General features: G+C 45.2%; 5 protein-coding genes and 1 long non-coding RNA gene across 9 annotated transcripts; 3 read left to right on the top strand and 3 right to left on the bottom strand.

Moving 5' to 3' along the window:
• Positions 1-1,916: 1,916 nt before the first annotated feature.
• Positions 1,917-14,130, bottom strand: VPS26A (VPS26 retromer complex component A). The gene is made up of 9 exons (XM_078597463.1): positions 13,967-14,130; positions 10,588-10,737; positions 10,322-10,397; positions 9,048-9,204; positions 7,886-8,050; positions 6,300-6,406; positions 5,787-5,855; positions 4,985-5,127; positions 1,917-3,992 (listed from the first exon to the last, which is right to left on the bottom strand). The coding sequence occupies exons 1-9, from the start codon at positions 13,967-13,969 to the stop codon at positions 3,891-3,893; spliced, it is 972 nt and encodes a 323-aa protein (XP_078453589.1). The 5' UTR covers positions 13,970-14,130; the 3' UTR covers positions 1,917-3,890.
• A 6,647-nt stretch (positions 14,131-20,777) lies between these two features.
• Positions 20,778-32,649, top strand: LOC144720604 (caspase-3-like). 3 transcript variants are annotated; one of them, XM_078597460.1, is made up of 8 exons: positions 23,591-24,286; positions 25,795-25,824; positions 25,978-26,089; positions 27,532-27,671; positions 28,249-28,377; positions 28,770-28,945; positions 29,035-29,200; positions 30,247-32,649. In XM_078597460.1, exons 3-8 carry the CDS (start codon positions 26,037-26,039, stop codon positions 30,471-30,473), a joined length of 891 nt encoding a protein of 296 aa, XP_078453586.1. In that variant the 5' UTR covers positions 23,591-24,286; positions 25,795-25,824; positions 25,978-26,036; the 3' UTR covers positions 30,474-32,649. The 3 variants fall into 3 exon arrangements, with proteins under 3 accessions (XP_078453588.1, XP_078453586.1, XP_078453585.1); XM_078597462.1 differs by lacking the exons at positions 23,591-24,286; positions 25,795-25,824 and adding an exon at positions 20,778-20,817; XM_078597459.1 differs by lacking the exon at positions 23,591-24,286 and having other exon boundaries at positions 24,946-25,824.
• Positions 32,650-38,560: 5,911 nt separating this feature from the next.
• Positions 38,561-52,160, bottom strand: LOC144720603 (uncharacterized). Of its 2 annotated transcripts, XM_078597457.1 has the most exons (8): positions 51,491-52,160; positions 48,986-49,893; positions 48,332-48,623; positions 47,689-47,852; positions 46,916-47,085; positions 45,626-45,752; positions 44,584-44,692; positions 38,561-42,929 (listed from the first exon to the last, which is right to left on the bottom strand). In XM_078597457.1, the coding sequence occupies exons 2-8, from the start codon at positions 49,882-49,884 to the stop codon at positions 42,186-42,188; spliced, it is 2,505 nt and encodes an 834-aa protein (XP_078453583.1). In that variant the 5' UTR covers positions 49,885-49,893; positions 51,491-52,160; the 3' UTR covers positions 38,561-42,185. The 2 variants fall into 2 exon arrangements, with proteins under 2 accessions (XP_078453583.1, XP_078453584.1); XM_078597458.1 differs by lacking the exon at positions 46,916-47,085.
• A 3,611-nt stretch (positions 52,161-55,771) lies between these two features.
• Positions 55,772-101,188, top strand: CDHR2 (cadherin related family member 2). Its single transcript, XM_078597455.1, has 32 exons — positions 55,772-56,232; positions 61,926-61,987; positions 63,021-63,083; positions 64,569-64,711; positions 66,833-66,901; positions 69,249-69,338; positions 69,438-69,524; positions 72,180-72,293; positions 73,070-73,195; positions 75,152-75,227; positions 76,359-76,480; positions 77,270-77,494; positions 78,430-78,576; positions 79,512-79,664; positions 80,452-80,516; positions 82,600-82,846; positions 83,360-83,599; positions 83,853-83,925; positions 84,695-85,297; positions 86,307-86,378; positions 86,711-86,766; positions 87,615-87,775; positions 88,887-88,989; positions 91,728-91,816; positions 93,128-93,217; positions 94,375-94,440; positions 94,804-94,870; positions 95,604-95,737; positions 97,002-97,115; positions 98,154-98,234; positions 99,027-99,102; positions 99,589-101,188. Coding segments are annotated over exons 1-32 (3,978 nt in total). The 5' UTR covers positions 55,772-56,230; the 3' UTR covers positions 99,751-101,188.
• LOC144720601 (uncharacterized) lies at positions 98,264-102,522 on the bottom strand. Its single transcript, XR_013585781.1, has 2 exons — positions 102,390-102,522; positions 98,264-99,526 (listed from the first exon to the last, which is right to left on the bottom strand). It is a non-coding gene; the product is annotated as an uncharacterized LOC144720601 (long non-coding RNA).
• Positions 102,523-102,912: 390 nt separating this feature from the next.
• LOC144720600 (pterin-4-alpha-carbinolamine dehydratase 2-like) lies at positions 102,913-113,052 on the top strand. Its single transcript, XM_078597456.1, has 4 exons — positions 102,913-103,017; positions 110,369-110,500; positions 111,044-111,124; positions 112,242-113,052. Exons 1-4 carry the CDS (start codon positions 103,015-103,017, stop codon positions 112,335-112,337), a joined length of 312 nt encoding a protein of 103 aa, XP_078453582.1. The 5' UTR covers positions 102,913-103,014; the 3' UTR covers positions 112,338-113,052.
• The last annotated feature ends 22,756 nt before the right edge of the window (positions 113,053-135,808 follow it).

Here is a 135,808-nt window from a genome sequence, read left to right as displayed (position 1 = left end):
CTCACATGTTGATTTGCAAAATGTTGATTTGCAAAACGTGCACAAGTGGTTCGCTATCAATCATTTTAAATCCTGTATGCTCAAAGTAAATTAATCATCAGCCACGATCGATTTACTGCTGGATGAAAGCCTCCCCACCTCACGAACCTGTGATGCAACAATCTACCCGGCACGTGCACAAGAGCTGATCTAATTGCTCCGTCTCCTCATTATGTTCCCTCCCTGGAATGCAATTCCATCATTCACCACTCGTCATCATCCCTGCTAGCAACTCGTCTTGTCCAAGCCCACTTGGCTTCGTCAATTGCCTTTAATCTGCTTGTTTTCGAATCCGTGTGTTTCTATGTATGTCATTCCAAGCATGTACCTCTATGCTTCTGTGCACTCTGCTTCAATTTGCTTCATTAATATCCACTTTTCTGATCGAAAGGTCAGAGCAGGTAATATACAGTCATGCCAATAGTATATTAATCTTGCAACATGATCATCTTAAGTTAGTTACAGATGTCAGCAGGCAAGTCAGTGGTTCCATGATTGCACTTCTCTATAGCTGTGTGAGCATCTTCTCGCAATCGTATTGCATCTTGGGGTTGAAAAAAGGCAATTTGACCGATATATTCGGTCAAATGGCCTCATGACAGTGACTGGTTCAGTCTTCAAGTATGTTCACGTCTTCTATCTCAAACAAATCTTTCGCCGACCATCCCTCCAGTTCATTTACCTATCGTTTCATCTGATACTATCATAATGTTGCTCCTATCAGCTGCCTTTTTAAATCCTTTATATTAAGTGTGCTTGCTTGCTTGCGTGCTTACGACCGTGCAAATCTTTCGGTCGTTTTTTAACCCACTTCCCGTGATCCAATCGAGCTGACATTTTGCACACAGACTCGTTGTGCGTGACAATTTATTTTTGTGAAAAATTTGTTCCAAAATTTAACTTTTTAGGAATTTTTTTTTTATATTTAATTACCAATTGCTTAATGGTGGCAGGCAATCATCTGACCCATAGGTGGCAGCCATCTCAAGCCAGAGGACGAGAGGACTCTGGCCGCCACGCATATAAAGGATTTATAGTGAAAAACTTTTGTTTTTACGGGTTAATTTTTTACCTCGTCTGGATACCCCTTGCCTCATCGCTATATTATCAATTTCTCTAAGAGTGACTTTGGTATTCGTGAAATCGCCCCACCCCAACCACCCTCTTGTCTCATACCTGTCAACCCCTTATCAGTGCCTACCTTATAAGACCAACTAAGACCTTATTGGTCACCCCGTGCCCTTACAAATCTCAATGTTCATCCTACAAAGTCCCATCCCAAGGGAGAAACAAATAGCCATAATTGGCGGTATTGAAACGGCTGGACACCGTATGAACCTGAACTCAATTTTCCTGGACAAGAATTCGGGTGAACCATATGGGTTGACGGCTATGTTGTCTCCACCCCCCAAGCCCCACCACTCGCACGTCGTGAACGCCACTAAAACCCATGCACCAAGGTAAAAGGGTGGCGGCGGCAGCAGCGACTCCAGTTGCACGCCCGAGCAGAGCAATGCCTGCACGGTGCACTTTTGATGCGCTCGTTATTTCAAAAATACCGCGGCCACGTGGCGTCAAACAACCTTTAAACCCCTGAATCCAAACCGCTGCAGTTGAATCCCCCCCACCCCATGCCATGGGCAGTCATGGTGGTTTGTTTGACCACGCTCCACGAAGCTGGTCAGTCCGGGTTAAATCGCAAACAAGACATTTGGGGTATTAAACAAGCGATCGGAACTCGGTTCGCCAGGTGCATTGTGTGCAGTCTTCAACAGGTGAACAAAAAACCACTTCATAAACATGGCTTCTTAGTGCACTCATAGCAGGTAGCGTCTTAACCACAAAAAGCCATTTGGTCTCCAATACAAAAACCCGTGTAAAATGCTCAATTAGCAATTTTATTTGCATAAAATGCAGAAACAAAGGGAAAGGTGTCGTTTAATTTGAAATAACACAAAAATATGCCTCAAATACCTATATATAGCAGTTGACATTGCCAATATTTATATAATCATTCCCATTCACGTGTTGTCGTTTGGCATACGTCATAGCTCTTAATCTGCAGTTGCTAAATAACAGTAAAGCCAGCCACACTGCTCGTACTCCGATTACTGCGTGGAGTAGTGGACTGCGTGTCATTTAAGCAAGAAAACCACTACACTGGCACACAATGTACAAAAAAACTTTGCTTTTTATACTGCATATTAAGCGTTTAACAAGCATGCTTTGATAACAGCTCAGAAAATGAAGGCAAAAACATTTGGAATTGGCAGCACAACCTTTGTTAATACAGCACAATTTTTTTTTAGAATTACCTTTTGTCAAGAGCCACTATCACCCTTTAAGAATGGCTTCCTCATGAATAAACATTTATGTAAATGTATATTTTTTTAAAGGACCTTCATGCCATTAATACCCCAATATACCAAGTGTCACAATGAAATTTTTTCCTTTTCAAGTCAAGTGTTTTACAATCGAGTGAAATACATGAGATTTGGACTTTGCCCGATGCCTACTAGCAATTGACTTTAGCTGTAATGTTAGCATATGTAGGCAGAGAGAATGCATACACACCGCATCATATCAAGTTTATAGTAAGTTTGGAGCATGATCGAAAGGTTTAAACAAATGCATAATATGCGATAACTGCATGTCAATAAAGTCACTGAACTCGCAGATATTCAGGCGCTGTTCTTGTTAATATGTATTTGTGGTATGTTAAAGATAGAGTTTTATACAAGTTTATGATGGATATATACAACTTTTTTTTATAACCTTTGCCGACTGCTTGATGGTTCAGTGGTATACAGTACTGCGATTTGATTGAAGAACATGCAGACAAGGGTACATATATAACCATGGACGTGATTGAAGACAGTAACAAAGTGAATCTGATGACAAGAGGGCATGCGGTTCGAAATAAGTACACGTGTGCAAGACTTACACGGGCAGGGTAATCACACAGCAGCGCTGATGATATGCACAGCAGATGATCCTTGGATATCGGTGAATATGCGACATCTTCTTTAAGCTGACATTACTGCTGCACTTTTTTTTACAAATAAAATGTTGCACTTCCGGTGGTAACTGTCAAGTACAGACAGAAAATGTAAACCAAAATGATCTTCATTATTTATTTTTTCTCTCATTGAAAGACGGTAATGTAGGATGTGCTTGCCGTTGCATGATACTTTAAAACTGCTTGTGGGCATAAAGTGCTATGTTATGTTGTTTCTAATTTTAAACCGAATAAATCTGCATCTTAAATGTGGCTAATGCATAGCCTCCAAACGAAATGACGCAGTGCCTCGCACAGCCCATGATCATAAGCAAAGTTCCTTATTGTGATATTGTTAAAAACTAATAAGGATAATAACCATTACAATCAGAATTGGACAAATTACAAATAACCTTTTAGATTATAACCGATTATGGGAAAAACGAAAATTGCAAAAACGATCAAGATAATTCAGTAAAATGTGCAAAACAAAGTACAACACGTTTGTGAAAAATTAAGCATTACTTGAGAAAACAAAAACATGACTTTATGTATGAATATGTACTGCCAAACACATAAGAAACACATCCAAATGAAATGACTTTGCTCACAGTTTTACTTTGAAACCGAGATGAACTTTCACCACCATGTTTCCCAGGTCTCAAATAGTGAGGAAACTGAGACATGGATGTGCCAGAATGTGAAAGTTCGGTGTTTATGTCCAAATCATGCAAAAAAACCCAGAGAATTTGGTAAAACCTCCAAATCACACAGCCTGCACGTGGACACAAGGGGAAGTTGGGAGGTAGCGATGGGTTAATCAGGACATATGAAAGGGCTGGCCAGTGAAACATCATATCTCAGCTTGATGGGCATCCTGAGTTGTCGATTCGTAATGGTATGCGTACGGTCTTCTCTTCATCTTCTCTGGAGCCTTCCTCCATAACACCACCTCCTGTGAACAGCCCAATATACTCTGAGCAAAACGTACATATATCCATCAAAATAAAAATGAAGACGGTCACTGCATCGCGTGCTTTAAGATGCACTTCTACGGCCATCTGGAATCCTCTACCTTCCGATAAGATGAAGCCACTGGAGCTATGCATTTTTAAATCTAGATTGAAAATGAATTTCTTTAGAACTGCGTGTTGTGTTGAGTTTGTTGTCCTTCCCCTGCACCTCCGATGAGCACGGTTGGCTACATACGGTGTGAAAGAAATTAAACAAACATACAATTGGTGCGCAGAGCGAGGAAAAGCAACACTTATCTTCCCAATTACATGATCCCTTAAGTGTACTTTTATCTGCCCGTGTATTCTATTTAGCAAAACCCTAGTAAACCCTTTCCTTAGAATTCTCAGTAAATGTGTCTCTCTAGTTACTACACTCCTTATTTGTCATCTTATGTAATGGTATTACTATGGACTTTTTCCAATCATGTGGGAAATGCTCCCTCTATCCCATACAGCTTTGATTATACAGCTACTCCAGCATCTGTTAGCCACTTTCTTTCAACACTTCAGCAGGAATGTTGGGACACTCCTGCTGCCTTACCCAGTTTCAGCTGTTAAAAAAGGTTCAAAAGTTATTTAAGATTAGCTTGTGACCCCTTATATCCTCATGCCACACTTACAATATACTTTATTCACACACAGGTGGAGGGATTTAAAACATTTCAAAATTATAACCATGCTCATAAACCTCTAACCCTTATGATCCCCCCCGGGCGATGTCAATCTTTTGTAGGCCTACGAAATCCTATCCTGATTTGCAAACTCTCAGTTGACAAGCAACATGGCTAATAAACACACTACACGTGTGGGTGAAATTTAAACAATACACTACACGTGGGTGAAATTTGGTGACGGGAAAAAAAGCAGGCACACAGTCGGTTCGCTCTCGCCAGGCGTTCGCGTTTGCCCACGTCCTACACCTGCCACGCACCTGCTGCTTGAAGTATCGCCGGTCTTCCTCATCGATGAGCACCAGGTTGATGAAGTAACGCACAGAGAACTTCTTGTTGACGTCTCTCATGGTGGGGGAGAGATCGTAGCCGGCGAGGAAGAGTCGGATGGGGATGGACTCTCCTGTGCGAGCCACGGCAGTTCGGGTGGTTACAACCACGCAGGCATTCAGTAGCCCAATGTTTTTTTATAAAAGCATTTTACACAGCAAAGACTGTGGGGTTATGCTACGACATGAACATCAGAGGGCAGTGCAGCAAACTCTATGCTCTACTGTACTATGCTACCACATCTAAGCTTCCCTCCTTCACCAACCCACATTCACCAGCGTGATGAAACATTGTCGAATAACCAATCACAACTCGAAGTGTGGCAAATCCCTTCATCCCAGCTTTGGATTGACAAAAGGGCTCTGCGTGTACACATGTACATGCGCAGCACAGTGGTTATAATGTATTATGCTTGAGTGCTCATCCCTGTAGAGTTTTGAATAAGGTTTTATTTTGAAATTGTCATTATAGCCCATAAAATGCCAAGATATAATATAACCCGTTTTGATTTGCAGCTTTCGTGACTGCAGGAATTCATACTCTTTGGTTCTTTCGGTAAAGTCACGTAGGTAAAAAAGGAAAAGATATTTATTATTTACTTTTCTATCTACGTGGCTTTACCAAAAGAACCAAAGAGTATAACCTGTTTTATTGAAATATTTGGAAGCCATGAGGTGTATTGTATGGCTTCTTTATTTTATTGACGAGTTCAGACAGACACAAACCACTCACCCTTAACGGGGGCACCGTCCATAATCTCATACTTGGCTATGGTCTCGCTTTCTGTGGTCGTGCTTGGACCTGCAGGGACAACAAATAAACCCATTGGTATCAGATCTTTAGTCACCAATGCATGTCCAATAGTCACATGGACACTACAACTGACAACTGTGTTTCACCCGAGTAGTGAAGTGTCACTGGAATTGTAATGAAACTGTATATAATAATACTTCCATTTTATTCACAATAAAGGTTTGTTGGGGTTAGATCGCGTAAATATCAATGGCGTTAAACCTGCCACCACCCCAACAAGCCAAGTATGACGTTTCATTTATATATAGCATCATTCATGTGAATAACATCCCATAACATGAATGGGATCATGCGATATCAAGTTAATGAGTAATTTGTATTAACTGCATTTGATAGCATATGTGGATGCAGTTAACTAAATTAATGAAACATTCGATATTGTGATGAATGAGTGTTGTGTCCTAGGCTCTCAGCCACAACTGTCCCACTCACCGCCACCCGTGATCTCCTTCTTGATGAGCTGCAGTTCCATGTGCTGGATCTTGATCCTCACAAGCAGGAAGTAGATTTTACCCACAATCACATCCTTCAGGTGATACCTGCACAGCAATGCCAAAACCATAAACCATCACACTTGCATGCATATAACACTTTACACATGGTCATTACCTATCAAATATCATAATTTCCACATCAGCAATCAGCTCACTGAAAGGAAAATGTTAATGTTATTGATGACTAGAGCTGGCATATTCTTGCAGGAATCACGTTTGATTCATAGCATTCCATTCTGCATTATTCCAGCATAAATTGCAATTTTCATCGGGGCAACTCCTTACATACACGAGTCAGCATCTACTGATATGGTAGTTCCTATAGTCCAAGTAGTATTAGTCATGGATATTCCAGTATTCCAGTGAACCCGAGTATTAGTCCCTGTGGTCCCAGCGATCAAAGTGGTGCTGCCCCGTGGGTCATGGTGCCAGTTCTGGTGGTCCCGTTGGTAGTCCCATTTGTTCATGTAGTCTTAATGGTAGTCCCAGGTGTTCTGGTGGTACCAGTAGACCAAGTGGTAGTCTCGGAGGTCCCAGTGGCGGTGCGGGTGGTGAAATATTCCCAGTGGAAGTCCCCGGTGGTGTGGCTGGTATTTACTAGAATCGCCATTAAAACATAACCTGGGCACCAACAATACACTGCAATGGTGCTGCCACTGGACTTGGCCACAAATCTTTCCTAAATTCCAAGCTGAAATTGGCAGTTGTTTCAATGGTGATTCTGGTGAAATCACCCAACATTTATATTATCAGTAAAAATGTATAATTTCAACACCGGAGAACTAAAACATTTTTTTTGAAAACCAAGTCGATTCAAAACAATGTGTTTTCCTGTCACTGAAAAGGAAGAAAGATCTTCATGTTTTGGTGAACGTGCGTTGATTTAGGAAATGCCAAGGTGTACAACACATGGCTTAAATATATTTGTGATGAGTGGGGCTGTGTTGATGTTATTGTGGCAGCAGACAGTGTGGGTCTGAGTGAAGCCAATGGTTTCAATAAGTTCAGTCTTACCTCAAAGTATTACATTTTCTAGAGGGTTTTCAAAGGTTCAAAAAGAGCAGATTATCTCAATCAAGTGTACTGTTTTCAGTGCGAGGAATACTTCATTCCCTTGGAAGCCACTTCGTGCTCTGACAAGTCACCTGGGGTGCCACGGTGGCGAGATGTTAACGACCTCGCCTGGTATACAGGTCGTGGGTTTGATCCCCACCCTAATGCTTGTATATTTGGAGATTGCAGGCTCTTTCCATTGTCACGTGGTTTTTTTCTCTGGGTCCTCCTATTTTACCTCCACATTTAGAAACACGCATTTAGACTATTTCGCTGCTCCTATAATTTTCCAAGTGATAAGCCACTTCCGTTGAGCTATCATTTGTGGCCAGGTCGCTTCTGAAAAATAGTTACATAGCTCGGTTGGCCTTACCTGCTAAAATAAAATTAAAAAAATTGCTTTTAGTTTAACTGGCCACCTCCTGTTTCATACGATTTCAATGCAGGGTATTAACCGAAACCTGGACTCACTTGGACTTGTTGTACTCAAACTCGATGTGCAGGCAATCCTCGATGCCCACCTCCATCTTGATGGAGCTGTTGACGTCCGGGTATGTGGAGAGCTGGTGAACCACAAGCTCGTACTCCTTCACAATGTCCGTCAAACGGCGGGCGATTGTCACTTTCAAGTAATACCTACTCGCACAGCCAGACATTAGAAATAGACACGTGCGTGTGCAAATGCAATTTAAAAACATGTATTTGAGCAGTCATTTAGATCAAGATAGACTTGCACTAAATGGGAATGCACAACATAATGAGACTATGGTAATTGTAATAATCATATTCTTTGTTTACCCATAAAAGCATCACCGAGTAACAAAACACTTTTTCAGAAGGGGGTCTTGGATTGGGTTGCTTTGGTCAATTTCATTTCAACGAGTGGTTTGCATACGAAAGGAAGATAGAATAATCGGAGAAAACCCAGGTATGAGGGAATAACACTCAAACGTCCATATACCACACCTGTAAGAGAATTATCTAATTTAGATGTTTTTGTACATTTGTATGATCTTTTTCTGGGATATCACTTCTTCAAAAGTGGAATTCTTATAATGAAAAGAACTGCATATATACTACAGTATGCAAATGAGGCACATTCTCAAGCCCAGACTAATCTGCACACGCTAACGTACCCCGAGAGCACGTACTTCTTTGTTTACCATGTGTTGGCTTCTTAACACGGAGAACGACAAGACCAGCAATAAATGTACATTTTTTTCGTAAAAATATATTACCTAAATCGTCCTTTGAGATTGAATATCGCAAGGGTGTTAGGGGTGTCACTCGACACATTCATAGCAAGCACGTAATGACTATTTTATCTTCATACGTAACAGATATTGGACTGTGCTGATCACAAACAGAATTTGGGAATTTTAAAACAGCTGTGGTGATACTCCAGATATGCCAAAAAAGTTTGATCCCATATATAGTCACAGTAGTGTAGATCGTTTCGAACTTTCTTCTTGACTTGACTGCAGTCAATGCTATACCTCTATTGGTTTGCACCTCATTTTAAGAAAAACAATCAACGGCCAAGCTGAATGTAGTACAGCGATGGCCATTGTTAATGAAAGCCTGGGCGGGGGGGGGGTGCTCATAAAAAAAGCTCGTGGGTGAGTTAACTCACCGGAGGCGCACGTTGGTGCCGGTGTACGACTCGTAGGGCTTCTCCACCTGCATGAAGTCAAAGTCGTAGCTGCGGCTCTGCGTGAGCTCCCCGGGCAAAGCCAGCTCCTTCACCAAACTCACAAACTCGTGGGTGTTGCTCTTGTCATAGAATAGCTCTGAAACAACACGAGCGCCAGAGCCGTGCAGCAAGTGTGAATATCATCGTTTGCTTGCTCGATGGCTGCATGTACATGTTCGGCTATTTGTCAATCCACTGTTACAAATGAAGGCGCTCCTCCCCCCATGCTGTGCAGCTCATGGGGGTTATGTGACTATACATAACCATGCCGGTCAGCGAGGGTTGGTGAAGGCGCGGGAGAAGAGATGGGGAAGCATAGGAGTACGTTACGACGGATTGCGTTGCATTGCCCTCTACTGCATTTACACCATGACTAAATCAATCGAAATGCACCCCATTAAATCAGTCCCTTTACAGCCAAGCAAGGGGGAGCCTGGATAGTTCTTGGATGGAGCAACCGCCATGCATAACCGGTGTTACAGGCTGCGAAGCTATGGCTGGCTGTATACCGAATCGTTAATTGGGTGTGCAGCTGAAGCTGACCAATACCGTGTTTTTAATGAGACAAAAAAGTATTTGAGAACGGGAAAAATCCACGATAAAAAACAAACAACAGTTGAGTGAAGGTATGATGATATTAGAGGAAAGAGATATGGTAAGACAAGATTCTGTACTGAGACATCAGTAAGAGCTAAACAATAGCTGGTGGAGACAATAGTTACAGTGACGTATGAGACAGTCAGGCATGTGAAGAGGGGCGGATACAACAGAATTGGTTAAGGGTAAAGAGAGAGCAAATCGGCCGGAAACGAGCACACTGCACGTCATTATTTTTGGGGAACAGAGGTGCAGTGATTAGCACACTGCGCTGTGAACACGGTGAACCCAAGTTAAAATCGCAGCCATTGCTGACATAACTGGCGAGTGAGATCTGAACTGGTCCCTGGACCCCCCCACCTTCGCCAAACTCGCACTTACCAGAATTAAGTCTGGTCAAACAACCCCCGTGACTAACACGCCATCGAGAGGCGTTCATCACAACCGTGCTTGACACGGGGCTGTCAATGATTTAAAAAAATGTTTAAAGAGGAACATGAGAATGTCCGCTTGTACGTACAGTATTGACTAAGTTATATAGCTACAGTGCCCATCGGTTTGATTTAAGACTGCACATTTCGTATAGTTTGGTGCAATTAAAATTATGTAAGACATACCAATCTGTCCAATAAACTCTATCCTTATGCCATTGTGCTCCAGCCTCTTCCCTGACTGCTTCATGGTGATGTTCACCTGCAAACAAACCACAAGTTAAAACAAAAATGTTATTAATAGGAAGCAATAACTCTATACTATGTACTGTTAAAAAATTATATGGCTCGAAAAAACATGAATGCTTAATTTACTTAAACAATGTAAATGCGTAATTTACTTGATACATGTATTCCACTGCGATACACTTAAGGAAAGCAACAGAACTTACCTTTCCGGAGACGGACTCGCCATCAAAGTACAAAAAGTGTTTCTCCACCTTTCCATCCTCGGTCTTAATCTCAGCAGTCTTTCTGGTCTCCGCTCCATCCAACACAATGTCGATCTCGCAAGAAGGGCCCAGAAGTCCCGTGAGGAAACTCTGTCACAGCCGCAAGCAGAAGGATTTTCGAGATTAAATACGTAAGATAGGCATGCAGCACAGCACAATGCAATTATCTTCAATATAAACACATTCACAATGTACTATGGCCTGTGTGGAAACCCGACTCCATAACAGCCCCCATTATTTCAATGCACCCACTATATACATTGTTTATAACACTATTTGAATAGTTAAGTAGCCACTGCTATATAATAAACAAATCACGGCACACCAGCTGAAAATAATTATTTATTATGTACATAATTATTATTCATATTCTTTGGGTCTTTCGGCACATAATTTTTGATTGATAACAAAGTAATGTAGAACATTTTTAGCATTTTCACGTCTCATATATTTTAAAACTTATGACCAAATCTCCCCAAATGTGCCCGATCAAATCTCAGAAAATAAGTTTGGGCCTGGCTCGTGCATGGAGGGTCAACCACCATGTGTAAACAGGCTGTTATAGACTATGGGGCGATGCTGTTGGCAGCAGAGGGCCAGAAAATCTATTGTTGTACTGTGCTTCTATGACACCACACCTATGCTCCATGCCTTCACAAACCTGCACTGACTTGCGTGATGAAGTATAATCAACTAACCTCCACAAAACCTCATGGCATAGGGAGGCCCTCATTTGGCAAAAGACTGACAAAAGGGCTATACACATCAAGCTTGTGATAGCCAAATTTAAGAAAGTCATCACCGCCTTGTAAATCAGTAGCAGATCATAAAAAATGTTTACAAATCGTTTGGTGATAGTGCATTGGCATTAGTGCACAAGCACAAATAACAAAAACTTACATTCATCAATAACACCACTTAAAAAATACGACCAGTTATACAAGTGCCAATTTCGGCAATGACCCTTATATTCATAGCACGTCACCTATTACATCATTGTCTTGAAGGCAGTCTTCTTGACGAATTGTGTCGATTCAAATACGTACACATTTTACATTCAAAGTACCATTAAATAGTTAATTGTTACTGCTGTATCACCGCAGCAAATATGTTAGATAATCCTGTCATAAGGCTACACAAATCTGGCACATGCAAATGTAACACATCACGTGCAAAATTACTCAACTCATGACATTGCCAAGTTAGTGTAAACACCACCAACGAATAGTTACAATAGAAAACATTCCAGCCAACAAGTTTCCACCGTCCAGAGAAGCTCCACCTTACTAAAGTAAAAGGTTGCATTTTCATGTTAAGGCACACACTTTTCAGCTGGGGTTAAGGTTTTGCTGTGATAATGATGGTGCGCAAACCACGAGCCTGCACAACTTACAGCCGTAGCCTTAAGCGTGTCCATCGGCAGCCAGATTGCCTTCTCCGCGGGATGAGTAGCTACTGTGACTGTACGAGACCCAGCAGCGTGACATTTTCAGCTTAGATTTGTGCCATGGCGACTGATAGTGCTTGTTTCATAACGGCAATTACAAGAAGAGAGGCTCTTATGCACATATCACACGTAAAACATGTGACATGTCATAGTCAGCAGTAACTACCAACAAAGGGCACTCTGTTATCGTGTTGTGTGTGACTGTCCTTCTGTAGGCACTACACATTTTCAATGTTTTATAACAGCAAACACGTATTAAAATGTAACACTTCTAACACTAAAAAACAGGTGACCTCTGTTAAGCACTTAAAATAGGTGGCATATATTGGCCGATATTAAGCTTTGAGGACTGTGTGCACTTTCGTGTCTTTCTAAAAAATAAAATATGTAATACTAATTTGAGTGCGTAGACTTGTAATGTTGGGGTCATTTTGTTTCAATAAACCAAGTGATTTATTCAAAAGTAGTTGATAGGTATTGTTGCAGCTACCGCAGATAAAACACATTTCCATGTTGACTTCCACACATGGCAGATGTTCTTCATTACAAATGCTCATATTTGGATGCTTTTCAGGATTTTAAAAAATCCATTTTAGATGCTTTACTGGACTTGTAAATTCATTCCAAGTGAATACATTGTCAAATGTAGCACTTATTTTACAATTGCTTATTTAAATGCAGACGTTGCTATATACATCGCAAGTGTATTACAATAATATGCCTGCAACGTATGTAATAAAGACTTTTAATGTGCGCACTTAGTCTGGCAAGTTGAGATTATAACGTTTAACATCTCTCACATTACACTTTTTTTTCCAAACAAGGCGATTAACACTGTCAGTGTTTATTAAATTACTGTGCAATTACCAGAAACCAGTCGGTAATGGTTGCTTTTACATATGTAATGTGAAAAAAGTAGGTGATGTGTGTGTGTGTTTCAGTCCTTCAATAAACCAGATTGCATCCTATTAAAATGCTTTAGCAAGACCCTGGAATAGAATAGGGCACACTTATGCAAACATCCATACGATATCGGACATTTTAAAAAGCCATCACATTACAAACACATCCCTGATGATAAAATAAACAATCATATCACTGTACTTGGTTTTCACTTTTAAAATGCATCCCTAAAACACACACACACACACAATTACCTTGTAGATACAATACTTAAAAGAATATCGAGGCATGTGTTCCGGGTTGTCGAATATACATTGTTTAAGCTTTATTAACAAAGGAACTCGACAATCGCAAAGCTAGTGGGACCTCATTAATGTACGCGTTATCAAAAGGTATTTTAGGCGTGATTGCACCGGCGTTCCATAATGACGAGCTTTGGTCGTAACTTTACACAATTTGCCCTTTCTCATGACCGATTCTTTTAAAACGGCGATGCGAGACCCTGGGACGACAGCCTAGGCAGCACGTACTTACAACATGAGCCCTCGTTTGTTGTCTCTTTAACTAGGACGAAATTGCATTGCGACGCCGAGCAATTACTCAGGCGATAAACTGAGTGTAAATCAATTACATTTCCGTATAAACATTAATGCCCCGATGAGCGAATTAAGCGGGGAGGTGGTGTAACTCTTTAAGACACTTTACCATTAAAAAACCCGTCCCAGCACACACACAAATGCACTACACCCACGACCTCGAAAGTCAAAGCGGATCCCCGGCAGGACTAGGCCGAAGCCTCGGCATCGCCTAGTCGCCCAAGCCGACAAGCTCGCGCTCAGGCCCGCTGGGCGAGGCGGCGAGAAGCGGTCTCGCTCGGATCGGCGGTGATCGACGGGAAGAAATGCAATTTTAAAAAAAACCTCCCCAAAAAACACGTAATCCGCTGTGCAACACCAACACCGAACTCACCATGCTGATCCGCGGTCCCCGCGAAGGAGCGTTAAAAGTTGCGTGTTTATTTTACGTTTTAGTTTATTCAATAAGCGTCCACCCAGCCCCGCGTCAGCACTGCAAGGGGATCTCGTGACCCGCACCACGTGACGTGCCGCCGCTTTGTCGGCAAGCTGACAAGAGTTGCTGTTTCTAAATCGTCTCAGCGGCTGACGGGGCAATGGTATCAGCTGATGGTGGGCATTGATATCAGCTGATGATGGGCAATGATATCAGCTGATGGTGGGCAATGATATCAGCTGATGATGGGCATTGATATCAGCTGATGATGGGCAATGGTATCAGCTGATGGTGGGCATTGATATCAGCTGATGATGGGCATTGATATCAGCTGATGATGGGCAATGGTATCAGCTGATGATGGGCAATGATATCAGCTGCTGCTGATGGGCAATGGTATCAGCTGATGGTGGGCAATGGTATCAGCTGATGGTGGGCATTGATATCAGCTGCTGCTGATGGGCAATGATATCAGCTGCTGCTGATGGGCAATGATATCAGCTGATGATGGGCAATTATATCAGCTGCTGATGGGCAATGATATCAGCTGATGATGGGCAATAATATCAGCTGCTGATAGGCAATGATATCAGCTGATGATGGGCAATTATATCAGCTGCTGATGGGCAATAATATCAGCTGATGATGGGCATTGATATCAGCTGCTGATGGGCAATGATATCAGTTGATGATGGGCAATGATATCAGCTGCTGATGGGCAATGATATCAGCTGATGATGGGCATTGATATCAGCTGCTGATGGGCAATAATATCAGCTGCTGATGGGCAATGATATCAGCTGCTGATGGGCAATGATATCAGCTGCTGATAATGGGCAATGATATCAGCTGCTGGTCGGCAATGATATCAGCTGCTGCTGATGGCAATGATATCAGCTGCTGATGGGCATTGGTATCAGCTGCAGTGGAATTGGCACAAGCAAACTAAGAAAAATCCCAGCACCCCAAATAGCCCAAGGGGTCCTAGGCTCGTGAAGAATGAGTGAACCAAATATCTAGAATTTAAATCCTAATAAACAGAAAACTCGAATTACTGCTATCTATCCAATCCTTACCTTGTTTGTATGTCTGATTGTTTTCTAAATATATCTTGTTTCCGGGTAACGAAGGCGAGGGTTGGTGGTGGAGCACAGAAATGTTAAATGTTAAATGTCCCTAAGATGCCAAACCGTGGACGCGCCAGAAGATGGCAGTACAGCAAGTGGACTAATCGCTATTTCTTTTAATCAGTACGGGGATTGTGTTGCCCCCGCTCGTGTACACGGAGCTTCTCCCGGTGCTCTGGTTTACTCCCACCGGTATAAACTCTCATGGAATCCAAAACTAATAACTACGACAGTACTGCGTCTACATCTCTCTCATTTGACTACATTTCTGTCTGCAGAATTTTGTATCTCCGATACGGTATCCCATCTCACTGTAGCCTACATTTTATCTGCATTTGTCTAATGTCGCTACACCTCCATCTCTTGTCTGCATCTCTTCTGTCATCTTACAAGGAGGTTAGAAATCGAAAGAGGGATTCCCAAAAACGTTGTCTGCTCATGGCCACCAAATTGTTCAGCACCACCATTGATCTGCTGCTATCCTGTGAGCTTTTACTTTCAACTCTAGCTGAACTAAACATTGTAGCAGCTTAACGAGAATTTGGAAGTGTTGGCTGACGAGAGAGAATGGTAGCTGGGTTTTATATGGAACCCGTTGTCTCACTGTTGCATGTCAGTTCATCAGTCACATGTGGTCATATTTATTTTATGGTGACCTCAGACAAGACGAGCATATAGTATAGCTCTACAGGAACTCATCTTCTTGGTTCTTTCGGTAAAGTCACGTAGAAGGGAAGTAATAAAATAATAAAAATAAAACTTTACCGAAAGAATCAAGAAGTTGAATCCCTGCAGTCACGAAAGCTTTAAATCGAAACTCTACAGGAACTGTTGATAAAAAAATTATAATGCACGAGGCTGAGCGGTTTTTTGTTTGGGCACATTTCTGTGTGTTGTTTGAAACACATAGTTGTTCTAGACTACACTAGTTTTCTATCACGGGTGTTCACGTTATTTACAAGCAATGCGGTATCCGAAGAAATCGTTATCATAAATAAGTCAGCAGATACAATCGTAGCATACATCAGCTGGGACTAACACAACGGACTCAACTTGAACTTCCACACCGAGAGCTCGAACATTCAAGCTTTGTTTTCGGTGGGTTCTTGTGGCATTTAGGTACTTACCATACCGACACACACACCGACAGAGTCTTGAGTGGCTCGAGGTCAATTTCACATCTTAGATATTCATTGCAGCGACGGGAATGTGTACGTCATTTAAACAACATAATTCATATATACTATATATAGATGATCTTTATACGTATAGTGTTACAGTACAAATTATACATTTTTTTAACTGCCCTATCATTCAAATACGTTACCCTAAGAAGTGTATTGTAATGCACTGCTTCCCAGTCCTCTTCATCCCACAGCGTGTATTCGGGGTGTCTCGATCTTCCTGGCACACCGAACCAAAGAAAATCGGTCCCACTAATTACCACAACATTCCTTCCTTTCATGTAATTCCGAAAATACTGCCACACTGGTTGAGAAGCACTTTTGTCGTGTGCTAATTTTAAATGTAGATATTTCGACATTCAAAACAAACATCAACTAACTGATGACGATTGCTTGTGTTGCGATCGAAACGTCGTAGTTTTTTTGTATTTTTTTGTTATTTTCTTTGAACCCATCCACGTGACTTTACCGAAAGACCCAAATAATATAATATAACTATCAGCCCATTGTCAATCCACTGATAGATGAAGGCCTCCCAACGCCGTCGGTCATTGTTTGGCCGTAACGTCACCAATCTGATAAAAAAATAAACATAATAAAATAATTCTCACGACGTTTCGGCCACAACGCAAGCAGCCGTCCTCAGGTGAAGAACAGGTCTGTCGGAAAGACATTCAGACGCTGTCTTACCGACAGCCCTGTTCTTCATCTGAGGACGGCTGCTTGCGTTGTGGCCGAAACGTCGTGAGAATTATTTTATAATGTTTTATTTTTATTATTTAATTATTTCCCTTCTACGTGACTTTACTGAAAGAACCAAGAAGATGAATCCCTGCAGTCACGAAAGCTTTAAATCGAAATCTATCCACGTGACTTTACCGAAAGACCCAAATAATCTATATATATAAAATCGCAAATCTGTCTGTCTGTCTGTGTGTGTGTCTGTGTGTCGCCGGACCATACGCAGTTTCATTGGACGGCGGTTGCCCCTGGCAACGGGTAGCGACGCATTCGCTGCGGGGTGGACGCCATTTTTAATTCCCATTAAAAATATGCGCACGCATTAACACGCGACTCTGAGGTAAATTCATCAAAGTTTCACGTCCTCTTCACTCCCCTCCCACCCCAATGTGTGCAATTACTATTATAGGGTCGGTAGATAATAAAATTATAGCGATTACACAGTATTATTGTAGCGCGGGGGGGGGAGAACGCCACCCGTACCCAGCCTCAGCCGGGTGGGCAATTTAGGCGAGGCCGGAGGCTCTGCACGGTACTAGGCCTCGACACCCACCACGCGACTCTGAGGTAAATTCATCAAAGTTTCACGTCCTCTTCACTCCCCCCCCACCACAATGTGTGCAATTACTATTATAGGGTCGGTAGATAATAAAATTATAGCGATTACACAGTATTATTGTAGCGCGGGGGGGGGGGGGGTAACGGCTCCGGTACCCAGCCTCAGCCGGGTGGCCAATCTAGGCGAGGCCGGAGGCTCTGCACGGTACTAGGCCTCGACACCCCACCACACTATAGGCCGTACATATTACTGCACAGCGGCCCAGGAGATCGTGGCTGGGGGGGGGGGGGGCAGGGGTAGCAGCCCATCTGTGTATATATGTAAGGTTATTAAGAAATATATTTTTCACCCGGGCAACGCTGGGTACTTATGCTAGTATGATATAACTATCAGCCCATTGTCAATCCACTGAGAGATGAAGGCCTCACCAACGCCGTCGGTCAGTGTTTGGCCGTAACCTCACCAATCTGGTTCGTGCCAGATGGCCCAGGGCCAGTTCTGACATCATTCGCCAACAATGTTAGCAGTGGCCGACAAGAAAACTCACGTCCCTGGGTTCATCGTTACCCGACACATCACAGTGATGTCCAATTTACCCTCCAATGTGTTTTACCTGCTTTTTGTTATGTGTGCTTGTGCACCACTGCCAATGCAGCAGCAGCATCATCACGAAGTTATATGTCTTCTTGGTTCTTTCGGTAAAGTCACGTAGAAGGGAAATAATAAAATAAAAAAAATAAAAAATGATAAAATTATTCTCACGACGTTTCGGCCACAACGCAAGCAGCCGTCCTCAGGTGAAGAACAGGTCTGTCGGAAAGACAGCGTCTGAATGAACACCACCAGGCTTGGCAGCGTATATTTAAGCTGGGTTGGAGGGGGAAGAGCGCCTCGACAGCTTAAATATACGCTGCCAAGCCTGGTGGTGTTCATTCAGACGCTGTCTTTCCGACAGATGTGTTCTTCACCTGAGGACGACGGCTGCTTGCGTTGTGGCCGAAACGTCGTGAGAATAATTATGTTTTATTATTTTATTATTATTTTATTTCCATTCTACGTGACTTTACCGAAAGAACCAAGAAGATGAATCCCTGCAGTCACGAAAGCTTTAAATCGAAGTTATATGTTTCAAGGAAACACCCCGTGATGTTCATCCACCCCCACCTCTCTCTCTCTCTCGCCGAAAAAGACATGCCTCGGCATGCTCACTGCCCCGTCAAACAATGCAGAATAGAGTAATAATACAGCTGACTATCGCCAGGTCATCTGGTCAACAACCTGTTGTGTAAGTACGCTCCAGTAATTCAATGTTTAACTTGTAATTCCGTGGTAAAAACGGGGCTTTGCCCTCGGATAATATTTGGGATTGGGTCCTCTGTTCCAGTCAACAGTATTGGAGGGCCTTCATTGTGACGCTTGTTTAGCAGGAACGCCTCACTGGAGTCTCACGACTCTTTCCTTCCAGGAGGGTCTGCCGAGCTTTGGGGCCGTCCATAAATGACGTCACGCACCTGGGGGGGGGGGGTCAGACATTTGTGACGATGTGTGACGAGGGGGGGGGTGAGAAATGTGACGTCACATCAAAATGCGCAACTTTAAATAAATAAATACAACACGTTCTACTTAGTGCAGCGCCACATTAAATACGCACTACAATGACAATATTTTAAAGCGATTTGAAGCATGTTTTATATTTTTTGGGGAGAGGCAGAGCTTTGTGACGTCATATTTGAGGGGGGGTCTGACTTTTTGTGACGCAAATTTTTATTGGCTGGGGATCATCAGGTGTGAAATCCACAGCAAATTTTCTTGCTGTGGATTTCACACCTGATGACGATTGCTTGTGTTGCAGTCGAAACGTCGTGATCATTTTATTATTTTATATTTGTATTATTTTATTGTTTCCCTTCTACGTGACTTTACCGAAAGCACCAAGAATATGAATCACTGCGGTCACGAAAGCTTTACATCAAAATTTATATTGACACTGTTTAACTCTTTAAAGCGCTTGAGTGATATCACACCAATGTCCCAAACACGTATTTGCCAATATAATAATAATACATAGCGCTTTTCATCAAGGATCTCAAATCGCTGTACAGGACACAGCAACAGCAGCAGAACTGAACATTTAATAAGCGGGAAGCGTATAATAATTGTTTTTTTACCCTTTTATCTGGCAACAAAACTGACACCTCTTTTACAAGGAGTAATGTTTGCATTAACCACAATACCTGCGGTCGGAATGCAAACAAAAAACATAACTCTGATAATGATATGCACTGTCCTTGACATTGATTGGTCCACACCCGAGACAGCTTTTCTTGGAGCCTAGTCTCACATGGTGTCGTGAGCCTTTTGGCGTCATCTGGTCCAACACCATGTGAGACTAGGCTCTAAGAAAAGCTGTCTGAGGCAAGATGGTTCACTGGATCTGTAAGTTAACAATATGATTTTAAACTGTATTCTATGTGAAACTGGAAGTAAGTGCAGGGAGGCCAAAAGGGTGTAATATGATGTGAAGAGGTGTTCTGGTTAACACCCTTAGCAGCCGCATGTTGAACATCCTGCAAATTGATTAGCAGCTTTTTAGCCACGCCAGGGAATAAGACATCACCATAGTCTATGCGAGATGAGATGAAGGCATGGACCAGCTTTTCTGCATCTGAGGCAGAGAGAAGGGATCGGATGCGTGAGATATTCCGAAGATGGAAACATTGTCTCTGTGATCTTTTTAATATGAGCCTTGAATGACAATGTGGGGTCACTGATGACCCCTAGATTTGTGACTTCCTGTGCTGAACAGATTACATGACCTCCACTCGTAATGTTGAAGGGTGCAGCTGTACGATAGATTACTTTGAAGTCCAACACTCTCCTACGTTATATTTTGCCCATGTAAATTGTTCAATCCAAAGGTGGCAACCCTACGGTCCGCACAGGTAAATCCCATGGGCGGTGCCAGACTGGACCACGTCAATTCACCTTTCAACAGAGGCCACACACACACACCCGAGAAGCGACTGGCAACACCCACATTAGCTGACGCCCAAAAATATTTAAAATTATATTGCATTCAAACATGACGTGCACAGGTTGGCTGGCCTATGAGAGAGAGAGAGAGGAAAATACCACAGTGACGGAGGCCTATTTATAGGCAGGTCAACAACAGAGGCGCATAGAGCGAGCTGGCAGAATGTGAGTACATTCATCATTTGTTTTATGCTGTATTGTTGTCCTTCAGCAAAAACATTACCAGTTAAATCTAGCGTCTCGCCTAGCACAATTCTGTTTGTAAAAAAAATACTTGCCTGTAAAATGTACCGCAGCTTTTTTTATTTGGGAATAGTAAAAAAAATCAATATTGTGAAATAAGCATAGAAACCCATAACAGAGTTTTTTTGGGAGGTTAGATCGCGTAAATATATAAATGTGTCGTTAAAACCCGCCACCACCCGACACAGCCAAAAACAACTTCTATTATGGATGAAAGCCGACGTGTTAAGTATAGAAATGTACGTCGCTATACTGACACAATTACCGTTGCATACAATTTATGAAACTCGAAAGAAAACCTACGTTGAGAGAGATAGCTGCGTATATTTCTGAAATGTTTCTTAATTATAAGTAGTACTGTACGGTGCGAAAAAAGTTAAATATTCGTACACCTTGGTTGTATAGAAGAGTTGGAGTCTCACACAGAAGCAGCTATATGGATAAATAATGAAAACAGAAACATGTTGTATACCTCAGCAGTTTGTTTTGGTAGTGGTTAACTGGCTCACCGTAGTCCAATATAATAGGAAGTACAAATAAATAAGAATTTACCTGATGGGATGGATTTAATCTCAACACAGTAGAGAGTGTTGACTGCCCCACCAGCGTAATAACGCGCTTCCTATTTAAAACAAAACCTGTACGTATAAACTATAATGTAACATTTCCTTGTACAGACACAATGGGGAGTCCATCGTATTTTGAAAAAATATCGTGCGGTAGATGTATCGGCATATGCCAATCACATTTTACTCCCCTGAATTACTCAGTGAAATATTAAACATTTATTGACAAGCAAAACATTATTGTTGCTAATAAGTTACTTGGTTGCAGTTTAACAGCATTATAGGGTGTTCAGTGAGGTCCATCAAAGTCATAGTGAGTTCCTGCTCAAATGAGCTTTGAGGCAGATATCGTCCCCCCTTTACAGCCCAGGGCCACTAGTGGAAATTCCACATTCCTATGGCAAGAGGCGAGTACAGTACATATATCAAAGGACAACCATTGTTGACTTCCCCAACAAATAGTACCCATTTTAGTAGAATGGTATTCATAGGTGTCCATCTATTGTAAAGTTAATTTAAATTGTTCCATCAACTTTAAAAAATAAGCTTAAACAATTACATATAATCGATGTTACAGTGTCCTAAGTCTGTGGCCATTCTTATTGCCTGAAAAAAAAATCCACGAATGTTTAATTTGAAACAAGGGGCAGTTAATAGCATAACTTTGGTTGGTATGTAAAAAACACATTTGCTGCCAATTCAGTTTACTATGCCCTAGGAACTCTGCCATGGTCAGGCTACATGCACTGCTGCATGAATGTCAGCTTCTCCCCATGTTGTGTCAATCATAGGGGTTTGTTTTAACCACACTTCGCATTGCTGGTCGATGATGGATGGTAAAATAGTGAGCAGCATGGATGGTTGGTGTGAGATGTGCTCAGGAATCCATCTCAGGGTAACTGGGTTCAGTGAATTACCCAAAGCCGGATTAAGTTTGACGAGGGGGGCGTGGTGAAGTTGTTATGGTTTGGTCGACACACATTTGTATACTGTGCTGTGTTCAATGCATTCCCTTTAACGATGTAATGCCACCCATAACAGACGCCACACACTCCATTGTTTTTACTTAAGATATTTCGCTTCTAGTTGTTTTGTTTGTATATGTGATACAGTATACGAATTCTAAAAGCTCAATCAAAGTTAAAGTAAACACAATACACCATTGTGTATTATAATACCTGGCAGACACACACTTACTATAGTCATATGCTGTGGCTGTAATCTCCAGATTGCCAATCGTATATATGACAGTGCGATTTAGTAACTATTAAAAAACAATTTCGATTTAAAGCTTTTGTGACTGCAGGGATTCATCTTTTTGGTTATTTCGGTAAAGTCACGTAGAAGGGAAATAATAAAATAATGCAAATAAAACATCATAAAATAATTCTCACGACGTTTCGGCCACAACGCAAGCAGCCGTCCTCAGGTGAAGAACATTCAGACGCTGTCTTCCCGACAGACCAGCTCTTCACCTGAGGACGGCTGCTTGCGTTGTGGCCGAAACGTCGTGAGAATTATTTTATTATGTTTTATTTTTATTATTTTATTATTTCCATTCTACGTAACTTTACCGAAAGAACCAAGAAGATATTATAAAACAGTACGTAATTTTGGGAGGGGTCCTCAATCATCCAAGGCCCCGAGGCTTCAGAATCTCAAACCCACACATTAATCAGGCCCTGTTCATAACCAATGCACTACTGTTGCAGTGGATACAGAGGGTGGTACACCTTCAGTAAAAATAAAATCATTGTAGCATACAACAGTGATAACAGCACATTGTTACGCTGTACCACCGATTAGACCTTTACCAGGTTAGGGTAATGGCTAAACCGGTTCAACTCACCTTGAAACAGAGTTACACAATTTCAGAACCCATCTAATGTCTAGGCTGCTGATATGCAAGATGCTTTAGATAACTTAAATAGCTACCTAATGCAGTTCAGCACTTATCAGGTCCATGGAAGCTACACAGAGCTGTGCGCCTGGATGGTGCTGGCTGGGGCAACCAATCTTGCAGTAAAGGTGTTATAGGCTGTGGGTGACGATGCGGTGGTCTAGATGTCTTGTGACACCCCCCCCCCCCCAATTAATTGACCCCTAACATTTGCCCTTTACATATTCGTTTCTGTTTTAAATAAACCTTACTTTAAAAATATAAAGTTTTGGAGAGTTAAATGTAGGTCACAAGAACATCTGGACCACCCTGTACCCCCATGTCTATCTATACCCCCGATTAGCACGCTTGGACAGGTACGGTGCGGAAGAAATTCAACACACAGTACATACATACCTGCCTTCACCAATCCGTACTGACCAGCATGGTGAAGTATGGTTAAGCCTGTACGTACATCCGTGGGATTGTAGAGTTATACTGGTTAGACCACACGACATTCTTGACTTCTGTGCAATGTAGTTTCCATGCTACTGCTGGTCTCGTGGCACCGTGGCAATGGCATTGTTATCGTTACGTGTGCAGTTTCGCCTTTGTTGTGTGCGTCAGTGTATGTTTGCCGTTTTGAACTGTGTCCTGTATAGGAGTGGATGTTTACCGATTTTTTTTTTGTTTAAAGCTCGACTAAATGTCACAGCTGCAGCAGCAGCGATTTCCCCATGGCCGAGAAGAGAGTCGTAGATTGCGAATCAGATAGGAATTGGCTTTTGTGGTATCTCCACCGGCTGTCTTCGCAGCCACCACTGAAAAATAGCGGGCACGTCGCAGTGAGAAATCTGGAAGCATGGATTGTGTCGTTTTGTCGCAGCTTGATACTGAGCGAGCCAAGTTTCGAACTTCAAGTTGAAGTTCATTTTGGTTTAACCAGGTGAAGAAACTAGAGCGAACAGGATGAGACTCATTCGCGAGAGCGATATGGGGCACGAGCCGTGATGTATGTGATTTGATACCGCATCTCCAGTGCAGTCGCGATTTCGAGGTGCCGGGACACTGGGGTATTTGAGATGATAACAAAGGAATCGCCCAGTAAGGAAGTGAGTGCAGCCCAAATGTAGTGTTCAAAAACAAGGCAGGACAGTAAACACAACGAACGAGAATAAGCAGCATTGCAAATGTGTGATTGAGACTTCTGTACTATATTTTTGTCTATTTCATTCGAGTTATTTTTATGTTATCTGAAAATAAAGTGGCTTTTAAATTAGTCTTAAGTTCATGAATTGCGAATGCGCTGAGAATATGTCCAAGTTATGTGTCCCACAACGTGGGTGCCAAAACACCAAATACCCATTCAGTAATGTAATTACTGTATATACAAAAAGTCATTTGACTAACTATGACCTTAAACTCTTAGGTTTTTTTTCGGTAAAGTCACGTAGGTAAAACATTAAATTAAAATTAATAAAAGTAAAATAAAAATCACGACGTTTCGGAGGCAACACAAGCTTCCGTCTTCAGGTGGAACCGTCACAGCACGAAGACGGAAGCTTGTGTTGCCTTCCGAAACGTCGTGATTTTTATTTTACTTTTATTAATTTTAATATCATTTTTTACCTACGTGACTTTATCCAAAAAAACTTAAGAGTATGAATCCTTGCAGTCACGAAAGCTTCAAATCTAGAATTAACTATGACCTTATTGAGAATAAACATCATCAGCCATCGAAATCAGAATCTTTATTTATCCTGGAGAAATCCGATGAGCTATGAAGCTCGTTTTTTCACAGCTGTCCTGTAGGGGTGGCTCATAAAGTTACAACAACTAAATAAAAATAAACAATATGAGTGCAAAGTGTAGGAAAGGTAAGCAAATCACGAAAAATAAATACCTAAAATAGATCGAGATCAATCCACAGCTGGGTGAAGGCTTCCCCAAACCATCGCCAAATCTCACGATCCAGCGCTCCATCTAGCACCCGCGTGCACGCGAGCTTGAACGATTTCGATTTAAAGCTTTCGTGACTGCAGGGATTCATCTTCTTGGTTCTTTCGGTAAAGTCACGTAGAAGGGAAATAATAAAATAATAAAAATAAAACATAATAAAAATACAATTCTCACGACGTTTTGGCCACAATGCAAGCAGCCGTCCTCAGCTGAAGAACAGGGCTGTCGGAAAGACAGCGTCTGAATGAACACCACCAAGCTTGGCAGCGTATATTTAAGCTGGGTTAGAGGAGGAGGGCGCCTTGGGGGGGGGGTATCAAAGTCATATTATGTAGGATTAGCAGTAATAAAGGGAGGAAGTAATAAAGGGAGGAAGTAGGACTTTACCGAAAGAACCAAGAAGAGCTTGAACGATTGTATCAGCGATTTAATACAAAAATAAACATACTAACTGCCACATTTATTCACTTGTGTTGTTTTTTTTAATCGTTACAGTATCAGCCTTTTGTGGTGCTTTCTCAATAAGTAAGTAACACCATCATTTGATCATTTGCTCCGGGGCTTAAATTAATCATCGCAGAGCAAAGAGGTCACTTCACTCATTTTTGACAACAACCGAAAAAAAACAGGGTTTGCCACGAGTCCGGTCGAATGTCTCTTTCTGCCCCCACTTTGCAGCCCTCCGTCGTGCGTCACCTGTCCAGAGGCAAAGGGGCCTGCTGATCTCGGAGGCTGCAATGGACAGCAAAGATGGGAGAAAGGCCATCAATCTTCCAAATATATTCAGAGGGTGAGAGCTGTTCTTTCTGTTACGGAGTTCTGCTGTCCATGGTCCAGACACACGTGTGTGAGAGTCACCTGTCCACTTGGAAATCACAGCATGTCCTCTAAATTGTCTTATGGTTGTTATTGTTTGACTTGCATCCCACTGGGATTTTTGCACACAGCATTGATAAACGGTGTTTTTCTGGAAGGCTTTGCTGTTTTATCCTGGATTTTTCTGTTTGCGCGTAGTCACTTTAAGATGTTTCTTGTTCATGTTTTTGTTTGTTGCGGTTGCGCCCGATTCAAGAGCCGAATGGCTCACAGGGCTATACCACATAAATGAAACTGAACTGAACTGAAAACACCAGGCTGATACAAGGGTTGAGAACCTCGATAATATCCACTTTCTTACCAAAAATACCCCAGTATTTACATTTATGCCATTCACATTTTGTATTTATTTCTCCAGCATATTGCTTTTGTTATTATAAAAAATGCTATGAAGCATCTACAAAAACTAACCAAAAGCACTGAAACAACAGAACACAACAAGTATTCGAACTCGCAAGTCAATGCCACGATAGTTACTGCACAGTACACGTCCAGTACCATCAGAATCAGAATATTTATTGATACTGGAGGAATCCGATGAGCTCTGAAGCTCTTTTTCACAGATGTCCAGTAGATTTTCACAGATGGGACTGCCTGGCGCAAGCACGTGGCAAGTTCCGTGCTTACACAGCTCGAGGACAGCACTTACACAAGTGCTCACGTCTCACGCTTTTAGGCGTTCTTAGATAATTATTACCGAGGGTCGCAACACCTGGGCAGTGTCAAAGACCATCCCCTACCCATGACTCATCATCCTTAAAACTGGCCAACGAAGACAAGCACAGACAAACACGAGACTATCGGGAAGCGTACGTAATCACAATCCAATGTGGATTTATGCAGCATCTAAATGTGTCCACATCTCAGCATTCTGGACAGAAACGGTGGGAATATTATTGCATCTTGTAAAGCGAAGCAGTCACAGCGGTCGAGGAATGAAGGAAGCTTTTGAGCCTGGACTTGAACAGAGGCGGGGGGGGGCGGTCGACAGCACGCATGCCTTGGAGAAGGGAGTTCCCGACTGTGGGGGCAGCGGAGGAGAATGAGCGACCTCCCACTGAGTGAAGGTCGGCTCTGGGTTTTGACAAAAAGCCGTGCCTTCTGTTTGATAATTTAAGGGACTGAAAGCCCGTGGCAAAATAGCCGTGTTTACATTTGATCTGCCATGTACGTGAAAATATTTTTTTGGTGTAGACTGGCAGGCATATAGGAAGGGAGTGCCATTGGTTGAGAAAACGAGAGTTTAATAAGTGAGCAGGGCAGCCTAACCCGCGCAAACAATATCTCCGACCGTATCCACGATGCAGTGCGGTGAACAGAGCGTTTGAACGATGCGTGTGTGCTTTCCTTGGGCAGTCCCGGGACGTACGGCAAACTTGGCGATCAGAAATTGACAGATGACATGGATTGGACTTCCTCGGCGCAGTACAACATGCACTTCCAGGTCAAGAGCAAGTGCATTATCATCAACAACGAGAACTTCTATCCGCAAACAGGTGCGCTCAACACACCACACACGGTAAGATGGATATACTGGATGTAGAAGTTACTTTACAGGCTCCAGATTAACATCAACGATCACTCCATGATGCTTAGGAGACTATGTCCTTGTGTGGGTTGGCAATAATACGGTGGGTTTTATAATGGGTATGCTGCAGTTGTGTATTGTTAAGCGGCATTGGCCGCTGCTTCCATTCGATTTTCCGGGGCACAGCATTTGCAACGATTGTGCACGTTTATTAAATACCCCAGCCCCTGTCCACACGCCAGTATAAATGAGTGCACTACAAGTGAGTCAATCGGCAGGTTGCGTGTGGTCGGGTAAAGTGTGGGTACTCACCTCCTCCAAGACGTCCAGTTAGGGTGGAAGAGTAGACCAAAGTACACCCGAGACCAGCTCTTGACGAGCTCCCTCGAGCGAAGGCCCTTCGTCTACGAGTGGTGCGAGCGAGTAAATCGTAGGGTTGCATCTTTTTTTGTGGACCGCACGTAATTGTGTGGCTGTGGGAATGCTCTCCCTGTGTCTCCCTCTCAAGCCGACGAACGCTGTTCTTCTTCTTCCTCCTCCGGTAGGCATGAATCGCCGGAAGGGCACAGACCGGGATGCCATGCAGCTGCAAGTGTGCTTCGTGAGCCTGGGCTTCCAAGTGGAATCGTATAAAGATCTGACCTGCAAGCAAATGATCGACAACTTGAAAAAAGGTACTGTACGAGACACAATGCATGTAGTTTCGTGAAGGGCAGCAATTGTTTAAATCACCCCGAAAGAAAATTCATTAAAAAATACATGGGATCAGATTGTTTTTAATTAAATGCCCTGCATGTTTGGCCATGGTCGGGGGTGTAATTCAGAAGTCGAGCAGTGTGGGTGAGATGAAACCGTCAGTCTGGTGGAGAGACCGAGTCTTCGGTATGGGTGGAGGAATCAACGAGTGAAGTTCACCGCGAGAACTGGGTGCTCCAGCCGCAGATACGACCACAGTCCAGGATGTTAATCGTGCCCAGGTTTGCTCGTGCGAAGTTCCCCGAGCGCGCACGTGGCTGTTACGCGTTGTACCCACTGCCCGCACCCGCGCGCTTTCTCCGCGACGCAGCGTCGAGCGAGGACCACGGCACCCGCGCCTGCTTCGTGTGCGCCATCCTTAGCCACGGGGAGGAGGGCGTGCTGTACGGCACCGACGGCACGCTCCCCGTCTCCATCCTCGCCGAGATCTTCTCCGAGAAACATTGCCCCTCGCTGGCCGGGAAGCCCAAGCTCTTCTTCATACAGGTCAGGGGTCACTCTGTCTACCGGAGTTAGCCCGCTGCCCCAGCCTTCACTGCCGAGGGCACCAATAAACAAGGCGCGTGTCTTCGCAGGCCTGCCGGGGTAGCATGTTTGACGAGGGTGTGGACCACGTGGACGGATTGGGGCGCAGCGACGATACGGACAACCGAGGCCACTCCAAGCCGGTGGAGGACTCGCTGCTCCCCAGCTACGACGTCATCCAGCCCGATTTCCTCTACGCCTTCTCCACCGTACCAGGTGCCGCCGCCGCCGCTGCCACCGCCGGTGTCGTCACTCGCCGGCCCAAGTGCTTGTCTCTCTGGCGCATTTTTTTAAGGGGGGGGTTGTTACCGCGTGCTATTTGGCACGATGTCTGACGGTACATGTCAGTAACCGAACTGAGCAGCTTACGTTCTCCTTCGATTGGCCGCTCAATTCAGTTGCTGAAGGAGCTCCCAGCACGTGGAGCGAAACGTCGGACATTGTGCTTAAGAGTCAAACAATATGCGGCACAATCCGAAAACGCATCTGAAAGCTGCGTAGCGCAACCTGGGAAGGTCTACGCAGCAACAGAAACCCCCCGTTTGACCTTCCCACTCGGTGTGTCTGTGTGTGTTTGGGCAGTGGTGGGGAGTGGTGGCTCAGCGGTTAGCGCTACGCTGCGCTACGAATCCGGCGACACGGATTCGATTCCCGCTCACGGCCCACACCAGTGACAATGATCTGAACCGGTCCTGCGCCTCCCCTAGGTCGACTCAGCCTCAAATGAGTTCCTGGTGTCATGTGTAAACATCGCCACTGGGGAGACAAAGGCAAGCGGGCGTTGTGCTGGCCACCCACCCACTCATCTACCGTGCAAGCCTTCATAGGTGCTCGCTAACAGCACTTGCCCCAACATTCTGTTAAGGCTATATGGGGGGGGTCTTTGTCTTTGTATGTGAGCAGTGGTGGCACCGTGGCTTGCACACCGTGATATGAACCCAGCAACACAAATTCGATTCCTGGCCATGGTTAACATCAGTGTTCATGATATCTGGTCCAGTCCGATGCCTGCCCTAAGTCGACTTAGCCTTAAACTAATATCTAATGCCATGTGTAAAAATCACCACGCCCTCGTGCGCAGGGAAAACCAGGACGGGTGCCCACCTTAACCAGGGCCCATTCACCAACGAGCCCTAGGCCATGCCATGGGCGGCTGGGGCCCTTTACATGAGCCAGGACATCATGGCTGGTTCAGCACACACCCCGGCGACACCCCTCACTCACCGGAGCACGCCGTGTCTGTCTCCGGCTCGCACCTGCAGGGTACTACTCGTGGCGCAATGAGGAGAGGGGCTCCTGGTTCATCCAGTCGCTGTGCGAAGAGCTGCTGAGGAATAGCTCGCAGTTGGAGCTCGTGAAGATACTCGTGTGCGTGAACCGCCGCGTGGCCACGCAGTACGTGTCCTGCTCACGGGACATCACCTACAACGACAAGAAGCAGATTCCGTGCATCATGTCCATGCTCACGCGCGAGTTCTACTTCAAGTAGCGAGCGGGCGGAGCAGCGGAGGAGCGAACGCCGTACTTTCCGCAGAGCCTCCTGGAGTTTGGCGGAGTGACTCTTTTCATCACGAGGGAGCAGCCCTAACGGGGAAAATCGCCCCTCTTTTTTTGCATGGAAGGGAAATCAACTGAATTCATGCAACCGGATGGACTAAACCCAGGGTGGTGAATCTAGGGGCACGTGATTTAATTTCATGCGGCCCATAGCCACGAGGCCCAAGCACTTTGTTGTCCTTTCCTCGCACCTCCGATTTAGCACGGTTGGCTACGTACGGTGTGAAAAAAAGTTCCACATACATACGATGCGGTCTGCAAACGATGTTCAATCCGTCACTGCAAAGATGTGGGGCGGTCGAATCGGGTAAAAAAAGGGGAAATATTTTCGACCTGGAAACTTGCGTTTCTAATTTTTGTCGCGCTCAGTCACTTCTGTCACTGCGAGTGCCTCGTTCAACGGCAGAGGAGACGAAAGTGCATGTTCATTTGCCCCACTAAAGGAATTTGAAAGTTAAATTCCCACCCGTGGAGTAAAAGATTTGTGTAAAACTATGTTCAATCAACCGAATTATGACCCATCTCATAGGGTTAATAAAAAATGTAATAGTTCAACTAAAACAATATATATTATATTTCGATTTCAAGCTTTCGTGACTGCAGGGATTCATATTCTTGGTTCTTTTGGTAAAGTCACGTAGAAGGGAAATAATAAAGTAATAAAAGTTCATTGCTTTATTTTTATTATTTTATTAATTCCCTTCTACGTGACTTTACCGAAAGAACCAAGAATATAATATATATTATCTCAAGTAAAAATTGCTGTTATCACCATAACACGAGTTGCAGTGTTTGTATCTTACGGACAAGTTTATATATATACATGAATTTAGAATTGTGAAGACTTCGTTTTCTGTTTGCTACAACTAGATTACGTGCTCATATTAGCGTAGAGATTCGTCACTGCAGCGTGTGTGCCTCGGAGGGAAATGATGACCCCTCATGCGCAGGTTTCTTTAGGTTGGGTTTCGATTCATCACAACGCGCCCGCTTGCTCCAAAGGTCAACTTTGTAAGCTTCAATGTATAATCACGTCCGCGCGCGTTCACATCTACGTGTTCATGTTGAATTTCTTTCGCACCGTACGTAGCCAACCGTGCTGATCGGAGGTGCGTTGGAAGGACACAAACAAACTAAACAGATGAGCTTCAATCTTGATTTGAAGCTTTCGTGACTGCAGGAAGCCATACTCTTTGGTTCTTTCGGTAAAGTCACGTGGGTATAAAATAAAATAAATGACGACGTTTCGGGCACAACACAAGCGTCCGTCATCAGGTGGGACAAGCGATGAGCCTCATCGCGACTGCAACGCGTGGTTTGATCCGCCTTGACGCAATTGTCGACTAAAGCAATTTGGAACATTTGCTTCATTTTCTTCACTCCGCCATATAGAAATGTTTACTCATTTAATAAGTGTAAAGCCAATCCTCTCGTGCATATCCGGTGCATGGTTCCTATGTAATGCGTAAGAGTAACAGTGTGCTTCACGAATTTTCAGAGGGAGGGGGGGGGGTCACTTTCGCCGATAGGACATCAGTGCGAGGGCCGCCACACCGCCTGTAAATGGCCGGAACTAAAGGCCCACCCGGGGCCGCCAGTGGCCCCGGGCCTTGCAATGAAGCCCACTGGCCTGGCACGTGGCCTCCACTCGGCGCAGAAGCAGCGAACGGACCAGGTCGGCATTGCTCTCTCTGCACGCTGCCTAAATCTTTGAGCACTGGGAGTGCAATTTTCATTTGTTTTTATTTTATTATTTTCGATTTTCTCAGGGCAAAATAAATCGTGGAGGAAGGTCCCACGTGATTTCGAGAACACGTCCTTCGTGCATGAGGAGTGTCTGCATTACTTCAGACAGGTGAAGAAGCAAAGACTGAACAAAATCTCATTCTCCAATCCAGCTTTAATAACAGTGCTATATACAGGCGAACCCGATTATATATATTCAATCCTACTGATGACCCTCTTAAGATTTGATTGAACATAGTGCAAGGGGAAATTGCTCCATATCTCACAGGGAAGTGCATTAAAATGATGTATTGAATACCGTCGGACGCTACATATGTAAAGGCTTTGAAATGGATAAATAAAGGTTCTCTAATTGCTCCGCATTGTTTTGGTTGCGTATCTGTTGACGGATCACTCCTTTGGTGTGACATTAAGAAACACAGTCGGTCAGCCTTAGGCAATGAGCTCAGATTTGGAATGCCACGCAACTAGACCGCCCTGATTCGATGTACCATCGGGACGGCTCTGACAGTCTGTGTTGGATACCCCTATTATTATACAGCGGAGGAGGCTCGTGAAGGACGCTGCTACTGGGCAGTTGGAGGCAGTCACCCTCCAGCAACAACGGAGGGCAGAGGAGCGACGCTCACAACAACGAGCGGAACGCCGGGCGATTAACACACAGCGAATTGGCACAGTAGGGGCACAGGTGGTACATCGGCCAGTCATCTCAGTCAGTCAACCCCATGACACCTGCTGAGTCTGTCCCGTGACCTCCTGCCAGTGGGCTTTCAACACGTCACGTGGCCTTAAAGTGCACCTGGCCTGGCACAGGCGCCGTGGTGATGTCACCGCCACTAAGTGGCGAATGGCAATTGTTGTTGTTGTTATACAATTCAATTTTGCTCAACTCCAGTCATCGAGACCCCCCAGGGTCCGCTTTCTCATGAGTAGTGTCATGCCGCCGCCACGAAGCCGTTCAGCAGGCGCCCCATCTAAGACCTCGCCACCACCAAGCGACGGAGCCGACCCCGCGTCCCCCTCACCTCGCACGAACACACCCGCACGCATTCCCCCCCCCCTCCATAGAGCTCGTGGGGAGGTCACCTGGCCGACCGGTTTTTATCCGAGAAGCCCTTATCGGGATTAAACTTTCACGGTTTCCGGCGATCAGGGAATTGGACGACCTCCCCCGTGCTACGTGGCGCCGCGGCGCTGCGACCAGCCTTAATATGGTGGGGTCGCGGCATGGGGCATTCGGCCACCGCGGTGGAGGCGCATTTTCCCCCCACACACACCCCCACGGGTCGACGAGACAGGCGGAGGAGGGAGGGGACAGCATGAATAGCGGGACCGCATGGACTCTTGCGCATAGTCATGGAGGGTTGGGAACATTATGCTTGAGCGCACAGGCCCCATTGTTAGGAAGGGTAAGGGAGTAATTAGGATGTACGCCGCCAACGCCGCTCACTGATTAGCATATCAAAAGCGCCGGAACCGCCGTGCGCGGGCTCGAGGTGCACGAGCCCATTGTTCAGCGCAGCCTCCCTTTGATGTAGGGAGGATAAATAGTGGGGCAAAAAGGGGAAATAGCTCTCTTACTCCAGCGCAAGGCGACGAGACACAGCTCCAGCCAGCGACCCGGACGTCCGTGCGACGCACCGAGGTACGCTGTTAGCACAAGGATCAGCGGACCGCCGTGGACACTTAACAGTGAGTAAGAAGGTGAATTAGAATCATAGCAGATAAATCGGGAATAGGTATAGAGGTATCAGCGTAGGCCAGCCTCGTCGACTCACTGATTTAACATCTAGTTCCAGGTAGCGGATAATAAATCATTAATAGCTGATCGTGGCCTCGTGTGATCTCGTGTTATAAGTGTGAACGCGTGTGGTACTGTGTATGCGTAAGCTCGCGGCGTGCGTAATCAGCGTACTCCAGGTGCGCGATCATAACGTGAGCGGCGAGCGCGGCGCAGAGCGGCGCAAGAGTGGGTATCGCGTGTGGAGCTGTAGGCGTGTGTGCGCGCACGTTCACGACGTGTATAATACAGGTGCGCGATCCTAGCGTGAGTGGTCAGGGTTGAGTGAGTGCCGCGCAGAGCTGTGTGTGGGTGTGCGCGTACGTAATTAAACATGCCTACTACGCGGACCCGCGGGGGAGGAGAATCCTGGAGCGACGGCTCTCACCCCATGGGTGAAGAACGCAGCAGCGGTTCGCCTAGCAGCGAGGGGGCGAGTAATGAGGTTAACCCGGCCGTTAGGGGTACCGAGGGAGGGATCTCGGGGGCTAGCGACCCCCACAGTAGCAATCTTAAATCTTGACTTAAAGCTTTGGTGACTGCAGGAATTCATATTATTTGGGTCTTTCGGTAAAGTCACGTAGATGGTTCAAAGAAAATAGCAAAAAACTACGACGTTTCCATCACAACACAAGCAATCGTCATCAGGAGGATGACGATTGCTTGTGTTGTGATCGAAACGCCGTAGTTTTTTGTTATTTCCTTTGAAACAGCTACGTGACTTCGCCGAAAGACCCACAGAATAGTAGCAATCTTGTTCTATTCATATGCCAATGAAGCCACCGCACACACCCGATGGTTTGCAAACACGGAGAAGTCTACCCGTGGGGGTTTTTGTTTTGTTTTGTTGGGGTCGTGTTGAGTGCTGTGCTGCGCAATGAGAAACAACGTTGCTGCTCCACAACACAGACTGGGTCATCGCAGTCCAGAGCCGCAATGCCAGAGTTGGGCAGCACAAGTCAACGAGTTCAAACCAGACAGCCGCATCAGAGTGACAAACCAAAAAACAAACCCCCTCCACCCACCCCTATTTAGCCTGTTAGCGAGCAGCTATTGAAGGCGATGTTTACATATCGCACCCGCAGTGCCGGATTATCCTGGTAGCAAGTATCTACATCAAGGCCGTAATTAGAATATATTCAAATATGCTCAAAATGTCCCCCCCCCCCCCCCCAATATATTGCTATAAAATATATTTCTGTTTATGTGATTGTGGTTATGGTTGTACTTTATTAATCCCTAATCTCTGCCATTACATACAATGAAACAAGATAAGGTAAAATAGAAAAAGTAGAGGAATCGAATGCTATACCCTGTTAGACATTATTGTAAAAAATGCATAACAAGTCCATCCTGTCTTAGTGATTTTTTTTTTATATTTTAGGCTGGAAATTCGTTTTAAAATTTAGATTTTTTTTCTGGGGGGGGAGACCCCCTGAAAGATTTGGTCCCCCCCCTATGTTGACTCCATGGCTACGGCCTTGATCTACATATGTAGTAGCTACGGGTCCCGCACTCTCAAGGGCCCCACGCTAAATGCTTTCAAGCTATCAATTCTGTTTCAGTGATTCTGCACTTGCTCTATTACTATAGTACTATACTGCCTTCAACTTTTATGAACGACTCGGTGTTTAAGGTTAGCGATTTGTCGTAGAAAATGAAGGCATCAAATTACTTTACTAGGCAAGTAAAAAATGTATGTGTTTTAATATTTACGTGGTTATTTTTTTGTTAGGGCCCTTCTAAAACATACGCTACAGGTCCCGTGCTAGCTTAACCCGGCACTGGTCACCAGGGGTACTCATTTGCAGAGGTGGGACAAAGTCATTGTTATGCAAGTCCAAGTCGAGTCGCAAGTCATCAAATTCATGACTCGAGTCTGACTCGAGTCCAAGTCACATGACTCGAGTCCACACCTCTGCTCATTTGAGGCCGAGTCGACCTAGGTGATGTCACTGGGTGTTGACCATGATGGGAAACGTAACTCGGGTGGAGCGCTAACCAGAGTGACTGACCCCACGGGGTAACAACAAATGCAGTAGTTGTGCAATGTCGAAACCAGTTGGACAGAACTGATGAGGGATGTGTTTTAAAGAACCCGGGTCTAATGTAACGTTGAGGCACAACACAAAAAGGAGAAATGAGAGCTGTGACTGCACTGTGTGGTGTTGGTTATTGCGTATCGGCCTCGTAGAAGAATCGTGGCTTGGTATTTAATGTCTCGTGTGCAGGGGTCAATGTATGAACTTGAAAAAGAGCTCTTAAAACGCTGCCCATTGATATTGCGCAATATGCAATGTGATTGAGTCTTGACAGTCGACTGAGTTGATTCTATACACACAGTACAGTATATAAATATTGCAGATGTACTTTCGAAAGGTTGAATAATGTACGAAAATGCATGCATCTAGTTACATCGGGTTATATTGCTTGTTTAAAAAAATGTTTTTATGAGATTGTATTTCCCTTACATCCATTGTAGCAAAAAACCAAAACTTCCTCCAGTCTTCTGTTTTTATAAAATTAATTAAATATGAGGTTACTAGTTGGTTTACAGTTGCCGGTTAAGTTTCGATTTAAAGCGTTCGTGACTGCAGGGATTCATATTCTTGGTTCTTTCGGTAAATTCACGTAGAAGGGAAATAATAAAATAATACAAATAAAACTATAAAATTCTTGCTGTGATTTTCACACCTGATGATGGCTGCTTGTGTTGCAATGGAAACGTCGTGATAATTGTATTGTTCATTTCCCTTCTACGTGACTTTACCGAAAGAACCAAGAATATAAGTTGCCGGTCAGTTACCTGGTTGGTGAGTTACTTGTTTGTGAAATAAGGTACCTGGGATTTATATTATTCTATTCTATTATTCGTACACAAACGTGGTTGCAAACCAGAACCAATTGGTCGTGACCAGATATGTAAAGGCAGTGCCCTGACTCAAATCATGGTTTACACAAATTATTTCAATAGCACGGATATGCTGTTCATCCCACCGAGCATGTGTTTATTGGTAAACGTGTTCACCCAGCAGAGTCTCGCTGAATCTCACGTCCTTTTCAGGAGGGTCCTGCATATACGATCACGCGAACTCAAATTTCGATTTAAAGCTTTCGTGACTGCAGGGATTCATCTTCTTGGTTCTTTCGATAAAGTCACGTAGAAGGGAAGTAATAAAATAATAAAAATAAAACATAATAAAATAATTCTCACCGAACTCAGTTCATCTTTGCAGCAGCAGCGGTGGCTTTTGGCAAGGCCATCAAACAAAGGCGGTGACTGGCACCACGCACTTTCAGATGCGCTTCTGCGGCCGTCTGGAATGCTCTTCGTTCCAATGTTAGGAAGCCACTGGAGCTATCCGCTTCTAAATCTATATTGAAAACTCATTTCTTTAGGAGTTTTTTGTGTGTGTTTAGTTTGTTGTCCTTCCACCGCACTTTTGATTATCATGGTTGGCTACGTACGGTGCAGAAGAATTTCAACATATTACTTTGTGCAATCCCAATTGAGTAATTTGCAAGGAAATGTATCATTGGAATGTTTGTCCATTACCAATTACATTGGAGTTTTTTTAAATTTGGGATGAAACAAGAGAAGCCGGAGAACATAAAACTCTACAGTACACATAGGCACCCGAGTTGGGAATAGAACCTGGCCTTTCTTGCTGCGAGGCACATGTATAACCACTACGCGACTAAAATCCCGTTGTGATTCACTTGTTTTCCATGATGTAAGCACATTTACACCTTTAGTTACGACCCAAATAAAAACACAAAAGGTCAAGTGCAGTGCTCAGGACACTTGCTCATTGGAACCTCCTTTTCAAGAATGTTTGTACAGTTATTATCTCAAGCTCGCCAAACTTGTTACAAGACAGTAAACTACAGACACTGCACCCCACCAGTGCACAAAGTAACACCAAACGCGATACATTCGTTATTAAAACTGCCATGGCGAGGAAAGACTACGTAAGGGCATTGGCCAAAACCTCATGGTTACCTGTGTAGAGGAGTAAAATGGGGATGGGACGTCATGTGTGCCGTTCAGTGCAATGACGTCACGTCTCCTAGGGTACTTAAGGGAGACCCCGTGGCAAAAGCGAGGTCACTGTGGGAACGGGTATAGTGCGAACGGTGAAGAGGGAACCAGGGGTAGAGAGGGATCGAGTAGTGAGTCTGGGAGGAAGCCGGTGGTGGTAGCCGATAGAGATGCTTCCCTCTCTCCGGTCGGTGGAGTCGGCAGAGTCCACGATCCGCCACGAGAGACCGGAGCTAGCCGGGCAGGGACCAGGACTCATTGTAGGACCACTAGCCCCTGGGAGTTGTGTACCCTTGTGTGTATTGTGAAGTCTTTAATAAACCCTTGGCGAAAGCCCATAACTTACCTCCGTCTCCGAGTGCGTCCGTGGGAACTCCTCAACACCTGTAACAAAACTGAACGTTGACATTTAAATGCGTGGGGTTCAAAGTAACCAGACAAGGCAAAGGTGTACAAAAGTCGTCAGTTTATTTTCAATACTGCAAAAGAACTCACTTCAGCAGCACCCTAGTGCAAAAGGAGGTGATGCTGAATTTGTGCAGGTAAAAAGAAAGTAAAAATAACCTTCACATTGTGAAAGCAAAAACAAAGTGATGAAATATATGGTTAACACGAAGCCAAGTTAACATAACCTGGAGTCTTAATGCCAACACATGAATTCATACCGATGGCAATTAGTAAGCTATCGCTCACAATGTAACAAGCATATGTATAGAGGGAATACCAAGCTTGAACAGTGGAAATGTGATGTGTACTCTAACACACCATGTCTGATATACAGCAGAATTTGGCTGCAAACTGGTAACGTTTATGAACATTCCGGATAAATTCCCAGGTAATGGCAGTTTAGGTTGTTACAACACAATATTGTGCTTCTTGTCACTCGAGACTATAAGGAAAAGTCAACTCTTGTGGACCAGCCCGAACCTGAAATGGGGTGTCTGTGGGAGGCGTGCATCATGTACCATAGGCATTGCACTGCTACATTTCCATTGCTGCTACAACAGTGCTATCCAAACACACATTTCTCCGAGTCCATCCTTTTCCAACTCCCTGAGGTCGAACCTATGTAACCCATACCCTTAATTTAGCCTCACTGACTTACGTTCGTATTTCCGTAAGGCCTGGTGCAAAAAAAGTTCAAAAGGTGTTTTTCCCTCCCTTTGCCGTATGGTTGTGGGAGACTTACATGTTGGTAGTAAAGTGAGCAAGTCGCATCCACTGGGAGCAAACGGTAGGTCATTACACCCCCTTTTCAACTCCATGTAGCCCCGCTTACATGACTTGGTGTGGCCCCCATTGCGGACAAGATGCTTGAGGCAAGGCTTCGGTGGTACGGCCATGTGATGCGAAGTGAAGAGTCATCAGTGGCCAAGACTGCCATGCGTATTGAGCCAGAGGGCCGCCGTCCACGCGGACGTCCGAAGAAGCGATGGATGGATCGAATAAAGGAAGACATAAAGACGGTCAACGCATCCCCTGAAGATGTCCTGGACCGAGCCAAATGGAGAAGACAAGGCCGAAAAGCAGACCCTGCGCCACAGCGGGAACAACGCTAGGAAGAAGTAGCCCCGCTTACATGAAGTACACTTCATCTGTCCATGTATCCTGGCCTCAACCCATCCATATGACTCATCCTGGAAAGGATACTGGCAATTCAATCGGCACTTGATTAGCATCCCTACTCGCCAAAACAATGTTCAACATACTGCATTTTATACTTCTTCATCGCATTAATGTTTTATTTTACTTCACCTATAATGCCCAGCTCAGATGAGTAATCATGGGATTAATCATTACAATGTCTATGCAGATAAATTATATTTTGCATTGCAAAAGGTCCGGTTTTCCATAATCTATTTTGGCTGTACCTGCAAAGGAATAAAATAAACATGTCACTGCTATCTAACGGTTACAAGACATGCTGGCTGGGACCGCTCTTTTGTAGAATTCATTATATATGCTCACGAATAATTTTCCTTAATTCCAAATGAATCAACATACTTTAAAAAAAACTGTCATCTTCATAGCCAATTGTTATTTCCAAGGAGCCAAAGGTCAGCATTAGTTCTCTATCAGCCACTTGGCCCGGCGTTATACAAAATTGCAGTACTGCCTTGCTGGTTTCACGTATCCCAGACCAATACAATATCCCACAGAGTCTGGCACCAACTAGAGCACAAAGCTTGCAGTGCACTGACATGCACAGTAGGTGGCGAATGTAGCTTCCTATTCAATGCATGGTTCAGAGCAGAAATTGAAGCCATCCAAGGTAGCAAAATTTCAGTCGTTCCGATTTATATGGGAAATAAAAGTGAATTATTCGACAACTAGCTAATTTCAGACTCTGTCTTCTCGACAGACCTATTCTTCACCCGAGGACGGCTGCTTGCGTTGTGGCTGAAACGTCGTGAGAATTACTTTGTTTTATTTTTATTATTTTATTATTTCCATTCTACGTGACTTTACCGAAAGAACCAAGAAGATTAAAGTGGTTATCACATAATACATTGTAGTTGGCCACATAAAGAAAGTGGAAGCAGTGAAGTAATGCCACCCCAGGTGGAATATCTGGTCTGTGATCGTGGACTCATTGGGCTGTCACGCTCTGTCGTCCTCTTTGCTTGCTTTCTGCTTCTCCGATTTTATCTCTCTTCACTCTGTCTTTTGAGTTTAGTTTCCTCCATTTTTAGTCCTCGGAGGACATCAATACACCTCTGTGAGAGCAATGCGGCACACAACGTTCATAGAGTACAGCATGGTCGATTTGAATCGTATTATACACATATTCCATTCTTTAGGAAAATTTAATTAAAACATTTGTTTTAAATGTACTTGAATGTATTCTTTGGGTCTTTCGGTAAAGTAATATAGATAGGTTTCTTTGAACCTTTTTACGTGACTTTACCGAAAGCTTTAAGTCAAGATTCGTACTTGAATGTTCATATCTAAAGGTTACAGTATTGATTAGGTTTTATAATTATTTAATTATTTGTTAAGCTTTGCCGGACCAGTGATTCACATATAAAGCCCGGCTGGCTGACGTTTTACTGTACCTCAACTGCCATTGTGACCCAGTTTCCTATGAATTTAACAATAGAGACCCATAAGTACACATTTAATAAGTTAAATAAAGTTTCTTTTCAAAATAAAAAGCATAAACTTTAACACCCTTTAATTAATGAACGGTGACTTTTAAGTCTTTAGTGTGCTGCCTATAAAACAACCGGTTGGCTCTTCAACAGTACACAGCGCTGAGTTAAACTCGCATAGTGCAGTGTCAAAAGGATAATCTCCACCTCCCCTATATCTCATCAGTCTAATACCAAGTGAGATCCCGTCTAAAAATATAAGTGAATAGGAAAGCAGCGAATTCTTTCAATCCAAAGTCTGCCAGCAGCTGACCTGCATTGTACAGTACCGTAAAAATACGAATGTGTATGTTCGTACATTATATCCCTGGTCCACTTGCTAGACATAACGGATTCACAGTGCATGCCACCATAATGTTAAGCCATTACTATGTATGTGCCTAGATATAGCTCAGTTGGTAAACTTGAAATAACCATTTTTGACGAGAATAAAAATGGTTGTCCTCTGGAGATACTGATCCCCGACTCAGGAATGTGTCACTTCCACCAGTTTCAATGCCACCAACAATGATGAGCAATGTCCAATGCTCGTTTGTGTATGGAATACTGACTTTCCCACTAGATGCTAAACATTGCTCCAGACTGCTTTCCAAATGTCCAATGCTCGTTTGCGTATGGAATACTGACTTTCCCACTAGATGCTAAACATTGCTCCAGACTGCTTTCCACAATCTCAAACAGTCGACCGCAGTCAGTGGCATCGCTACCAAGTGTAGAGGCGGCGCAAATGCACCTCAGCGAGCGGTACCCACGGCCAACTTGACTACCGTGCTCACCACAATTGATTTATTCCATCCTCCTGTGCTACAATCTCCAGTGCCGACGGGCCAGAAAACAACAACTGCAGCTGCTTGTAAACTTGCAGTTATCAGTTAAAATTGAGCTGCCTCGAATAAATACAGTCGCCGACCACAACGGCGCTCTCTAGAGCTGCTCGTTGTGGACATCAGACTGGTGCGCCACGAGCAGGTGGCTGCTCATCATGTCCAGGGGGGCGGCCGTCAAAAGCGAGTTGAAGGAGGGCAGCTGGCTCGGGACTTGCGGCGTTGCCGCCTTGCCCGAAATGATCACCGGGAAATCGGAGACGCCCACGGGGAACTGGGGAGAGAGGACTGTCGACGAGGAGACGGTGGGTGGGAAGCTGCCCACGGGTAGAACGGCGAGGGCAGATAGCGGCGTCAGGTCGGCCGAGCTCTCCAGCGACGCGGGCGACGAGGACAGGCCCTGCCGCTCGGGAGGAGGCATCGGGATCGTTCCGGCGTGATTGACCTTGGGCTCGCAGGAATTGACGACGGTGAGGGGGATGACGGCGATCCCGCCCGAACCCTCGACGGGGCTGATGGAGTGCTGCGTGCCAGAGTCCGGCTGATAATACATGTTCTGCATCAGGGGCTCTCCCGGCATGTCGGGCAGGAGCTGCTGCGCACCCATGAACACGTGCTGGCCATAGGCGCCAGCCAGTTTCTCCGAACCGAAATCCACGACCTCGGACCAAGCGTCGGTGGGGCTGGCCACGACGCCGTGCACCTCGACGTCCGGTGGAGTGAAGTCCTTGAGGAGCTTGGGGGCGGCGTGCTCCCGATCGATCTGAACTCTCACTTCCTCCTTGTGCACTGTGCGAATGTGCTTCTTCAGGTTGCTGGGGTGTCGGCAGCGTTTGCCACATATCTGCGGTGGGGGGGAAAACACACGCCGAAGGGAGGCTGAGTTAAGTACCGATCGGGAACAACTCGGGCAGCTGCTGACATCGTTCTATTTGAGGCCATGTCTCATTTCTTCATTTATATTCGTATGTATGTACGTATGTCCAACTTATTTCGCACCGTATGCAGCCAACCTTGCTAATCAGAGGTATTCTGTCAAAACCTAGAATACAATACGAATAGAATGTATAATTTATGGCCATTCATCAATCCTTTCCATGCCGTGTCAGTCATATAACATTTTTTATATCATATTTCACCATGCTGGTAAATGTTGGTTGGTAAAGTGGAGGGCAGGCAGGTCTGATTCAGATATTAATCGCCACTGATGTGAGATATGGCTTGGAATCCAGGTCGTCGAGTTTATACAGCAGTGTACAAACCACTACACCAGTGGTCCAACAATATTAATATCCATTTCATTATAATGATTTTAGCAAGTGCAGTTGTCCATGCATCAACACACTTATGGCACGAAAAATCTGAAGCTAACATTTGAATGATATGCAAACAAAACACGAAAAGGGGTTTACGTTGTAAATGCACTGCAAATGTTTCTGCGAAGGTACAACCCTCTATGTCGGTGGCACTCCAATTGAAAATCTAAGTTCTGAGCTGTTCTTTTAAAGTCTACTGGCAATGTTGCAAGAACAGTAAATGCCTAATGTATCAGTAAACAGGGTACCAATGGATACAAAATCCTGGGTTGAATTCTCAATTGTAAAATTATCCTACAACCATGCCATGGTCAACAACACAATTCTCCCAACATGTAAAATATCCCGAACTTAAGGGCCAAGATTAGGAAGCTCATTCACACAGGAGCTGAGCTGCTGTTAACACCTGATGATGCCGGATGTAATCTCCCGCGAAATCTATATATGTAAAAGGGAAATTTGTGAATGTGTGTCTGTTCAAAATGTTTAGCATACTTCCCAACATGCAACAAACTTGACATTTGGCATGTGGGTAGTTTCCAGACTGTACACAATGCAAAAAGTATAAAAATAGACTTTTGTATTTTGGGGGAGGGGGGGGCGCAATAATGGATATATTTTGCACGGCAAGTGAGCGGTGACGTCACATCTGGGATGTCACCCGCATGCGGCAGCGTTACGCAGTGTGCCTGCTGACGTCACCCCCCCCCACCCTCCGCGTAGGCCGTGTATTAATCCAAGACAAGAATCCAAGTCTCGGGCGAAGCCGGGTAGTAAAGCTAGTGTCTGATAAAACCGTCAATCTTTGGCTTTCTTTTCAACATTCCACCGGTTTGCTAATAAAAAAAATAAATTAGCATATTTGCCCACATGACAACTTGATATTTTTGTTGGCGGAGGGTACAGCTGAAAATTGGAATTATACCTACACAATCTAACAAAAAAGATGTGATTTATGAATCCTGAATTATTACACTGGAATTAAGGAGCTCATAAAGCAAGACTTAAATAATGCAGTTTGGTATAATTTTTAAACACACATATTTAAACTGTTTACAACTGCTGTTTCGACATATTAAGTGTTGACTCTCATCTTTGGCCTCTCACGATACATGAAGGCATCTCTGCATTTGCCACCACTGCCTTCCATTGGATAAGAAAAGTTAGCGAAAATCAGCCAACCTGACACTGGTAGGGCAACTCTCCCGTGTGGGTCCACGTGTGTCTCTTTAGCTCTGACAAGCGTGAGTACGCCTGCAGGCAAAACTTGCATTGAAACTTCTTCACACCGCTGCAAAAACAAAAATGCAGCCCGTCAACACCATTTATCTCATGCACGAATTTGCATGCACCCATGTACAGTGTGACGGAGCAATGAGCATAAACATTGGAATGTAACGAGTAAAGAAATAATTGATCAATAAAAACAAGGATTACAAATGTAGTTTACAAAGTAAAAAAAATACTTAAATTGAGTTAAGTAATACATATAGTGAGGACATCAGATGCCAGGTGGGGCAAATGCATATACATTAATAACAGAAAGGAAGCTGATTGAGGGAAGGAGAAAGCGAAGCAGGCAGAAAATTATAAGATTTGTAGGAACACAACGGATGTAAGTGGCAGGAGAACATGAAGAGCGGAAGACATTGGGGGATTGGAATTTTGTTCATCAGTGCGTTCTTAGCAAACTAAGAAGGAAAATAATGATAAAACAATCATACTTAACTAGTTACGCATTAAATGGCACCATTTTTAGCGAGTTTCATTTCTGAGCCAAACCCTTAGTTCAGGTTAAGAATTTAAAACGGAGCACAGAGTAGCCTAAACTGAATCACACCACGACTAATAATTTTAAGAAAAACAATGCGCATTTAATGAGTGTCTAAATGCTTCCACGTCTGAAAGTGCTGTAGAAAACGTACATAAAATAACAATATCACAATGACAAAGTAAACATCGGTGAAGGATTGAGAAAACGCAGGAAAATGACACGTGAAAACCATGAGCACATCTCATAAGAGCCGGAAGTGCCTGTGAGTCCAAAGAACAACGTGGGTCACCGGAAAAAGTCCAGCGCACATAGGAGATGGAATTCAGTCCCAGTCAATCCAACATCCCGAGCACACGCCCCATCCCAAACGCGCAACTGAAACAAAAACCACATCGACACAACCCCCGCAGGTCCCCAGTACGCATTGTCCAGGCGGTGATCGTCGCGCACCTGCAGAAGATCTTGTGGCTCTTGTAGTGCTTGACCGCCTGGCCACAGAACTCGCACAGCTGGACGAGGGGAGGCTTGCCCCGCGCTGCCTCCATGTGCTTCATGCGCACGTGCTGCGTCAGGTCGTCTGCATACGTGCACACCCCCCCCGCACCCCCCACGATTGGTCAAGACAATGTCAAAAACAATTTAACGGCTTTGCCTTCTTCCACAGACAGTTGTTATGGTGCCTCTTATGACTGCTATTATTAATTTTATTTTTTGCTTTCTTCCCATGTTTTATTAAAATTTTGCTGTCAACATCAAATTTTCAAATAAAGTTATCTATTCGGTAATCTCTCACTCCAGTGCAACCTTGTGCGTTAAGAGTTTGATGCGCAGAAGCAGATTTCACAGAACTTCTTCTGAGTACCCTTCAAATGGACTTTTTATCCACTTATCAGCGGGTGCACTCTCCCATATGCCTAACATCAACACCAGGTTATACTACTTCTAACGAACTACAACATTACTTAGCAGCAGATGCTCCAAAACATATTCAAGAAAAGGTTGGTGGATGACATGGAGTTGTAAAAACTCCAAAACCCACCGAGTTGCATTGTGGCCAGGTAATGACAGAACAGCAAGGGGAATTGTGAACCTATGTTTGTGACCCTTGGAGTATTGTTTCCTTGTGCGTGTGTACTGTCTCAAAATACTGCAGTTTCCCCCCACATGCAAAAAGTGAAGGAAAAGGAATTTGCCAAATATCTCAATGCAACCCTCCCCTGATTAAGCACCTTGATTTTGTGAGGCTGCCTTGAACTAAAAAATTACAAAGAAAATTGACACATCAAACTCTACAAGCAGCTTTTTATAAGCCAAGCAAATAACAGAATGCTTCGGATTGGTGGTGAATTGGTTAGCGCACTGTGTTATGAACCCAGTGACTCGATTTTGATTCCTGGAAAATGACTAACATCAGTGGCAAGAGATATCTGAACTTATGCTGGGCACCCCCTCCATTAATATGCACTGACCAAAATGATGAAGTATGGTCAAACAACCCCCATGACCGACTTGGGGAGGCCTTCATCGGCTGTGGATTGGGCTGTTGAAATATAAATACGCGATAAACCAGTCTTATTAAATGCACGTTAGGGAAAAATGAACATCTCTCAATCCACCCACAGCTTACCCATTGAATATTATGCCCATAACATGTTTTTTGACACAATGCAGAGAGATTATGAAATTTATTTCTTCCAGCTTGGACACAATGTGCAAAGGTGTGTCATTGGCGGCCCTTACTCTTGACCTTGTAGGCCTTCTCGCAGAGGGAGCAGTGGTGCGGCCTGGCCTCCCCATGATACGCCACGTGGTCCCGTAGCTTCTCCAGGGACAGCAGCCACTTGCCGCACTGCTCACACTGGTACAGCTTGCGCTGCCTGTGCACCTTGCAATGCTGGCGCAGCATGCAACTGTCCCGTCGTGTGGTTACGAGGGCCCACCGGTGGGGAAAATAATGACAACTTTAATCTAAACTAATTCGTACGGCAGCAAAGCATTCATGAACAAACAAGCGATCCCTCGTATAGCCATTACGACTGTTGGGGTAAGTGCTCTCAGCAAGCATCTATTAAGGCCGGAACGCAAGAAAGGGTGGTGTGGCTAACTCCACGCCTTGCTGTCTTTTATCTCATCAGTGCCGATGTTTACCAAGAACAAGTCCAGGAACGGTTCTTATATTTGCCGCTGATGTTAGCAATGGCTGGGAATCGAACTCGCATTGTTAGGTTTGTAGCAGAGTAAATTTCCCACTACCCCACCACTCCAGCCTCTGTATAGTCATTAACAATATAACAAAATAACACTTGCATAGCATTACTTGGAAAGACGTTATGAAAACAAGACTGCAGATATCAAAACACATGCGTGAAAGCCTCTAAAAAACAGGAGACTGTTTTACATATTTTTAGGTAGTGTATTAATGCAAGGCTTTCTTTAAAATCTGACCCCTCATTCACAAACGCACAAACACATAGTGAGAGCTGTGAACTACAGTATGTTGGAGCATTCATCACCTGTAAATGAATTCTTTATCACACAGATCGCAGCTGAAAGGGGCAGCACCAGGCTGCACTTGATGGCAGTGCGGGGAGAGTTTCTTGCAACCCTCACACCTCTCCCTCTTCCACTTGCTGCCAAATTCTCCACTCGTGTACAACAGGGAGGGCTTCTCTTCATTCTCAATGTTGGAAAGCAAGAGGAGAAACACGTCACAGAACATTATTTAAAACTCAACTCAGACTAATACCCAAACGCAAATGTGTCAAATATACAGGTCACTCAATTAGAAAGCATGGGTTTACATACACTTGACCTGTAAAACACTTAATAAAGCGGGACCCTTATTATGTTTATATATGCAGCCCTTCGCTAATCCACTGCTAGATGAGGGCCTCCCCACGCCGTGAGGGATGTGAGGTTATTCGTGGTGTGGGTTGGTGAAAGCAGAGGCATAGATACAACAACGTTCTGCTGCACTGTCCATGTAGGCTCACAACAGCCTACAAAAACCTGCTTTATGCATAGCTGTTACTCATCTAAGCACTATCCAGGCATATTCACGCTTAGCCGCTAAGATATGATGAGATCTGGTGAATTTCTGGTGATTACCGTACTCTGGTCATTTTCCCCCCCAAGGCGATTTCTGCATTTGTTTACCTGGGAGTCCATAATGCCCGGTGAGCAGTCCTCTGCTTCGATCTTGGCGTGCTGCAGCTTGTTCTTCGAGCCCTTAGGCCTCCCGCGCTTCCTCGGAGTACAGGGTACTTGCGAGGCCTCACAAAGGGGGTCCGGAGACTCATCCGCGGGGACCCCACCTGTTACAATGCCCGTGCAATCTTCCTGAAGGGACGGGGAATGTGGGACGGCAGCTTGCGGCGTTGATTTGAAACGCTCCGGTGCTTTCCGTGCTCTTGGTATGACGGGGCACTCCGTTCTCTGGAGCTGTTTCCTGAGGTGAGCAACAACAGACGTGACTGCACTGAGAGGCGCAAGATTGAGCAGCTGTTTGCCGGTTCAAGACCACATATTAAACTACGAAATTCATACGCGACATTTTAAGTATACTATGGCAAGCAACCATAGCATAACTAACATTTAGTTTTTTGCGTATGTATACAACTGCATTTTCAAAGAGGTATATTTTAAATTACTCTAAAATATATACATTTACACTTCTACTTTAGAAAATAATAGGTTTCAAATAACATTCCTTGTATTTATAAAAGAAATCGATATATTTTGGGTTAAAAAAATCTGTTATTGTTTATAGCATCTCATAAACATAGTAACAGTGGTTGGCTTCATTCAGACCTGGGTCTCCCTCTTCGCTTGACCAATGGAGGCGAGGAAACGACGGACGAGCTCCTCAAAGACCTGCAGGCTTTCGTTACTGTGAGGGGCACAAGCGCCGTGGCCAAGGCCAGGGAACCGGGGCTTTCGGGTAGATTTACATCTACTCCCGTCTGCTCAACTCCACAGCCAAGTGCCACGGGACTTCCGCTCCTACCCCTGGCAGGGCATCCTACAAGACCCACTTTCTCTTTGCCGTTCTCTCTAGTAAGGCACAGAGATTCAAGGCTGCCACAAGACACACCGTCTAAAAGCCCTCGCTCGCCAGAGGCCGGGGACCCACTGCTCACGTCGTCCAGTGGCTCATAGTCATCGTCCGACACCACAGATCTCGGATTCAAGTGCGCGGCACGACCGGCTGGGCTCAAAGGCATATGGCTGCCCGCTTCTGCGCCCACGGCCACATGGCTCCAGGTGTTCCAGCCGTCACCCTTGACGCCGTTGGCGCCGGGCTCCAAAGTGCCATTGGCGGAGACCTCGCTGTCCCAGTCATAGCCCGAGGAGTCCGAGCCCAGGTCAAGGATCCCGACCACTTTGAGCTGCTTTGCGGCCGCCGAGAACTCCGCAATGTGATCCGCCGGCAGCTTGGCCGTGTAGAAGAACTCGAGCAGCTGGCTGAAGCAGTCGGGCGCGATAGACTTCAGCGCCACAGACTGCCGAGGACTGCGTCCCGTCAGCACCGAGCTGAAGTACTCGCTGCAGGCCGAAAGGACATTGCTGTGCGCCAGGAAGGTGCGCGCCGACACCGTCACAGTCACGTCGCAGAAGAGCCCAGATATTCGCTGCTCGTTCAGCTTCTGCAGAACCATGCGACTGTGGTGGAGGGGGAAGTCTGTGATCGGCAGGGGAACTCTGTCCATGGCCTCCTCCTGAGCACAAGGGGCCAAAGAGATTGTCAGTATTGTCCCCAAAAAATATAGACCACAGGGTTGGTACATGTACAACTTGATTGCACCTCCACTACTACATAGAGTGCTGTGGATGTCATATCGGAATGGTTTTGCTCTGAAGAAACCATGAATACAACTCGTGTTGTAAACCATATTTTTGCCACCAGAACATCATCACCCATCATCCACACTTCTACTAAAATTACCTACTTCACCACATCACTATAAAACAATCATCGAATCATCACATTTACATTGCCTTCATTGCCACCACCCCATCTCCATAACATCAACTTCATTATCACTGTTACCCCCAAAACCACCACACCCATCACCTCAACATAACCCCACCATCACACTCCCATTATCATCACTACCCTCATCACCCCCATCTCCATCACCCGCATCACCATCATCCACACTAGCGTCGACATTATAGGACCACTCCTGTCAATATCAGCATATCAGCATGATTACCCCACCAACACCACCACCCTCCCATCATAACCCTCACACGACCGTCACCCCTAATTCAAGGATCACTGCCATCATCTGCATCATGTGAGCATCATTATAATCCCGCCAACACCATCACATCACACCCATCCTCGCCATCATCCACATCTTGCCGCAATACACTTTGGATTTCAATCATTATTACCCCAATCACCATTATTAGCGCCTGTTAATCACCATCACAATCATCAGCAACTACCATCACTTACTACCATCATCACGCCCATCGGAGGACCACAGCCATCAACCGCATCGCTATAATGCCACGGTCATCCCCATCACTACTCTACCCCCATCAAAGACAAAGATCCCCTATGAAGCAGACGCTAACCGCTGCGCCACCGCTCCTCCTTTGCCCCCCTCCTTGTACCCCCCCCTTGTAACCCCCACCTTGAACCCCCCCATCTTGAACCCCCCCATCTTGTACCCCCCCCCCCCACCTTGTACCCCCCCCACCTTGAACCCCCCCCACCTTGTACCCCCCCATCTTGTACCCCCCCATCTTGTACCCCCCCCCCCTTGAACCCCCCCCACCTTGTACCCCCCCCCCTTGTACCCCCCACCTTGTACCCCCCCCACCTTGAACCCCCCCCCACCTTGTACCCCCCCCCCTTGAACCCCCCACCTTGTACCCCCCCCACCTTGTACCCCCCCCCACCTTGAACCCCCCCCACCTTGAACCCCCCCCACCTTGTACCCCCCCCACCTTGTACCCCCCCCACCTTGTACCCCCCCCACCTTGTACCCCACCCATCTTGTACCCCCCCCCCTTGAACCCCCCCCACCTTGTACCCCCCCCCCCCCACCTTGTACCCCCCCCCCCCACCTTGTACCCCCCCCACCTTGTACCCCCCCCCCACCTTGTACCCCCCCCCCACCTTGTACCCCCCCCCCACCTTGTACCCCCCCCCCCCCACCTTGTACCCCCCCCCACCTTGTACCCCCCCCCCACCTTGTACCCCCCCCCCCACCTTGTACCCCCCCCCCCACCTTGTACCCCCCCCCCCCACCTTGTACCCCCCCCCCCCCCCACCTTGTACCCCCCCACCTTGTACAGTACCGTAGAGGGAGCCGGCGGCCTTCAATTTCCCCAACGCGAATGGTCACCGCGCGCGCCGCCACCATTGGCCCAAAGCGGCCCCACGTGAGCGACGTTCGTGAGAGTGGGGGGGGGGGCTGTGGGGGCACCGCCGGCCAATCACGAGGCGAGCGTCGCCGCCGCCGCGTTTGTCCGCGCTGGGAAATGCAAGGGGGGGCGGGGCTTCGCGAGACGTAACCAGCGCGGGCGAGGGGTCGCGGCAAAGCGAAAAGAAGAATCGTAAACAATGAGAGGTAAATGTGGGGGGGGGGCTTTTTGTTGTTGTTGTCAAATTCAGTAACAAACAAGCCACGCCACGCACCCGCCTCAATGTTTCAAGAGCCGCAGCAGTGTCCGCGAAGACGTCTAGAGACGGCGGTTCTTTTTTTTTTAAATGACGACGTCAAAACGACGCGGTCCTTCGAACGAGAGAGGAGCATGAGAGCCCCCCCACCCCACTACGATGAGACGGATCGTAAGTCAGATTGACGGGGGGTAGGCAGGGGAAATCACGCAAGGGGGAGACAACAGAGAAGACGAACGGCGGCTGCGATGCTTCCTCGCGAAGATCGCCGCTCGCCTCGGCTCGCTGCTTCTGATTCACCTGCCCCGGGACGCGCGCTCGCCACGAAGAGGTCAACAATGCAGGGGGTGGGGGTGGGGCTCTCGTGGGTGACGTCACGCGCCCCCCGCCGAGTGACGTCACGATCTTTCCGCCTTCCTCGCCTCCCCCCTCGCCACGCCTCCCCCCTCGCCACGCCTCCCCCCTCGCCACGCCTCCCCCCTCGCCACGCCTCCCCCCTCGCCACGCCTCCCCCCTCGCCACGCCTCCCCCCTCGCCACGCCTCCCCCCTCGCCACGCCTCCCCCCTCGCCACGCCTCCCCCCTCGCCACGCCTCCCCCCTCGCCACGCCTCCCCCCTCGCCACGCCTCCCTCCCCCTCCCTCGCCACCGCCTCCCTTCCCCCTCGCCCCGCCTCCCTCCCCCCTCCCTCGCCACAGCCTCCCTTCCCCCTCGCCCCGCCTCCCTCCCCCCTCGCCCCGCCTTCCTCCCCCTCGCCCCCGCCTCCCTCCTCCGCAGTGGCATGAAGCTGGCCCCGGATGGTTTTTTCAATGCGAATTCCGAAATATTTGGATGGAGGAGATGCAGCTAGAATCAATGAAAAATTTCAGAATTTTTATTTTATTTTGCAAAATAAAAAAAAATCTTAGTATACACCCATTTGACAGATTTGCGCCATGCGGTTGTTAAAAAAATGCCTAATCATATAAATCGCGTATTTATCACGGATCAACTTAGCAGACACGACATAAATCCACTTCGTGTAGGATAACTAACTTGGAAACATCATAAACCCAGGGCGACCTTGCAAAATACTTGGAGTTGTCAACTGATGCTCATCTGGTAAAATAAGATTTCCCACTACAGCTTCAGAGGCTTGGTTACACCCCGTGTGATCTAGCTGGGGCCAGCAAGTCGATATTAACCAATTTAAAGATATTGACGTGACAATAAGATGCTGTTTTCACAATGTTATTGTCCTGCTTTCTTTATGTCACGTCACGAGACGCAATGTCTATCCGCTTCTCATAGCAAGTGCAATGCCCTCCCCACCACCACACATATTCTAGATTTGAAGCTTTCGTGACTGCAAGGATTCATACTCTCAGTTCTTTCGGTAAAGTCACTTGATGCAGCAAATCTGGCTGTGACGGTCCCACCTGATGACGGAGACTTGTGTTGCCTCCGAAACGTCGTGCTTTTATTATTTTATTTTTATTAATTTTTATTTCATTTTTTTACCTACGTGACTTTACCGAAAGAACTGAGAGTATCACCACACACATGTTACATTTGTTCACAGAAGTAAACTCTCATTTGTCTGTGTGTGGCTTATTCATCGAGGGCCAGTGACTAATATCAGTGACAGGGTGAGCCCAAACATGTTGCCAAGTAAACCGATTCGTGTGCTTAAAAACACAGTAAAATAGATGACACATTCAACCGCTGGTCTATGTTAGGTGAGCAATAACATCGTTTAAAACGTTGTTTTACAATCATCTGTGTTCTTGCTGTATCCCTGCCAACTCTGCCCGCATTACCTTGGAAAACTGAGGGTATTCTGTACAGAGTACATTGTTTACAAGTGTCAAGTGATGGCAAAATCCACCAGTAGCTACACAACTGTTGACAGGTAACTCATTCCACATTCATATGGTTGGACCCAGAATTGAATGAATCACACTTTAATCCTAAAAATCTGAAACTCATCCCGAGTGCCGAGGATGTCCAAGGAACAATACTCTGGCGAGATATTTTGTTTAGTTTCGTGATTTAAAAAAATCGTATTCATGAAGTAGTTGAGATAATAGTATTTCAGGAACGGCCTCTGCAGTTGCCTTGACAAAAGCACCACTTATCGAGAGTAACTTGCCTGTAACCAGTAATTCGTGCACGTTGGTATCACCATCAGCCATGATCTATACACTGCTGGATGAATGCTTCCCCAAAGCCGTTGCCATCTCTCAAGGCCTTGCGATGCAACAATCGATCTGGGTCCTGCGCATGACCAAGGGGGGTATAGCTCAGATATTTATCGAAGAGGGGGCCCCACGAAAATTCAGAGGTTCGGGGGGCACGACACCATGTTAAACTTTAAACAAATGTTTATCACCACGCAGAATGAAAAAACAAACGCTCTGCTTTTATTGATCATTCACTAAATTGAAGTTGACACTCAAGGCGCATTTGTGTTGTGGTTATAAGTGTTCACAGAACTGCAGGCTAGGTGATGCCATAGAGATGACTTTACCGAAAGAACCAAGAAGATGAATCCCTGCAGTCACGAAAGCTTTAAATCGAAATTTAAGTTATTCTGCATACAATACAGTACAGTGTATTGGGTATAACACCTAGGCTTTCGCGACCAATATTCATAATAAAGATTTTTGGGTTCGATCGCGTAAGTATAAATGTGTCCTAACCCTCCACCACCCAACACCGTCAGTAAGGTTTGTCACGTAAACAATGCGCCAATTACTACTTCAGCCCACCTGTGTGTTGGAGAGTAAATCCACAACATTTACAATTTGAATACGTTTCGCTGGTAATTACATCCAGCATCATCGGGAGATTTGCCAGAAGTGTATTGGGTTTTTTAGTAAACTACTAACTGAATTGAGACCATCATGGAACTCACTACATTGAAGAACCGTGTTTTATTGGGGGCACATTCCTGGATTTATAACTGGAATCTGAGTGGTGCACGTTTAGGGCTCTGGAGTGGACATAATCCCCTAAGTCACCTTGGCTTTATGTATCGAGTTGTAACATTTTTGGATGTAACAATCATTCCCCTCTTTTTTCACCTGAAGACGATTGCTTGTGTTGCGATCGAAACGTCGTGATATTGTTATTTAGATTATTTTTTCTATCTACGTGGCTTTACCGAAAGACCCAAATAATACTCATTCACTCTCAGCATCAGAGTTCTTTGTCATCACTGGGTTTTTTTTATGAGGTGAATCCAATTCCTGTCTATAATGAAGCATAAATACATTTTACATTTTCAGCTTTTAGATTACGATGTTAACCTTCTGGGAAAGTGGCAGTTGGACTGCAACTCGGAAATCGCTGCACTTGAGAACCCAGTTTAGTCACATAAGGGGCCGTCCCTAAATGACGTCACGCGATTTTGGACGATTTTTGACCCCCCCCCCCCTTGTCACACGACGTCACAAAAAGTCAGATCCCCCCTCAAATATGACGTCACAAAGCTCTGCCCTCCCGCCAAAAAATGAAACATGCTTCAAATCGCTTAAACTATTGTCATTGTAGTGCGTATTTAATGTGGCGCTGCACTCTGATGTTGTAGGAGAAAACATTTATTAAAAAGTCTATTTAATTAAGTATAAAGTTGCGCATTTTGATGTGACGTCACATTTCTCCCCCCCCCCCCCCCGATCGTCACACATCGTCACAAATGTCTGACCCCCCCCCCAGGTGTGTGACGTCATTTATGGACGGCCCCTTAATAACTGAAGTCGTTTTGCAGAACAAATGCCGTATTCGTTTCGAACCATCCAGATGATTATTGATATGTCACGTCCTCACGCAGTCGTAATGTATTTCGCTATGGTTTTATGTATTATCCCCCGAGTTAATCTGGTTAACCGTGTAATGATTAAGAGTCAATAAAAAAAAATAGGAATGAATGAATGTATTTCCTGGTTCAATGTCTAAAGTCCGCAGCACCAGGTTAAGACTAAGAGTGGTAACAACTGCCACGATTCTCAGTCGCGCTCTTACCAACAATCTCTTGGCTTCTTGAACTTCGCTAAAAAAACACAGTTCTGCGGTATTCCTTTTTTTTACGACACAAGGCAAGCGTGCTTGTAACCCGTGCGGTTTTTTTTTCTTGCGCATTTCAACATTGTGGGATTTGATAGGGCCCCTTTTTGAGCCGAGGGCGGTTAGAGAAACGACCCTTGAACTCTGTGGGCCGTCTGACGCGCACCGTTACTCATTAAACACTAAACGCCACACCTCGCCTTGCCACTCCACCGCGTCTACGTTGAGGACCTCACCGCTCGAGTGAATTCAGTGGGCGACGGGGTTCTTTTTGTGTTGGTGTGGGTTTTTTCTTTTTAAAAATCTCAACTCGGAGAGAGACGCGCATCTCCAAAGCCTATCTATAGATCTCTCAAGACTTGGCCAAAAATAATGTAAGTACTGGATGGAACTCTGTGGATTTGAATTGTTTGTGCAAAGAAATGTATATGCAGTGCAAATATATATTTTTCTCAGTTTGTTTTCCATTGCTATTGAAGAGTCTTGCTTGCAAATGCACTGAGTTTACTGGATTTTCCGACGTTCATGTAAGAGGCGGACAGGTAGTCGAACGTGGTAATACTCTGGTTTTGTACAAAGGTACGGATTGTCAAATGATGGTGGCGATCCTCATTCACGTGGTATACTGGCGAATATTCCCTTTTTGGCCCGAAAAAAGTCGTGCTTATCTCTGGCCAACAAAGAGGACAATTGCCAAGGAAAAGTGTTTAGTTCGTTGAAATAAAATGTAACAGAACATGTTTTTTTGACCCGATTCAGCACAAAGTGTCTGATCAAAACTGGTTAAGAGTTTGCTTATATTGCACCAATATTAAGGCCTTGTGTCCTGCCACGTAAAAAATACTACGCATTTACGTACTTTTTATGTGGAGGGAAAGATATGTCAAGGTGATATGTTTCCAAATTAGTTTTGTTCCTTGTATTCTTCAAAATTACTAAAATGATTATAATTTTTGTCATTTGTTAGATGACTTGAATTTAAGAATTTAGCATAGCGCCTACATGTTACCCAAAGTGAGAAATGGTAGACTTTGTAATGATGTTGTGGTAAAGGAAAACGAAAGTTAATACAATTACGAAGAAATGTAAGAAGCGTTACCATTACTGTGACAACAGTGCACCTTCAGTTAAAGTGTAAAGGTTGAAGATTAAAACATATTGCTTCATAAATATACCATTTATATGACTACTGTAATCAAGGCACGTAATTATAGTAAAGTACTGTATATGAATATTTTCTATTTAAAAAAAGTTCAATTCGTATATGTTTCTATCTTTCAGTATCGTACGTTTACCATTAACAAAGGTTCAACAGTATCACGAAACAATGCTCATATGCCCGAGCTAAGCCCATTGGGTGTATTCAGAAAATAACTTTTAAGCATTACGTGAACATTTTTAGATGCTTTTGTTTTGTCGATGTTGCATACTCATCACGCATTCACCATTTATGGTGCACCGGAGCAAAGAGCACACCCAGTATTTCTAAACAAAACAGGCGATTGCCACATTTTTTTTTATTACGGTGCCAGCTGTCGTTAGTCACCACACGTTGGCGTGAGGCCTTGTCATAAGCTCGTGTGAGGATAGCTGACCAAGGACAATGCCGCTCTGTTTTGCTGCCATTAACGGCCACCCCAATAATGAACAATGAACCTTCGGAGGTACATTCAGATGAGTAATACGCATGCTTATCTTTAGCACGCAGAGACAGACACGGCGAACGATGTCTGAACTGGCTTCCTTCGCCGACGCACACTGACCAGCGTGGTGAAGTATGGTCAAACCCCATGACCAATATGTCGAGGGGAGGGCCTATCATCCTTCAGTGGATTGACATAAAGCTGCTTTTATGACATGTAAATGCTATATCCATTTAAATAGTATTTTTTGATACAATATTTATGGAGGGTTTTTTTTGACAAACGTATTCCTGCACCATTATCAGTATCATGACATGAGCCAGTCAATAAATTCAGAGTACTCCCGGAGTCAGAGAATGACTGCGTAAGAGATTTTCACAAAACCTGAAAAACCTTATCAAGTAACATTTTTATCATGGGACCTCCTTTGCCAGTACCAAAATATGAGAATAAGTTTTCCCCTCTTTGTTGCCAGATAAAAGGGGAAAAACTTATTCTAACATTTGTATCTATAGACAGTTAAATTGGGAACGCAGAGATCTGTGTTTGTCGCATGAAAGACAATCAATATTCGTAATTTTTAGGCCTGTAATTGAGCCAATGGTGACAAACCAAACTTAATGTGATGGGGTGTTTTTGTGCATTTTCAGAAACATTAAAAGCATTGTGGGGAGAACACAACAGCACAACACACACGTACTGTATATATCCAAGCCATGAAGGCAGATTATAATCAACATTAAATAAAGAGACCAGCAAGAGCAAGGTGGATCATGAAAAGCAACATACCACTTTGCCTGAAGGTGAACGTTTTCAACCAGTACCTTTTACCTGGTATGATTTATGGATCAGAAACGTGAACACTGGCAAAAAAAATATTTTAATAAAATCTGAAAAGTACTAAAAAAAACCCATGGAAATACGCGTGCTGGTAATTACACTTAAGGATACGCAAGTCAGAGACATCATCATGCCAGTCAGAGATATCGAGGAGAGTCACTTTGATGGGACGTTGGCCGACGGGGGTCATCGGTGATAAAATGGCAGCCACAGGAGAGGAACACGTGCGCGGGGAGGCGACCACCTGCGTCGCATGTGCAGTGACGAGATTAGCTCATGTGCAGGAGCCTTGCTGGATTTATTGTGAGGGATGGTGACAGCGAAGTTGGGGCGTGGGGGGCTTCACCCAGCCGTTGATAGACCGTGGGTGATGATGCCGATTATGGACATACCTGTCAACCCATACGGTTTACCCATATTCTTGAACAGGGAAATTGAGTTTTTCAGGTCCATACGGCATACAGCCGTTTGAAATGCGGGCAAAAAAATGTTTTGTCTATTTGTTTGTGTTTCTCCCTTGTGATGGGACTTTGTAAGATGAACGTTGAGATTTATAAGGGCACGGGGTGACCAATAAGGTCTGAATTGATCCGTAATTAGGTAGGCACTGATAAGGGGTTGACAGGTATGTATGTGTGAAATTCACAAGTGTAAAATAACATTTGATAACGATAATATCTGAACGTTTTTACCGGAATTGCCCAAAATAAAGGAATGACTAACAGCATATGGGGAACTGGATGAGAGGAACAGCGCGGGCAACCTCGTGTGCCGTGTGGATGTGGTGGCACACACCTCTTGGAACCATTTTTCTTTTCCTGCCTCTGGGTAGAGGTGCCGCCTGTCCTGGTTTTTTTTTCCATCGAGGATTGGCCTCGTTTTGAGATGGCTCTCCTGGGAAGTCTGTAATAGACCACGATCCACGAGGGCAATTTTAAGGCAATCATTACTGGCAATCATCGGCAGCAATGTTTGCCGCATAATTTCCCATTCTAAAGACATCATTGATGCCCCCCCACTCCCCCCAATTCTGAACAATTCTGATTCAAGCTGCCCGCTAGCGGGCACCTGGGCAGCAACTTCCAATGAGATCGGAGCGAGAGCATACGTGACTGCCTTTCGCTGTCACGCGTTGTGCAATGGAACACAATCAGCTTGAGTGGGATCGAGACAGATGGGAGGGAAAACCTGCTGATTGCTGTTCTAGTCACATATTGTATTGACTCAGTGACTGGCTAACTGACTAATAATAATGGATTACAGGAATGACTCACCTAATGTGACTCTTGCTAGTTCTACACCATTCCCAAATCGACTAGCGAGTAGTAACTAGGCTTATCCTACCCCTAATCAACTCGTGAGTGCAGTGGTACTATGCGTACCCCTCGTCTGATATATTGTGAGATATTCCACTTCCCATGATATATCCAGATTTTTTTTGTACCTCAAATGGCAACCTCAGCTACAGGGTGAGAGATGGCTCAGCTGTTCTCAGCTGAGCCATATGAGAGATGTCTCTGCTTTCCCCTCCCTTCCAAAGAAAGATTTAAGACGAGAACAACACAGCCAGTAAAATTACTGGGCTGTCAATGATGATCTCATCCATCAGAGTTTTATCACGATCATGCGACTCTACAATCCCGTCGAACGACATCTTAAGCACGTGTTACAATCTAAAATGTGCATTTGCCCGTTCGTGAAACTCGTAAATACGATGGGCCCTCTGGATAAACAGACAATAACAGTACAGAAAATGGGCTCGTGAATCAATCTTGTGTGGACCTTTGGGTTATCCGCTTTAATGAGTGGGGTTTCTCAAGGAGTCTCTGGGTTACTGTCTCATGAAACATCTCCTTAATGGAATTGGCAGGGCTTAATTTCAGCCGACCCTATCCGAGGCTGAGCTCCAAAACTATTTTCTCACCCCCCATTCCCCCACTGGGGGGGGAGGAATATGTGGGGGGCAAGCTGCAGGGGATTGGGGACCCCCCCCCAAAAAAATATATACCTTCACAAACCACGCCCTGAGAATTGACCAAATATCCCAATGTAGAACTCTCCTTTAAACCAAACCTTTGAGTCTCATGATTTCCTGCATGGATAAACACATGCCCGTTGGGCTACAGGACCAGGAATGTCCACACTCGGTAAGAGCTGCCCTCTCACCGTACGCAAACGGGGAGCAGGATATTGAGCTCGTTTGCACCGTGGGCATCGTAGAGGCCTCTTGAGCACAAGCACATGCAGGTGTGGCGCACGCAAGGGTGCTCACCGTCCATCACGTCGCGCATCGCTTGCGGAGAAGTGGGCCGAATCGATGGCTTTTGCCTCTCTTGATGACACAAGAGGCGATCGCCGCACATAGCGGCAATCGCCACATCGCCCACATTTGTTGGTGCACGGGACGTGATGCACAGTCCATTTAGGCACCACAGTTATACAATGCACACTGTTGTATTCTGAGTACACTCAGTGCTGTGAAATACATGAGACTGGGAACTGCTATGACGTGTCACCGATAAATTAGTATGCACCCAATGCCCGAATATAAATTGAACGTGATGATTTCTAAAGTTAGCAATCCGATACAAACGTACATTTATAGTCTATGCATGTGCATCTGCCACGGGCAAATCAAACGTGTGTGGTTTGGTTTGATTTATGCATGTCTTCCCATTTGGCATATTATATAGTTCTTACATTGACATGGTGGATGGAGTACGGTATAATACCATCTCCAGCTGGCTTCCCAAATAGTAAACATTCATGGAGAAATGCAGGACACGACTTCATAAGTTTTGTAGTCCATCTACTTAAGGCATACCCAGAGGTCGCAACCGGGTATTCGATACCCGTACCCTACCCGATACCCGGCTACCCGTACCCGGCCGGGTACGGGTACCCGTTTGCGACCCTGGTGCGGCCGGGTACGGGTACGGGTAAGGAAACAAAACCCGTTTGCGACCTCTGGGCATACCCCTCCCCCCCCCCATTTAGCTGCTCTCATTTTGGTGAGTTGCTTTCCAAAGGCATTTCCATCCATCATCCAACCTGCCATCATTCTCACACCATCCTCCTTTTGCAGTACTGCAGTAGACTCAATTTCTGCTCACCTCAGTATACATTTACACTTTTTTGTAAATGTTATTTCAACAATTATTTCACACTATATAACATAAATATAATAATTGCAGTAACTACATTGTATATGATATTCCTAACTGGTAGTGGGCATTGACTGCAATTGACTTTACCGTCACACACCAAAGGAAATATTACATGGTATGGTCACTCAGAATTCAAACTTGAATTTATTTATAACTTTTTTCCATCCTTATCTGTGCCAAGTTTCAGCTTTGCAGCCCTGCTAGAATATCAATAATGTCACTTGTATTTTGTCTGGTGCCTGCTGTTCCAACGTGTTGTCGGCTGACATTGCTTTTGTTAATATAAAGCCAAACCAGACAGACTGAAGATGTCCGATTGATTGTACAGTATTTTCAAAGTACTGCTAAAGTAAAACAAACTTTTGAAAGTTAATGCTATGTTTCTGTGTTTCGTATGCGCATGTGCTTCTCTTCCAGGACGGGCATGCCACTTGCACTTAGGATTTGTTTATTAACCTGCCTTCTTCATTTTGTCAAAGGTAAACGCCTTAAATTCAATCTTAAATCAAGCTACTGCACCGTTCACCCTCCTATAAAATACTGCCGTTTGATGTCACACATTTGTGTAATAAATACACTCTCAATGCGCGCACTTTTTTTGATCGCATCTGCTGAGCGCAGGCCGAAAGATCGAAAATGCCAAGTGACCAAAATAAACAGCACACTAGAAATTGTACAGTAATATATATCAACCTGAATAATAAAACACTGCTGAGCAAAGCAAAATGGGGGAAACCACCTCAACGATACTCCCCCAGCTACGGTTCAATAATTCTAGTCAGTAGTGTAATTAGTGTGGTGGCAGGGGGTGCCTTGCCCCCCCATCCCCCCACCCACCCCGCCGTGACCAAAGCTACGACTTGGGGCCCTCTTTTTACAACCACCACGAGATTATGTTTTTGACAAAAGTGTAAAAGAACGAAAAAAAATTAGCTAAGACGAAGCGCCCCTATAAGGAGCGCCATGATGTGATTAAGCAAGAGGAGTTTAACACGTAGGCTTTCGCGACCAATATCATCCATAATAGAGGGTTTTTTGGGATCAGATCGCGTAAATATATAAATGTGTCGTTAATACCCACCACCACCCGACACAGCCAACTAGTAAGGGTTGTCACGTAAACAGAACGTGGCCAATTCGTCACTATTACAGCACACCGGTGTGTTGGAGAGCGAAGCCACAACATTTACAAACTGAATACGACGTTTCGCCAGTAATTACAACCAGCTTCATCAGACAATATATATAACCGAGGTGCGACCGTGCGAGACAAATCAAATATTGGGGCTCCACCTGGCCGATTCCCGAACCCCCCTGAGCTGATGATGTAGTTGCGCCACTGATTCTAGTCCTGTGTGGAGTGTGGTCTTGTGGGGGTGATTCATGGAGTGCAGGATTCTATGGGACAGAAGAGGCTTGTGCCATTGGGACCTGGCCCTGGGCAGATAACTTCTAAAACAGTGATGACGGTAACACAAAATACTCAAAAAATCTTGTTTTTGTTTTATACAGGTAACACTCCTCCAGTGTTTACAGGTGACGTGGTGTTTCAAATACTTGAAAACACGCTAAAAGGTTTGTATTGTTGAGTTATGTGATGGGATTTCTCATAGTTTACATATTTAATTTATACACTGCAAGTGAAGTAAAACATGTTCACTTGTCTCTACTTTACACAAATCCAACGTAGCATCTTCGTGACCAGATGTGAGCTAAACAAGCAACGATATCCCTTGATACTGTACGACACTGGCCAATCAAATCAACGCTTTTTCACATGGGGAAAGTTGAAATTTTACATGTTCAGTTGTAGATTTTAAATATTCCACCTTATTTGACAGTATTCTAATTGTGAGGAAAGGTTTATTCTTCTTAAATTATTTGATTAGCTACGCCCTCACTTGGCATCACATGACCTTCAAAGTGGATTACGTTTAAACGACTAATTACCACAAAACATAGCAAATTAAATGCAAAGTACGACAAAGGGCCCGCTTCACCCACACCCCCTTTCCCTCAGCCCCCCCCGTATTTTTCCCAACACCCCCCTATGACCCCCCCCCCCCCACGTGTTGAATGGTGCAAGGGGGGGGGGTGGGGGCACGATTAGTGCGGGGCCGCATGGGTAGGAGGAGGGGGGGCATTGGGGGGGGTGGGCTAGGTTTCAGGAGGGGAGGCTGCAGATAGGGGGGATCCTTTGTGGTAATTTACGGAAGTTTGCAGTACACTAATGATCAGAATCTTTATTTAGACTGCAGGAGGAATCTGATGACCTACAAAGCTCTTTATCACGGATGCCCAGTATGGGCGCGTCAAGAATCTCGTACGTTCAGGTGCTGTCGTAGTGCAATGGTTGGCACGCTGCACTTTGAAATCCAGAGATCGTTGGTTTGATTCGATTTCCCGGCACCGCGGTTGAAATAATGGTACGAGTTTCTTAAATCTCCTTACCTCTGTCCATCCACCCAACAGTATATCAATGTATGCACCACAATTAGTCTGGTATAGAGGAGGTCGTGGGTTTGATCCTGACCCTGACGCCTGCTGTATATTTGGAGTTTGCGTGTTCTCTCTCTCTCAACCCGTGGGCACGGAGATTTTTTTCCGGATCCTCCGGTTTTTTCCTCCACGTTTAGAAACATGCGTTTAAAGTATTTGGCTGCTATACCATTTCCGTATGATAAGCCACTTCGTTGAGCTATCATTTGTGGCCAGGTTACTTTTGTACAAGAGCTATATAGCTCAGTGGGCCTCACCTGGTGAAATACAAATAGTTTAGGGTAGTCTAACGGCGGCAGGATGCGTGTGATGGGGTAAAGTGTGGTATGGCAACTTCATCTGAGACTAGGCCAAGATACCCTCTCGATGGGCTGTCGAGAGTGGTCTCTAGTGGAGGCCCTTCTGTGAGCCGTATTTTGTGTATGCTGCTTTTATAAACAATACACTGAAAAGAAAGTATATGTTTTAAGTCAGACATTAGTGCTCACAAAAAAGTACAGTCCATGATGTTTAAAAGATACATTCTCATGTTTTGCGTTCTCTGCTGCATGCTTCCTGTAGACACCGTTGTATTCACGGTGTCAGCACGAGATGACGAAGGCGATGTAATTACCTACAGCCTCAGTGGGTCTGAAGCGACTCGTTACTTCACTATCGATAGTGCCACGGGAGTCGTGACTCTGAAGTCCACCATAGATCGCGAGGTGAGTACTAAATTACCGAAACACAATTGCATAGCTATAATCTAATTGAAATTTCAGGTTTACATTTTAAAAAAGTTTTAAAGCACTATACTATAGTGAGATTCTGCCGTGATAGATTGCTTGTTTACAATCCAGCGGTTACCTGTTCAGTTTTCTGGCGTGCCAGTTTAAACAATGAGCAAGATTTTTTAATCACCCCGCCCCCCACCTCATCCTTTTGGCCATGTTCCTCGCTTTTGGCTGCCCATTTATAAGCATTCACGAACAGAAGATAAAAAAAATATATATTTAATGTATATAAGGCCAAGGATATTTCCATGAACTTGAGAGAGGAACTTTGCATTTATTATCTAACAGGGTCCTTGCCTATGAAGATCGGACAGTTCTCTAGCATTGGTTTAAGCAAGCTTGACTCTGCTAATGAGACAATGAATGTCAAAACCAGTGAAGAGTTTGTTTAACACGTAGGCTTTCCCGACCAATATTATCCATAATAAAGTTTTTGGGTTAGATCGCATTATTAAAAAATGTGTCGTAACCCTCCACCACCCGACACGGCCAATCAGCAAAAAAGTGTCACGTTGACAAAAAACAAATAGTTCACTACTTTAGCCCACCGGTGTGTTGCAGAGTGAATCCACAACATTTACAATTTTTGAGTATGACGTTTTTCTGGTAATTACATCCAGCATCACTAGGCAAATCGCCAGAATGGCGTACTAAAAAATTGTAAATGTTGTGGATTCACTCTTCAACACACCGGTGGGCTAAAGTAGTGAACTATTTGTCTTTTGTCAACGTGACACTTTTTTGTTGATTGGCCATGTCGGGTGGTGGAGGGTTACGACACATTTATAAATAACGCGACCTAACCCAAAAACGTTTATATGGGCTGTGAAGAGTTTGCTTGTATTAAACCAGGGGTCGACAACCAAAGTAACAAGAAGAGCCACAATGCACGTGGTGAATACGAGACGGTGGTGCTTAATAAATAACGTCACGAAGCAGCCCTTGAATAGCCGCAGGCTCCGGAGCCGCAGGTCACCGACTCCTGTTTTAAAGCAATGCAGTGAAAAGTACGCACTCCCAGAAGGCTATGCAGCTGATATAATGTCAAAATATAAATATGGAGAGATAAATATGTGCTCCATAAGAGGTTTGTTTGGGTTAGATCGCGTAAATATATAAATGTGTCGTTAAAACCCGCCACCACCTTACACAGCCAACTCGTAAGGGTTGTCACGTAAACAGAACGTGCCAATTCGTCACTAGTACAGCACACCGGTGTGTTGGAGAGCCAAGCCACAACATTTACAATCCGAGTACGACGTTTTGCCAGTTATTATAACCAGCTTCATCAGGCGACAGCCATAAGAGGGGAGGGGCTGCTGGGGGCTCTGGGATCCTAGGCAGATAAGCCCTCGGCGCCAGGCGCTAGGATCCCAGGCACCCCAGACACTTAAGCCCCTTGGCGCCACCAACGGGGGGGCTGTGTGTGCTCTGTGGGATATCTGGGGGCGCACACAACCCCACCCCTCGTTGGGGACGAGGCATAAAAGGGCAGCTCCCTGGCCGATCGGGGCCAGTCGCAGCTCAAGACACAAGACCCGCCAGCCAGCCAGCTTAGGACCCTGGACCCCCTCGTCCCGCTTGTCCTTGTAAGGGCCGGGACGCTGTGAGGGCCAGTGGTGGGACTCTGGGACTCCCGGCTCTACGTCCTTGTAAGGGCGAGTTCCGAGGAAGCCAGAGTCCAGACCCGCACCTTGGCAGGGTCGGGTCAGATAGCCTCCCCTAGGGTAATTGTAGCCGGAGGACCCCAGAACGTAGCCAGAGTAGGGTATCTAGGCTGTGTACCTAGGCTGTGTACCTAGGCTGTAACAGAGTATCAGGACTGTTGGAGTGTTGTATTGTAATAAAGAAGTTACCTCTACAAGTATCTCCGGAACCCATTACACATCTATCATGTTTTGCGTAACTGTTGTCAAGCATATTAAATTACTTCACGATAGTACTGTATATCCCACATTTGGGAAGGTGTGATTATAATCATAAATAGTGTTTTGCTTTAATTCCATTTTCATGAATGAATAATGTGTGCTCAATGATTTACATCCCCAACAGGAATATGCTACCCTGGAAAAGAATGAGCAGTTTACAATTGAAGCCATCATTACAGATGGAGTTTATACCGTAAGTGTTTATGTTCTTAATTCCTCATCATCTCCACTGCTTGCTGATGGCCTCGCTACACCATTTGCCATCCCTCATGGTCCTGTGCTGCCACAATCCAGGAGGAGAATCAGAATATGTATCCATGTCGCTCCTGCGCGTGAACTGATGCCATCAATCCTCTCGATCAAACTCCCTCCTTTATCTTCCATTCTCTCGCTAGTCTTGTCCATCGACCAGGGTCACTTTTTAAGCAAAGTGTCAACATGTCCCTGGGTTGCACTTCTTGCCTGGTCCTTCCCTTGTCTGTTTCTCTACTTTTAATTCCATACATCCATCATCAAGCGCTTATGTGCACACGTCAGGCGTTCGCTGTGTATTGTTCGTGTTTCTGATGCGTATACAATGGTGGTTAATATGCCCTATTTGAAACTTTTTTAAGGGACACTATGTTCCTTTTCATTGTCACTTAACGTTTTTAAACTGTACACCATCTTGTGTTTGATCACCCGACGTTTCATTTTGATCAAGATCTGCCGGAAATAATTGGTCCAGAAAAAAAACATTGTGCAGTACTGTTTCTTCCAGGTGTTCCTCAAACAATTGTTTAATTGAAATATATTGATGTGCCATCCGACTTCATATGGAAGACATGCATACACATATAAATATTTACACATAAGCTAATACATATGTAGTGCCTGAGATACGCGTCACACGCTGAAGTCGGTGTACGCGCGCACGGCGTACAGTGGGAGCAAACGAGATTGAGGTGTTGCTGTTGCTAGGTGTTAGGAGAGGGCAAGAGACGGGTTGGGAGCAAATAAGGACACAGGGCGCTGATTGGCTGGGAGTTGTTGTTGTCGAGATATTGAGCCACGCTGTCTGAGGACGGTAGCAGGTGGCAGGGAGTAATTAAGGACGGAGGGCGCTGATTGGCCGAGAAGTTGTTGTTGTCACTAAGTGGCACCGCATTGTCTGGGAACACACGGCGGGTGCCAGTTGGGGCTAGGGGCGACGGGCGTCGCGGGGGTGCCATCGATTGATTGGATTAATTGGCTGGGGGATAAAGAGAAGGGGTTTGGAAGTGGACAATAGAGTTGGCGCCTGGGAAGAGTTCGCGCCTGGGAGTGAAGGAGGATGTGAGAGCCAAACAGCGGAGCCGGAGGGAATAGAGAAGTGTACGGTAGCAATAGAGAAGTGTACGGTAGCAGTAGAGAAGTGTACGGTAGCAGTAGAGAAGTGTACGGTAGAAATGGAGAAGCCAGCAGAAGCGGCTGGAGTGTGACGGCGAAGCCAGCAGAGAGCGGCTGGAGAGTAGCGGAGAAGCGGATAAAGATATGGCTGAGTGTGACGGGAGAGCCGATAAAGAGCGGCTGTGTGTGACAGGGAGAGCAGAGAGGAGAGTCGAAGGAGGAGTGATGGGGAGCGAGCGAGGCTGGCGGAACTTGGCGAACGAGCGGAGAACGCGCGGAAGAAACGCTGATCGGTGTTAGCTGGAGGAATGTTAATCGGTATTGGTGAAATAAAGAAAGAGGAAAAGCAAGAAGCTGTCGTGTCAAGTCGAGCACTACACATATACACACGGAATTGTAAACATTGAAGCCAAATAAAACATAAGTTAACTCGCATTGGCAAAGCATCCGAATGCTGACTTACCTGCATAACGGATGTGAAATGCGATCTATTATTAATTATCTCAAAACCCATTGACTGATCGCTGTTTCGGTATAATCCTGATTGGTCAGGCGAAACGGCCACTGACAATTGACGGTCTGCTCCACCGGGGAGCATTGGATTGGCAAGTGGATTCAGACGGGATTAGACGGGAGTTTGGTTACTTTGTAACGGTGGCGAGAAGGTTCTAGAAGCAAGGGTCGTGAGTATTTACGGGATGGGAGAGGAAATGTATGTATCCATAGAAGATATCCCTATGGGTAGACTGCCAATGAAGTAAGCTGTGAAGAAGTGTGAATGAAGCCGGAAAGGTCGTAGATTTAAAAAGAAAAAATTTGGATGCACATCTATAGACGACCGTCATTCAATGGATGCAAAATTCTTACACGCCGCTTTAAAATTATGGATTTGTGAAAGTTTGTTAAAAGTGGCACACAGAAAACGGAATAATGTTATCGTGATATTTAATTTTTTTAAGTTTTCCTTGCTGCCCGGTGCACGGTCAACTGCAAGTGTGCACATCTGCGTGATGACGTCACACTGAGTCCGTGCTGACGTCACACCTCAACCTCAGCCCAATAATGATATGCCTTGGCGATTCCTGTAGAGTATATTATTCTGGAAGGACGTGAAGTTTTGTTTGCTTTTCATGGTGAAATATTAATCGCGTTGCTTGTTTTTTACTTTTTAGGCTAACAGAGTTCTGACAATCATCGTTTTGGATGCCAATGACAACTTTCCAGAGTTCAAGGGGCTTCCGTATCAAATTACTTTAGCAGAGGTAATGGCAGATATCACATTACCATCAAGATTTGTATCTATCCAGTTAGAATACGGTAATGGTTTTCATTAAACGGTGTAAAAATGTTTTTATTCGCAGAAAGAATATGGACATGAAAATTTTTTTTACGTCACCGCTGAAGATAAAGATGGTGGAAATTTTGGCAGAGTTGGCTTCAAAATGGAGGCAAGTTAACCCTTTCACACCGCACGATTGCACAAATATTGCTTGGCCTTGTTTGAACAACACCATAAAACAGAATGTATATACACATAATTTCCCGATCAATATTTTGTATTCATCAGCAACATTTAAAAATATATATTTTTATTGTTTCACGATGCGGCCGTGGTGTCATGGATAGAATATATATGTGGGTGGTAAGCCAGCACTTTGCAGGCGAGGGTCGGTGGATCACACAAACATTGTTAAAATTCCTTCCCGTGGCTGTCGAGGTGCAACACCCTTGCTTGTCAGGAGAAGGCGGTACAGCAAATGTGGAATCCACCTATTCCATCTCTGTGGGATAGAGTGTTGCTCCTTCGCACGTGTTGGTGCTCCGGTTTCCTTAGCAACGCGATTAATATTAATATACAAAACTGCAGAACTTGGAGTGGAATTTGATGTCGGCTCACCGCCTGGCTGACTTTCCCGCTCGTCTGCGGTTCCTCGCGCCTCTGAGTTGGTCTCTCTCTTTGGGAACATGCAAATACTTTGCGGCACATTACAACCTGAAATTATTATCATTGTTATAACGGACGTGTAATTTGTAGTTTGCCGTTTCAATTAATTTACCCCACTATCTGGGGTATAGGAAATAATGGACAACTTTCTCAATTCCCCCCACCTCATCCTATTGGACGCCTTTGGTTCCCATTTGCTGCCTTTGGTTGCCATTTGCAGACATTCATTAAATGTAGCCAGTTAGAAATCCCCCGCGACAGTTAAAAACAATGAAATTTCATCCCCACCTTCTGCCTCTGTGCACCCACACTATACATGGGTACACTACGTTGCGTGCGGTGGGATAAAACCATGGGTACTCCCATCTCTCCCAAGCCATCTCGCCGGCATGGAAGAGAAGGCAAAATACCCTCTCTCGGGGGTTCTCTCAAACTCCCTGTAGCGGAGACTCTTCCTCCAGAAGTAGTGTGAGCAAGCAATTGCCAGACGGCACCTTTGCTTTTAGCATCGGTGTTTCAATATAATTCATGTGACGTGGATAATTATTTAACATTTCCTGATTTTGACATGAATTGAATACAACGTAGCATATAACATTGCATATTAAAAGTATGAAATGTAAACATAACAAAAATACGAAATTTTCTGTGGTATGTATCATCTGGAGGTTTCATGGGTAATAAATAAATATACTAACACAAAAGCAATCCCATCTTTACACGTGCTACAATAGGGCACTGTTACTAATGACAACATACCCCACTGCTGATAAGCAACCAGCATGTTGAAACCAGTCCAGAGTTCGCTTGCTTCAACGCATCCTGCTTTAACACATTGGCCCCGAAGGTCCATAAGAGCTGATACACTGGGAAGAGAAAAATTGTGGCATCAATAAATGCATTACTTCACTGATATTGCTGTGTCAAAATAAAAGGGCAAATGATTGCACTGTATTCACGATTTCCATACAGCTATGAATAGTATTAGAGTACTGTACTGCTGTGTGTTTTAAAACAGTGTCAGTGATATTTAGTTTATTTTCAGTAAAACCTCTCATAGCTTATTTATGCCGATGACCAAATCACCCAGAATTCACCCAATCTCATCAAACCTCAAGACAAACAGGGTTGACCTTGGATAGTTGGCTGCATGGGTGACCGCAATGCATAACAGGTGTTATAAGGTGCTGTGGGAAGCAGAAGCCGGTGAAGTAAAATCCACTGCTGAACTGTACTATGCTCCCCGCTTCCACAAGCCCGCACTTGGCATGTTGGTGAAATATGGTCACAGTCAATCACGGTCATGTATGGCCATGTATGGTCGTACATGTATTACATGTCAATATGTGTCATAATGTATGGTCATACATGTCAATATGGTCATGTATGTATTCATATTCTTAGGTTTTTTCGGTAAAGTCACGTAGGTAAAACATCAAAATTAATAAAATAAATAAATAAAAAATCACGGCGTTTCGGAGGCAACACAAGTCTCCGTCATCAGGTGGGACCGTCACAGCCAGATTAGCTGCAATTTTGATGTTTTACCTACGTGACTTTACCGAAAAAACCTAAGAATATGAATCCTTGCAGTCACGAAAGCTTCAAATCTAGAATGGTCATGTATGGTCATGCATGTAATATGGTCACAGACAATCCGCACGTCTGGCTTGGTTAATAGAGGGCCCTCTTCCAGCAGTGAACTGACAAGGCGCTCTACACGACCAATAACGGTGGCGAAATTTTGAACCAATCATGTCTCCCCCCTTAGGTCAACTCGGCCTTAAACTAATTTCTTTAGAATTGATTTTTGTGTTTAGTTTGTTGTCCTTCCCCCGTACCTCCGATTAGCATGGTTGGCTACGTACAGTGTCAAAGAAGTTCAACACACATACATTTATATATCACTACTATGATATACATATTGCATTATTGCCTTAAAGTACAATATAGTATATATCGTAAGTACAATGCACATGGCAACAAACAATAATATTGGCAATGCTTACATCTGTGCCTGCTGCTGTTGTTTCCAGGTTGTTCCGAACACAAATATTCGCAGTATACAAGTACAATATATTCACAATATTCAATGCACATGGAAATAAACAATAATAATGCCAATGCTTACATCTGTGCCTACTGCTGTTGTTTCCAGGTTGTTCCAAGCACAAACATATTCACAATAGATGCCAACAACGGAAATATCTTTATTAATGGAACACTTGATTACGCTGAAAACATTGTCTATCAGATCAAGATCAATGCCTCGGTGAGTCACAATTTGTTCACTTAAAACATTAAGGGACGCTTGGGCAGTTGTGCACAGGCACAATTCTCAAAGCCCTCACCAGATGAGTCTGTAACGCCGTCCTTTAATGGGGAAAAATAAATATACCAGGCAAACATTTGAGGCAATGACGCTTGTTTGGAGCCACTAAATATAGTTTACATCTTTCCGATAAAAGGGAGTGTTCATGAATAATCTGTAAGCTGTTTTATTCACTTCACAATATATGGATGTAAGATGTTTTTGTTTTCCAGAAATGGATGATTTTTAATCAAGAGATATTTGAGAAACAATTCGTTTTCGAAGGAATGTTGGTTGAAATAGAGATTACTGTAAAATGTGAAATAAGTTGAAACACATTTCTTGCTGATGTTGCTGAATCTCATTAACTAACATATGTCTCCTTTACAAAATATAAGACAACTGTAGCAGGGTTGATAATAAGTGAGGAGCGTGGTTTTGACTGCTTAGGTAGCCACTGGACTTATGCACTTTTATTCTAAATTGAAACCTCTTTTTTAAATTGCCTTTTGTGTTTAGTTTTGTATCCTTCCCCTGTACCTCCAATTAGCACGTTTGTCTATGTAGAGTGCAAAAGAAGTTCAGCATACATACTAATGTCCCTACAATAGTGCTGTGGTAACAACACTGAAATCCTGAGTTCATATATGGGCTGCTATCCCGAAAACGGATGGGAGAGCTAAAACGTTAACGCGATTGTGCACGGTGACTGGATGGTGTTGTGTTGTTGTGTTCAGGACAAGGGAGACATCCCGCTGAGTTCAGCTGCAATTCTGATTGTTAACGTTGAGGACCAGCCAAATCTGCCGCCAGAATTCAGAAATGAAATTTACCAAAACAACATAATGGAGAACTCCCCTGTGGTAACATCACGACCAAACATGCACACGCCACAAACACATTCGATACATTTCAAACTTGCGCAGCTAACTTTGATTGCAGTAGTATTCTAAACTTATGTTTGTGCTTTGCAGAGTAAAAAAAAACACACATTCATCCACGCTGTGGTGCAGAGAGTGAGTTGAGGGAGTGGCTCGCAATCAGAAGGTTTTGAGTCCAAACTGTGGTAGGGGGTTGACTCAGCCCACCATCCTTCTGGGTAACACAATACGGGGAAGTCGACACTGCTTGTCCTATTGATATACTTACCCCTGTCAGAGGAATTGTGGAATTTTCCACCACTGGTTCTGGACTGTAAACAGATGGGCACCACTTCAATGCTCATTTAATCAATCAATCAAACTTAATTTCTATAATTCTAGATTTGAAGCTTTACCTACGTGACTTTACCGAAAAAACCTAAGAATATGAATTCATTTCTATAACACTATTCGTGCAAATGCAATACATACTGCATTACAGGCATGAACAATAAAAGTGAAAACTTAATTTAGAGCTTTCGTGACTGCAGGAATTACTCTTTGGTTCTTTCGGTAAAGTCACGTATAAAGAGAAAATAACAAATGAACGTATCATTTATACCTGATGATGATTGCTTGTGTTGCAATCGAAACGTCGTATGCTATTATTTAATTTGTTATTTTCTCTTTCGACTTTGCCGAAAGAACCAAAGAGTAATACAAGTGAAATTGTAGGCAAAAAAAAATCACGTAACAAATTTCTAGCAAAGACATGATAAGAATAACACATTTAGAACATCCTAATTAAAAGCAAGTTTAAAAAAGGAAGTTTTTAGATGTATTTTAAAAGTGCTTCATGATTCTGAAGCCCGCAGATCCCCTGGCAGGCTGTGTCACAGGTGAGGACCGTCTACACCAGGGGCGGTTTCTTCATTAGGGCGATTGGGCGACGCACCACCAATGTCATTCAACCACAGAGTCACGCTAGCCGTCACTGTGCCTCTGGATATAGTCCAATCAGCGTTATGTCACGTTCTGTGGAGTACCGCCTCTTTTTGGGCGATTTCACTCTGGCTGAGAATCGCCCCGAGTGGTCCCATAGACTTACATTCAAAGATGTTTTTTTTCTAACGGGGGGCGCTGCAATGCCTTCTCTATGGCTTCCGGGAGGGCTCGCCTTAACGTGCTTACGTCATCATACGTAAGCACGTTGCATCCAACAATATTATTTGTCGCCACATAGTGGAATCTTTAATAAAATAAACTTGAGTGGATTGTATTAATAGTGAGTATAGAAACAAACAAGATGTATTGTAAGAGTCACTTTATTTTTCATTAATATTAAAGAAGTGAAGTTGCCTTTACATGCTTAAGCTGTTAATTTATCCTTTGCATGGGTGGACCTTATCCTTATAAATCATCCAGACATTTGCCCCCCCTGAGAGATTTTGCAGGAGCCGCCACTGGTCTACACTAAAAGCCGCTTCTCCAGGAAATCACATTGACGAACTCTATTTTCGAGTCGATTGTTTTGCCTTTGTGCTTTGGCGCTTTCAGAAGCTAACGCTACTGTAGAGTAGCTAAGATCATGCCTTACTCTGTTGGCAACAATTCTTAAAATTGTCAGAGGCAGTAGTCCCACAATCGACTGGCTGTCGTTCACGTACTTCACGGGAGCAAAGTAGCTAATGGCCATTGTGAGAAACTACTCATCTACTGGCTGTAGGCACGGAGCTCTATTTCAGCATCCCATTGCATTTTTCTTCATAATGTTCAACTTTGGGCCATGTTGAGAAACTACAGTGGGCAATATAACAAAACATGAGAGAAGATATAAATATACAAATACGTGATTAGCCAGATTGGATGTATTTTTGTCCCAAGCCGTTCACTTACATTTCTTATAGTCTGTACATGTTCTTGATGTGTAATCAGACTTGTTGTTCTTTTGTTGGCCAGGGTACCTTTGTTTTGTCTGTGACAGCTGTGGACGGAGACAAGGGCATCAACAATCGAATTGAATATGAACTTAAAGGTAACGATTATTTCAATCAAAATAATTACAGTGGCAGCTTATGGCCCTATTAGTTATTCTTGCATATATATATGGCTGCGTTTGGATAGAAACACTTTTAATTCTGGCCTGTTTAGCCACGAGATGGGTGACACCCAAGTGAAGATCTTCCATTTCCTCCGTCGAAATATATCTGAGTGGACAAGTGTGGATGATGTGCTCGATAGTTCGTGTTTCACAACGACAGACCCCCTGCGCCGGTTTATTTTCATCTTGCATCGGTCTCGTAGTTGCCATATCGGCTGTAGGATGTTCAAATTGGCCCTTGTGAATTTATTGAACGATGACAGAACCCAGCAACTGTCGTTACTCTGAAACCAGGATGCCCCAAACAGGTTTGAAACTTCGTTCTTGAGAATTTTTTTGTTACATATTGGTCAGGCCCATCCATAATAGCACTCAAATGACGCCCGTATTAAAGTGCTTTAGAAAATATACGAGGGACGTCGCAGTGACGTCACAGTGACATCACAGTGACGTCACAGTGACGTCAAATCTCGCATGTGACCCCCGCGCACGTGGAAGCGTAACGCATTGTAGTGTAGTGGTTAGCGCGCCGCGCTACGAACCCGGCGACCCGAGTTCGATTCCCACTCACGGCCACCACCGGGGACGATTATTTGAACTGGTCCTGGGCCTCCCCTAGGTCGACTCGGCCTCAAACGAGTAACTGGTGTGGTGTGTGAACATCGCCACTGGGGCGTCATAAGTCCAAGTCCCGGGCGAAGCCGGGTAGTAAAGCTAGTATTATATATACCATAATAGAATTGAGATAACAACGCAGTGCTGACTAAAAATTGGGCTTAAATTACTTTAAAACAAAATCTGTTTATAATTCTTAAAGATATGTTCTGGTTGAGTCTACACATTTCTTAAAGTAAAATCTAATAATGCTTTTGCAACATGTAAATGTTTTGGCGACGTTCTTACAACTTCGTGGAAATGCTTCAAATGCGGAGCTGGGTGAATTGCATGGTTTGGATCTGGAGCGGTGTGCCCACAAAAATAAACATTGAGGTCTCGATGTGAAATGTTTTGCTCTACTAATTAGAAAGGAATGTCGTGTGTGTCTTTATCTCCACATTTCTCCAGATGACATGAACGGCAATTTCAAGATTAACCGTGCAACTGGGGCAATACAAACGGCCGCACTTATCGACCGAGAAAACACCACCTACATCCAGCCCGGTGATACCATCACATTCTCTGTCCAGGTTCGTATCATTAAATAACAACAGTAATAGTGTGGTTTGTGACCAAGTTACACGTTGCTTAAGACCAGCTCACCCAGAATGCGCCCGATCTCATCAGATTGCAGAAGCCAAGCAAGACTGAGCCTGGGATAGTGCTTGGATGGGTGATCGCCTTGCACGTATTACAGGCTTCTGCAGGGCTGCGGGGTGACCAGCAGAGGGCACTGCAGCAAAATCAGATGTTGTGCTGTACTTCTGTGCTCCCACATATATATATGGCCCCATGCATTTACCAGCGTGGTGGTGGATGGTAAATTAAACCCCATGACCAACAGGCTTTTGGCGGGGGGGGGGGGTTCTTCCAGCGCTTGATTGTACAAAGGCTGCGTAATAATTGTATGAACATGAAATATATATTTTTTATTTAAAGCTTTTGTTACTGCAGGGATTCATATTCTTGGTTCTTTCGGTAAAGTCACGTAGAAGGGAAATAATAAAATAAAATAAATATTAAACAATAAAATAAAAACTTTTTTTTATTTTCTTGCTGTGGATTTCACACCTGATGATGATTGCTTGTGTTGCAGTCGAAACGCATTGAGAATTTTATTGTTTAATATTTTTATTATTTTATTATTTCCCTCCAACCTGACTTTACCGAAAGAACCAATAATATTAAGTATATTTTTGTGTAATTGATGATCGTGTTAATACTCACTGTTGCAGTTCATTAAACTATTTCGAATTACGATATCGGCACAATTTAATTGTGTTTTACACAATGGTGTGCATGTCATTTTCCTTCCCAAGGCTTCCGAGGTACTACATGGCAATCATACTGGTCCTTCCACCGCCACAGCTACGATAATAGTGACGGTGCTGGATGAGAACGACAATGAGCCCACGTTTTACCTGAAGACGGCCGACGAGCCCGTGGGCAGTATTAGCAGCACGTTTGACGTGCACTTACCCGAACAGAGTTCAGCCGGGTCACCGATCTCAAACCTCAACATGTACATAAGGGACCCCGATAAGGTAAGCTTTTCTATTTTCCACACACACACGCACACAAAGGTCCCTCCCCACATAAAAACATACAAACTGTTTGGGGGCAAGTGCTGTGAGCGATCACCTGTTAAGATTGGGGCATTACCAAGGAGGTCAAGGGTCTGGCCAGCTACATGCCCAACCACCTGCCTTCCCAGCGCTGGTCATACACCGCAACAGAGGTACCCATTTAAGGCCGAGGGAAACCTAGTGGAGGCCCAGGACAAGAAATATTACTCGGCACTGTTGTTATCCAACAATGTGGACTGAGCTGAGGTTGCTGAGATTGTAGCGCAGTGCGCAAACCGATGTGCCACTACTCCCCAAGCAGAAAGACAAGCACACACTTGCAAAGCTAAAGTTAGAACTATGACCTGATTTTACAGTGTTGTGCATTTTTATATGGCAAGAATTTGTTTTCACATTTGAACTGTGTGCACGGTATATATAATCATTAAATACACAGTTAATGTAAATATTATACGTCATAGGTATTGTACCTAAAAGTGTCAGACAATTAAAGTTCCGGAGTGTATTTCTGTGTACTGCACACATAACAATAATTATTATGCATGTTTGTAATCAGATGTTGCCGTGGTGTAATGGTATCACACTGGGCTTCCAATCCAGAGGTTGCCGGTTCGATTCCTTCTTCCGGCAAGGCATGTGCCGGGGTAAAGTGTGGGTATTTCCACCTCTTCCACAGTGTCTGTCCCTGCGTGGAAGAGTAAAGCAAAAAAAAACATTAGAAGGGCTCCTTTGAGCCTCCTCTATTAGAGGCCCTTCCACCAGCAGTGGTGTGAGCAAAGGAAATTGCAGGGCTGCGCCTTTATCTTTATTTGTTCCTACTCTCATTGAATTAAGCTTCGGTGGCAGCAGTTGTTGGTCGAGGCTTTTAACGTTGCTATTTTTTTCCCATTCAGGGGGAGAATGGCAAAATTAACATTTCCATAAACACAACAGTCTTTGAAATCGTGCCCAACGTAATCATAAATGAAGGCCCTCTCACCATCCGAGTCAAAGATGCAACTCAGTTGGATTATGAAGAGATCCAAGTGTTATATGTGCAGGTATGGCACTCACCATCCACAGAGACATTCGGCAAATGTCCAAACACAATAATTTACTTGTCAGTATCACCAGAGACAGAAAAATAAACAAAATTAAGCGTCTATAACTAAATATTGCACCTTTATTGGCCTATACAGAAATATGTACCTTGATTAGTTTTGTTGAACTTGTAAGTCAATCTTGATTTGAAGCTTTCGTGACTGCAGGAATCCATACTTTTTGGTTCTTTCGGTAAAAGTCACGTAGTTAGAAATATAATAAAACACATCACGACGTTTCGATCGCAACACAAGCGGTCGTCATCAGGCAAAGGAGTCAAACTATAAACAGTTTGCCTTTAGAGGCTGACTCCTTTGCCTGATTACGACCGCTTGTGTTGCGATCGAAACGTCGTGATTTATTTTATTTTATTTCTAACTACGTGAATTTGTTGTAAGTCGTCTTCGTTTTCCACTTAACTTGGCCCCAACTCCACATCCTTCATGAAGTTATTCTAAGATCTCCTGTAGTTGACCCCCATTGAGCATTATAATGTCACCAGAAAATCAAGAGGTGTTTTATATTTTCTCCATCTATATGTATGCCTTGGTCAGTGCAATTCCACGCATGCACCCCTCCTTGCTTCGCTGTGCACTTGTCAGATTTCGTTCCGTTACATGTTTTTTCGTCACGCTATAATGCCTTTCATCGAATGTACTGAAGAATGTATGTACAGCATGTTGAACTTCTTTCACACCGTATGTAGCCAACCGTGCTAATCGGAGGTGCTGGGGAAGGATGACAAAAAATGTACTTATATTTTATTGTTTTGAAAAGACAAATGTGCCCATCTGCTTCTTCCTATTTGTCATAAATTACTGTGAACTCATTATAGAGTTAGCATGAATACAGGATTCTGCCTAAATAAGAAGTCTGTGTCTCTTTGTACTTACAGGTCACTGCCACAGATCGTAACTTCACCACGACGGCCATTGTGACTATTAACCTCGTCGACATTAACGACAACAGTCCAATATTTTCTGACGAAAATATCTACGTCAATGTGTCAGAGGGTGCTAGTGATGGTGACTTTATACATATAATTGAAGTGAGCTCTGCATATACACACACACACTTATAGAGCACATGTACCCATTCATTAGCACAATCAAAAATCGTTGCTTGAAGGCAGCATCAGTTTTGATCCTAAGATAGGTGATAACAAGTATTTGTCGGCACAGTATTTTTTTTTTACGTTCGTCAACGATGACTGTGAGTGGACGAAAATGGTCGTGCGACTCCTGACCACCAATGACCTAAGCGCGACTATAACACCAAAATGAATGAATATGAATGAAGACGCAGACTTGAGACAATTTAGTAAGGTCGTAATTGTATATTAATAATTTAATTCGTTGATTGGTTGACTTGATAATATTTGGGAGGGTTGGGGGGGGGGATTGCAAGCCTCTCTCGTGACCTTTTTATACAACTAAGAGTAGACTAGCATTTTTACTGCTTTAGTCGATTAGACTAAGGCCTGTATTCTCAGGCACGGTTCGTTTCAGGCTTGGCTCAGGTGAGGCGGCTCAAAGCCACGCTTAACTTGAGCCGGTTCTGAGCACAGTCCCAGCCAGGCTCAGGATTTCGGTGAGCCGAGCCATGGCTGAGCCGCCCATGCGTCTTTGAAAGGTACCTAGCGGCTCAAGCCCGAGTTTAGCGACTCAAGCCTTGAGCTGAGCTCTCTTTGTAAGAGGCAAAGCCAAGAGTCGAGCCGCGACCAGGAAATACTGCCCGAAGAGAACGACTAAAATACAAATAAATGCCCGTAAAATAGAAGATATCATATCTCCTAACATAAATGTCCTTGTACATCATTTCATTCTGTTGGCCAGGCTACCGACATCGACTCAGGAAGCTTTGGAGAAATATTGTTCACCCTTTCTGGTGCAACAGATGTGTGAGTATCGCTAGTTTCAGCTACTGTGACGCAGTACTTTATTGTCGCCGATAAATGTACGTATGCTGAACTTCTTTAGCACCATACTTAGTCAACTGTGCTAATCGGAGGTGCGAAACGTCATTTTTTGAAATATTGGTCTGTATCTGCTGACCCAAGCACACTGGTACATCCATCCTATGACAATTCGAGAACTGTTTCAAGAGAGTTATACCTGGTTGCAGTGGCGGCTCCTGCAAAATCTTTCAGGGGGGGCAAATGTCTGGATGATTTATAAAGATAAGGTCCACCCATGCAAAGGATAAATTAACAGCGTAAGCATGTAAAGGCAACTTCACTTCTTTAATATTAATGAAAAATAAAGTGACTCTTACAATACATCTTGTTTGTTTATATACTCACTATTAATACAATCCACTCAAGTTTCTTTTATTAAAGATTCCACTAGGTGGCAACAAATAATATTGTTGGATGAAACGTGCTTACGTATGATGACGTAAGCACGTTAGGGCGAGCCCTCCCAGAAGACATAGAGAATGCATTGCAGCGCCCCCCGTTCGAAAAAAAACATCTTTGAATGTAAGTCTATGGGACCACTCGGGGCGATTCTCAGCCAGAGTGAAATCGCCCAAAAAGAGGCGGTACTCCACAGAACGTGACATGACGCTGATTGGACTATATCCAGAGGCACAGTGACGGCTAGCGTGACTCTGTGGTTGAATGACATTGGTGGTGCGTCGCCCAATCGCCCTAATGAAGAAACCGCCCCTGCCTGGTTGGATATATGAAGAAGGTAATGGATTATGTCATAATAAACAGTGGTTGTTTTCAATTAGTTTCCCATTTGCTCCATCTCCATGCACCAATGAGGCTAGATTAATATTCTCTCGAGCATACCCCTTGATAGGGTTGGTTTACAAGGGTTTTCCAGGTTTGGGGACAGACCCAGGTTATCATTTTGAATCTCGTATTTGAAGCACCACAATAACCTCGCCAAAAGCGTTGAGGGTTACGTCCGTGTTGGGCAAAAACTGTGTCCGACAGATAATAGACCTCGTGGGGAAAATAGGGTTGCGTTCCTTAGTACGACATTATCACCCCCTCTTTGTTCAACTTATTATTCTATGTGATTCCCCCTCCCTCCCCTTGTTGTCATGCCAAAAAAAATTATCACGCATATAGCATACATGTAAAAAAAAGTTAAATATGGGACAAAATGTAACACTTAAAAAAACGATATGAAAAATGTTATTTTATGTACAATGAATGACGCCGATGATCAAGGAAAAGAAGAAGATGATGATGATGATGTTGGTGGGAGTGTTATAGGGGGCTTAGACGTGGAGGGAGACCGCTTGCGAGTGTTGGGGAGGGCAGATGGTCGCAAGATTTTCCCCCCAGCGTCTACTGTACTTGTCGACACGGAGATGAGAATCTTAGTGGCGTCAAAGCGACGCAGGGCCGAAGCGTCACCTCCCCCGTGTTCCGGTTAAACGTACCTCAATAAGTGAACAGCGTGGTGTATAACCAAAACATGCGTTCGATAAAACAGCGTTGTGCAAGACAGATCAGCAGTGTCTGGTGCATACGATGTTTTTCTCTGAAGCTGTAGCCGGTAGATGTGCTCAAAAACAGTGTTTTATAAGGCATTTCTCTTTTGACCAAAGTTGAACCGTCAGTTCAGGGTCTAAAGACTAAACCGTACACAACCAGAATATAAAATGGAATGGTGAAGTAACTACCTTAAACTTTCCATGCCAAGAGTCATTACCATATACATTTCTCAAATAAACAACCGTGTGACTGCTTTTTTTCCTCATCTTGACTTGTAATTCATGTGCACGATACCGCTTGCAAAATGGCAGGGCAGCCATTTTACATTTTCACCTGGCTGACGACAAGGACAAACTCTCTCAGCCACTTCATGCGAGCGCCATGAAATGGCAGCTCGTTGACCTTTGGAATCTTTTTACAGCCTCCACTCTAATGCCTCAACGGTTGCAATCTCACCGATGCGACGATTAACAAAAAACAACAGCGACGAACGTTAAACGAACTCCGCAATCTGTTTTTCTGCGCGCAGGAGGGACACGTTCCAGGTGGACAATGTGACGGGAGCACTTAGCGTGCGTGACAAAAAGCAGCTTGACCGCGAGACGAAGCCTGTGTTCTACGCCAACGTCATCGCCATGGACGGTGGGGGCCGCGTCTCGAGCGTGCCCCTGCAGATCAACGTGTTGGACGTCAATGACAACAACCCCCTGTTCCAGCAGACGACCTACACGGCATTCTACAAGGAGAACACGGTCAACGATCCCATTTTAATCCTGGTAGGACAAGCTCCGCACGCGGTTTTACCAACGCCAAAGCTCCTGTTTGTATTAAATTAATACATTTTAGACCCAACTTTAGTTTTGTAATCTCTATGTTATCCAAGGACTCGGTGGCTTGTTCAGTTAAAACACGGTTGGCTACGTACGGTGCGAAAGAAGTTCAATATGTAAATATAAATACTAAAGTTATACAATTCCACCACGGTCGATCGACAGGGTACGTGTGGTGGGGCAAAGTGTGGGTATTCCCATCTCTTTTTCAACGTGGAAGAGTAGGCCCAAAAAACAGCCTCTCGAGGGGGTTCCTCTGGAGCCCCCCTGTAGTGGAGGCCCTTGCAGTGGCGTGAGGAAGAAATTGTAGGGCCGCACCTTTCGCCTCTATTCACGTGCACAAACATTGCAGAGGGCGCCATGCTCCTCTTACAAAAACGAGTGTCATGTTCAAGGAGCGTCTCGTAACTCGCGGCGGTTGCTGTTGCCTCCTCTTGTTGATCACCTGGCACGGCGAAGGCCACGGATAAAGATGAGGAAGGCACCCAGAACAGCAACATCACGTACTCCATCTTCGGAGGGGACGACTTCTCGAATTTCACCATCGACGCCGCCTCGGGAAAGCTGACCGTCAGCGGGCATCTGGACGCAGAGTCCATGGACCCGTCGCTGAATTGGATGTTCAACCTCACGGTGATGGCACAGGATCAGGGAAATCCTCCGCTCAACTCCACCGTGTTGGTCGTCGTCAAGGTGGAGGTGGGTTGGACGCGCCGTCATCCGCTAACGCCCAGCAGCGCAAAACAACCGGATTTCCCATCGCAGCCTTTCTACTGATCTCTCTCTTCTTCTGCATGCGCCACCACATGTGCGCAAGGTTTCAATAATATAATGAATTATGACAATGAAGTACAATCACAATATTCACAACACAACTGTTGAGCAAAATAATAATAAAGACTATGGCACAACAAACGCTGTTTAACATTCTTAATGATGTGTATTTTGTTAGGATTTCAATGACGAAACTCCGGTCTTCACAAAGCCGGTGTACACTGCTTCCATCCCAGAAAACGCAATCGCAGGTGACATAACAATGTTGACATTGATTTGTGCTAATTTTGCTAAAGCATATATATTAGTAGAATGTCTCTTTATCTGCAACCATATCACCCGCAAAAACTCATTATCCGCACCCCAATTATTATTATTCTGCACGATTATCCACGGATTTGCCCCCCCCCCCCCGAAGATATGTGAAGTAAATTGGCAGAGAACATTGCGGATAATAGGATCCCCGATATTCATCCCCTACATCACTGCAGATAAGAGGAGTTCTACTTTGCCATATAAAGGACGTCTTGTGTGCATCTCAGTCACAATGCACGTTTACCTATGTGCAGGTGTATATGCATCTGCATGATATATTGCATTATATAGAGTAAAACCTTGGATTGCGAGCATAATTCGTTCCGGAAACGTGTTTGTAATCCAAAGCACTCGTATATCAAAGCACTCGTATATCAGTTGTGATCACGTGACGCTCGGCAGACAAAGCGTATACGTACTACTCGTACTGCAAGACCTCGCTCGTTTATCAAATTAATATTTATTTAAAAAAATTGCTCGTCTTGCAAAACACTCGCAGACCAAGTTACTCGCAATCCAAGGTTTTACTGTACATGTACACACACTTAACTATGAATGAGTGAAGCCCCATCAATTCAAATCCATTTGTAAATATAATTAATATTTGTATTTGTGTATCTTGCAAATGTGCACGAGTGTATGTTGTATGTACTTATGCGCTGCACATGTGCACGCAAACATAAAAATGTATTTATTTCCACGCAGGACATTTTGTGGTGAGCGTTCACGCTCCGGACTCTGACGTCAGCCTCCCGAACAATCGTGTCAGCTACAGCATCTTCAGTGGGTCGCGAGGAAACTTCCTGATCAGAGCTGTTCCGATAGCCAACCGCTCTTTAGACTTCGTCGGCAACATATCAGTGGATTCCGGCAACCAGCTCGACTACGAGGTAGACAAAATCTACACGATGGTGATCGTGGCGACTGACTTGGGCTTCCCGGAGCGCAGCTCTAGCACCACTGTTACGGTCCTCATCACAGACGTAAACGACGAGACTCCGGAAATCAAGGATTTGCCCCGCAGCGTCAATGCCTTCGAGAACGGACGGCCTGGGGCGATGGTGGCCAGCGTGACTGGATTTGACAAGGACACGGACGCGGACCTGAAGTTTTTCATCAGCGACCACTCTTGCTACAAAGGAGTGATTAGTGTCAACAAATCGGAATGCGCCAGGTGGTTTGAGATCAACAGCACATCTGGAACCGTCTACTACGGTGACATCGAGGTGGACTTTGAGAAGATCACCAGGGTGGATCTCACTGTGGTCCTCATTGATCTTGCGACAGTGAAAAGCAGAAATTCTACCTGTAAGTGAGCTGAATAATAAGATGCTTAGAATAGGCCCGAACAGCAGGTTAAGAGTGCAAGAACAATTTGCCTACAGCCATTGCCAGTACATAATTTCACCCGGAACTGTCCGGAATGTTGTCCTTGAAATTATTTCTGGGATGCCACATCCATCTCACGTTACGTTATTCATGGAATTTGTATAAACTTGTTCAGAGGAACGTATGTTACAATAATATACGTTATTGTGGATAGGCTTTCTTTGTACTCTAGTGGTAGTGCCTGATGCAGATAATCCCGACTTAAAGCCAGTTTAGCAGCGTTTTGGAAAATATTGAGTGATAAATGAAGCACAGGCCGTTACTCAATAATGCCGTCATCATCAGCATCATCATAAAGCTGTGTTTGGGTCGTAAAGTAATGTGTTAGAAATCTGCAATACGCTGTTGTTGAGTGAAATCACCATTACGTTTTAAGATAGCTGCTTTGTCTTCTGTGAAGAAAGCACACATCTTCTGGTGCTTAGGTGTAGCCATTTGGGAACTCCTTAATTAAGGATCATTATATACTTGAGACAATTCTAGATTTGAAGCTTTCGTGACTGCAAGGAATCATCTTCTTAGGTTTTTTCGGTAAAGTCACGTAGAAAGTAAAACAAAATAAAAACAAAAATCACGACGTTTCGGAGGCAACACAAGTCTCCGTCATCAGGTGGGACCGTCACAGCCAGATTTGCTGTATCAATATAAATGGGTTACGTGCAGAAGAAACAAATATAAATTCTACTTTACGCTTATAATCGTGATATAGATGATATTTCATATTCATCATTTCAGATACAGCATCGCCTGCATTAACGACTCTTATGTGAGCTGGAATTCGGTTAACTATTATTTTAGCAGGTGACAGCTTAATGAGACAAAGTTTGCGTCAAGGGAGATCTTGCATATTTGCATATATTTTACTGATGCTCAATCACGTGGGCTATCTCAGGTTTCTTGACAACCATTATCCTTTTTATCAACACAGCTGGTGTACTCACAATCAACATTCTGGATGCCAATGACAATGATCCCATTTTCCAAATAAGACCTTCGACAGGTATGTTTACACAGGATGCCATAGCAACATATACTTGACCACACTGCATGTCACGCACTTTTATTTCTGATTCCTTCCCACGCACTGCTCCACTTTGGAATTCCCTCCCATCGTTTATTTCCTCACGTTCCGGTGATAATCTCGCTCAATGCAAGAGACGCATTATCGCTCATCCATCACACCTTCGCCAGTTGCTGTTTGTTGCTGTCCACGTGGGCCTACACGCGACAACTGTGGATAAGAAAAATAAACCTCAGTACGTTTCCAAAGTCACAGCCATTTTTGTGTTTGTTGACCCCAGCTAAATGAAATCTACGTGTTTGCCTTCGCAGGTGTAATCGTTGCAGAAATTGCGAATGATAAATACGTGTTTCCAGAAATTTGGCAGGTAAAGTTTTTGTTTTCCATTATTCATTGAAATCTTTGTCTAGCTCTTCACCACACGCTCATTTTAAGTGTTTGCACGCCACCTATACCACGTACTGTGAAAAAAGTTTAGGTTCGGAATAACAGTGAAGATGGGCAAAATACATTAAAATTATAAATTACATTAAAATTTTGACTTAAAGCTTTCGTGACTGCAGGATTTCATATTCTTTGGGTCTTTCGGTAAAGCCACGTAGATAGAAAAAAATATATATAATACAGATACAACTTACCAATTCAGCGTGTCTAGTGGAATTTCGATATCAATTATCAGTGACATTGAGGTGTGTAATTTCGACAACAGTCACAAATTAGAAACAATGAAATGACTAAAAAAACCTACGATGCGTCATTAAAGGCAAATTATTCGGCGATGCTGCATTGTCAGTGGCGCATAAGCACAAATATCAAACAAAAAAACTCCCAACACATAACACTGTGTGCCTTAAAAGGAAAATATATATATCTCGTCCGGTCTCTAAAATGAGGGCGCCGGATTTACCGCTCGCTCATGGCATGTGTTTCACTCCCTTGTATTGGACTCTTGATCAAAATAAATATATATTAACACCTTTTTTTAAAGGAGACATTTTGAGCAATGCTCATTCTTCATAGCAATCACTTTTTTCCTTAATTGAAACGTCGCCTGTTATGTATTTTCGCACCTCGGATTAGCACAGTTGGCTACGCATAGTGCGAAAGAAATTCAACATACATACAGTTCCATTTTAAAGCCATACATTATTATTGACGAATGCATCGAGTGCTTTTACTGTTGTTGCTACGATGCGTTATTGTTACTCTGCATAGGCGACAGACAGTGACGAGGGAGAAAACGCCAAGCTCAGGTTCAGTGTGACGAAGCTGCTGCTGGTTCATTCCAACAACATATCGGAGGAGCAGGATGTGAACATATTCTCCATGGAGACCCAAGCGAGCGAAAACAACAACCAGTACACGGGCTCCATGGGGTGAGTGGACGCCGTCACCGTGGTGGCTTTGCCACTTTACTTACACCACGGCAGCGCCGGCGAAATGACACAAGACACCTGTGAGCAGGGGCGGTTTCTTCATTAGGGCGATTGGGCGACGCACCACCAAAGTGTGAAAGGGACTTTTTCAATCACATTCAAAATCTCATTCAACCAGAGTTACGCTAGCCGTTACTGTGCCTCTGGATATAGTCCAATCAGCGTCATGTCACGTTCTGTGGAGTACCGCCTCTTTTTGGGCGATTTCACTCTGGCTGAGAATCGCCCCGAGTGTTCCCATAGACCAGGGGTCGGCAACCTACGGCTCCGGAGCCGCATGCGGCTCTTTACGGGCTGCTTCTTGACGATATGTACGTATGTACAGTATGTACTCAGATGCATTGCGGCTCTTGAAATACTGAATTTTGTACCGAATTGGAAAGAAATGGCTCTTCTTGTTATTTTGGTTGCCGACCCCTGCCATAGACTTACATTCAAAGATGTTTTTTTTCGATCGGCGGGCGCTCCAATGCATTCTCTATGGCTTCCGGGAGGGCTCGCACTAACGTGCTTATGTCATCATTCGTAAGCACGTTTCAGTCAACAATATTATTGACGCCACCTAGTGGAATCTTTAATAAAATAAACTGAGTGGATTGTAATAATAGTGAGTATAGACACAAACAAGGAGATGTATTGTAAGAGTCACTTTATTTTTCATTAATATTAAAGTAGTGAAGTTGCCTTTACATGCTTAAGCTGTTAATTTATCCATTGCATGGGTAGACCTTATCCTTATCAATCATCCAGACATTTGCCCCCCCTGAGAGATTTTGCAGGAGCCGCCACTGCCTGTGAGGCTGTGGTGGCAGTGGGTGGTGCACAAACACTCAGATAACAACACCTCAGCGCGTTCGTCAATAGCAATGCCTTCGAGACATTTACGTTCATCGTTAAAAATTATAATTTTGAGCCTTTGCTTGAAATGTCAGCTGTTGTGTGCGTGATTTAGTTTTGTTCCTTTGAGTGCGGTGTCATTAACCTAATTTGAATTAGTGATCAAACAAAATTTGTATTTTTTGCGTGCATCTTTTTTTTGTTTTTTACACAGCATAACAAGAGCCATAAACCCGGCGCAGGACGGAAGGTACATCATCACCGTGACAGTGTCGGACAACGGGAGTCCTCAGCTTCGAGCATCGACCGATTTCACCGTACGTCATCGTCCTTCCAGCACAACTTTACATACGTCTCCTCAGTGCGGTGGTTATCACAAAGTCCATCTTTAAGAGACTGGGCGGCACTTAACCGTGTTAGAAAAACACATGTGAAGGAAGATGCAAATACCTCCTGCATGAGTGGTGAATTTCGAAGTGTGGCTGTGGTGAAAGACAACCCCTTACTTTTTTGTGTTTAGTGTGTTGTCCTTACCCACACATATTAGCATGGTTGGCTATGTACAGTGCGAAAGAAGTTCAACGTACACATGTACATCACATTGTCAGAATCAGATGTTTTTTATTTAGACTGGAGGAATCCGATGAGCTATGAAGCTCTTTTTCACAGATGTCCAGTAGTTCAAAGATGTCCAGTAGACACCAAACTGTATCGTGTATTATATATCTCTATGTTAGGATATGGGTCCATTTGTGAGGCGATGGATTTCTGTGTGAGTCTGTGGGTCTCCGTGTGTCTTCTCTCTAAGTGAAGTGCAATATATTACTCAGCGTTATCGATCATCACCCCACACACTTTTAAAAAGAGGTACAAATGGAAATCACCTGGCAACACCGGAAGGCCTCGAATGGCTTCTCCAAACTCAACACACTTTTATGAGCTCGGTCCGTTACAAACGGTATTCAAATGAAGGACAAAGTATAAACTGTATGTGTAAAAGTATGTGTTGAGTATCTGGCTCAGTGGTTAAAACCACCGACTCACAATGGAGAGTCTTTAAGTCTTGATTGCAGCAATTTTGGTATCCATACTATTGGGTTCTTTTGGAATCGTATATTTATTTTGTCTTCATTCAAATACTTTACCTTGACAGTCCCCTGAGAAGGGACATCTCACTCGCAATGGTGTCTAGGGTGTCGACTGACGCATTCAAAGTTTCAATTGCAACTTGTTTAACCAGGTGAGGACTCAGAGAGACCAGGATAACTTTCATTTGCAAGAGTGATCTGGATTCGCCAAATTGACCAAAGTAGCACAAACAAAGCACAGCAATAAAGTACAGAATTGGAACAAAAACTAAAATTACAAAAAAACACGTACATAGAAAACATAGCAAATGCGTAATGGAGTTATTTTGGTGGTATTGGAATGAGTTACACTAAACGCTAAATATATCGATTGTATATCTATATGCACAAGTCATGGCCTAGCATCCCAAGCACCACCCTACAGTACATCCTATGAAGGATGCTGTATTTAATGCTGCACTCATTCCAGTTCCATTTTTATTTTCTTTATATTATATTTTAGTATATTTAAAGGTGTCACCCCCCCCCCCCCGCAATTCTATTCCAATTGTGCAATCAGAATCAATGTCAGAAAACAAATCATCGATTCCATATTCGTCCAGGTCAGTTTCGATCCCGCTGAATGTCAGATAATTTCGCGCCCAAAGTAAAAAAAATCCCCTCAAGTTACTTTTACTGGTAGGAACCCACTGGTTCCACCAGCCCACAGGGGATTATTGTGTTCGTCCGTCGTGCAGGTAGGGGCTGGGTGGGGAGGGGCTGGGTGGGGAGGGTGGGGCTGGGTGGGGAGGGGCTGGGTGGGGCTGGGTGGGGAGGGGAGGGGCTGGGTGGGGGGTGGGAGGGGTCGGGCTGGGTGGGGAGGGAAGGGGCTGGTCACCCCGTGGTGCCCTTATAAAACTCAACGTTTAACCAACTTACGCCGGCTTGTGCCCGCCCTCACAGTCGGGCATATTTGCGGAATACACCACGCCGCCGTTGACCCTGGCCATTGACCGAGCAACCCAACGTTCCTACCAGCTCCCTCCGCAGGAATGTGTTTTATTCACACACTGCAGAGGGCAGACTTTCCCCACACACAGAGCTGTGAGATTATTGTCTGTCGCACGAAAATGTATATTAAAAAAGACACGTTTAATAATACCCAGAGAGCTGAAATTGAGCCGCATATAATTGTGTAAAAAAAAAATCCAGATTTTAATGTGTTGTGCGACCAAGCTGAGCCTCATCCCCTCGTTGCACTTGAAACCTGCGGGTTGTTGATTGTCGAGGCGACTGAAGCTGAGATTCGAATGGCAGCGGCTCAGCAGTGCCGGCTTGGTGCTTTGGGCCCTCTGTGCCATCCAAGCTACCTCCGGACGAATTTAGATGAAGTGTAAATACTATACTCCTTGTGTCTTGAAAGATAAATCTTGACTTAAAGCTTTCGTGACTGTCGGAATTCATATTCTTGGTTCTTTCGGTAAAGTCACGTAGATAGGATCAAAGAAAAAGTAGTTTTTTTTCTGCCCCCCCCCCCTTCTCTCTCACCTACTACTGCCGAGGCCTACTATACACTATACACTACACTATACACTGTACACTACACTATACACTATACTATACACTATACACTACACTATACAGTATACACTACACTATACACTATACTATACACTACACTATACACTATATAACCTCGTGCCACGGCAGATCTCTCGCCTACTTCAGCAGTTGTTTCTTGCTGTGGTTGTCCCACTTGATGACGATTGCCTGTGTTGCGATCAAAACGTCGTGATCTATTCTTTTTCTAACTATGTAACTTTACCGAAAGAACCAAAGAGTATGGAATCCTGCAGTCACGAAAGCTTCAAATCAAGATAGTCATTCTTTTTTTTTGGTCAAACAAACACGTTAATGGACACTGCAGGATGAGCTTAATCTTGCACGTGTTCTACTCTGAGGATGTGTTCTTACTTTTCTCCTATAAGGCCTTCCTCATCAGTGAGACGAACAAGGTAAAGCTGGATTTTGATGGTTCTGTACAAGATATTGAAGCAAAGAAAGGTCAAATATCCATGTAAGAAAATTTGCACGCGATACACACGATAAAAAAAAACTAGTGTGGTTAAGACTCATTACGATAAGCAGTAATATCAAACTCTGAAATAGTCTCATCTATTTGTGTATCATTAACATAAACTCTGCTATAAGATTAAATTGTTATAAATATTGTACAATATTTAACATTTTGGGTACGAACCATATGTTTGCCAAATGGTTTTTTTTCTGCTCTCTTTTAAATGTGCCAATGCCTTGTATGTATGTGGGTTGACCTTCTTTTGTACCGTATGTAGCTAACTGTGCTAATCGGAGGTGCGGACTTCATCACCATTAAGGGGGGGAAACTGCCGACTCTACAGTTTTCAGTGATTTTAATATTAATCTAGACTTTTTTTCTGATAATCTTAATTATGAAAATGTAACTTTCCTATCAAACGTTGGCATTTAAAGAGAAGATGAAATGAGACAGTCTTCTAATCAACAGATGTGCAATAGCAAGGATATTATCCTCCAAAAAATCTAATGTACCACTGTAATTACTATACAATTTGTTTAGTAGTAAAATGCCAACAGATAACTATATCCGGAGTGGAATAAATCGATTCGTAAGTTCACGTACGCGCATCGATATCACGGGTATAAGATTCAGTTTTTTCTAAAACGTATACGTATGCGGTGGGTTCATGTGGCCACTACATTCTCCACAATAAAAAAAACGGGTCAAATGATTAAAATCACAACCGTAAATCTCAGCAACGTATAGAATCGCTGGGGGATGAAGATTTTTCCCCTACAGAAATACACATACATAGCTTGATGTCAGATTTTGCTGTTGCTAAAGTTTACATGTCCGAAGATGCTCTCGATTTAACACGTAGGCTTTCGTGACCAATATCATCCATAATACAGGTTTTTTTGGGTTAGATCGCGTAAATATATAAATGTGTCGTTAAACCCGCCACCACCCGACACAGCTAATTAGTAAGGTTTGTCACGTAAACAGAACGTGCCAATTCGTTACTAGTACAGCACGGTGTGTTGGAGAGCCAAGCCACAATATTTACAATCTGAGTACGACGTTTCGCCAGTTCTCAGTGTTTCCACGAACATGGCAGGATATCCACAATTGCCTTCCACTTGCGCATTTTGCTGAAGGCAAGGGCTTCATTTGGCCTCTAAGGTAGACAATAGTCACCACTGACCACTCGGTACGACTCGGTCAGATTGCATGACCTGCTTAACCACTGGCAGACGGAGTGATGTCGATGAGCAGCAGAAGCGTTGGCAGCAGGATATCTCCAATGCGTAATGCGTCCTGGTTTTTCAGAAATCTCCAGAAGACTGTGTACAACTCCATTGTCGCAATAACTGCCATCAAACCAGCGTCTACGAAACAAACCCGCGAGGGAAACGATAAGTGAGTGGAACACACACGTTTATAAATATTTTTATTTCAACGGAACACACACGTTTTAGCTTGCACTACTTGCGCTACTTGGTTGCATGCAATTTAATCGCTGATCCGTGGACGTCTCTGCAATCAGTTGCGAGCAGTTTGCGTGACCAGTTGCTCCTTCGCATCAAGCCCGCGCGGCTATTCGCGTCGACCGTATCGCATCACGCTCACGTTCGCGAATTACGATCGGTCGTTGGCAATCCTGAATGCGCCGTCGTTTCCTTGACGCACAGCCATTCGCTCAGATGTGGTCAAAGCGCCTGCAGGCCGATAGTTCTGCTGAGCAGTTTGTCTGCACAACTGATCGTTGGGGCGTGCACCTGGCCACTGTCTAGGCTTGAGTCGAGAGCACACTGAGCAAGCACGGATGAGGTCTCGGGCTGAATTAACAATCAGTCAATTTTTCTTGGTTCTTTCGGTAAAGTCACGTAGAAGGGAAATAAAATAATAAAACATAATAAAATAAAATTCTCACGACGTTCCGGCCACAACGCAAGCAGCCGTCCTCAGGTGAAGAACAGGGCTGTCGGAAAGACAGCGGGACTTTACCGAAAGAACCAAGAAGATTAATCCCTGCAGTCACGAAAGTTTTAAATCACAAAATCAGCCAATTGCAACCAAATCACCTTCCACGTGCCTGATACCATCCAACTCTGGAAAATACGGAGGAGGGGTCGAGCCTGGTTTGTGCTTGGGATGTGTCACCACAAGTGCATGCCAGGTGCTACAGGCAAAAAAATGCATTTGAAATCGATAAAAAGGTCAATTAAAAGATTAAGGGGTTGTGTCAGAGGTCGCAAACGGGTTTTGATTCCTTACCCGTACCCGGCCGCACCAGGGTCGCAAATGAGTACCCGTACCCGGCCGGGTACAGGTAGCCGTATCCTACCCGTACCCGTACCCTACCCGAAATGAGTGACAAACGGCTACTCACCAGTGACTCACGGCCTACCCGTACCCGGCCGCACCAGGGTCGCAAACGGCTACCCGTACCCGGCCGGGTACGGGTAGCCGGGTATCGGGTAGGGTACGGGTATCGGGTACCTGATTGCGACCTCTGGGTTGTGTTGGCAGTTAGCATGCAACCAGAATGTAATTGTGCGATGTCTTGATTTCAGGTCAGTTATGGAGGTGTACTTCTACTTCAGCAATGGGACAGCTGTGAGTCAAGAACGAGCGGTGAAGTACGTGCCAGGTTCACTGTCAACACTGTAACTGCACAAGTAAATATACAACAATATATACCTATGTTTACATGTAGAACTTCTTTCACACCGTATGTAGCCAACTGTGTAAATCGGAGGTGCAGGGGAAGGACAACAAAACTAAACACAAAAACCAGTCCTAAAGAAATGAGTGTTCTATCTAGATTTAAAAGTTGCATAGCCTTTATATATATACTGTATCTGATTTAAAAAAACGTATCTGACCCAAACACTTGTTTCTGTCACTTACTACCAAGACATGTCAAATCGTGTGATTTGACATGTCTTGGTAGTAAGGGATTGTCGTTATAATAAACTCATTTATAATTGTGTTTTCCACAGAGTGATACAGGACAGTGTGGGAACAGAGGCGGTGCAGAAACTCATAGGCCTGGGAATGACTGGTGTGGTAAGTGCAAGGGTTGTTCAATGGTACTTAGTAAACCGGTAACCATGATATGATACACGGTAAACCAACAATCATTTTCAGAATCAATGACCGGTCCCAAAGTCAGGAAGTGGTAGCCAAAAGTGACAAACAGCACAATGGCCTAAGTGACCTCTGCAATATGTATTTACACCTATGGCCCAGTAACCCAGAATGCACGCCACCTTGCCAGATCTTGGAAGCTGAGCAGGCGCGAGCTTCGTTAGTGGCTGGATTGGCGACCGCCAGGCATGAAACAGGCGCTGTAGGCTGCTGCTGTGGGGCTACAGTGCAGCACAATGCATTGTTGTGCTTTCTATGCTTCTACATCGATGCTCTCCCCGCCTTCACTCACCTGCACCGACTAGTGCGGTGAATTATGGTAAACAATCCACCCCCCCCCCCCCAACCTGCACGGTGTGGGAAGGCCGTCATCCAGCAGTGGATTGACAAAAAGGGTTGTACATGTACATAGAGTTAAATAAATACAAAATGTATGCAGTTCATATACAGTCGACGTGATAACTGATTATCATGTCATGTCTCTGTGCGCGTGCGGCCCACAAAAAGTATTTAAACGTGTTATTCGGCCCTTCAGAAGGAAAATGGTTCCCCACCTCTAATATAAATGATCGATTGTCAACAATGAATACCATTCACCATTGTGTCCAGTTTCTGACCTCATCGCTTTACATTCCCTCCGCGTCTGCTACAGGGCTCGGGTCCCACATTTGAAGATCCAAATATGGCGCAGTTAAGGCTGTTGGAGATTTTGGTGATCTCGCTGGCGGTGGTTCTCCTCCTCATCCTGACTGTCATGATCACCATCACAGTCTGCATGCGCACGAGGTAGGTCATAACAAGCATAATATTCGTTAGTGTTTGTGCTATAATGTCTCAGATATGTAAGGTCGGGGGGGGGGCGGGGGCATGCTGGGGGGGGGGGGGGCGCCACGGTGGAAAGATGTTAACTACCTCGCCTAGTGGACAGGAGGTCGTGGGTTCGTCACATCCTGACCCAGACGCCCTTGGTCACATGGATTTTTCTCCTGGTCCTCTGGTTTTTCCCTCCACTTTTAAAAGTAACATTCGTTTCGAGTATTTGGCTGCTATAAATGTCAACATCATACGCCACTTCGTTGGGCAATCATTTGGGGGCCGGTCACTTCTGAAAAATAACTATATAGTTCAGTGGCTCTTTCCTGGTTATATATCTATACAATTTAACCCAGTTAAGTAATTAAGCTGCAAAGTGGGTTCCTATTGAGGCCTTATGAACAGGTCTGGCTGTTAAATGTGATTTCCGTGTACAGTGGCAGCTGGAGCGGGAGAGAAAGGGGTTTGCATGCAATTTATAATCGATAGAATGAGCAGATGAGTCATGTATTGTTCAGGATTTTTTCTTTTTTTACTCGTGATGCCTGGCCCCACCAATGAGCCTCCACCGACGATGTAGTAGGGTTCGTTGAGAACGATCCAGGAAATATTTTTCGAGTGTACTTAGCCAGAGTCAGTAATCTACACTTATAGATGCTCCACTGACATAATAGCGAGAAACTGTAGATAAAAGACTCTCATGTCTCCCAATAATCTCAATACGCATTTTAAATCCTTTTAACAAACCATTCTGTAAGGTATGGAGCCATCACTTTCACAATTTTCAATCACGTGTCTATAGATGGATCACCCTGTCTGACATTGTCTCATTTAGAGTGTCTCTTCAGTCTGTGTTATATCCTGTCTCGTCTTGTACATCTCCCATCTCTCTCACATTTCGCTATAATGCCTATATGCTATAGCCAAGACAGTATCTTGAATATATCACAAGTTTGCATGCAAAATCGTGATTACTTTCTTCATTTAAATTCAACGCTGGAGTGGCCCTTTTTTCATTAGCAAGTCTGCATCATCCTAAAGTCTTCAATAATCAGGTTAACAGTTCTTAACACAACAGGAACCTAAGGAAAACTTCTGGAGGACTTGATTGGAGAACCAACTTTAGCAAGCACACACATGGGTATTATCCATTTAAATCGTCTCTTGTTTCGTATTAAACTTTATTGGGTGTGCCACGTCCACCAAAAATTACGATCATGCTGTTGCATCTCTGCAGCTACCAGAGGAAACTCAAGTCCATGACCGCGATGAACCGCGCCAAGGAAGTGAAGAGCGCACCAGCGCAGAACGGAACCCAGGTTCCCGGCACGAACATGCACGCCACGGAGAAGTGAGTTGCCCAGCACGGCAGCGTCTCTCGCCACCCTCTCACTATCATCGCGTCGATCAACAACTGAGAAACACACCTATGGGATTTGTGTCTCTCTGACAGCCCACGGTGGGGTGGAGCAGCGGAACAGTGGCTTGCATGCTGCGCTGTGAACCTGATGACCCATCATTTATTCACGGCTAACATGAGTGGGGAGTGATATTTGAACTGGTCCTGGGCCCCCCGCATTGACTAACTCGCACTGACAAGGGTGGTGATGTATGGTCACTAAACCCCAATATGGTATGTGGCGGCCCTCATCCAGTGGCGCCACGGTGGCGAGATAATAAATACAGAAGGTCGTGGGTTCAATTCTGACCCTGACGCCTGTATATTTGGAGTTTGCATGTTCTCCCCGTGGTTGAGTGGATTTTTCTCCGCATCTTCCGGTTTTTCCCTCCACATTTAGAAGCATGCATTTTGAGTATTTGGCTGCATTGAATTTCGACGTGGTTAGCCATTTCGTTGCGCTATGATTTGTGGCCAGGTCACTTCTGAAAAAGAGCTATATAGCTCAGTGGGCCTTACCTGGTAAAATAAAAAAAAATGTTTATAGTGTGTAGAACTTATTTTGCAGCATATGTAGCCAACATAAAAGGAAGGACAACAAACTAAACACAAATTGTGACCTTAATCCAGCAGTGGATTAACAAATGACTAAAAATTAGAACAGCTTATGTATTAACATCTAGAAGGATTCAGATGGCTTTTGTTAAATAGCTACATTTAAAGTGTTATACTAATGCAGTACCTAATGCGTACGTAGATCTCTGCATGCATTTTATTGGTGAAAACATTTTAACTATATTGGAGGAATATTTATAATTTCACTGCTTCAAGATGACAATAAGTTTCGTGTGCTCTGGCTAACCAATTGTATTTTGAATTGCAAATTGGAACGATCCAGTTCAGTTGGTTATTCTTCTTATGCAACTTTTACAATCGTCGCCGTGTGCAATGCAAATCTGTGGTGACGTGAAACCGCCGGTGTCTCCGCAGATCGAACCCGCTGTGGAACAGCCCCGTCTATGAGCTTCCTGACCTCGGCTATATCGAGGAGAGTGACCCTGACAGGAAGAGGTCGGTGACAATGCGAGGAAGGCGTTAGGTTTCATTAATTGGACGTTTAATGCACACCAACCGATTCACTTAAAAAATATATATAACAACGTATAAACCAGTGGTGTGGCTATCAAATGTACAGGCAGTTGCAACTGTGCCAGGGGCCACAAGCTGCAGGGACCCAAGCACCAGGGTACAAAGAGGGGTGGGGGGACATGGGACGGAGTCGGTGGGGAGGGGATTGCCTATTTAATTCCTTGCACCAGGGCCCATGCCAACCACGCGACACCACCGTAATGAACAGACAACATGCACATAGAACGTTTTTGGTCCATCAGCAATGGGCCCTCCAGATAGATTTTTCCAGCAGTGTTTTATATCAGCAGGCAAAAGCTGGAATGGTTTCACGTTTCGGTTTCAACTGCAGAGTGAAACAAGTTAAATGCTCCGGTATCAGGTTTTATCTTTTGAAACAAATTATATTGGAAAACATTGGATCCAGAAGGCTCATAGGCTGCTGGACTAACATACTGCAGTAGTTTTTTTAATAGTTGTATTTGTAGACACGGACTTTTGTCACTTTGTTCATTATTTTATTGCAAACAATCCTCCTTCACAGTGCACAATGCATTGCTAATCAACTGTTTTATGTAGTCACAATGATAATTTTTGATGCCATAATAAAACGTTCACAAGCGATGTGACAATCGTGACGATGATGATGGCTGCCGGTGGTGGTGATGACAGTCATGGTGACGGTGTTGGCGGTGAAAGTGGTATATCTGGACATCGTTTTCTTCATTTTCTCAGCATAAACTCTCTGGATGAAAATGTTCTTGATGCAAGCGATTTGCGGATCGAAGAAACGGAAATGAGTGTGAAGAAGGTACGCATTTTACGGTTCACATTTCAGCTCATCGTACTGAGTTCTTATCTAAAAAGACTAAATGCAGCATCTTGAAACCCCTCCGAGGAAGCTTTTATTATACACATACACATTTTCCATGTTTATCGTTTACTAAAATATGAATGCACCTCTGGAAAAAAGAGAGAGGCACAAGCAAAGTGACATTTAAGGTAGCTTTGTCTGTTCTTTGTCAGTCTGTGTAACTTTTCAATCCTGGGCAGAGACCTCTCCCCCAATTGTCTTCCATTCCGTGCTTTCCTTCGTTATTCATGCCCAGTAGAGGCCTCCGATTTCTTGACACCGTCTCGCCATCTTTTTCCGCCGTCTTCCTCCTTCACCATCTGTTTACCATCCACTCCGTTGTTAAAATGTGGCGAGGCTGAGTGAACGTCCATTCGTCATCCTGCGTGACATCGCATCCAAAACACAGCCACACCCTTGAACGACGTCTATGCGTGTCAACAGGCGCCTCCAACGAATTACAGCCCCAAGCACGGTGAGAGCGCCCAGCAGAACCTCCTGGGAGCCGCCCTCCAGCAGCGAGAAAAGGATCGCAGTGCCCGCGACATGAAATTGCCAAACTTGCAGGGCGTCGACAACGATGCTCTTGACACAACGGATATCTAACAGGAGCCTGCGGCGTGCCCCTGCACCCCATCAGCTCGCAAGCTGATGGCTCCCTCTCAATCGTACGGTCGCTAACAAAGTATACACTGGTGCAGCCATGTGGAGTTATGGCGAGGGATGTGGAAGTAATCGTGCAGAAAAAAAAAAACCTCGTTCTTTGCAGAGCAACCTGTGGTTCCAGAATCGGAATCTTCATTTGAACTGGAAGAATCCGATGAGCTATGAAGCTTTTTTTCACCAAAATATGTTTATCTTACAAAAGTAACGTTCGTGATGAATGTAGTTTACACAGGTTAACTGACAGAACAAAGTGGGTTTTTATTTCTTTAAGGCAACTCCAGGACTCCCAGCTTCTCTTAAGATTACCAACCACGCAGTAAAATATATTCCATACATGCATTCCCCTTCCACACATAATTTAAGGACAGCATTCAAAGGGTTTAATAATCTATTTTCACAGTAACAAAAAAAAGCTCAACACATTGATCAATAATAATGCCTTCAAATAAAACATAATTAAACTAGGCGATGTTTTGGGCACTTCACATGAGACCATTTAATGGCTTGTTCACCTCATATTAAGGATAATACAATAGCACAAAAATAAACAAAACGTTTCCAAACGCTCTATATTTCTACTAAAGAGCAGCTGGTTCATGCAACGGAGCCCGATGTCGCATTACGGACCTTGATGGCAATATGATTTTGGCGTTTCGGTGCCTGAACACAACGCTTAATGAATGGCACCGCTTCTGGTTAGGACATCTCGGTACAGACGCGGCAGTTTGACAATCATTCTAAGCAATTCCCACGACTTTTATGATTTTGTGGGAGGCCGGTTCGGTGGATGAGCCTCTGCTCTAGAGAGCAAACGGATCCGAGTTCAGTGCGTGCTCTGTATTGCTCACTGCTCTGAGAATCCTCAAATTATGTGCAGCGAAAAATGACTTCTGGGTCAAACTTCCTTTTGGAATTGTCAGGCATGTGCTGGATTAGTCTGTGCTATGCACGTGGAGTTGACACGAGCAAATATATTATGCATTCTGAGGAAAACAACTGTAGAAGTTAAACTAAAGATTGTGATTTACTAGTTTTAACAAAACGATAGCAATAAATTATAGATGTTTAGGACAATGTATGATAGCACTTTATGTAACATTTTAAGGTTTACAAAGTAATTGTAAATCAAAATACATTTCAGGTACTCTTTTAATGTTTTAATTATTATTGTTAATTTCACCTTTGCCAATACATAGCAACAGAATATTTGCGTTTAATATTGTAATTGTCCACTGGTCTTTGCTATTCCTCCGATGTTACTGTATTCTGTTTTTCAAATGTTGTGTTTTCACAGCGGAGTTTTGTCAAAATCAAACCTGAATATATATGTAATGAGAGTTTCATCGTATTAATAAAAAAATGAATCTTACTACAATCATTCATGTGCATGTCTTTTTTTTTCTTTCACTGCCCAAACTACACTCGAACTTTGAGCAAAACTACTTATAACATATACACGTAGCATATACATCCAGGTCGCCTTGGGTGTAGAGCTCGCAGCTCGCAATCGGAAGTCTGCGAGTTCAATTCATAATTGGGGGGGGGTGTTCACTCAGCCCATCATCCCTTCGGGGTCGATAAATGAGTACCACTGTGGGGTAGTCAAGTGTTGTTGGGAAGACGAGCTACCACCAGAGGAATGTGGAATTACCACCACTTAGCTCAGTGCTGTGTATGTATGTTGAACTTATTTTGCATCGTACGTAGCAAACCGTGCTATTGGCACAAGCATCACCTCAACACTCGGTTGAGCAAGATGTCACTTTCACATCTTATCCATTTACGTCCATGATCGTTTTCTGGAATCGCAGAGGAGACCTTCCGGCAGTTAAGACGAACAGGTGACTTCATGGGACCAATGATTGATTTGCAGATCCCACGGAACCTTACACAGCAGCTCGTATTTCACACTGAACAACGTCTTCACGTCTGTATCACCACTTAAAGCAGTGTTTTTAACTAATTTTCAAAGGGGGGGGGGGGATTTTCGCCAATAAGAAGACATCATCAGTGTGAGTGCACTGTCGCCACACATTTGAAGCCATTGGGGGTTTAACAGCAACATGATGATGGGGTATTTACGCTATATTACCCAAAAAAACCTGCTTTATGGACATTGGTCGCAAAAGCCTACGTGTTAAACTGATGGGGGCAGTGCCGGATTTTCTTAGTAGCAAAAGTAGCTATATATGTAGCTACGGGCCCCGCACTTTCAAGGGCCCCGCGCTAAATGCTTTCAAGCTATCAATTCCGGTTCAATGATTCTTCACTTGCTCTATCACTATAGTACTATACCGCCTTCAACGTTTACGAACGACTGGGTGTTTAAGGTTAGCGATTTGTCGTATTATCTGGCTGTATAGCAAAAGAAAAATACAATTACTTTACTATGCAAGTGAAAAATTTGTGTTTTAATATTTCTATTTTTTTTATGCTAAAGGCCCTGCACTAGCTTCATCCGGCACTGATTGGCGGGGGGGTGTTTTCACCCTTCGTGCATTGTCGGGGGTAGCGGGGGGCGCAATGAAGAACACCGCCCTTGAAGCAGCACACACACACACGCACGCATTTAATTCCACCTGGACGTCTGCGCCACTCGACGATCTCGCGCCAAGCCCCCGTCTGTCCGTGGGCTGCTCTGCAAGTTGACCAGTGGGGGGCGCAGTCCCTCGTCTCTCTCCGTGTGTGTGGACGTGGGACAGAATCTCAGAGGCTTGGAACGGGCAAGGCCGATCCGCTGTCTCGCACACACACAGCAGACAGCACAGCACACACACACAAAGCACAGCACACACAGCACACACACACAGCACACATACAGCACACACACAAAGCACAGCACACAAAGCACACACACACAGCACACACACACAGCACACACACACAGAACACACACACAGCACACACACACATCACAGGAGAGGCGGTGTGAATTTGTAGAGACGGCGGTGGTGGCGTGGAGGAGGTCACCGCCCACCCAAACAAGGCATCGCTTGCGTAACACAAACCGGCGACGTCATCCAGAGAAGAGACACAGATTGTGGAACGAGCGATTGGACGCAACAACAACAACAGCAGCAGCAGCAGCAGCAACCAAACAACAACAACCAAGAAACCAAGAAAGCAAAGCGAGACCCGGTTTGGGTGTCACTCCGCTGCTCGCGTCCGCGGTGTCGCTACCACGTGGAACGAGCGACTTGTCAGATGGTGAGCGAGACATAGCGAGTGGTGGTGGTGCAGCGGTCCCGGGCCTCCCCTAGGTCGACTCGGCCTCAAACGAGTCACCTGGTCGCGGTGTTGTAAATATACGTCGCCAATGGGGGAGACAAAGGCGGTCGGGCGTGGTGGTGCTGGCCACTCGGTGCTCGCTAACAGCACTTGCCCCTGCAGTCTGTTACAGGCTACACGGGGGATCTTTGTCTTTGTAGTATGTCTGGAGGTGCTCGCTAACAGCACTTGCCCCTACGGTCTGTTAGAGGCTACACGGGGGATCTTTGTCTTTGTTGTATGTCTGTAGGTGCTCGCTAACAGCACTTGCCCCTACAGTCTGTTAGAGGCTACACGGGGATCTTTGTTGTGTGTAGGTGTTCGCTAACAGCACTTGCCCCTGCAGCCTGTTACAGGCTACACGGGGGATCTTTGTCTTTGTTGTGTGTCTGGAGGTGCTCGCTAACAGCACTTGCCCCTGCAGTCTGTTACAGGCTACACGGGGGATCTTTGTCTTTGGTGTGTGTCTGGGGGTGCTCGCTAACAGCACTTGCCCCTGCAGCCTGTTACAGGCTACACGGGGGATCTTTGTCTTTGTTGTGTGTCTGTAGGTGCTACTCGCTAACAGCACTTGCCCTACAGCCTGTTAAAGGCTACACGGGGGATCTTTGTCTTTGTTGTGTGTCTGGAGGTGCTGGCTATCAGCACTTGCCCCTGCAGCTTGTTACAGGCTACACGGGGGATCTTTGTCTTTGTTGTGTGTCTGGAGGTGCTTGCTAACAGCACTTGCCCCTCCAGTCTGTTACAGGCTACACGGGGGATCTTTGTCTTTGTTGTGTGTCTGGAGGTGTTCGTAACAGCACTTGCCCCTGCAGCCTGTTACAGGCTACACGGGGGATCTTTGTCTTTGTTGTGTGTCTGGAGGTGCTGGCTAACAGCACTTGCCCCTGCAGTCTGTTACAGGCTACACGGGGGATCTTTGTCTTTGGTGTGTGTCTGGAGGTGCTGGCTAACAGCACTTGCCCCTGCAGCCTGTTACAGGCTACACGGGGGATCTTTGTCTTTGGTGTGTGTCTGGAGGTGCTGGCTAACAGCACTTGCCCCTGCAGTCTGTTACAGGCTACACGGGGGATCTTTGTCTTTGGTGTGTGTCTGGAGGTGCTGGATAACAGCACTTGCCCCTCCAGTCTGTTACAGGCTACACGGGGGATCTTTGTCTTTGGTGTGTGTCTGGAGGTGCTGGCTAACAGCACTTGCCCCTGCAGCCTGTTACAGGCTACACGGGGATCTTTGTCTTTGTTGTATGTCTGTAGGTGCTCCCTAACAGCACTTTCCCCTACAGCCTGTTACAGGCTACCCGGGGGATCTTTGTCTTTGTACGGTGCGAAAGAAGTTCCACGTAAATGTGTGCAGCGATTCGCGCGTTTACAGAGATATCTCATTAATAGTTGACCGTGCAGGTCCGCAGCGTCATCAATAATCATGAGAATTTGGTCATTCTGCTGCAAATGAAGCGTGTTGTGTGTTGTGTTGGTCAGGCTGCGTATTATCACGCAATTTTGCACATTGGATGTGTGCATGATGGACTTTTTTCGCACCGTACGTAGCCCACCGTGCTAATCGGATGTGCCACTAGGCCTGTCATTTTTATAAACATACACTTCAGTACACTGTGTATTACGTAGGCAGTACATTTTTGCACTGTGCAGTGTAGAGTGCTGTGTATGAAATTAATGCAGCCCAAATCTGTCGTGACAGTGATAGGATGGCCTTAATTAATCCAGTAGTGGATAGATCATGGCTCGGGGTGATGATGATGATGGTGTTGGTGAATGTGATTTGATAAGGCACGGTGGGCGTGCCGCAGGGAAACTACAGTGGACCTAAAAAAAATCACGGTCATGCTGTGACCCATTTTACAGAGCCCTCAAAACTGCTTTGTTGTCAACTGCAATTGCTGCAATGTGTTATGCTTCTTCCAACAAGTAAGGAATTGCCCGGGCTTAAAATCACTCGGTGTATTGCCAAGTAATAATAATTATCATCGTCAATCACGAAAAGACATGCATATCCATCCATGTCAACTGCTAAAGTGTAACAATAACCATTTAATCAACACGACTTTCAACTGATTGTGTTTTCAATAAATCGCTGCGGTTTTGCTGTGAACGCTACGGTTTTTTTTAGATTCAGAATCTTTATTTAGCCTGGAGGAATCCGATGAGCTATGAAGCTACTGATGACTATTGTATGTAAGGTGTATTGGCATATATGTCTACAAAAGTCACGTGGACAGAAAAGTAATAGATCACGACGTTTCGATCGCAACACAAGCAATCGTCATCAGGTGAAACAAACAGCAGGAGAACTGATGACGTACGTCGCCTGATGACGGTTGCTTGTGCTGCGATCGAAACGTCGTGATCTATTACTTTTCTGTCGACGTGACTTTACCGAAAGGACCAACGAGTATGGGTTCCTGCAGTCACGAAAGCTTCAAATAAAAAAAGACATTTATTTTTGGGGGGGAGGTGGCATTTTTTTTGGAAGGGGGTCAACACATTTTTGATCGACTTTTTACCCCCACGTCTGGGATGGGGGGGGTCCACTTCATGTAACTTTATTTTTAATTCAGGCCTTTTCAAAGGCTCTTGTAATTTAGTTGAAGGACAAACGGAAGGCCGGGATTTTATACTCGATGTCCAGTATTGGGCGGGTCAGAAAGTTACAACAGCAAACAAGGCAAAAATAAGTAATATTTTTTTAAACTTTTTTTTAAAACACGCTTTTATGAAATGTACGAGTAATGGAAGAACTCCAAGACTCCAGGAAGTGGCCCCGAAACTTGCCACAACGTCAGTTGACCGTGGACAATTAGACCCAAGCCGAAACATAACATATAAAAAATAATATTTACAAATATATATTTTTTATGATAGAATATAGATAGTATTGTCATCAGTATGACATAAGTATACCAAGTTTGCAGTCGATACCACATTGGGAAGTGGATTAAAATTTAGTTACAATATTTGAGGATACAACAACGACGACAACACCAACGTGAGTTAAATGAAAGCGTGTAAAAACGATCGGAGTGTAAAATAGAGAAAATTGTAAAGCAAGTCACTAAAATTAAACAAATAAGCAAATTAATGACATAAGTCCGATTCACCAAGATTGGGCAAGGCAGCAAAAGAACTCAAACTAAAATTTGCAGCACAATGCCTGCAGTGTTACATTGCACGTGTGCAGTACACTCCCTGTTGACCATTCGACACAAACTGCACCATTGATAACGAGGTCACAGGTCACGGGGGCCATGGAGAAATCCGTCTCTCTCGTTTTTTACCCTTTCCCCCCCCCCACCAATTTTTCAAATCCATTGGGCGGCTGAGTCCTGCCGATAGGGGATTGGTGCTTGTGAAGGGGGTGTGAGTGCAGCGATCAACCGGACAATGACAGCGGTTAGGAATTCCTGTTTGCTCGGCTGATTCTGACCACCCCATCCCGAGCCAACCACCCTCCCCTGCTCCTCCTCCTCGAGGCTATATTTACATTTTCAGATGCTTACTTTGTTTTCGACCAACGTTGAACATGATGATGATAATAATAATACGGGTAGAATGCTTCTACAGGCATTTGTTTAGTCTAAATAGCAGCAGGTTTATCTGATTACGAGCACTTTCACGATGAAATCCAGCAACACGAGTTTGATCGCAAGGCATGGTAAACATCAGTGGCGAGTGGTTTCCAAACTAAACTATTTTTTATTTTACCAGGTAAGGCCCACTGAGCTATGTAATTCTTTTTCAGAAGCGACCTGGCAACAAATGATAGCTCAACGAAATGGCTTAGCATGTGGAAATGTACAGCAGCCAAATACTCTAAATGCACGTTTATTCTAAACGTGGAGGGAAAAACGGGAGGGCCCATATACAAATCCACGCGACCACGGGGGGAGAGAGACATACAAACTCCAAATATACAGCAGGCGTCATGGTCAGGATCGCACCCACAACATCCTTAATACCAGGCGAGGTAATTAACATCTCACCACCGTGGTGCCGGGTAGAATGCTTCTACAGGAATATATTCAGTCGAAACAGCATCAGGTTATCTGGTTGTGACCACTTGCTCTATGAAATCCAGAGTTTAATCGCCAGTCATGGGAAATATCCGTGGCAAGTGGTATCTAAACTAAACTATTTTTTTTTTATTTTACCAAGTAAGGCCCAAAGAGCTATCTTGTTCTTTTTCAGAAGAGATTGGGCCACAAATGATAGCTCAAAGAAGTGGCTGATGTGTAAATTTACAGCATAATCAACGTTTTTGGGTTAGATCGCGTTACTTATAAATGTGTCGTAACCCTCCACCACCCGACACGGCCAATCAGCAAAGAAGTGTCACGTTGACAAAAGACAAATAGTTCACTACTTTAGCCCACCGGTGTGTTGAAGCGTGAAACCACAACATTTACAATTTTTGAGTACGACATTTCGCTGGTAATTGCATCCAGCATTATCGGGCAATCGAATTGCCCGGTGGGCTAAAGCAGTGAACTATTTGTCTTTTGTCAACGTGACACTTTTTTGCTGATTGGCCGTGTCGGGTGGTGGAGGGTTACGACACATTTATAAGTAACGCGATCTAACCCAAAAACGTTGATTATGAATAATATTGGTCGCGAAAGCCTACGTGTTAAACTAAATTTACAGCAGCCCAATACTCTAAACGCATGTTTCTAAATGTGGAGGGAAAAACCGGAGGACCCGAACAAAAATCCATGTGACCACGGAGAGAGAGACGTGCAAACTTCAAATATCGGAACCGGTCCCAGGTCCCCTTCTTTACCAATCCACGCTGAGCAGTTTGGTGAAGTATGGTCAAACAACTACCAACACCAACATACCATCGAGAGGCCTTCATCCAGCAGGGGATCGACGAAGCGCTGTGAATCATCTTAACTTTCTGACAGTGATAATAGGTTCTTTACCCTCATGATGTAAACCCAGAGCCCTCATTACTCTGATAGTGCGTTGTCTTTGAATTGTGCACCTTTTTGGCGTCTTCTGGTCGAACACCGTATGAGACTAGTAAGGAAAGCTGTCTCTGGTGTGGACCAAACACATTCCTGCGGAGGGAGCTGGTAGGAATGTTGAGTTGCTCGGTCAATGGCCAGGGTCAACGGCGGCGTGGTGTATTCCGCAAATATGCCCGACTGTGAGGGCGGGCACAAGCCGGCGTGAGTAGGTTAAACGTTGAGTTTTATAAGGGCACCACGGGGTGACCAGCCCCTCCCCACCCAGCCCCACCCCTCCCACCCTCCCCACCCAGCCCCTCTCCACCCTCCCCACCCAGCCCCTCCCCACCCAGCCCCTCCCCACCCTCCCCTCCCGAACCTAGCCCCACCCTCCCCACCCAGCCCCTCCCCACCCTCCCCTCCCCATCCAGCCCCTCCCTCCCCACCCAGCCCCTCCCTGCACGACGGACGGACACAATAATCCCCTGTGGGCTGGTGTAACCAGGAGGTTTCTACCAGTATCAATTTCAAGGACAATGCATACATTATCAGAGTGTGTTTTTGTTTGCATTCTGACTGCAGGTATTGTGGTCTATGCAAACATGACTCCTTGTAAAAAAAGAGGTTTCAGTTTTGTTGCCAGATAAAAGAGTAAAAACCTATTATTATATTTTGCTACTGGCAAAGGAGGCTTCATGATGTTTCTGACAGTGGTACGGTACTGCCCATTAATAAGCGCGTAGTGATAATATAACTTTCACAGTGATTCATGAATAAGCATTTAATCACAATAGCTTTTTTGTCAAAGAGATCTTGGCGTATCAACTTTGTGTTGTTAATGTGTGGGTTATGCTTTGCCAAAGGTTCTACTCTGCCAAAAGCTAACAAAGACTTGTGTGTGGTGTGTAGCTTGCAGAGGACAGTTTGTGTGGGTACATTAACATATCTATTGCGATCTCTATATCTTTCCACGACTTGCGTGTGTGTGAGTGTGCCATGCCCCAGGTGGTGTAATGAATGGTTAGCACGCCACGCTACAAACCCGGCGACCCGAGTTCGTTTCACGCTCACAGTCAACACCAATGACGATTATCTGAACCGGTCATGTGCCTCCCCTAGGTCGACTCAGCCTTAAATGAGTACCTGGCGCAGAGGGAGACAAATGTGGCCGGCCGTGGTGCTGGCCACCCACCCCCTCGTGTGCCGTGCCAGCCTTCATAGGTGCTCGCTAACAGCACTTGCCCCAACACTCTGTTAATCGGTTATACGGGGGTCTTTGTCTTTATTTGCCATGACCCAGGATGAAAATTCCTTGGTACTTAATTGTAGGGTGGAGACCGGTTGCCTCATTCTGTGGGTACGCTGGAGTGGGGAGCAGTGCTGTGGTCATTCATGGCAGCGTTGCAATCATGCCGGTCACTCAAGTTGTATTCCTGGTCATGCACGTCCAAGTAGCATGAGGCAACCTTAACCAACTTCGATATACAATTATCCTGAATATACACCTGATCTCATGAGATCTTGGAAGCTAAGGAGGGTTGAAACTGATTTGCATTTGGATGGAAGATTGGAAATCTCGCATGGTGGCGAGATGTTAACTAACTCGCCTGGTATACAGGAAAGGTTGTCGGTTCTATTCCGACCCGCACGCCTATTTATTTGGAGTTTGCATGTTTTGCCCGTGGTCGCGTGGATTTTAGAACCATGCGTTTAGAGTATTTGGCTGCTCTAAATTTACATACGATGAGCCACTTCGTTGAGCTATCATTTGTGGCCAGGTCGCTTTTCAAACAGAGCTTTGTATCTCAGTGGGCCTTACCTGGTAAAATAAAAAAAAAATCGTTTAGAATGGAGTAAATACCAAGTTGTGTCGGTTTGAACGTTCAAAGTGATCAGGAAATGCTAATATGGTAATGGATTCTTGAATCCATCTATGCAGAGATTCGAGTATCACCTCCACCTCCACCTATGGGCTCACCAGGTGCTCCGGTTTCCTTCAACATCTCGACTGATAGAAGATCATTCATGCTCAATTTTCCCTCTCTGGCACTGGGGTTTCCCTATTCATGGGAACCCGGGGCATCATAAGCCTCAGAGTCTTGATCATCATAACCAAGCTGGCAGCCTCCCCAGTGGGTCATGCACATGCCCACAGGAGAGTAGCTATAACGACGGCTTTGCACACACCCGGGGCAGACTGATGGAAATCACGGCAACAGCTTTTGCACATTGGCAATCTTAACATGGAATGAACGGGACGACGCTCACTCTCGCCGCGGGGCTCCAAACTTCACGCTCTCGTTTCTTTTTCGTCCGCGTGCCCCGCAGGCTGGTCGGCCAGAGCTGCTGGGTCAGGCCGAGCGCGAGGGAGCGCTCCCCGAGTTAACCGCCTCCGGCTGGCTCGTGCAGGCCTCCAGGGATGCCCTCCACAAGGAGTTTCTCTTCAAAGATTTCAACCAGGTGCCCCCCCCTCCGCCCGCGCCACCCTCCCCCCACCTAACCATTTACACTCCGGTATATTTTAGAATACCTCCCTCAGACATTTATTTCCTCTAAGTAATGTCCTGTTTGTGTATTCTGCATTTCACATTGCGCAATACTGCACTGCAGTGCCGGATTAAGCTTGTGTGGGGCCTGTAGCATAAGTTATAAAGGGGCCTTAAATAAAACAAAAACACGTAAATATTTAAACACAAATTTTTCACTTGCATAGTAAAGTAATTGTATTTTTTCATTTGCTATACAGCCAGATCATACGACAAATCGCTAACCTTAAACACCCAGTCGTTCATAAAAGTTGAAGGCGATGTAGTACTATAGTAATAGAGCAAGTACAGAATCACTGAACCGGAATTAATAGCTTGAAAGCATTTAGCGCGGGGCCCTTGAAAGTACGAGGCCCGTAGCATATGTAGTTACTTTTGCTACTAGGATAATCCGGCACTGGTGCACTGTATTATTCATAATGCTTAAGTTTGTCTCCTGATGGCTCCTCGCTTCTAGGCATTTGGATTTATGTCGCGGGTCGCTCTTCAAGCAGAGAAAATGGACCATCATCCAGAGTGGTTTAACGTTTACAACAAGGTCAGTACAATAGTGCATTAATCATTCCGGAATGTATTGTGGGAGAGACAAGACAGATATTCTTACCAGACTGTTAGGGCAAGCACTGTTACCTAGGAACCAAAGGTACACTACTGACGATGCGCTCCCCAAATTTCACCAGGCTCACTGTTCATGAACTCTTGGAAGTGCTTGCACAAAGGATAGTAATATCTCATCCTGTGTTCTTGGAATTTGAAAGTCAGCACAGCGCACGAGTGGGTAGTGTGACCAGCACCACGCTCTGCCAGCTTTGTCTCCCCAGTGGCGATGTTTACGCACTGGACCAGGTATTGATTTAACCCCGAGTCGACCGAGGGGAGGCCCAGGACCGGTTCGTATATTCGTCACTGACATTAGCCGTGAGCGGGAATCGAACTCTGCTCGCCAGGATTGTAGCAGAGTACACTAACCTTAACACGATCGCTGCCGTAACCCTCCCCGAATACTCTGGGCGAGAATACACACGCTCTGTCATGCATCTCTCAGTAACCCAAAATCTCCACAAGATTTACAATTTGAGTACGACGTTGTAATTGATGGGTTTACAACGATGCTCTAATTAAGACCGGAAGCAGGTGGATTGCTTCACTATTCGGGCAAATCGCCCGATGATGCAGGATGTTAATTACCAGCAAAACATTGTACTACTCAAATTGTAAATGTTGTGGATTTACTCTCCAACGCATCGGTGGGCTGAAGCAGTAACTAATTGGCGCGTCGTTTACGTGACAAACCTTACTGGCTGTGTCGGGTGGTGGAGGGTTACGACAGATTTATGCTTACGCGATCTAACCAAAAAAACCTTTATCATGAATGACATAAATTATGATAATTGTTTTTTACCCTTCTATCTGGCAACAAAACTGACACCTTTTTTACAAGGAGTCATGTTTGCATAGACCACAATACTTGCATTATGGCTGCAGGTATTGTGGTCTATGCAAACATGACTCCTTGTAAAAAAAGGTGTCAGTTTTGTTGCCAGATAGAAGGGTAAAAAAACAATTAACATATTTTTTACTGGCAAATGAGGTTCCAATGCAACATAAATCATGTTACGGCTTGTGCAACCTCCGCTGGTCCCCCCTCTCCACAGGTGCAGATCACTCTCAGCACTCACGACTGCGGGGGGCTCTCAGAGAGGGACGTACGCCTCGCCCGGTTCATAGACAAAGCCGCGGCCTCAATTTAAGCGCGACCCGGCCCCCTCGGCCTTGTCTGTCCGGTGCTCGCCCAGCTGCATTGGCTTACGGTTACCGAACGGATATGTGATGAGGTCGCACTCATTACACACACAGTGCTTGCCACGAATGAACCACAGTACCTTGCTGATCTCGTCAAAGAGCATAAACCCTCACGCGAACTCCGGTCATCCTCGCAGTAGCGGCTTTTGGCTGACCATCGAACAAAGATGGTCGCTGCTGTCCGCGTGCTTCCAGATGCGCTTCTGCAGCCGTCTGGAACGTTCTTCCTTCCAATGTTAGGAAGCCACTGGAGCTATCCACTTTTAAACCTCGATTGAAAACTAATTTTTTTTTAATTGATTTTTGTGTTTAGCTTGTTGTCCTTCCCACGCACCTCCAATTAGCACGATTGGCTGTGTAAGGTGCGAAAGAAATTAAACGTACGTACATACACACACGGTACTCACGCCAAGGTCCGCACCAGATGAGACGCAGGAAACTGCTGAACCCTCACGGTGGAGATCGAGGTCATCTCATCCGCTGCCACCGAAGCCGCCACATCTTGCCATCGCTTCTTTCCACCTACCGAACGCCACGCACCATTAGTCAACACATCGTCGGCCAAGGTTTTTTCGCGTACGGTTGTCTGCATTTTTCATTTGATTCGAATTTGCGGTGTGTGAAAAGTGTGAAAGGGATACCAAATAAACGTTTCTAATCGTGTGCAATTCTCGTCATTATTGTAAATATCCGGTGACATACCTATTCTAAGTCAAATGAAGATGCTATTTACACTTCACTGTTTGTAAGCACTTTAAAAAAATATGTTGGAGACTTAAGTTTAACACGGCGTTAGAAAAGTTAAAGGCATGTCTACGAAATGCGAAAGTTACTTATACTGCGCTGTTTAAAATATTGACCAGCAGAGATTGCCCTGCTCTGCAACACGTGCTCATGAACAATCAATGGCGCGGCACAGAGGATATCCCATGAGATAGACCCCATTGCTTCTTGTGTTTAGTTTGTTGTCCTTCCCGCGCACCCTCGATTAGCACAGTTGACTACGTACGGTGCGAAAGAAGTTCAACATACGGTACATATATGAGCCTCTGCCGCTTTTCCAAGATGCCCTTCGAAGAAGGGACGTGTACATTTTAAGAGTTACCAAAGCAAGCGATTACTCCATTGTAACAGCACGTGGTTACTACATACAGCAGTATTTGGTTTGACAAGCTTGACCGCTTTGAAATATTAGTCAAGGCCAAGCATGGTGATGAACAACACATCCCAACTGCCAGTTTGCGCACTCGGCTGATTCATTCAGCGCAACAAAGTAAAGGAAGACGAGTCATGGACGCTTGCATGCGTTCCCCCATTGCGTCGTCAGAGCCCTCGCGTGGCTAGTTCTGTGGATTTGTGGTTGTTTTTTTCAACGCGTTAGCTCAACAGCGGCCTCATGTGGACACACAAGGGGTGATGAATGTGAGAAGAACAACGTGAAAATTAAAATGGAATGTTGGACCAAGATTGGTTCAACGGTATCAACCACACGTCAACGCTCGCCCAACGTTCCATGGTTAATGCGTAAGGGATTTTAATCGGAATCTATGACGTGTGCATCATTTGACGCCACGGTGGCGAGATGTTAACTACCTCGCCCGGTATGCAGGAGGTCGTGGTTTCGACGGCCACCCAGACGCCTGCTGCTATATATTTGGAGTTTGCGTGTGTCTCTCTCTCTCTGTGGTAGCGTCGATTTTTCTCCAGGTCCTCCGGTTTTTTCTTTCCACGATTAGAATCAACAAGCGTTTAGAATATTTAGCTGCTGTAAATGTGCACGTGATAAGCCACTTCGTTGACCTATTATTTGTGGCCAGGTCGCTTCTGAAAAAGGAACCGTATATCTCAGTGGGCCTGACCTGGTAAAATAAAAAATTGTTATGTTAGTTTTGTAACGTGTCGCCACTGTTCATTGTCGATTCTAGCAAGAGGTAAGTGTGCCAAGAATCTGTGGCTTTGGAGTCGTGAGTCCAACTAGGATAGAACCAGTCCCGTGAGATGGTGGCTGCACGCGGCCTGTGGAGGCAGCGAGGGTTGTTGGATCACCGCGTGAATGTTGAGAAACTCCGTTCCTCGTGGGCGTTGAGGAGGGCCCATTCCCTGGTTCACCAGAAGGCAGTACAGCAAGTGGATTAATCGCCACCTGTTTCCATCTTTACGGGGATTGAGTGTTGCCCCCTCGCACACATGCGTTTTCTCCGGTTGTCTCCCACTTGTATAATACACATTCAAATAATAACCCAATGCAGGACTCTCCTGAACAAAAAAATACATTATTTTGTCTACGTCTCTATTTTGTACACGTGTATTTGATCTCGTCACATCCGTATTTGTTATGCTGCCATCGCGATAGGATTGTATACATTGAAAGAGGGAGTCTCAAAACTAAAAGTTCTGCGAAAGAGGACCCCAAATCGGTTACCAAAGTTCAAAGTTCATTTATTAGGTATAGCCCTGTGAGCCATTCGGCTCTTGAATCGGGTGCAACCGCAACAAACAAAAAACAAAAACATGAACAAGAAAACATCTTAAAGTGGCTATGTGCAAACAGAAAATCCAAGAAAAGACAGCAAAATATTGCAGAAAAAATCACCGTACACCAACCCTGTGCAAATATCCCAGTGGGATGCAAGTCAAACAACATCAACAACCACAAGACAACTTAGATTAAGGCCATCAGTCTAACTCTGTACTACAACAAACAAACATGGCCAAACCAAAAAACTTTTCGAAAATCACCAAAATAAGGCCATAAATACAATGACACAGTGGTCATAGGAACTGTGACCGAACTTTCACAATAAACGACGTAAAAAACAACATGTACTACCAAACTCTGCAGCCATAGCTGGCTGCCTGAGTCACTCCACAACAGTAGGAGCATCAGTCGGAGTATCAACATGTCAACGCGGGCGCGTGAATTCTCAACGAGGCTACGCGAGTATTCTGCTTCTTTTGTACGGCTGCTGGAACAACTACAATTCCACAAGGCCAGTTATCGCTGTGATGATGTCTCCTTCGTATTTTTGAATCGTGAAACGTTGCACGGTGTTTTTATTTTCTGGATGAACCACGGTGAGAACAGTTCACGCCTCGGGGCAGTAGATGGCGACGTTGCACAAGGTTTTTAAAACGGTTTTTTCTCAGCAGCTCAACCACAAACTGACGTTCATGAAATTATTTTTTGTCACGCTTTCACCACCGCGAACAGACCTCCACTGATAATTACGTTATTGTCCAGAGTCTTGCTAAGACTCGTTTTTTTTACGGGGCCTGCTTTGGGATGTTTGCCCAACTCATGCTTTCAGTTTTAAAGCTTTCGTGACTGCAGGGATTCATCTTCTTGGTTCTTTCGGTAAAGTCACGTAGAATGGAAATAATAAAATAATAAAAATAAAACATAATAAAATACAATTCTCACGACGTTTCGGCCACAACGCAAGCAGCCGTCCTGCTTCCAACTCTTATTGAATTGAGCTGGGGTTGCATCGGCTGTTTGCGTTGCTTGCATCTAAACCATGCCTCGGTGGGCAATTTAGCCGAGCGACGATGGCTATGCACGCCGCCTGTAGTCCAGGGTTGGTGGATCAGCGTGCGCATGATGTTGTCAAACTCCCTTCCCGTGGGCTTCGAGGAGGTGCCCATAGCCTGGCTCGCCAGGAGAAGGCAGTACAGCAAGTGAAAGAATCGCCATCTATTTTCCATCGGTACGGGGATAAAGCGTTGCGTGGGTTTTCTGTGGGGTTGCTTCGGATTCCTCCAACTTAGTTGGCTGAAAAGATCTTAAAATAAAAAAAAACCCAATGCAGGACCCTCCTGAAAAATAGGCATACGACTTCAGCGTGGCTCTCCTGGATACATTCGTATTCTTATAGTAAATTAAAATACTACTTACTGGATGAGAGCCCGTCTTACGGCCAGAGGCACGGGGGGAGGGGGGCATTATTCTCTGAACAGCATTCATGATACTGTGTTTCACGAGTACCTGTCGCACCAGTAGGTCACTTTGACCTGACCGGGGTGACCGGTAACCGTATAGGTGACGTGGTGTAGACTTACATATTTGATCGCGGATAAACTAAAAGTGCGGTTTTACGGATCTAGATGTTTGTTTTCGTTCACTCGCCGCCGTGTGTTGCCTCACCAATCGTTGAGCTGCCCCATCATTTGACAAAGAGAACCCGCGTTAGATTATTTGGCTGCTATCAATTTCCACAATTTATAAGCCACTGCGTTGAGCTATCCATTTGTGGCCAGGTCGCTTCTGAAACAGAAGCTCGGTGGGCTTTACCTGGTAAAAAAAAAAAATTCGTTTAGAATTTAGTAAATACCAAGTTGTGTCGGTTTGAACGTTCAAAGTGATCAGGAAATGCTAATATGGTTTCGTGACTGCAAGGATTCATACTCTTAGGTGTTTTCGGTAAAGTCACGTAGATAAAAAATAAAATTAAAATTAATAAAAGTAATAATAAAATAATAAATCACGACGTTTCGGAGGCAACACAAGTCTCCATCATCAGGTGGGACCGTCACAGCTAGAATTACTGTATCAAGTGAGGCTCACTTGATGACGGAGACTTGTGTTGCCTCCGAAACGTCGTGATTTATTATTCTGTTATTACTTTTATTAATTTTATTTTTTACCTACGTGACTTTACCGACAAAACCTAAGAGTATTTACCTGGGAAAATAAACATAGCCATGTCTTGTGTGATTTGCTTACATTTCTTGTAAATTTGCACTCCCATCGTTTTTTTGTCGTTTGTTGTTGTAACTTTCTGACGCACCCCTACTGGACAATGTGTGAAAAAGAGCTTCACAGCTCATCGGATTCCTCCAGGACAAATATTCTGATTCTGTATGGACCGTGAAGGAAAGTGAACTGGGCTTGGGCAGGACGCGTCGTGGCTGGAGGGGACGATGTGCCAGTGGTCGAGATTCACGACCCAGTGACAGCCAAAGAAGTGAAGGGCAGTCCAGAGGCACGGCCACCGTGGAGATGGAGCCATGAGATCGGCTCGTGGAGTATCACGCTGCAGGATCGTAAGATATACGGTATATGCGCTAGTGGAGGTCTTCGTTCTGCAATGGATCAATCATGATCGATCATAACCGTTGTCTTCAGAGTGTTTTATGCACTTTGCGGGCTACTGTTTTTTTTTTTAAGACCGAGTCAGTCTAGGGGAGTCCCAGGCTTGGTTCAGATACCAATCAGATGCCATCTTTCCGGGGTCGATTAAACGAGCACCGCTTAGTCAACAGTGGTTCTACTATTGGTAGATTCCCCCCCGTCATAGGAATGTGGAATTCCCCCCCGCCGCCGCCCCCCCCCCCCAGCCACAACTGGCTCAGGGCTGCAAAGACTAAAGTTGAGCACCGCCTCAAATCGAATTTGATCTCGAAATTTAAAAAAAACACACAAAAAAGATATGACATTAAATGGCCATTTGGATGCCGGAAAACGTCGGCGAGTACTTTTTTTTATTATCTGAGACGTGACTTTGGTCTTCGTGAACCGCAGTGCCATACCGCGGGGTGAGGAAGGAAGCTGAGTGGATTAGCCCTCTAATTGCCGGGGACACTGGTTCGCTCAAGTCGCGTTCCACCGAGCGGTCGGGGAAGGAATGTGGTCGCTCTAATTTGTAGGCGGGCGACACCGGCGGATTTATCCGTGCACCATTAATGGGCAATTTCACGTGAGCTCATTTCCACCACCTCCCCCCCCCATCATCATCATCATGATCTCACGCGCGAGTCGATGAGGTTGCGCCCTCTGTGTGTTTGTGTTATGAGGCCTGCGTCGCGAAAAAACGCTCTCGCTTAAATAGCCTCCTCGCTTAATCTATGCAGTAAACTAAAAGTCCGAAATCATTGTTTCGTGTGTGTGAATGTGAGTTCGATTCCCGCTCACGGCCAACACCAGTGACGATTGTGTGAAACGGTCCTGGGCCTTCCCTAAGTCGACTCAGCCTCAAATGAATACCTGGTGCGGTGTGCAGTAAACATCGCCACTGGGGAGACAAAGGCGGCCGGGCGTGGTGCTGGCCACCCAAACCCCTCGTTCACCGTGCCGACCTACTACGTACGCATGAACTTCTTTCGCGCCGTACGTAGACAACCGTGCTCCGCGGAGGTGCGGCAAACGGCGCTGCTCGTAAACAGCACTTGCCCCAAACGGCTGTTTTAGAGGCTATACGGGGGATCTTTGCCTTTGCTCGTCACCGCGTCATGCTGCTGACCCACATTTAGCTCGTGTGATCACCTTTAATTGCCTCTGCGGTCTAAATTGCCCCAGACTCGCTCTACGTATCGACTGCCAGGGGAAATTCGTGCAGATCTTGGTAAAGACATCGCGGCTACGAGAAGTGACGACGGCGACCATGATGGTGATGATGGTGATGATGGGGAACTTCTACTTCAGAGCAACAACTACAATTTCACTTCAGGTGGTCAAGCCCAAGATAACCGCGTCACGAGGCAGCGGAGTAGTTAGTGGTGTATCGTCGTTGCGATGTCTCCTTCCGTGTGTGTGGTGTCGGATGACATTGGTGTCGTTCGTTGCACGTTGTTACGGCCTTAGCTCTGGATGACCACAGTCGCACCACTACTGGGGAGTTTTTAATTTTCCATTGTTTGTGCATCAGGAATCCGCATCTGCTGCCAGGGCTTGTGAAGTGGTTGCGATTTAGGGTGGACCGCGAGCTTCGTGGAAGATCAAAACCCAGGGGATCTTCTCCGTTGGGTCGTGATGAGGGCCGATGGAACTGGTGACGGAATTGCAGCCAGAACGCGACCGATAGTGTTATGCTCAGCAACCGTGGATTTAAAACAACAAAACTACTTCATCATTAGACGTCCTTTGCTAGTACCAAAATATAATAATAGGGTTTTCCCCTTTTTTCTGGCAACAAAACTGAAACCTTTTTACAAGGAATCGTGCGTGCATTAACCACAATACTTGTGGTCAAAATGCAAACAAAAAACACACTCTGATAATATATGCATTGTCCTTGAAACTGATTGGTCCACACCAGAGACGGCTTTCTTTTGAGCCTCGTCTCAATTGGTGCTAGACCAGAGGACGCCAAAAGGCGTACAGCTCAAAGACAATGCACTATCAAAGTAAAAAACTACTTTTGACCAGTGGCGTGGAGAGACACTCATCCATTCGTGAAATGGCAAAGGTTGTGTATAACACACACGCTTGATGTGCACGTGTGTGTGTGTAGCTACTTTGGTGGGGAGCGGTGGTGCAGCGGTTGGCGCCACGCTGCGCTACGAACCCAGTGACCCAAGTTCGCGATTCCCGCTCACGGCCAACACCAGTGAAGATTATCTGAACTGGTTCTGGGTTTCCCCTAGATTGACTCAGCCTCAATTGAGTACCTGGTGCAGTGTGTAAACATCTCCGCAGGGGAGAGACAAAGGCGGTCGGGCGTGGTGCTGGCCACCCGTCCCCGCGTGTGCCGTGCCGGCCTTCATAGATGCTCGCTAACAGCACTTGCCCCAACAGTCTGTTAGAGGCTACACGGGGGGGGGGGGTCGTCTTTGTCTTTGTTACTGTTTCTAGGCACGGTCTATGTGTGCATGAGCCGCTTGCTCGTTTCAACAGCGTCGATACCCATTAACATAACACGTCTTGAAGGTTATCAAGTAATTGAATGGCCTCCTGCGGAATGTCAACTGGCACTCACTCTCTCTCCCCGCTAAGCCTGGCCTCAACTCGCGTTATGTAGGCCAATACGCGACCGGCTCGATGCGGGACAGCTGCTGCAACCTTCGCTGCAGTGGCTAGGAGATGTTAACTACCTCGCCCGGTATACACGAGGTCGTGGGTTCGATCCCAACCCTAACGCCTGCTGCTGTATATTTGGAGTTTGATTTTCTCTCTCATCATCATCACGGTGGCTAGGAGATGTTACCTACCCCGCCCGGTATACAGGAGGTCGTGGGTTCGATCCCGACCCTGACGTCTGTTGTATGTTTGGAGTTTTCATGTCTCTTTTCCCGTGGTCGCGTGGATTTTTTCTCCGGGACCTCGGATTTTCTTTCCACATTTAGAAACACGCGTTTAGAGTATTTGGCTGATATAAATTTCAAAGTGACAAGCCACTTCCTTGGGCTATCATTTGTGGCCAGGTCGCTTCTGGAAAAGAGCTACAATACTCAGTGGGCCTTACATGGCAAAATAAAAATAGCTTGGTGGTGTTCATTCAGACGCTGTCTTTCCGACAGACCTGTTCTTCACCTGAGGACGGCTGCTTGCGTTGTGGCCGAAACGTCGTGAGAATTGTATTTTATTATGTTTAATTTTTTATTATTTTATTATTTCCCTTCTACGTGACTTTACGGAAAGAACCAAGAAGATGAATCCCTGCAGTCACGAAAGCTTTAAATCGAAAAATAAAAATAGTTTAGTTTTAATCATTTTAGTTTACCGCCGCTGCTGCTGTACGTTGCGTCAGAATCAGAATCTTGATTTAGACTGGAGGAATCCGATGAGCTATGAAGCTCTGTTTCACAGATGTCCACTAGTCCATGACAGCGGTGACCAATGCAACTGAGCACTGCGATCCATTCTGGCCGATACCAGAAATCTGTGGCCAACAATCAATCACCCGGACCAATGTAACCCCGTAGTGCCCAATAAAACCTATACCAAAAACGAGCGCCGTCTATTGGTGGCAGATATATATATTATTAACGCACGGATTCTTCATCGGGGATTTCTATTTGCCACCGGGCCGTATCACAGAGGTCGCAAACGGGTTTTGATTCCTTACCCGTACCCGGCCGCACCAGGGTCGCAAACGGGTACCCGTACCCTACCCGTGCCGGGTACGGGTAACCGGGTATCGGGTAGGGTACGGGTATCGGGTACCCGGTTGCGACCTCTGCCGTATCATGGATTTGTTCCACGCTTGTGGTAGCGTTTGCTCTGATTTGTCCTCAGATGGAGCGCGCCAGTGTGCGATCCGACCATGAACCGTATCGGCCACCACTATTGCGTATACGATTGTTTAACCATACTTCACCACTCTGGGGGCAGGGCTGGGTTGTAGGGCAAGACCGGTTCAGATACCTCTCGTCACCGACGTTAGACGGGCTCGTGGCGAGGTGCGCTGCTAACAAATGCGCCACCCTCGTGTTTATTTAAAATGTGTAAACAACGCCGGCGATGCGTCAGTTGATTGGTAAACGTGACAAGTGGCAATGCATTGATTGGAGAAACAAACTCTACAACAGGCCGCTCACTCCCCTCCACACGCTGTTTAGCAGTAAGCACATGCACACACCCATTGTCAATCCACTGCTGGATGAAGGCCACCCCACGAACGCCGCGTGGGGATTATTCGACTGCACACTTCGCCACGCCAGGCTGGTAACATAGACGTGGGGTGCCGGTGCAGTACAACAACGGTTTGTTCTGCACAACCCTCTGCTACTAAATTTAACACGTAGGCTTTTGCGACCAATATTATCCATAATAAACGTTTTTGGGTCAGAACGCGCTATTTCTAAATGTGTCGTAACCCTCCACCACCCGACACGGCCAAACAGTAAAAGAATGTGTCACGTTTTTCAAAGGACAAAATAATTCACTCTGCTGCTAACTTGACCATCCATATTTGACGTGCAATGTGTTATACATTCTCTTGTATTATACCGAACGGGTGAGGGACAATGCGATGCTGTATTGCATCACGCGTCACTGTCATGCGTCTCGAGTCCATTTCCTCCGCTGCTCGCGAACTGCTCGCCGTCTCACCTTCCCCATTGTCTCGCACAATGGACACACTGGCTGCCGATGGCAATGACTAACGCTGTTACAATGACTGCAGCTGAATAGCTGACTCAATAGACGTAACAAGCTGCATAGCAGGTCAACAATATGGCTCGCTGACACATTGGACAACATACCGGATGGGTGATACGTTGGAGAACAGAATGGATGTCTGATGTATTTGACAACAGACTGGATGGCTGACACATTGGATAACAGACTGGATGGGTGATACGTTGGATAACAGACTGGATGGGTGATACGTTGGATAACAGACTGGATGGGTGATACATTTGATAACAGACTGGAGGCCTGGTGTATTGGTCAACAGACCGGATGGCTGACACGTTGGATAACAGAATGGATGGCTGATGTATTTGACAACAGAAAGACGGGTTGATGCATTGAACCACAGGCGGGATGGCTGATACACGTGGACTCTGATGTGTCATATGGTGTATGTCATATAGATTTGGAGTGGTGAGAGTCGGGAGGGGGTACAGACTTGGGGGTGGAGGTGGGTCCGGGGTTGAACACAGACCCAAAATGTTGGCAAAACGTCAAGCGGTCAGCAACAACTCGCCGCTGTTCAAGTTTAACGAGTTGATCCGTGTATTTAATTGTCCAAGGTGTTGAGCAGTTGGGAATCGAGGTGATAGTACCGAATTCCCAAGTGGAGAAGAAGCGGACAGAGTTGTGTTGTTCAGAATCAAAATCTGTATGCATACTGGAGGAATCCGATGAGCTATAAAGACCTTTTTCACAGATGTCCAGTAGGTCATTGTGGGTCGTCCTCCAGGTTACGGCGAGTCAGGGCGGCTGCCCCGGGCCCCGCGTTTGGGGGGGGGGCACGCTTCGACGTCACGGTGCCAGATGCAATGAGATTCACCCCGGCCCACACCCCCCTCCCGTATTGACGGCCTCGGTTGTGGCCTGCAGTGTGGTGGTTGAACACAGGAGACGAAATCGGTCATTCTGGCCGATCGAATCCTCTCGGCATGGTTAGAGGAATCTTCATCAACGAGTGAAGTTCACGGGAACGGTAACGATTGTAATAGCGACAGACGAGTGACGAGGGGGCGACTGAACACCGAGTGACCTGGAGTGGATGACTGAGTGGGTGGGGGGAGGTCATTAATTGACCTCAATGCTCCCAGTAGGTTTAGTTCCCCATCGCAGACCAACCGCTTCCTATTCTTGCGGCTTTGACTGCAACTCGCTTGGCTGTGGTGAACGGATGAACCAGACATCACCCGGCAGATACAGACGCGACCGACAGTTTGCTCGTTTATTAAGTAAACATGGGTACAATACAATTGCCGTGTCGTGGAACAGAGTGTTTGATAGACTTTGTTTTTTTTACATTTTGACATGAATTTAAAGTGACGCCGAACCTCGGGCTGTGTCCTGGGGCTGTCCAACACGAGTTTGAAGCTTCAACGATTGTATATATTCGCACACGTACAAATAGATATATATACAAACTTTCGAGTTGTATCCATAAACTCCGTTATAGCATCACAGCGAAGCCGCTCACATTTTTAATGATACATCAGAGCAGTGACGTCTCCACGGCGCTATAGAAGAAACTCCTGAAAGTCACTTATCCAAGTAATTTAATTTCCCCCCTCTCTCTCTCAATAACCAAAAACTGCAGCTGTGGGTGCAGACGAGACGGTGATGGATGCTGCTGGCAGATCCGTGTCCGGCGGCCTGAGGATGACCCAGCTGCTGCTGCTTCTTCTGCTGCTGCTGCCGCTGCACTCAGCTGCAAATGACGAAGCCGCTTGCCTTGGCTCAACGCTCGAAGCGACGCAGCTAAATTAAATAGATAAAATATTCAGCACGGTTGGTTCAAACTCGTGCCAGACAACCACCAGACACTCACACGTGGAACCACAACAATTATTTTTGTATGGGTGTACAACGTTCCTTATATGCGGGGTACTGCAGATCACATAAGATGTGTGTCGTACACCATCCTCCACCCTGCAGGGCTGATGTATAAAGTTGTCACGTGATGAACAACAACGCGCCAATGTATTACTGCTTCGGGCAGCAGTAGGAGCAGCACCACCGGTGTGTTGGAGAGCAACCCACAACACATTGTCGATCGCATCTTCATTAATTGCTCGTGTCGGGTGGAGGTGGGTGCACGACAACACGTTTTACTTAACGCAATCTGTCTGACCCAAAAATAAATTATGAATCAATATCGGTGACGACAGGCTACGTGATAACGTATATATTCTCGTTTATTTTTACACAGCCATGCAGTATACAGTAGGCCATACTATCAAACAGCGCCGCGATAAATCCAGAGTCGTCGGCCTTTGATGCTGCTCAGTTGCGAAATACGCACGGCTCTCTATTCATAGCAGGTCAGGATGGGGTGAGTCTCACGGCATTCAATAGCAATGCCATTTATTAATCCAGTAAAGCCTCACCGAGCCTCGCGAGGACACTTCGTGAAGGGTCCTACATTGGGGTACTTGGGCCAATTTAAATAATTTCAAGGGATTGTTTTGCTCGGCGTGCTGGAAGACACTGGAGGACCCAGAGAAATCCCGTCCCGCACGAGAGATGACACTTCAATTACCACGACATTCGCGTACTGCCAAGTCAGAATTATATGTATTAATACTGGAGGAATCCGATGAGCTATGAAGCCCCCCCCCCCCCCCAGATGTCCAGTAATTGTCTGCCACTTCGCAGCCTAGCGCGTTTGCCGGTTAAGTTTCATGAACCGCTACGTGATTCACCAAACCTTGCCTCTGAATAACTGGGTCTCAGGCGTGCGCTACCACCAGGGCCCGGAGCAAAACTCCACACCACGTGGGACCCCGACGCCTTCACGCTAAACCGGAAGTATTACATCTGACACCGTGACGTCGAAGCGTGGGGGTCCCCTAAAGCGCAGGGCCCGGGGCAGTCGCCCCGATTCGCCGTGTACCCTTGGGGCGGTTCTGGCTTCCAAACAATTTGTAAAGCCTTGCATTATACCAGAATCGCTCGCGCGTTTTGACAATTGCAATGCTCACGCAAATCAGAATTGTGCAGCCAAATTCATAATCAGAATATGTATTTATACTGGAGCTATGAAGCAATGTTTTTATTTCACAGGTGTCCAAATGCCACGAGGTGGCCAGGAGATGGCGTCATCTCTTCGTGGGGTTTCTACCGGTCCTCTGGTTTTCCTGCTCACGCGCAAAAGACAACGATCGATTAATGCAGCAGTTGGGCGACAGAGAAGGAAATATGTCAAGGCAACAATCAGAACCCTCCCAAAATAAATATATATATATAAATCAGAATGTGCATTTATACTGGAGGAATCCGATTAGCTGTAAAGCTCTTTTTCACAAATGTCATGTATATGGGCACGAGGTCAGAACGTCACAACAAATACTATTTAAAAAATACGACAGGAGCGATAATTATAGGCAATGTAAACAAAATCACTCCAAAATATAAACAAATAAAAATAAACTTTTTAAAATATTACTTAGGTAAGGCTCTCCAAGCCATTCGCTTGTTTTTCATTCAGCGACCTGGCCACAAATGTCGACACTCGGCGAGGCTTTTGCCGGATAAGACGAAAACGTGAATTGTCTAGGATTGTTTACGATCAATGTAAATCGTGTAACAGCTTGCATCTCGTAAAATTCCCCCCCCCATCCCATACACACAGGCGCGCGCTCGATGCGCGCCACTGGACCCAGCTGAGTTATGGGGCACGCGGCGAATCCACGCGCCGTTGTTGGACTCTCCGTCCGTAGCCAAGGGTCGTATTCCTTCACTTTGTTATTCTTCTTGTTGTTGTTGGCGGACGTTTCTCACCCTTATTGTTAACGACGCGTATTAATCACACGACACGTTTACCGTCTCTCTCTCTCTCTGCACTACGCGTGCGCGCCCACCGAAACGGAGCGTACCAACCGAGTGTAGCAACACGCGCGGGTCGCTGGTCACGATGCCATCGTGGGTTGTTATTTTTTTTTGACGCTCTGGGGAAGGAGTAGAAAGTCCTTGGCTTCTACTGCAGGGGTGTTCGATGGGAGGGGGAGGGTGGGTAAGGGACTGGGGCGTGTGTGAGTGAGTGAGTGACGTTGATCTGAACCGGTACTGGGCCTCCCCTAGGTCGACTCAGCCTAAAATGAGTAGCCAGTGTGATTTTAAACATCGCCACGAGGGAGACAAATGCGGCCGGGCGTGGTGCTGGCCAACCACCCCCCTCGTGCCCTGTGCGGGCCTCGATAAACAAACAGCACTTGCCCCATCAGCCTGTTAAGGCTAAACCAGGGGATCTTTGTCTTTGTGAATGAGTGAGTGGGCGAGCTGCCGCTGATGAGGGTTGATGGCCAAGGAAAGAGGCGGGGGAGGGTGATGGTGGTGGTGGTGTTGGCAGCTCAATGCATTTGTTGACTGAGTAAGAGAAGTCTCTCCCACTCTCTCCTCTCTCTCTCCCACTCTCTCCTCTCTCTCTCTCTCCCCTGCTTCTCTCCCCCGCGTCAACACGCGGAGTTCTCGGCTCAGCGATTCCCAGCGCGGCGCGGAGCTCTGCTCACGGGTCGCCTGCAAAACAAAGGGAAACGCGAAAACACACAAAGACACACAAAGACCCCCACCCCCTTCCCCACAAAGACACGCGCGCACGCACACACGTGCACGAAGACATAGATGCCCGTACGTGCAACTGTGTAGGCGAATTTAAACTTGAAACTTTCGTGACTGCAGGAATTCATATTCTTTAGTTCTTTCGGTAAAGTCACGTAGATAGAAAAAAAGATTAAACAAATTAAAATTATATTTCGATTTAAAGCTTTCGTGACTGCAGGGATTCATCTTCTTGGTTCTTTCGGTAAAGTCACGTAGAAGGGAAATAATAAAATAATAAAAATAAAATACAATTCTCACGACGTTTATGCCACAACGCAAGCAGCCGTCTTCACCTGAGGACGGCTGCTTGCGTTGTGGCCGAAACGTCATGAGAATTGTATTTTATTATGTTTTATTTTTATTATTTTATTATTTCCCTTCTACGTGACTTTACCGAAAGAACCAAGCAGATAAAAAATATATGTTCATTATTTAAGTAAAAATATTTTTTATTTTATTTTTTCTATCTACGTGACTTTACCGAAAAAAATACAAAGAATATGTGTAGACGAAGACAGAATCAGAGGAAGCCACAACTTCTACAGAGTGAATTCAAATCGCACGTGGCCGCAAATGGATGGACGAGACGAGGGAGCGAATGGCCTGGATCCCCCCCCACTCCACTCGCTCGCTCTCTTCGCTTTGTCCAAATACGCAAAGTGTTTCGCAACTCTGTGAGTGTCCGCTCTCTACATGCCATGTGTATATACAGGGTGCTTTAAAAAAGAATGTTTAAACTTTTACGGGACTATCGTTTTTTTAATAGACAAATGAAGGGTTAATACACTGCAACGTGCTGGCAAATGTATGTTCAAAAAGTCAAAAAGTCTCCATTTGTTCGCCATCGTTGTCAACGCGTAGCCTGGAATCTTCTCCAGGTGGTCTCCAGAGCCCGGAGGCACAACATTTCTTGTGGTGTTGTTGCAAATTCTCAGAAGTGTTCACATTTTTTTGAAGCACCCTGTATAGATATACAGTATACCGCTTGGCGACTCGCAGATGGCATTGAGGTGGTGGTCACCAAACCAAAGTCAGGTTGCTCCTTATCCAACAACAAAACTTTTCTATTAGCAAGTTGATGGTATTGCTGATATTTGATGTAGCTTATCAAGTTATACGCGGTAACACGGACAAACAACGTTCAATAGATGTGCAGAATATGTACTATAACAGGTTAGTCCATCAGCTTATCCGCCTTCTGGAGCAAAATATCCCAGCATCATTTGTTCAAGCAGGCAAGCCCTGGGCCGGCTTTGACGATTTGAGTCTCATCAGCAGAGCCTTGCCTTTTAGAAACAGGAGCTTGGTTCCACCCACTAATCCGTGTAACAGTGGATTTGAATGACAGAAACTATGCAGAAAAGGCCATTCTGCACCGTCGTGAAAGCGATGATCAACTGTTGAGACTGTGAAAGTCGTGACCAGCCCCGGGTGTTGCCTGCCTAAGCAGTCTGCTGGAAAACATCGTTCCCGAAGACGGCTGACATAGGCTTTGGACTAAATCCAAATTTTCCGTCGAGATCCAGACTTTTAAAAAGTATTCGTGCCCGATAATCGTATGGACTTGATGGGCGGTGAGGTCGGCGGGTTTTTATGCGACCAGTAACCACGTCCGCCAGTGCAATGTGTTTATATTATCACGATCAATTGTTTTCGATGGACGTGTAAGCTACATGGCATCTCTAAGCCGAGCGGGTTGTCACGTGTAAACCCCGACGCGAGCGATGGTAAACCGGGTGACCGATTGAAGTTACAGCGGTTGTTCTACTCGAAGGGACGACTCGTTAAGATGACCCATTAGCAGTTAAAGTCTAAGATCGCAGCAAACAGAGAAATGGGAAAATCGACTTTAGCTGTCATTTTGACCGCCAACAAATGAAGACGAACAACACAGAGCCCTGATGACCACCACCACCACGTGACTTTTCTTTCGTGTTGCGCGCGGTGCATTTAGCGCCACAGCGTGTGGATTTATAGCGATTATTTTCATTTGTTTGCTGGTGACTTTGTGTATTTCATATCGGAATCGCCTCCAGTGCTGTTGCTGCTGGCGGGCAATAAAATTGGTTCAAAAGTCAACGTCTTTAATCGGAAGTGCGCGGAGTGTGACGCTGATGCCATTAGAAAGCCGGCGTCAACAGCTCTCGGTCCCGATTAGACACATCTATTGAGTTTACTTTCACATGCAAATCTCGCATTATATCTTCGCACAGTTTTATTTTTTGTGTTCGATTCGCGCACCCGTTCTCGTTTACGATCGTGATAAAAAACAAACTCGTTTCTAAAGTTGCGGTATTCCTGAAGTGCCCATCATAACGTCTCGTTACGCATTCGTTCTCCGCATGCATTGATGGGTTGTTTTTGTGTCGTTTTGTTCTTCGCTGCTACCGCTGCGTTCAGCGCCACCACGGCGGACGGATCTGCCATGTAAAACATAGCAGGGAAAACGTGCGAAACGAGACCATCCGCGAAAACAAATCACGAGACGAGGAGACGTTGCGTGAACGCGTATCGATGCGCGTTCGGAGTGGGCTGTATCGGACACTTGCCAATGCATCTGCAAGTGTCTTGTTTTAGCATCACAACGCCGTGCGCCTCTCAGGATCGGGCTGCGAACGTTTCCGGCTGCCCCGAGAAGAGGCTATATAGGAGAGGTTTGGGATACAGCTGTCCGATGCGTTTTCGGGTTGCACCACGCGTTGTTGTTGTTGTTGTGCACGAAACTCCTTCGGTAACTGAACACACGCAGCACTTGGCGGCGAAACGTCGGACATCATGCCAAACATCACGCGGAAGTAACCTGAACAAGCGCCAATACCTCCGCAGTGCTTGAGACATCTTTCGCCAGTGAAATAATAATAATCCATGGCCGGGAGTCGAACTTAAGCGAGCGGGGGTTGGAGCGCGTTCCAGGAATGACTTACGCCAACACGTTTCGCCACACGCCCTATTGAGGAATGGGGCTGTTTGCGAGCACCTATTTGGGCCACAGGAATGGGTGGTGTGGACAGCACCCCGCGGCCGCCCGGCCGTCTTTGTCTCCCCCCCCAAATGTCATTTACTCCCCATGCACCAGGTACTGCATTCATGTAAGGTCAAGTCAGAGGACTCATGCAGGACCGGTTTAGGTATCAATCGCCATCAATGTTAGCCGTGGGTCGGAATCGAACTCAGGTCGCCAGAACCGAACCACTGCGCTAACAGAGTCGAGTCGAGTGATGTCTGAAACAATCGTGACCCCCCCCCGCTCACCTCAATAAGTGTTCCAACCCGCATTGGCCAGGGTGGTGAAGTATGGTCAAACAACCCCCCGTGACTGACACGGCGTGGTGAGGCCTTCATCCAGCGATGAGTTGACGTCTTCTAAATGATTTGGGATTTAAGTTTTCACTAATTTATTAATGGATTGTATTTGTATTAACTTGGCAATAGTCGGTTGAAATCCAGAAGTTTCTTCTTGCAAGTGGTGCATGTGTTGCAGGCCGCGCTACGTTAGGGTGACGTTAGTCTGGTGTCTAACCCTAGTGTTATGGAACAACCAACTTTGCTTACCATCATATCCATATCTGTCGGGTTAATATTCGGAACAATGCGCACATTAAAAGCATATATATATCACTATGTCGGCTTGGGGCTATAGCACCCATAACTATAAACAATTGTCCGCGTTAGGGATGCTAAGTTGACAATGACACTTTACTTAACACAGCCATACATATACACACACACACATATATACACCTATATATACTGGCTACATGTCGCCAGTAAATACATGTCCTATATACTTTAAATAATCCTCGTATGTCTATATGGGTATCGTGAACTTTAATAGCAGGTTTCATTTATAACCCTTTGTCAATCCACTGCTGGATGAGTGCCTCCCTGCCCACGCCGGGTCAATAATGGGGGGGGGGTGGGGGGGGTCAGGGTTGACCATACTTCACCACGCTGGTCAATGCTGGTTTGGTGGAGGGTTTCACCCAAGCACCGGTTCACACATCTCACTCGCCGCTCATGTTTGCCGTGGCTGGGCATCGAACTCAGGTTCGCTGGGTTCATCGCCCAGTACGCTAACCGCTGCGCCACCACTCCCCGACTGTGCACGAGCCGGTGTGACTGACGCTTAAGATCGGGGCCGTAAAATCGGACGTCTATTTGCACAACTCTCCATGTAAATGTGTAAAATAGTTTATAAACTTTTAAGCGTTGCGGGAGTGTCCTTCTCGTTGTACGCACAAAAGCATTTGCGGAGCGAATACTTTCTGGAACTCTTTTACGCGGAGGGCACAAACGCAGAACGTGTGACAAGACGTGAGCATTCGCATTTGCCGGTATGTGCCCAATGAACGAAGAAGAAAGAAGAAGAAGGCTCGTTGTCCGAAACGTCGTCTAACATGTTTTTTTATTCAGATCTACACACACAGTGTGGTTGACGAATGTGTTGACAGTTGTATGTATTTTAACAAAATGTACACATTTATATTGCACGAAAATCCTTGCGTGCGATGTTATTGCAGGCTACTGAAAAGGGTCCCCATTACGTTGGAGAAATGCACTTGCCAATAACATCTCGTTTTTTATTTATTTATAATGATTATTATTCATTGTACTTGTGCACCACTGAAAATTCAGCAGCAACGTCACCATCACCACCAAATAATTCCATGGTTAAAACGAGCTCTGCTTGTGCCCTCGTGCCTGGGAAGTTATCGGCAATGCCCCGTATCGTCTGTCGAGAGTTAAGTTGTATCTGTGTGTGCCTTTCATTCAGTCTCATTGTTAGGGGAAACTCACAGCAGCCGAAATATTCGAAGCCGCGGCAACCTTTGACCTAAACTTTTATATTAGATAAAAAAAATGTGATCTCCAAAAAGTTATAAAACAACTTCGAGGTCCAACGCATGTTTGGAACTCCACGGGAGAACCAACGTATGAATCAAACAAAGGCCACACTCACGAGTAACTTACCCTCACCCCTCTACACACAACACGCACACACACATCCCCTGCAAGGTTTGAGAGACCTGGCCGAGGGGTCGACCCGACACCGGGGTGGGGTTGTCGGAGACGGCTGTGCAATCTTGGGTTGTGCAGCAGCAGCAGCAGCATCATCATCAGCAGCAGCATCACCAGGAGCAGCAGCAGCATCACCAGCAGCAGCAGCAACAGCATCATCAGCAGCAGCAGCATCATCAGCAGCAGCATCACCAGCAGCATCAGCAACAGCAGCAACAACATCATCAGCAGCAGCAGCATCAGCAGCAGCAGCATCATCAGCAGCAGCATCATCAGCAGCAGCAGCAGCAGCATCAGCAGCAGCATCATCATCAGCAGCAGCAGCAGCATCATCAGCAGCATCATCATCAGCGGCATCAGCATCATCAGCAGCAGCATCATCAGCAGCAGCAGCATCATCATCATCAGCGGCATCACCAGCAGCTTCGGGGGTTTCGCGACTTTCCGTGACATTTTCAACACAGTTCGCCAACAACATTGCCCGAACAGGAATGTTTTGTTTTTCATAATAGCCGACGTTTATGGCAATAGCCCTACTTCATCGCTACGAAAAAGCACCACGCCGCCTATTCCACACACCTAGAAGAGTGTTCCCCTTTCAGGGCCGCGCTGTCGATGAATTGAAGTGGGGCGGTTGTTGTTGTTATTTTTAAAAGTTATTTGTTCCTATTTGCGCCGCAGCTTGATCACAACACTTGTTACGTTGAACTTTGAAATCACGCGCAAACAGCGTTGGTTGTTTGGCTGATTCCGTGAAAGCAGCCAACGTGAAATGTACACACACCGACAGAGACGCGTTGGGAGACTCGGCGATGACGATGGTGGTGGTGCTGGTCACCACCCACCCCCTCGTGTGCCGTGACGGCACTTAATAGGTGCTCGCTAACAGCACTTGGCACCAACATTCTGTTGAGGCTGTACGGGGCGGGGGGGTGTCTTTGTCTGGTATCTTTGGTGGTGATGGTGTTGGTAATAAACACAGCCGAAAACTTCTACGCGAAATCTTGCAGTCGAACAATCGAATTAGGCAGCAATTGGTCATTATTTTATTTTAAATTCAGAAAGCGCTAGAGGGAACTAACGCTGTTTATAATAATTATAATAACATCGTAAACATGTATATTCAGGATAATCTTAATGAGGTCCACTCTATAACAGAGGATACGTCCATTATGAAAAAATTATTTAATCTCAACAATAAGCTATCATGTACACACGAGGTTCGAAAACAATTGAACAAATCAACGCTATTATACTCTACAGTGCACCACATTACAAATACATAACTTGGAAAGATTATAGGAAACGCCCAACAAATGTCCTGACAATACAAACATTTGACAAGCAAGAGTCAGAGTCAAACGTTTACTTGTTGCGTAACACTTAATTCTCTATACCTATACCTTGAATTGATCGACAGAGCAATTGTGCGCATGTAACCATCCTTCGTTACCCTATAATAATGATTATATATAATATAACATAATTACACATATCATTATTATAACAACACCAGCGTGCAGATTGAATTCCGTGTCGAGTCTATTCGCTTTGACAGGGAAACAACATCGAGTAGTAGGCCTCAACCACGTAGAAAGTACTGTACAACAGGGCGGTCCAGATGTCTTGTGCCCCCCCCCCCCCCCCCAATTAATTGACCCCTTAAGTTTGAGAGAATGAAATAGGGGACACGGGACATCTGGACCACCCTGTGTACACATATATACTAACCATACATACTAACCATATAAACTAACCACATATACTAACACCAATCGGTGTATGGGAGAATTGTCCATACACCTAAACGTGTACACCGGCTGGTTAGTACATAATGTTAGTGTATAGTAGATGTGGATGATTCTACATACGCTGGGTCAGTATACATGGTTAGTGTATAGTAGATGTGCATGATGCTACATACACTGGGTTAGTGTATATGGTTAGTATAAGTGCATGAGGCCACACATCTCTCATATTTTTGCACTGTTTGTTGTTGTAACGTTCTTACCAGCCCCACATGGACATCTGTCAAAAAGAGCTTCATAGCTCATCGGATTCCTGCAGTATAAATGAAGCTTCTGATATCGGGAGTATTAGTCCATTGCCATCCGCAAGGCCCCCCGTATCTGACAGCGGCCCTATATGATGCCCGTTCCTTCTCGGCGGGCATTGTTCTGACAGAAAGGGGGGAAACATTAAAATTCGCTTTGCCACGGCCACAAGCTTGCGGTAGCCTCTTTCAGTTGGGTGGGTGTTGGAGTAAAACTACGAAACGTGTCCACTGTGTAACGCCGCGGTGTTCGTTGTTGACGGGGTTGTGTGTCCGGAGTCGATTGCGAGCGCGCCTCTGCCAACGGCAGCATCAGCGCGGTTGGCTACACTCGAAGTTCGTGAAATAAGTTCAACATACCGCACACACACGGACCGCACACACACGCACACACTGGCCGCTGTTCTAAGCCTAACGCGGGACTAACGCACTCGCAACCCAGATGGACGCCTATCTGTCCGTGTTAATGACGACGGCAGAACGAGCTCATGGAAATCGCGTGCGGCGTCACTGCATGTGTTTTGAATACGACGGTTCGCGCGCACACTGTCACCTGTATAGCACGGTGTGTATATAAACACGAGCTTCTTCAACTATCCACGCAGACACACATGCATTGACGCGCACTCCTTGATCTCGTTCGTCGGTTGCCATTAAGTTCGAGGATTAAGAGCTGGGATCGAATGGCTCACGGATGCAATTTCAACCGCGGGGAGAATTTTGAAATGCCGCAATGCATAGACAAGTAGGTGAATTGTATACCACCGTAACATTATTATGAGCCGTGTGCGATGAGGAAGGGTCATCGCCCGAAACGTCGACTATTTTAATTTTTTTCTTGCTAAGGTCACGGTGTTATTGACCATTTTGTTGTGAATGCGATGCACGAGATGAAGTATGATTTAAAGTTGGTGTGCACGTGTAATCTTTACCATGTTCCATAACGTTTAGACGTAGATTCATGTTAAATACAATTGTTTACCATTCCGTTCCGTATCCAACTCATCGTAAATTACGCTCTTGCAAACTCACCATTGCAAAAAACAACGTAATTGCACGTGCGGCTGACATTCAGAACGTTTTCATGACATTTGTTCGTTTTCAAATGTCCTTTAAAACCATCAACGCATTAGCTGTGTACGGTACTGTATTCTCGTTAATGTGGGACAAGCGAGATTCCAGACTAAACTATTTAGTCGATTCCGAATGCTCTCTGTGTTCGTTCGTAGTTTGACGGTGCAGCATGTACCTGACATTTGTTAAAACGAGATTCACGAGCCCACGCAACTTGCTAGGGCTAGGAGCACACGATTCGCAAATCCATTGTCTACTTATTATGTGTGTATATATATACTATATTATATTAGTATATATATACACATTTGCTGAGCACAGGCCACACATTCTAAAAACGCCAAGCGGCCAGTAACAAACAGCGCTATTCAAGTTGTAACATATATATATACGCCTTCAATACGTTTCTTGAAGTGAGCAAAATTATAATAATTTGGGGGGCAGGTAGAGAGAGGGGGGGGGCAAAAAGAGGCGACGGGGAGAGAGAGAAGAAGCAGAATGGGAGACGAGTGGATTTGACCTCATGTGGTGCTTGAACAACATCGCGCGGACGATGATGAGAGACGCAGAGAGACGCGAGAGAGAGAGAGAAGTCGGCAGCGCGGCTGGGGAACACGAGAAGACGTGGGCACACGAGAGGCTCGGGAATTTACGAGCTGCCTGGCTGCCAGAAGAGACGCGGGGAGGGGGCTGAGTGCGGTGAGCGTGGCGCATACCTCCAAGCCTGGCGTGATGGTGGTGGCAGCAGCAGCAGCGGCGGTGGTGGTGGTGGTGCTTCCCCCAGGCGCAGCGGTCGGCACCACCGTCTCATCAAGACGCGATAACTTGGC

Source organism: Lampetra planeri, chromosome 9 (genome assembly GCF_965212315.1).
Source record: "Lampetra planeri chromosome 9, kcLamPlan1.2.h2, whole genome shotgun sequence".
Taxonomy (NCBI): domain Eukaryota; kingdom Metazoa; phylum Chordata; class Hyperoartia; order Petromyzontiformes; family Petromyzontidae; genus Lampetra; species Lampetra planeri.
The sequence above is the reverse complement of the archived record's forward strand: the minus strand, read 5'-3'. Positions and strand labels throughout refer to the sequence as shown.

Excerpts from the sequence above, each read along its gene's own strand:
- VPS26A (XM_078597463.1), bottom strand. Across the intron at positions 5,856-6,299 it reads GAAGGAGATCACGGGTGGCG|GTCCAAGCACGACCACAGAA; the intron begins GTGAGTGGGACA and ends TTGTCCCTGCAG. Across the intron at positions 3,993-4,984 it reads GGCGATACTTCAAGCAGCAG|GAGGTGGTGTTATGGAGGAA; the intron begins GTGCGTGGCAGG and ends GGCTGTTCACAG.
- CDHR2 (XM_078597455.1), top strand. Across the intron at positions 80,517-82,599 it reads CTTTCTGGTGCAACAGATGT|GAGGGACACGTTCCAGGTGG; the intron begins GTGAGTATCGCT and ends TTCTGCGCGCAG. Across the intron at positions 86,767-87,614 it reads TGTTTCCAGAAATTTGGCAG|GCGACAGACAGTGACGAGGG; the intron begins GTAAAGTTTTTG and ends TACTCTGCATAG.
- LOC144720600 (XM_078597456.1), top strand. Across the intron at positions 110,501-111,043 it reads TCTTCAAAGATTTCAACCAG|GCATTTGGATTTATGTCGCG; the intron begins GTGCCCCCCCCT and ends CCTCGCTTCTAG. Across the intron at positions 111,125-112,241 it reads GGTTTAACGTTTACAACAAG|GTGCAGATCACTCTCAGCAC; the intron begins GTCAGTACAATA and ends CCCTCTCCACAG.
- LOC144720604 (XM_078597462.1), top strand. The coding sequence starts at position 26,037 with ATGGACAGCAAAGATGGGAGAAAGGCCATCAATCTTCCAAATATATTC. Across the intron at positions 28,946-29,034 it reads CCAAGCTCTTCTTCATACAG|GCCTGCCGGGGTAGCATGTT; the intron begins GTCAGGGGTCAC and ends GTGTCTTCGCAG. Across the intron at positions 29,201-30,246 it reads CGCCTTCTCCACCGTACCAG|GGTACTACTCGTGGCGCAAT; the intron begins GTGCCGCCGCCG and ends TCGCACCTGCAG.
- LOC144720603 (XM_078597457.1), bottom strand. The coding sequence starts at position 49,884 with ATGGACAGAGTTCCCCTGCCGATCACAGACTTCCCCCTCCACCACAGT. Across the intron at positions 47,086-47,688 it reads GATAAAGAATTCATTTACAG|TTGCATGCTGCGCCAGCATT; the intron begins GTGATGAATGCT and ends ACGACGGGACAG. Across the intron at positions 45,753-46,915 it reads GAAGGCCTACAAGGTCAAGA|ACGACCTGACGCAGCACGTG; the intron begins GTAAGGGCCGCC and ends GCACGTATGCAG.